The sequence below is a fragment of the Adiantum capillus-veneris genome, chromosome 17 (genome assembly GCF_014529385.1).
Source record: "Adiantum capillus-veneris isolate H3 chromosome 17, ASM1452938v2, whole genome shotgun sequence".
Classification (NCBI taxonomy): domain Eukaryota; kingdom Viridiplantae; phylum Streptophyta; class Polypodiopsida; order Polypodiales; family Pteridaceae; genus Adiantum; species Adiantum capillus-veneris.
In genome coordinates, this window is record NC_140947.1 from 58,146,777 (window position 1) to 58,290,955 (window position 144,179).

At 44.0% G+C, this 144,179-nt stretch overlaps 2 protein-coding genes and 1 pseudogene across 3 annotated transcripts; 2 read left to right on the forward strand and 1 right to left on the reverse strand.

The window, feature by feature from the left end:
• The first annotated feature begins 10,831 nt into the window (after positions 1-10,831).
• LOC147437308 (uncharacterized) lies at positions 10,832-11,624 on the forward strand (annotated as a pseudogene).
• Positions 11,625-35,451: 23,827 nt separating this feature from the next.
• LOC147437309 (ubiquitin-conjugating enzyme E2 28-like) lies at positions 35,452-37,290 on the forward strand. 2 transcript variants are annotated; one of them, XM_086486867.1, is made up of 3 exons: positions 35,452-35,605; positions 35,682-35,904; positions 36,873-37,290. In XM_086486867.1, the coding sequence occupies exons 2-3, from the start codon at positions 35,689-35,691 to the stop codon at positions 37,101-37,103; spliced, it is 447 nt and encodes a 148-aa protein (XP_086342993.1). In that variant the 5' UTR covers positions 35,452-35,605; positions 35,682-35,688; the 3' UTR covers positions 37,104-37,290. The 2 variants fall into 2 exon arrangements, with proteins under 2 accessions (XP_086342993.1, XP_086342992.1); XM_086486866.1 differs by having other exon boundaries at positions 35,534-35,904.
• Positions 37,291-39,591: 2,301 nt separating this feature from the next.
• On the reverse strand, positions 39,592-105,246 carry LOC147437310 (O-fucosyltransferase family protein). Its single transcript, XM_086486865.1, has 9 exons — positions 105,036-105,246; positions 104,755-104,935; positions 104,246-104,324; positions 104,059-104,129; positions 68,510-68,598; positions 68,302-68,428; positions 67,931-68,214; positions 67,640-67,769; positions 39,592-40,171 (listed from the first exon to the last, which is right to left on the reverse strand). The coding sequence occupies exons 1-9, from the start codon at positions 105,041-105,043 to the stop codon at positions 39,593-39,595; spliced, it is 1,548 nt and encodes a 515-aa protein (XP_086342991.1). The 5' UTR covers positions 105,044-105,246; the 3' UTR covers position 39,592.
• Between the last annotated feature and the right edge of the window lie 38,933 nt (positions 105,247-144,179).

The following is a 144,179-nucleotide window of genomic DNA, read 5'->3' on the forward strand; positions in this document are numbered from 1 at the left end:
CTCATAGACTATAATTTTTCTTTTGATGTAAGCGTAGTTATCTTGCTATGAACCAAGAGGATTTGTACACACAATTAATCCCAATCACTAGACAAAATATATATATTATGGTAAGCACAAAACTACAATTCCAAAGAACAATTCGTAGCCTATTTGGTCAGCCAAGATTGAATGCCATTAACTCATCCATTAACCCTTTCATATTACCCATGATACGATATGACCATAGCCTTGATGTTTTCATCTTCGTATTGTTTTGACATTCTCTTTTGTGTTCTTTCTTTGTGTGTGTGAATGCAAGAGAGAAAGAGTGAGTCTTCTTTGATTGCACTTCTTTCCAAACCCTAGTCTTCATGGCATCTATGGTTTAACTCCTTCATATAGTTTTTGTTGAGTCTCTCACAAACTCTCACAGCCATAAGCCCGGTGCTTTCCTGGCAAGACCGCAAATTTCTCGACAACGTATGGTCTCACGGATGATGACTTTATTTTTCTCGACGATGATGAGGATAGGAGTTTAGCCTTGGGGTTACCTCCCCATCTCTACAATATCTTGTTCCCTTGACTCTCTAGAGGGAGTGCAAATAATTAGGTTAGGGTTCTTTATGTTATTTGATTGTGTTCAATAAAGGTTGGTGCCTCTTCCCACTAATGTGCCTCCTAGAGGTATTCCTTCTGTTTTCTAGTGTGTACAGGAACGTGTTGCTGTTGTTAGAATTTGGAACTTCATGGAATCTTTCTCTCAATCACTCTTCAAATCAAGCGCGATCATCAGCACAAGCAGGTGTTTCTTGACCATTAGCATTGCCCCTTGTCTTTGTTTTTTCATCCATGTTTAGGACAGTTAGCCCAAAGATTATTTTTTGAAAGCTGAAAGGAGAGCTATGCCACGTTAGAAAAGAAAAAAATGAGATCGCGACTTTAGATCGTGGCTTTTCTCTCTCCCACTTTCTCACTCTTTCTCTACACCCCACGTCAGTTTCTTCTGCTTTATTCAACCTGCTCTTCTCGCAATCAGTTCTGCTCTGAAGTAAAGGCAGGTACAATTCTCTCTCTCTCTCTCTCTCTCTCTCTCTCTCTCTCTCTCTCTCTCTCTCTCTCTCTCTCTCTCTCTCTCTCTCTCTCTCTCTCTCTCTCTCTCTCTCTCGTGGGATGGGGGATGGACCTACGAGCCAGATGTAAAGCTTGGGGGCTATGAGGAGCCTCAAGAGGACTCTATGGACTCCTACCCTTTGATCAATGTGGAAATGCCAGTATGCGACATCTAGCATATGCATGATGGTGTTGTGTTTAGCAAACTAGAACTGAGGAAATCGGTGGTCAGCGAGCCAGACTCACGCAGTGAGTATTATGCGAATGAAGGAAGTGGGGGGGAGTGCCAGGAGGTGACTATTGACTTCTACCCCCCGCATGACTGGGAAAAGCAAACTAGTGCAAGGCAAGAACGTGTTGCGCCCGAAACAGGATCCACAGAAGTACTTATGCCTATGCAGGTGTTGGATGATGGGACTGAGAAAGAGGTGAGGCCCGGAGAGGTCCAAAAATTGCTAAATAAAGGGGAACACCCGCTAGGCTCGGCTTGTGGGCATCAAGGGCAGGAATGGTTGTTGGAGGGGTCTCGTGGGGTGCCGTTTTCAGGTTATGCGGCGGTACCGGCCTCCTTGTGGGAGACTATTCCTGAGAGCGCACAGGAACCAGAATGGGTATGGACAAAGAAGGCCAGTGGCCAGGGGTCACGGGTAGAACCACCTAAACCTATCCGAAATTAGGTTGAGAGAAGGCAAGTTGTAAGACCTAGGGTAACTAAACATAGGATCCTCCTCTCTACCGTCCCTTATATAGGCTAGCTCCTAGCACTTGCCCTAAGCGGATCCCTAGTCCGCACTGATCCAGTCCAGGCCCTTGGCCTAGGTCCCTGACCCCCTAGGTTGGGCCTTGCCCCGTAGGACCCTTGTCCTGACATTACTCCCCCCTTAAGGAAGAGTTTTCGTCCTCGAAAACACAAGTAGTAATATCTTCTTAAGAATACTGATGTTTTCTTTACTGACGTCCCATAAGTGAGGCAGTTGTCTATATGACCGATAATTGGTGCAATGAGGAGGTTCAATGAAACCAAGAGCAACATCTTGATTTTCAACATTGTTGTCCGTTTGCAACCACTTGGGTCTAAATGGTAACTCCATTTATGACTCACTTGAGTGTTGTAAAGGAGTAACCACAACAAAGAGTTGTCCAGAGGCATAACCAATTTTCAGATCTTCTGAAGGTACTGGAATAATGCAAGGAAACCTTGGCGTAACTTTCCATGCAGTTGTGAGCCAGATTTCCTTCTCGCCTGAGTATCTTGAAAAGTTCATAGATAGGGAATGTCCTCGTGTTAGAATTCTGAATAGTTTGGAACACAAGAACTACATGCTCATCCCTAATGAAGGTTACTTGCCAGCATACTTTGTCAGCACACCTGGTAAGTCCTTGACGTATGAAAGTATTGACACAATCTCCAACCCCACCACAAGAGGTGTTCAAAAGTCAAAAATCGTACTTAAGCAAATTCTAGAATAGGGAGAAAATCATCTATTCAGAAATGCGTTGTGCTAACGTATGCTCTTAGCAGATCCTTTAGCACAAGATTACTCTTTGTAATCTGCCTATCCCCTTGGATAACTGACAGTACTGAGGTGTGTTTTCCTCACGGTTTACAGACAGTCGTCCCACATGACTGGTAAACGGGGAATCACGGTAGTGTTTAACATTGGTGAAGAATCAACAATGTCTAAAATAACCATCGTGGTGAACTTGAAAAAATCCACAAACGCTCAAACCGAGCCATGACCTCTATTGGTGATTAGTAGACCCAAAAGTAATCTCATAGAGATAGTGCTTATAGAGTGCAAAATGCTTCATAAGCAACAACCTGAGGAATATGCATGTCGTTCCATAGCAGCCTTTGCTAAACACGAGGGCCCATAACACCTAGTGTGCATGCATTTAGCAAAAACTAACCCGAACCTGTATATCCATAATGAGCCTTGCCAATACTTATGGCAAAATGTGATGCACGTAGCACACATTAAAGAAAGAATGTAAATAGTTCTGAAAAGAAACTAAATACTTTCAGTCGCAATCTTTTGCAAACCTTGCTGAAACGTATGAATGGCAATAGAAGGTAAAACATTGATCACTTCTAGGTACTGACAATGAAACTTTTTCATTAACAACTTATAGCCTTGCTAGATGTATAAACAACCATCTCTAATGTTGTTTAGTAGTACTTGTACCTTAACAAGTCATTCTAAGTATCCAAAAATTTCTGGCCACGAAATGCTCCTGATACGTCATGCTAAAAATGGTCTAGAAAACAGATGTGACCAGCACCTAGGGACTTTGTCGTGACACATAATTGAAATAATGGCGCCAGTGTCAGTCCAGAGACTCATATTCTCCACATGTGGAATATGTCTCATGTAAGGATGTGTAAAAAAGAACATCCTTCAAGTACAAGATGTACTTGTGTGTGGAGGTAACTGCAAACACTCTACGACGGGAGTGAGAGGGACCCTCATTAGCCTTGCTCCACACTGGCTAAACCGAACTCCTTGAGTTCCTAGACCATGGTGTATCCCATGTGACAACATGTGCCAAATTGAACCCGACAAGTAGGTTCGTAACAGCATAAGACAAAAAGATAGATTGGACACTTGGCCCAAAATACTTTGTGCCGACATGCCCTTGGCATGGCTCTGTAACATTCAAGCGTACTTAGACATCTTGAAAAACCAAGCAAAGCATACTAAAATGGAATAACACCAAATCAATAGATGCATACCTAGAGATTTGAATGTAATGTACACTTACCTGTATTCCAATGGGGAGGAGCACGTCCCCTACTTGAAAAAACAAACAGCATTGCACTGGAAACCCTGGGTGTTGCCTGTGCAATCGAAGCCCTTGGATTAGAATCTACGTAGTCAAACCCCTTAGTAAGACTCTTTGTTGAAACTGCTCAACTAGCAGATCATGATAACTAACATAGTCAACCGTGTACAAAATGATTGGAATCAACTTGAAAAATATCTCCGTCCGCTACCGCGTGTGGTAGATTGTGGAATTATTTCCTTGAAAGTATAACTCGGAGAGATCAACTGTGATCCTCAATGCAGATCAAACTGTGATCCTTAATGCCCATGGGGTGATGTAATAATCACCCGCCAGGTCTTACCCCAGAACAGTATGTCCATAGAGACTCCGTAGTGCTATAGAGAGAGTAGGAAATCCACAGAAGTGAACTGTCGAGCTCTTATGGACAGCCATGCAGTCACAACTGATTGCTGCATCTATACTATCTTGTAGAGATCAGCTGCTGTGAGTTGAAGATTAGTAAAAACTCAGCTGGAGTATCGCACTGAAAACATGTAGTGCAAAAATGACAGCCTAAACTTCTGTAATGACAAGACCCTTCCTTGTCAATTAACATCAATGTGTACTCCACTAGGTATAGCTGTTCGATCTTGAGAACAATCATCCAAGGAATACCAATTAGTGGGTTAGCCTGTTTGGCTCATAGTCCTTATGCAAAATAGTGTTCAATCGATGAACCGATGAAGACTAATTTGAGTAGCATCTTGGCCACGTGCTAGCTGTGAGTTAGAGCACCTTGGCTCAAGCTGACTCATGAGCAAAACATGTATCAAAAGCTTCTTAGAAGATTGGAGATAGAGAACGAAAAGAAGAGCATGCTGGGCTGAGGAACTTGCCTTAAGTTTTTACAGTGTGTGCCTAAGCTATGTCCTCTTACACATCTTATGCTTGACTTGCAGTTTATTGTATAAGCATTCCCCAGTTTTTCGGTATGACTCTTGCATTGAGAGAGGTAACAGAAAAACACAAAACTCATTCCAATCCACCTACCTTGCAGGGGCCGTGATTGCCCGTGAGATAAGTCCGAGAATTAGGCTCATTTTGGTGTTGTGTGTTGATAGCAACCAACAATCATATTAAACAATCTATCCGTAATATGTCCTTGATAGTTTAGACTGGTAGGGATTCTATGAGTGATATTCCCTATTTTGCCAGTTCCTCGGAGCGTTGCTTCATATGAAATTGCCAGAGCAGTTTGCTTTGCACAACGACAGTAATTGCCAAGTAAAGTGTAAACATGAAAAAACTTAAACTTGGCTAACCTGGTCGTTGCTGTAACCAATTGTCATGAAATTTGGAAGGAAAAACTCATTCCAAAATGGCTTATAGCCATATCTGCACAGACGCCGTCGTATATCCTATACACCCATCTGGTACATAATGAAATAACCTGCAACATGAAATAACCTGCAAACACATTTCCTATTCCTTCCCACTTGTGGATGCGGAAAGTAGATGCCAGACGGGAGAAGCCACAATGCAAGATCCCTTGTCGTCCATGCCGAGCAACTGGATGTGCTAATTTCCTTGAGAGTCCAAAACACTAACAATTATCTATGGAGTGGCATCAAATTGAACCGCTGAGAAACCGTGCTCATTAAATACACCTGCCAAACAACTTTGTACCCTTGAGCCATAAGAATTATCGGCCGTGCCGATCCCTGTAAGTATCAGTTCCTTTTGCATGGCTTGAATATTGTGTAGTCAAGCCCTTCTCGATGTTGATCTCTCAACCAAACAGTGGCTCTTTGCAAACAAATCAGTGGAAAAAAGTTGAGTGCGTACGGAACTTGTCACAAGCTGTGCTTGTGCCTACATGCAAGAGCTACATAGCATGTTTGAAAGAATAATCAAACCAAAACAAAAGCTATTGCATACCTTGGCGATAAAAAGAATTAGTCAGCCATACCAACATATGTACCATACCCATTTCAGGCATTGCATGTACTTTCCTGAACGCAATTGAATAACAGTACCAATTGGTAGCAACCTGCGGTGCATCATCATTCACGGCTACCTTGATTGGACAAGAATAATTCTTGAAGCAGGAATTAACTTGTGCAAATATCTGAAATATTCCCTGCAATTTACATCATACATAAAACGAGAAAACCTTAAAACATGAAACCTCAAACCTGTGGATTAGTCTGAATCCTTGTGCTCTTGTTGAATCTTGGTCCAGTCTAACCACTAGCACATACCTTGGAGCATCATTAGAACATGCTGTTGGTCGAGTTTTTTTGTGAAAGTTGGCTAACACTTTGTGTTGCCCAGTGCAATCCTTGATCGAAGTGAAATCATCGATGATTTTGGGACAAAAACACCCTCACAAATCTCTTTCCAAAGATGCGGAAGCACTTGGCTTTGCTTCCTCTCTATTGTGTTGAGCATGCCGTATAATATGGTCGTGCCAGTAGCCATGCTTGAGGCCCTTGCTCAAGCAATGTGTCTTTAATCAACCCATAACCATCATCATTTTTGTACTCTCCTTGTCGGGATTGATCTTCCGGATATCGAATCTTCTCGTAGAACTATTTTTGAATCTGTTCTACCGCGCTAGAACATCGTCCTGAAACTTGACAACTCCTCGGCTTCGGATCTCCAAGCTGGGCGAAGCAAGACGTCAAACTCGGAGGGGTGTGTGCCCGGGGTGGGCATGCCCCCTTAACTGTTGATTGACCAAAGGCCCTCCCCTTGGGCGGCCGTATGTGAAATACAAGGAGGTGGAGCGATGGCGATGACCTCCGGCAACGCAGAAGGTGAAGCTGCGCTCACCCTGCAAGGCGCGGTGAAGCACGGTGAAGCTGCGCTCAGATGCAAGGCGCGGTGAAGCGCGTTTTTCTCAGCAGGCCCACGTGCACGCTTTTCGATGCACCCATGCTGCAAACGGCCTCCCCCTGCCGAGCTCCCCCCTCCTTGTAAGGGTTTTCTCCCACGCTGTGTCGACTGTCGTCTTCTTCGGCTTGTGTCTTCAAGCGGCCATGCCCACGGCCCTGCTTCACCCTCTTCGGCTTGTGGTTTCAAGGGGCCATGCCCACGGCCTGTGCCTTGACACGGCCTCCACGAGCTCAAGCCCGCCAAGAGAGAGAGTTTTCGAAAGGGAGGGAAGAGAAGAGATCCACGCTTGAGAGAAAGAGCTCCATGCCTTCTCCTCCACCATGGCTCCACCTTCCCCCTTCCTCTCCACCTTGCTCTGATACCAGTGTAAGACCTAGGGTAACTGAACATAGGATCCTCCTCCCTACCGCCCCTTATATAGGCTAGCTCCTAGCACTTGCCCTAAGCGGATTCCCAGTCCGCACTGGTCCAGTCTAGGCCCTTGGCCTAGGTGCCTGACCCCCTAGGTTGGGCCTTCCCCCGTAGGACCTTTGTCCTGACACAAGCTGTGGTATTGAAGGCTGAGCCGTGGATATTACGCAGGCAAAACCAGGAAAGGCGTGACAAAGGTCTGTTTTATGGAAAAGTAGCGGGCGCGAGCCCTTTCGACGAAGAGATGCGTGACAAGGGTATGCAGATGCCGGTAACGTCAATCACAGGACATCCAAGTCTGTGTTATGGAAACGTGTCGGGCGCAAGTCCCTTCGACGAAGAAAAGCAAGATGATCATGTCATGGTTGTGGTTATGGAGACTCTAAATGGAAGAGATTCTGAGTCCTATTATGGTTTAGTCGCTAAGCCGAGACGGTCTAAAGTGGACCCTCCGGGAGTGGTCATCATTAGGATACAGTTGAGCAAGAGGGTGCAGGTCCTGTCATGGACACACATGTATGGGGTTGAGGATGGCACATATGGTCAACTCTCATCCATGGTATTCTCGACGACGTACCCATTGGTGGAAAATGCATGAAGCATAACTATGTGCAGCTGGAGTCTTTGGGCCCGGCTGGAATGGCTGGGTACGATGCATTTAGAGAGCCGGATATCCCTTTTCTTGAGGCATCCTCCGATACAGCGGGCGACCTCCTCAATGGTCCCGATAGCCGAAAGAGATGCAGGGATATGACAAAGTGTGGGCCAAGTGTGTGTTCGAAAATGACATTACTTGGGGGTGCTGGGATATGGAACCCAGATTCTTTTTTATGCTTGTCCTTTGGTACTGGAAACTGATGCTCACTGGGAGCAGCATGGAAGAGGGCGGCTAGATGGCTGGTATGGAAGGATGGGGGTCTCGGATCCGCCTGACTAACGATGCAAATGGGTGGAAAATTGTTTCTCACACCCTCAACGAAGACTATATGGTGCTTACTGAATTGGGTGGCTATCGAAGTCATGGATGGAAAATAGGGCTGCCTGAATGTATGGATACTGAGCCCCCTAGCGGGTTAATCAATGGGATTGAGCAGGGTCTGCTGAAGGTGAAGATATGTGGGTCAACTGGTTTTTCTTTTAGAATCTTGAGCCAAAGTGTGGCAGTGATCGATGGTGGCCCTCCGAGCGAGCAGCTTTGCGAGGTCTCTCAGGTAGATGAAAGCAGGGGTTTGATGCATGATGACTGGGGCTCCGTAGCGGGGTCGTTGGCTCCTTTGGACCACTTATGTGGAGAGACTAAATGTTGGAAGAATGTCGTATGGGACCCGGGAGAAGGTAGCCAATGATGTGATGCTTTCGGTTATGATATGATCTGCATACGCGGAGATACGGAGATATCTGCAGGGTGGAACATGCTTGGCCGATGCAAAGCTAAGCCAGAAGGATTAGGGTTGTTTTCGGGCCTGGATAGACGGGATGAACAAGGACAAGCACTGCTCCTAATGGATCGGCTGGGGCTGGTTCAAATGCGGGCCACAGATGGCCGAGGGATTCCCCCTAGAGTAAAACATGCTGAACAAACAGGAGATGAGCAGGATAAACACGAATCGAGGGGCTTGGTTATCACACGGACTGGTATATATTAGCTGGCGGGCATAGCCAGGCAGCAAGTTATGCTGATCCAGAAGGGGACTAGGCAGAGGACAACGAGTAGGCTGTCTGATGCAGGAATACACAAAAATGATCAGAGTGATCGACTTCAAAAGATGCGAAACAGGGCATGGGACCCCCAATTATGTAGAGTGGGCATACTGATGGTCATAGTTTTGTTGATATGGTTGGTGCTCGAAGAGCTTGGCAGTCACGAGCAGGGCAGGTATGTGATAAGCAGTGTAAGGAATGCAACATGATCAAACGATAAAAACAGGGCTGAAGTAAAACAGGACCCGTCTTGTGAGAGCGCAGACTCCAGTGAGCACCAACCCGCGCCGCATCCGGGATGTTTTATTTGGAGAGTTGCTTGGTTTGGATTCACAACAGGGAAATACAAGGTCATTGATGATAAGGAGTATGCTTGGCGAGTGATGATGCCCATATTTTTGCCCACTAAGCGGTGTGTGCTAAGATGGAGTCACTAGACTCATGGCAGCGAGGCAGCAGATGAACGGTACACTTATTGCAGCCAGCAAGGTAGTGCGTCGACATGCGACTCTAGAATGTGGGGCTGGGAGCCGAGCGGCTTCCATGGGTTGATCGCTTGGATTAAGTTTATGGAAAGAGAGGACACTAAGTATATGCTTGCGTGTGGTATTGGGCACTATACGCCACGTTCAAAGGATGAGGTTTATGATGTTTTGGATGATGTAGAGGCACTCGATGAGGACATCGAGCTTTTTTGGGGGAAGGGTGAGTGTTACGGGTCCCCTTTTTGGAGAACACTTCAGGACCCTCCATCACTCCTCGGCCTCTCGAAGCTAGCACATTGTCATGTTCTGAGGCCTCAAGGGCTTCGACCCTAAACCCTAAACTAAGGCCGGGTCTATAGTGGCCGGCGTCACCAGTCAATCCAGGAGGTGACTGTTGACTTCTACCCCTCGCATGACTGGGAAAAGCAAAATAGTGCGGGGCAAGAATGTGTTGTGCCCGAAACGGGATCCACAGAAGTACTTATGCCTATGCAGGTGGTGGATGATGGGACTGAGAAAGAGGTGAGGCCCAGAGAGGTCCAAAAATTGCTAAATAAAGCGAAACACCCACTAGGCTCGGCTTGTGGACATCAAGGGCACGAAAGGTTGTTGGAGGGGTCTTGTGGGGTGCCATTTTCAAGTTATGCGGCGGTACCGGCCTCCTTGTGGGAGACTATTCTTAAGAGCGCAGGGCAACCGGAATGGGTATGGACAAAGAAGGCCATTGGCCAAGGGTCGCGGGTAGAACCACCTGAACCTGTCCGAAATGAGGTTGAGAGAAGGCAAGATGTGATATTGAAGGCTGAGACGTGGATATTACACAGGCAAAACCAGGAAAGGCATGACAAAGGTCTGTTTTATGGAAAAGTAGCGGGCGCAAGCCCTTTCGACGAAGAGATGCGTGACAAGGTAGATGCTGGTAACTTCAATCACGGGACAGCCAGGTCTGTGTTATGGAAACGTGTCGAGTGCAAATCCCTTCGACAAAGAAATGCACGATGATCAGGTCATGGTTGTGGTTATGGAGACTCTAAATGGAAGGGATTCTAAGTCCTAGTATGGTTTAGTCGCTGAGTCGAGAAGGTCTAAAGTGGACCCTGCAGGAGTGGTCGTCATTAGGATACAGTTGAGCAAGAGGGCGCAGGTCCTGTCATGGACGCACATGTATGGGGCTGAGGATGGCACAGATGGTCAACTCTCAGCCATGGTATTCTCGACGAGGTACCCATTGGTGGGAAATGCACGAAGCATAACTATGGGCAGTTGGAGTCTTCGGGCCCGGCTGGAATGGCTGGGTACGATGCATTTAGAGGGCCAGATGTCCCTTTGCTCAAGGCATCCTGCGATACAGCGCGCGACCTCCTCAATGGTCCCGATAGCCGAAAGAGATGCAGGGATATGACAAAGTGTGGGCCAAGTGTGTGTTCGAAAATGACATTACGTGGGGGTGTTGGGATATGGAACCCAGATTCTTTTTTATGCTCGTCCTTTGGTACTAGAAACTGATGCTCGCTGGGAGAAACATGGAACAGGGCAGCCAGATGGCTGGTATGGAAGGATGGGGGTCTTGGACCCGCCTGACTAACGATGCGAATGGGTGGGAAATTGTTTCTCACACCCTGAACGAAGACTATATGGTGCTTACTGAATTGGGTGGCTGTCGAAGTCATGGATGGAAAATAGGGCTGCTTGAATGTATGGATACTGAGCCCCCTAGCGGGTTAATCAATGGGATTGAGCAGGGTCTGCTGAAGGTGAAGATATGCGGGTCAACTGGTTTTTCTTTTAGAATCTTGAGCCAAAGTGTGGCAGTGATCGATGGTGGCCCTCCGAGCGAGCAGCTTTGCGAGGTCTCTCAGGTAGATGAAAGCATGGGTTTGATGCATGATGGCTGGAGATCCGTAGCGGGGTCGCTGGCTCCTTTGAACCACTTATGTGGAGAGACTAAATGTTGGAAGAATGTCGTATGGGACCCGAGAGAAGGTAGCCAATGATGTGATGCTTTCGGTTATGATATGATCCGCATGCACGGAGATACGGAGATATCTGCAGGGTGGAACATGCTTGGCCAATTCAAAGCTAAGCCAGAAGGATTAGGGTCATTTTCAGGCCTGGATAGACAGGATGAACAAGGACAAGCATTGCTCCTAATGGATCGGCTGGGGCTAGTTTGAATGCGGGCCACAAATGGACGATGGATTCCCCCTAGAGTAAAACATGCTGGACGAACAGGAGATGATCAAGATAAACACGAATCGAGGGGCTTGGTAATCACACGGACTGGTATATATCAGCTGGCGGGCACAGCTAGGCAGCAGGTTATGCTAAACCAAAAGGAGACTAGACAGAGGACAACGAGTAGGCTGTCTGAAACAGGAATACACAAAAACGATCAGAGTGATCGACTTCGAAAGATGCGAAACAGGGCATGGGACCCCCAATTATGTAGAGTGGGCACACTGATGGTCGTAGTTTTGTTGATATGGTTGGTGCTCGAAGAGCTTGGCAGTCACGAGCAGGGCACGCATGTGATAAGCAGCGTAAGGAATGCGACACGGTCAAACGATAAAAACACGATTGAAGTAAGACAGGACTCGTCTTGCGAGAGCACGGGCTCCAGTGAGCACCAGCCTATGCCACATCCGGGATGTTTTATTTGGAGAGTTGCTTGGTTTGGATACACAACAGGGAAATACAAGGTCAGTGATGATAAGGGGTATGCTTGGCGAGTGATGATGCACATATTTATGCCCACTAAGTGGTGTTGGCTAAGATGGAGTCACTAGACTCATGGCAGTAAGGCAGCAGATGAACAGTACACTTATTGCAGCTAGCAAGGCAGTGCATCGAACGACAGGCGACTCTAGAATGTGGGGTTGGCAGTCGAGCGGCTTCTGTGGGTTGATCGCTTGGATTAATTTTATGGCAGGAGAGAGGACACTAAGTAAATGCTTGCGCGTGGTACTGGGCACTATACGCCACGTTCAAAGGATGAGGTTTATCATGTTTTGGATGATGAAGAGGCACTTGATGAGGACATCGAGCTTTTTTGGGGAGGGGTGAGTGTTACGGGTCCCCTTTTTGGAGAACACTTCGAGACCCTGCACCACTCCTCGGCCTCTCAAAGCTAGCACATTGTCATGTTTGAGGTCTATAGTAGCCGGCGTCACCAGTCAATCCAGCTCAATAAGTATTCGGCGAGTGAGGGGTAACTCACCTCGACTCGGGGAGCCAACATGGCTCTATCAAAAAGGAATAGAATAGGGTTCGGAGCACCACGGCTCACCCTTCCTTGCATACAAAGATGTGGGCTCAAGTCCCACTTGAGAGACCATTCGAGAAACGTCAAAAAGGATGAAGGAAAAGAAATTAGCGAGGAAGAGTTGTCGAGGAAGCTAGATGCTATGTTTCCCGTCTATGCCGAGGCCCATTCTGAGGAAAAACTATTGCATGAAGCCGAATGTAGTGTTGTTCATGCCCCGTGGGATGGGGAATGGACCTACGAGCCAGATGTAAAGCTTGGGGACTATGAGGAGCCTCAAGAGGAACTTATGGAATCCTACCTTTTGATCAAGGAGGGAATGCCAGTATGCGACAACTGGCCTATGCATGATGGTGCTGTTGTTAGCAAACAAGAACTTGGAAAATCGGTGGCCAGCTAGCCAGACTCACACAATGAGTATTGTGCAAATGAAGGAAGTGGGGAGGAGTGCCAGAAGATTAATGTTGACTCCTACCTCCCACATGACTGGGAAAAGCAAACTAGTGTGGAACAAGAATGTGCCGCGCCCGAAACGGGATCCATGGAAATGCTTATGCCTATGGAGGTGCTGGATGATGGGACTGAAAAAGATGTGAGGCTCGGAGAGGTCCAACATTTGTTGAATGAAGTGAAACACCCGCTGAGCCTGGCCGGTGGGCATCAAGGGCAAGATAGGTTGTTGGAGGTGCCTCGTGGGGTGCCGTTTTCAGGTTATGCTGCAGTACCGGCCTCTTTGGAGGAGACTATTCCCGAGAGCACAGGGGAACAAGAACGGGTATGGACAGAGGAGGCCAGTGGCCAAGGGTTGCGGGTAAAACCACTTGAACCTGTCCAAAATCAAGTTGAGAGAAGGCAGGCTGTGGTATTGAAGGCTGAGCCGGGGATATTACGAAGGTAAAACCAGGGAAGGCGTGACAAAGTTTTGTTTTATGGAAACGTAGCGGGTGCGAACCCTTTCGACGAAGAGTTGCATGGTGACCGGGTCATGGCAGTGGTTATGGTGATTCAAAAGGAAAGGTAGTATGAGTTCTCTTATGGCTTATTCATTGAGCCGAAACAGGTTAAGGCGGACCCTCCACGAGTGGTTGCCATTAGGACACATTTGAGTAAGAGGATGCAAGTCATGTTATGGATGCACAGTTATGGGGCTGAGGATGGCACGGTTGGCCAGTTCTCAATCATGGTACCCTCGATGGAATACCCATTGGTGGGAGATGCGCGAAGCCTAGCTATGGGCATCTTAAGCTTTCGAGCCTGTCTTGACTGGCCAGATATGGTGCACTCGGAGGACTGGATGTCCTTTTACTCGAGGCGTCTTGCGATGTGGCGAATGACCTCCTCAATGGTCGAGATGGCATGGACAGTTGGTAGCCGGGCTAGAGAGCCGGGCGAGATGCAGGGACATGACAAACAGTGGGCTAAGTGGGTGTCCGAAGATGTCAGTATTTGGAGGTCCTACCGGGAGATAGAACCTAGATTTTTTTTTATGTTCATTTTGTGGTATTGGCACCTTATGCTCATGAGGAGCAGCATGGAATGGGGCAACTAGTTGTTTGAGAGAGATGTATGGCGACCGGGGCTGCCTGGTTTTATGAATAAGGAGCCCCCTAACAGGTTACATAATGGGATTGAGCAGGGCCAATTGAAGGTAAAGACATGCGAGTTGAACTGGGTTTTTTTTAAGAATCCTAAGCCAAAGTGTGGCAGCTTTGCAAGGTCTTTCAGGTAGACGAAAGTAGGGTTTTTATGCATGATGGTTGGGGCTCCATAACGGGGTCGCTGGCTCCTTTGGACCACTTATGTGGAGAGACTATACGTTGGAAGAATGTGGTATGGGACCCCGGAGAAGGTGCCCAATACGGGGATGCGTTCGATGATGGGACAGCATGCATGCGTTGATGTTCAAGAGCAACAGACAATGCATTTCTGTGAGATGAAATGGCAGCAAGTGTACAAAATGGAGAATTTTATAGGTAGAAAGTGTTTTGCAGAGATTAATAGTGATGGACTCAGGAAGACAGCCTCATTGGTGCCTTTAAAATATGTTAGCTCTAGACTTCTTGCATAACCCCTCTCCAACAGTTCACTTTTCTATTCAATTGTCTAGTCTCCAACTAATATAGTGGTTTAATTGACAAGTCACATTAGTGTCTCATTGAATAACTTGTTATGCTTTCAAAAGTACACCACACTTAGCGCACAAATTAGTCAAAGCATTGGCAAGTACGATGTTGTATTTCAATAGCCCCTCACTACTGACCACATCAAGAATTTGTTTGCCTATGTCAACATTTTGCATAGTGCCATATGCCTTCAAGTTGGAAGCATAAATGGTCAAGTTTGCAGACAAGCCTTGGCTGCTTCGCATTAGCTGAAATCGCTAGAGCTTTGTGGCTTGTCCATGTTGGGCATAGCCTGCAAGAAGTGAAATCCAAGTGACTACGGCCCAAAGACAACAATCTTGTCAAGAACTTGTTTGCTTTCAAAAGTGCATCACATTTGGCATACATGTCAATCAAAGCTTTGCCAAGTATTATCCAAGTATTATGTTGTTTTTCATCAGATCTTGAACCTTTTGCCTTGGTCTACTTCTTGTTGCCTTGGTTGATTTCTTGTATGGTGCCACATTCCTTCCAAATGCAAGGATTAGTGATTAGGAGAGATGCTTGCCTTTGCTTTTTTTTTTTTTTTTAAAAAGACTAGGGCTTTCACCCTGGCCTTGCATATACCTTGAGATAGGTGGAGTCCAAGAGATAGCATTTCAAACATAAAGCTTACCAAGAACTTGTGTGCTGTCAAAAGTATATCACATGCCACACATGTCAATCAAAGCTTTACCAAAGTTGGTCAAGCATTGTTCTCTTATCATTCCTTTGGTAATTAGCATCAAATTATATATAACTCTATATTCTAACTTCTTAAGTTTTACCATTTGCTAGTTTACAAGAAGCTCTTCAACATCTACAAAGCAACTTAACATTTGACTATAACACAAGGTGTGTTATATTTTAAGAATATTTTAAACACCTATAAAAAAAACTGATTTTAATATTAGTATTTTGATAGCCACAATCATAAGATCAAAAAGATTTTCTTTCCAAATTAGAATATTAGTTTAAGCTCAATACAAATAATATACATATCAATATAAATATAATGAAATCTTAAGGTCACCAAATATACAAAATAATAATAAACAATACATAATTGAAGATGAAAACAAATAAACTATTGCCTACGAACAAAGCATCCAAACTAAAACAAAAAGCAAAGCATACCAAAATTATAAGACATTGACTTAGAAAAACAAACTTACTTCCAACTTTTGACATTTTTAATTTAGATTTTGATTCATGGGTAAATATTTGTTCTAGTTCGATCAAATCATATAAATATTGTTCCAATTGTGAAAACTTATTTTTTAAGTATGAAAAACAAAACTTAAAATATATAGAAAAAACAAATACCTATGTACGAAGATATGAATTATCTAATCCATATCTAACATCATTTCAAAATAACAAACAAGACAATATAGAAATTTATAACTGCTCCAAATGTTTTCAAAACAACAATGGAGGAAATTATTGGGTAACTTATCACCCGACTTATATAAAAAAAATACTAACAATGAATGTACATGAAGTACAAATGCTATCTACTTTAGATATCTCTTTAAATATCAGTAAAAAGATAACATCTATAGCCATAGGTAATATAGAACAAAGATCATTATTAGATAATCCTCTATTTTCATATCAAAATAGTAATGATTTATTAAATTAACAAAAAACTCAAATGACATAAACACACTATTGCTCTTTTTAGTAAAAAATAATCCATCAGTAAAAAAATTCTATACTATATATGAACAACCACAAAAAACTTTAGCAATTCCTATAATTCCTTCTAATGCAATTACTACTTTACTAAACAAGCATGCATCATCTTCTCCTTATGACTTAATGATAGTAGCACACAACACAAATTATTTAGGTATCTTAGATCAAATAAACAATACAGAACTAAAATCACAATACAAAATAGGTAAGTTATCTCATGGTGGGGTTATGTATGAAAGATTAAATAACAAAAAAATCATTAACTTATATGCAAGTTTAGATGGAGTATGTAATTTAGAAGATATTACAATAGAGAAAGCCCTATTTCCATTTCTATTTCCATTAGGATATGGAGCTCATGATGGAGCTTTAAAATTTCATACATATCTAAAAATGAGAATAGCCTCATTCTTCTCAATATTCACTTTATACAAGCCATACTTATTGATGATGTACCAATTACGTCAAGCTTTGATAATAGCAAATTCAACAAATTTAACAATGCTACAACCAGCTATAGATAAATTCATACTTAAAAATCCACATGCATCTGATCTAGATACCATACGTTATATCATAAAAACACAATATCTCTTATTCAATTCTAAGCTCTCTGTCATGGTATCGTAAGAATTTAAAATATTTATTATGCATGGTAGAGTCATTTTGTTTACCTAACTTCTTCTTAACCCTAACTTGTGACGAAGTATCCTCTAGTAGATGGGTAGAAATAGAAGATTTAGAAAAAATTATCCAACAGATAGACTTAAAACTCAACTGGACAGATTGTCCAGCTGAGTGCATGATGGTTTTTCACAAACGATTACATATATTTTTAAACAAATACATATTTATTCCTAATGGATTATTAGGTACCATCAACCACTATCTAATACGATATGAGATACAAAATAGAGGTTCACCACATGCTCATATAATGCTATGGGTAGATTCAAACGATATCGATCGAATATCTTTAGAGATAGATAGCCATATACCTTATTTACATACAATAAATAAATTGATCCAACATCAATTGAATATAAACTGCATAACTTAGTTATCAAAAAACAAATACATAATTGTAGAGAATCTTGTAAAATAAAATTACAAAATAAAAAATTTAAATGTAAATATGGATTTCCATACGATATTCAAAGTAATCCTAAGCCAATTATTCATGAACAAACTCAACGATGGCTTTATTATAGACCAACATTAGAACACAGAAATGTGGTCCCTTATCATGCAGGAGTATTATTGTCATGACAAGCCCATATTAATATTCAAAAAGTAACCAATACAGGATTATCATATTGCTTGCTAAAATATGCATTGAAATTCGAACCTATAGGAAAAATAGATATCGATTTAGAAACAGTGAAAACATTAGGACTAAATAATATTGATGATACAAAACTCAAACTAATATCTTCTTATGTATTAACAAAACCAATATCAGCAACCGAAGCCGCCATGATGTGTTTAGAGATACCAATCATAGAAAAGGTAACTTATATAGCTTGTTCACCTCCTAAAAAAAGACAAAAATAAATACAAATTTTTTTAACCTCTATACTACATCCAATTGATATATATACAGCAAGACCATTAGAATTGGAAAGCTTAACATTTTATTCATACTTTCGTCACTATAGAATTAACAAAATACTCAAGCATACAACAAAGAAAATATGCAAAATGCATGATTTATTTGGAAATGAAATAGAAGAGTATAAACAATTAGTAAGATTTACCGATTTTCACCTTGTCCATCAAATGGAAGGTTTTTTTTACTATTCTATTAAAACATATACATTTTCGTAATGAAAAAGAATTAATCTCAATTAACAACATTAAAAAATCTTACTTTTTAGAATGTCAAATACGACAAATAATAAAGAATGAAGAAGACATAGAGAATCTAGTTGGAAATTATTCTCAATTACATCTATATTACAAATCAAATACTTCAAATGCATACCATACATAATTTAGAAGAATGTTTAACATCAAATGATTTTATAGAAAAACAGACCAGTATTAAAACTGTAGGAGAGAATCAATATGATCCAATAATACATCTACAAGAGCTTAAATATATAGAAAATACAACTTTGACTAAAGAGCAAGAACTAATATACAATAAAATTTTTGAAAAATCGGGTGGATTACATATAATAAATGGAACACCTGGATCTGAGAAAACGTTTCTAATTCAATATATCACATTTAAATGTATAACCAAAAACATAGGAGTCCTTACAGCAACCATAGGAGTAGCAGCTACAAGACTTAGTCGATTAGCACGTACTTCACATTATTTTTTTTGTTTACCTAATAAAAATCAATTATTTTATTCTAATTTAGAACCAAATGATATTCGTTCAATTAAAATAAGATCTTCTGATGTAATTATAATTGATGAATTCTCAATGATGACATCACAAATATTACATACAATTATATTCCAAATTTCAGAAGCTTGTAATTTATCTATGCTAAAAATATTTAACACTAAAAAACTACTTCTATTTGGAGATATAGCGCAATTGCCTACAATATGTAATTGTAAAAATAAAGACTTGATATGCCAAAAATGTGTAATAACAAATTTTACATGTTGGAAATTATCTATACACCACACATTATATACCTCAATACGTCATTGTTCAGATCCAGACTTCATTGAATTCTTAAATATAATCAAACAACGTAAACCATCTAAATCACAATTAGATAAATACTTAAAACATACATTTATACAGGAGAAAGATTTAGAACAATATATAGATAAAGACACAACTATATTATGTACACATAATAAAGATGTCATATACTATCATGACCTCATATTATTAAAGATATTCAACCATTCCAATATATTCAATATAGATATTGCTACAACATCACATCATATACCAGAACTACAACATTGGATAAATGATATAGAATTTCATACCCTATCCAAAGTAGCAATAGGGGCATTAGTAATGTTTACACAAAACATAGATCTAGCAATAGGTATAGCTAATGGAATTTTTGGAACGGTTGTAGATATTAAATATAACAATATAACATCTATTATAACAAAACTTATAATACGTGTAAATCATACACAACAAAATGTAACTATTTGAAGATCTAAATATCAAAAAAAGACATACAATGGAACATGGTATCATAAAAAAACTTTTCCACTAACACTAGCATATGCAATGACTGGACATAAATCCTAGGGATGTACTATCTTTGGTAAGTCATTGTTAATAGTTCGAAAATGTTTTTCTCTTGGACTATTATATGTCATGTTGTCTCGATCGACTAACCGAAAGAAGATAAAAATATTAAATTCGATAACAATCAACGATTTCTAAATACAAGTAATAAATCATTATATATATGAAGATTATTGACTTGCAAAATTATACTCCAAAGATTAAAACAAAGGTAACGTAAACGTAATTATTTTATATCAAACTTAAGGTGCTATAATTTATTACTAGATTGATATAAAAGAACTATTAATAAATTCATTTTTATATTTTTTAGATTGAAAGCTAAACAATATGGAGGTAAGCTTATATCTCTAATCACATACTTCAATATTTATAACCTTAAATGTATAAAGCGTGTTAAAATATATTAGGTCTTCAATTCTATCAAAGCTAAAGCAAAAGCCACAATAGACCTACAAGAAAAAGAACAAGAAGCAAAACGAAAATCAAAAAGGTAACACAGAGAAAACTTCTTTTTAAGAATCAAACAACTTAAATATGCAAATATCTTGGGACGTGATCCACTAAATTACATTTATGGTTGGCCATCTTATGATGAGCTAAAACAATATACAGACGCAGTCGACAATATGTTTCAAACATGGAAAAAAACACATACTACTAAAGAACTCCCTGCAGTTGGTAAATAATTCAGCTTATGTTTTAAAAAATTTACTTCTATTATTCATAATTTCAAATATAATTAATTCAAATATAATTACTTTGCAGGTCTAACAATATGAATTCTTAAGATATTCAAAGAAGATTTACCAAATGAAGATATAATGCTTGAGCGATACGAAGCTCAAGCTTTACTAGATAAACACACGAATGGAATTTCAGCATATGCTATGAACTTATTGCATTTTGGCTACAACATTCCATTAGACTCTTTGAAAATTCTTGATAATATACTAGCTTCAATCATTCTAAAAGAGTATGAGCAACTATACAACGTAAAAAACAAACAAGATCCAATCACTTTGGAGAGCATTACAACATCACTAGATATGGAATTTTCACAAAGACAATATGGCACTACTTGCAAATTTTTCATTACTATGAATCAAAGCAATGGTATAAAATCATAATTTATTCTCTATTTATAAATGATTATATTCTTCAAACTAAACAAGAAATTACATAACATTGTTTATAGATATGGATATAGCTAATAAAGGAGAATCATCTTTGCAATCAACTTCAATACCTGTAGATATTTCATTCACCAGTCAAGGTACAATTATTACTTCAAAAATTCACATTTTACTCAAATACCAACAAGTTCGATAATATTTTGAAGCAATTATCAACATGGTCAAATAATGCATTCTCACATCTCTCTCTCTCTCTCTCTCTCTCTCTCTCTCTCTCTCTCTCCACCCAAATGTGAATCTATTGTTTACTTTAAAATAAAAATCTATATTTTAAAAATTTTAAATATATTTTAAATACCTTATATATTTATACTAAAACTCATAAAAGTTTATACAAAATCATTTTAAAAGAGTCTAATTGTTTTTTATTTATAGAAACAAAGTCCCCCGAAAATCAACAACTCCAAAAAATAAAAGTAAGATTTTTATTTATAAATTACAATGTATAATAAATAAAAATATATATATTGGACAAACAAATAATCTAAAAAGAAGGATTTTACAACATAAAAAACAACCTACTAAATTGATGATAACTGACATTAGCAGATACAAGCCGTTCAACAAAAAGTTCACAATCAAAATTATAGATCCAACAACATTAAAGGACAAAGCAAATCACTTAAAAACACTTTATATTAAGAAATTTAGATCGATTACTCCAAATGGATACAATGTTTTTTCCGAAAATCCTTCTTCTTTTAATAAATACTATTACCTAAAATAAAGAGATCTTATTTAATTTAAAGGGTTGTTATCTCTTTCCAACTCTCTCTCTCTCTCTCTCTCTCTCTAGTACTAAAGCTGCCCTAAAGATACACAACCAAAATACTTCTAATAAACATAAAGTGTTGATTTTAGAAAATTTTATTAAAAAAATACATTATATACGTAATCTATTGCAAAAATGTATACATTTCACATTAAATCTAACCCTACACAACAACTTCACACTCAACCATTAGCTAATTGTCCCATACTAGTTGTCTGCTTTAAATGTGTTTGGTTAGCACAATATTCCGCACATTTTCTTATATTAAACATTAGATTCTATATAATTTTCTGTCATAATCCCTTGTCTAGGTTTCAGGATCAAGTAGTCTGACTAAGCTAGTTTGACCAAGTTAGGAGTTGAATATTTTTTGTTAATACCATGGGGAATGCCTTCCTGATAATCAATGGTTACTTTAGGTTCTTAATCTGATTTAGGCAGCATTGTGTCCAATGTATTGGGACCTTCTAGTGGGCTTAGTCCCTATTGACCTTTAGCTTAAGTATTATAAAGGGAATTTACTAGTGTGATGAGCTTGGGGAGAGTAACAGTCTTATATGACCCCCCAAAGTTACAAAATTAAAATGCTGAAAAAAATAATCAAAAGTGCCACAATGTAAAATCTTAAGCTAAAAGAAAAATCTCAGCTTGATTTGGTACTTCACTCACATGTATCGCCTATGGTACTAGAGCCCTAGAGGTTCCCAGTGTGGGCGCTTCTCCTTGAAAAGTAGAAAACCCAAGGCATACAAAATAAGTACACACATCAAAATTGAATCAATGGGAAAACACTTTGGGGGGTCAAAGAAAAGGAAATAAGTCAGGTAATGATTTCATAAGCAATTCCTTTTATCGTAGCTTAACTACAAGATCTTCTAGGTATAGCCTCTAGTCAGCCCTCGGATATGAAATAGTTGGTTCTCGCGATTAAACAGCTTAATTGACCAGAGAAAATTGAGAAATTTTCCCATGGTATTAATAGTTGACCTCTAGTGCCTTTCGATCGTTAAATTAGTGACCCCGGACTTGTTTAGTTTTTGACCTTTACAACTCTTTATGCATTTGATTATATTACAGTTTAATGTTTATTGCTAACAAAGTGTTTAATATTTTGTTACCTATCAATTTGTATGCCTACAACTGTATATGCTTTTTAATTGTATATGAGAATGCAGTTACTGTGCCAGTTTTGGTTAATTTTGTAGTGATTGAAGAAGGCTGAGGACATTCAATCTCAAATGCTCTTCCACCTCGCTTTGAGGACGGAATCTACATCAGGAAGGGGGGCATGTTAACCTTCACGGACACCCTATCACCTTTGACGGACGCATATTATTTATTTGATTGAGTCATGGAGTGGGCTTGTCGGTCCAAGAGGTGTGTAAGTGATCGCCGATGAGACACGCACCACTTTTCTTATTTTTACAATAGTTTTGCTATGATCGGCCACTGTGGGCGCCCATGTATGAATGGGCCAAACTCTTATAAAAGGTCCATTTGACCTAAAAATCCTCATTCTTGGAGGTGTAAGCTAAGAAGTGTTCTTGCTCCATCTCTATCTCCTTCTCCTTTGTGTGCTCAGGTGTGTGTGTGTGTGTGTGTGTGTGTGTGTGTGTGTGTGTGTGTGTGTGTGTGTGTGTGTGTGTGTGTGTGTGTGTGTGTGTGTGCTTGAGAGAAAAGAGAGAGAGAGAGAGTGATCGAGCACTGCGGCAACATCGACAACGACGAGGCAGTTCAGCGCAGCATCGACGGCTGCTCCTTCTTCTTCGCAGCACAGAATCCTTCACGACGGAAGCATTGAGCGGTGAGTGACACACCCCTGCCCCTTTGAGCTTGCTAGGTTCTTCTAGTTGTGTGTTTGTAGCTTTCTGAGGCTCGCACATAGTGCACATGCAAGTTCCCAGTTTTGACACATAAGGCAAAGCGTACATCACCAGAATCAAGAATCCAATTCTATGCATAACCCTCATCCTGTGCAACCAAAGCATCTGGAGTGAGATCCAAAGTGAAAATGAGAACATTTGAGGGATTTAATGTCACCTCTACATGAATCTCTGTTGGCATAATGTTCATCATTGGAGGAGGAGCATCCTCTACTATAGTGGTAGGTATGGGAGACTCAACCACATTGAGCTCCTCAATCTTTACCGTACTTTTGCCTTTGCCAGAATTATCTTTTTGCATGTTTTTTTTATCTCTTAGGAAACTGTGACAATCCTTTTTGTTGTTGGGATTAAAGTCGAAGTGGCCTCTTATACGGATATGTCCGGCCGCCCGCCTAACTCACTTATCACTAACTCTTTGTATATACTCACTTATACTTTTGTGGATAATAAGGTTTGGGAGATAACCCTTCAAACAACTTCTCTGCGTACTGTGTAATCTCTCTGTGTATCTGTGTGTGTGTGTGTGTGCATGTGTGAGTCGATCTACGCTCCGCTCCTCGACTTCAATTGGTATTAGAGCTTGGTTCAGTGTGGTTTTGCGTAATCGCTCGCGCGCGCGCACTTTTCAGGCAGATTCTGGATCCGGAGCTTGGAAATTCACACTTGGCGTTCCGGGAGTATTTCCAGTAGGTGATCTGAAGTTTTACCCTCCTTTCGAAGCTGTTTATACCCTCAAAATTTCGTTCTGAGCACTACATCAGAAGATAGGTTTTAGCCGCAAAGAAACCCGTCTTGTGTAGATTGGCAAGCAGGAGGTGGTCGGCATCAATCGGCGTCGACATACATCACTCATTAGTCTTCAAAGCATCATCTATAGACTAGGTACACATATATATCATCAGATATATATATTGCAGTCTGCATTGCTACTTCTTGTGCTTGCCAGGTTCCAGGGGAGGTGTGGCCATACGACGGCTTGACACCACTGGCATGTATTGCAGATTGATGTATTGTGATTGTGGGTCTGCTAGTTGTGAGTCACACTAGCAGACAGACAGCCGCAGCGGTCATAGGACAGTGATTGGTCTATTGTAGAATGTATGTTAGTTTTGGGCAGTTTGCTGAGCCATCTGAGAGGGTCGTGTGTGAGGTTTTTTGAAGCCAAGCACTGGGGGCTGGGTTACCCAATGTGAGGCAGATTAGGTTTTTGGAGTTCCCCTCTACACGCATCCTCTTCAGCGACTTTTATCCCATAGGATGTATGACTTTGTGTAGACTCTGGATTGCATCTTATGCGCCAGACCGTTGAGGCATTGTTCAGAGTTCAGTCTTGAGACAGATACAGGTTCTGTGATCGCCCAGACAGGAGACAGTGTATGCTTACAAGACAGCATATTACAGAGATTTTTAGATTTGTCACTGGTCAACTATTTATGGTTGTTTTTTGAGCTATCTTTTGGTTTCCAGAGCTCAGTTTACAGGGGAGACTCTTTTAAAATTTTTCAAAATACTGACACTTCTTGAGGAGAGGTGTTCAGCTTGTTGTTTACAGCTTGTTTATTGTGTACAAAGGCCAGTTTACGGGGGAAACTCTGCCGGATTTTTCCCAGAAGTAAACAGTTTGGCAGATATGGCATCTTCTCAAAGTGAGACTCTTTACAACATAAAGAAGGTGGATGGCACAAACTTTCCATTCTGGAAGAAGCAGATTTGGCAGGTTTTGGTACAGAAAAAACAAGTGAAGCCACTGAAGCTCAAAGGGGAGAGACCAGAAGGTATGGCTGAAGATGAGTGGGAAGAGCTTGACGAGTTAGCTTGTTCCACAATCATGCTGACACTGGCAGAAAATGTTTACTTCAACGTAGCAGAATAGACTACAACATATGGTGTATGGCAAAAGCTATGTGGTATGTACGAGAAACAAAGTGCTATTTCTCAGATTTACTGGCTCAAGAAATTGGTGGATTTGAAGATGAAGGAAGGGACAGCCATGTCAAATCATCTCAATGAATTTCACACAATTTTCAGCTAGTTAACAGCACAGGATATAGTCTTTCCAGATTCAGTGAAGACTATGTTTCTCTTAATCACTTTGCCAGACAGTTGGAATACTTTTCGTACAGCGTTAAGTAATTCTATCGCACCAGAAGGTCTTACAAGTGCGAATGTAGAAGGCAGCTTGCTCACAGAGGAAGTGAACAGGAAGAACATTGACAAAGGCAAAGGCAATAGTGCTTTGGTCGTTCGAGGGAGACAACAGTCTAAAGAGAAGAAGGGTAAGAAGGCACAAAACCGAAGTAAGTCTCGTTACTCGAAGTCAAAGGATGACATAGAATGCTACCATTGTGGCAAGAAGGGTCACATGGAGCGAGACTGTACGAAGTGGAAACAAGAAAAAGGCAAAACAAAGACTTCTGAGCAAGATGAAAAGAAGAGTTCAGTGAAGATTGAAGAGGTGAATGTCACAAGATCTGGTTCAGACAGTGATTCTGGTATAGCAGTTGGTGACATCTTCCTCACAAGCAATCTTGATTCTGTTTTCTTGACTGCAGAGGATGGACATGCTATGAGTGATTGGATTATCGACTAAGGGGCATCTTTACATGTTTCTCCGCACAAAGAGTGGTTTACATCATATGTGGCCACTAAAGATTATGTCAGACTTGGAAATGAGCAGGTTTGTGACATACTTGGAGTGGGAGATGTGCAGTTGAAGTTTTAGAATGGCTCTTCTTTATGGCTCAAGAATGTCAGACATGTTCCAGCAATCCGAAAGAGCTTGATCAGTACAAGAAGTTGGATGATGTGGGTTATGTGACAGTTTTTGGGAACAGCGCTTGGAAGATCTCCAAAGGTTCGATGACTGTAGCACATGGCAGCAAGTCAGGAACTCTGTACACTTTACATGTTTCAGAGGTTAAAAACCATGTAATTAATGTGATTGAGCAGCCAAGTGTGTCATTGTGGCATCGTAGGCTGGGACATATGTCAAAAAGAGGAATGGAAATACTTTCTCATTATCGTTATTTTCCTGACTTTTCATTTCAAGATTTCAAGTTTTGTGAGCATTGTGTTTATGGTAAGCAAACACAGGAAACGCACAGATCAAAGAGGAATCGTAGGGACAAACGATTAGCTCTTGTGCACAGTGATCTATGCGGACCAATGCCTAGTTTGTCACTAGGGGGAGCAGCGTACTTTTGTACATTCATAGATGACTATTCTCGCAAAGTATGGGTTTACTTCTTGAAGCACAAGGATGAGGTGCTCAAGGTCTTTAAGACATTCTTGCAGCTTGTGGAGAATCAGAGTGGTCAGAAGCTGAAGTGCTTGAGAACTGACAATGGTGGAGAGTACATTTCCAAAGCTTTTCAAGACTTTTGTGAAGCAAAAGGGATTAAGTGGGAACTTACTGCACCATATAATCCTTCACAGAATGGGGTTGCAGAACGTATGAATAGGACCATACAAGAGAAGGTCAGAAGCATGTTGTCAAATGCTGAGTTGCCTGGTGGATTTTGGGCGGAAGCAGTGGCTACAGCACTCCATTTGATCAACAGGTCTCCTAGTAGGGTTCTGGATAAGAGTGAAGTGGCCGAGATGCTATGGACAGGCAAGGCACCTTTGTATAAGCATCTCAGAGTCTTTGGTTGTGAAGCTTATAGCCATATTCCTAAGGAGTTCAGGAATAAGTTAGAACCAAAGAGCAAGAAGTGTATATTTCTTGGCTACGGAGAATCGGGCGAGATGGGTTACCGGCTTTGGGATCTTGAGTCCAAAAAAGTTATTCATAGCAATGATGTACATTTCAATGAAGCCAAGTTTCACGCTAAGCTAGAGAAGACAGAGGAGATCAGAAGAGTTGTCTTCAGGGAAGATGGACCTAGTGCTAGCACATCAAGACAGCATGGTCAGGCTCAGGAATAGCCTATAATGGCTAGAGAGGCAGAATCAGTTGTGGTGAGACGTTCTGAGCGTGTCTCCAAACCACCTGATTGTTATGTGCCATCTCTAAATTATGGCATGCTCACAGATTGCGGAGAACCATCTTGTTACAAGGAAGCATTACAAGTGGTTGACTTGAAAAAATGGCAGTTGGCCATGCAGTCAGAGATGACAACTCTGCATAAAAACCAGACATGGAAGCTAGTTAAATTACCACAGGGCAAAAAGGCTCTACCTTGTAAATGGTTTTACAGGTATAAGATCACCGCTCATGATAGTCAGCCAAAGTACAAAGCAAGGCTTGTTGCTAAGGGCTTTAGGCAAGAACAAGGCATTGACTTTGATGAAGTCTTCTCCCAGTGGTCAAGATGACTACATTGAGATGCTTTCTTGCATTCGTTGCCATATTGGATTTGGTGTTGCACCAAATGGATGTCAAGATAGCGTTCTTGCATGGTGATTTAGATGTGGAAATTTACATGCAGCAGCCAGAAGGGTTTGTTGAGAAAGACGAGGAAGATTTGGTATGCCAGTTGTTAAAGAGTCTTTATGGCTTAAAACAATCACCGAGGGCATGGTACCATAAGTTCCACAAGTTTATGCTTTCTCAATGCTACAAACGTAGTGAGTTCGATCACTGTCTATATACAAAGAACGCTAAGGATGGCAGTTGGCTGATCCTGATTTTGTATGTGGATGACATGTTGATTGCTGGCAAACACTTGGAAGAAATTTCAGCTTTGAAGTCAAAGATGGCAAAATCGTTTGACATGAAAGACATGGGTGAGGCAAGTCATATACTTGGTATGCGCATTGAGAGAGACAGATCAAAGAAGTTGATTTGGTTATCTCAAACAAAGTATATTGACAAGGTTTTGCAATGTTTCAATATGGAGAAGGGAAAGGCATTGAGTGTTCCATTGCCACCATATGTGAAACTTAGCAAACAAGATTGTCCTGTGTCTGAGGAAGAAAAGGTTGAAATGGATAAGATTCCATATGCGTCTGTAGTGGATAGTTTGATGTATGCAATGATTGCTACACGTCCGGATATTGCATTTGCAGTGGGAGTGGTTAGCAGATATATGTCAAATCCCGGCAAGAAACATTGGGAGGCAGTGAAAGGTATCATGAGATACTTAAAACATACAAAGAGTATGTGCATATGCTATGGTAGTCAGGATTTGAGTGTCAGAGGATACACTGACTCAGATTATGTAGGAGACTTGGATAAGAGGAGATCTACATCAGGCTATGTCTTTACATTGGCTGGAGGTGCCATATCATGGCGATCTCGATTACAAGATTGTATTACGCAGTCTACTACAGAAGCTGAGTATGTTGCAGCAAATGAGTCATGCAAAGAAGCTATTTGGCTTGGTAGATTGGTAGCAGACTTGGGAATCAAAGTAGATATGCTAGAGTTATATTCTAATAGTCAAAGTGCTATACAATTGGCAAAGAATCAAGTGTTCCATTCGAAGACTAAGCATATTGATGTGAAATATCACTTCATTAGGGAAGTACTTGAAGACAAGCAGATACAACTGCTGAAGATCCACACCAAGGACAATCCTGCTGATCTACACACAAAGAGACTTCCAGGAGAGGGCTTTGTGCATTGTCGTGAGTTATTGGGCATTGGATAGATGGCAGCCATGTAAATCTTTATACATTTATGTTCATAGATTCACAGTTACTTAAAGTGCCACATTGGACTTTAAGTGGGAGGTTGTTGAGATTAAAGCCCAAGTGGCCTCTTATACGGATATGGCCGGCCGCCCGGCTAACTCACTTATCACTAACTCTTTGTATATACTCACTTATACTTTTGTGGATAATAAGGTTTGGGAGATAACCCTTCAAACGACTTCTCTGCGTATTGTGTAAGCTCTCTGTGTATCTATGTGTGTGTGTGTGTGTGTGTGTGTGTGTGTGTGTGTGTGTGTGTGTGTGTGTGTGTGTGTGTGTGTGTGTGTGTGTGTGAGTCGATCTACGCTCCGCTCCTTGACTTCATTTGTAATGGCCCTTCTTATGGCAATAGTAACACTCGACATTTCTGACACTGTGGTCTCTACTTGAGTTCCTGTGTCTGTTAGGACTACGAGGATTTTTCTCTCTACTTTTGCTTTTGTATTTATTCATGTCACGGCCTCTTGCCTTCGTTGAGTTGCCAGCCATATATGCATCTCCATGACTAGCACCATCGAGAGATTTACGTCAAATTTCTTTAGTGAGCAGCGCATTTGTGACGTCATTGAACACTAACTTGCCATTCGGAGCCGAATTGCTAATGGTTGTGCAAAAGATGTCTTATGAACTGGGTAGAGAGCATAACAAGGATATAGACTTGAGTTTGTCGTCAAACTCCTTAAAGCCCTGAGATGTCAACTGATCAAACAAGGAGTTGAACTCATTTAAGTGATCAGAAACTCTGCTACCTTCTTTCATGTTGAGCTTCATAAGGTTTTTCATGAGAAAAACTTTGATGGATGCACTTTTGCTCTCCCATACTGAACATAAGCTATCCCAAAGTTCCTTGGTTGTTGTCTTCCGTATGATAGTGAAGAACAATGACTCAGCTAGATGTAGACGTCTCTTAGCCATGGCTCTCACATCCAAAATCTCCCACTGAACTTGCGTAAAGTCATCGTCCTCTGCACGCTCTTTCAACGGTTATGATAGGCCTTTGTTTGTCAAAACATCTTTCATGTGCTCTTTTCACATGGTGAAGTTGCTGCCCATCAAACTTGCGAATGAAATACTCCTCCTTTTCTGAAGAAGAAGCGATCGTTGCGGGGTGCCAAACTATGGTGAGAAGCTGCAGAAATTTGGGCAGAGTAACCTTTGTATCGGGAGTAAAATCTCAACCAAAATAGGCTCAAAGGTGCCAACAATGAAAGTCACAACTCGTGAGAAGGAAATCCGGCAGAGTCTCCTCTATACGAAGAGTCAAAACTCAACTCAAAATACACATAAATGTGCCATCTATACTAATTGGGCATCAAAAAACCGCCAATGTGATTGCCAACTCGACGTCAAAAGCATATGATACTGTTCAGATACATTTCCTATGGTGAGGGTACCAAAAGTGGGGAACTCCAGCTACATGTATCATAGAAGGTGTCTCAACATTTGAGCACACCCCAGCTCAAAGAAAACCTCACGCTATCGACCCTTTAAAGGCTAATGCATACACAAATGGACTAGCCACAGTCTCAGAAAGGTCTCTTCCAGTCCGAGTCTCAGATACCGCAGGGAAAAACTGGCAAACTCGCCAAAAAATGGCTCCACATGTAGTACAGTGGGTAGTGTCCGCAACTCAACGTACATGTGTGAACCGCGCTCAAAGAGGTGCCAAGAATTGCTGCATGCAATAAAAGTGATCCCTGCGGGGATATCTACTCTCAAAAGAGCTCAGTAGCACTAGATGTGCTCACAACAAAATGCATCTGTCAACGTGTCTGTCCGCAGAGGAACTACTGTCGAAATGACTGTCAAAGTCGCCTGAAAGCCGGTGTGTCTGGTAACCTGCAGGATCTATGTGTGAAGAGGCTCAAAAGCCCCCTGTACCTATAACCTACGTGTTGATGTCGCTATGTGCCGATTTTTTCCATCGGGCAAAAATATGCTAGTTGAATAGCCGCCAAAGGTGCCGTAGTCAAAAACCGCGTCGTAGAGCGTGATCTGTGCACTTGGTGCCGATGCCGGGTGTCACTCCTTTATGGTAGAGGCACCTCACCCGTGCTTGGGTGAGCACAATTGTCGATCGTGGAAAAAAGTCATCCGCGTTGAAATGGTGTTAGGTTGGATGTCAAAAATCCGCTTGTGATTGGAGTAATGTCGAGCTCATGCCGAAACGTGAGAGTCGGTGTTGAAACGGCTCTAATCGCCGATGTCAATGTCATGTCTTGCCACCAGACGGGAGTGGCTAAACGAATAGCCATAGACATGCCAAGGTCGAGGTCGTCGATGCTCAAAGCCGCCGTCAGTGCTCTCTCTCTCTCTCTCTCTCTGTCTCTGAGAATGGAGATGCCCATCACCCAATCACTCTCTCTCTCTCACTCTGCTGTCTCAAGCTCGATCTCTCTACTCAAGTTGTCCGTGTGTGAGCGGGGTCGAGAAGTCAAGATTGTCGAACACAAGCTTGAAAGAAAACAAAATGGCCGATCTCTCTCTCTTACAAGTTCAAACTCTAGGTTAGTGTGGGGGATGGGTCGGAGATGGAGTGCAAGGGAGAGAGAACGAGGGAGTTGTTGAGGTCCAATTGGTGGGAAAAGTCCCTTGTACCCCAGAAGATTGTTTTAAAAGGCTTACATACCTTAAGATTATTTAAAAAGCTATAGATCCTCCTCTCTATACTCTCTGGGTGCATTGAAGTGTAAACTAACGAACCTCATCCCTTTACCTAATCCCTATAGCTTCCCAACCTAGACAACCATGTTGTAATAGGTGGGACCTCCCTCTTAAAAATACTTGGGTAAAGGGGTAAATTACACCTCCACCCGCTTTGTCTAAGCATGGTACGATACCTTCATTACTCCTACCTCTTGAGTTTGACGAGCCACCTATAGTTGCGCTCTCTGCTTGCTTTCCTTGACCTAAGTATTCTCCCCCTATACCATAATGAAAAAATGTGTGTATGCTTTAATACTTCCCCCTCCCGAGCTCTGATGTTCTCCTGCCTATGAAGTACTCGCCTAATCAAATAGCACCGCATGTATTCCTCTCATGTCTGTGAGATTCAAATGGTTGCCTTTCTATTCTCACGTGAATAACCTTGAAGCTATGCTTCCTGATGACTTAGTTTTTGACCCGATTTGGTAAGAACAATTAAAGGGTCTCACTGATTGATGCATGTTGATCGGACTGCCCCTTGCAACCTATTTAAAGAAACAGATGAGGGGTTATGTCATCCCTCACTTAGCCTTGCTTGACATATTACTTTCTTCTGTTCTGTGAGTGAGAGTCATTGTTCACTATGCTGCTCTGCATACTTTGAAATGGAGTTGATTGAGAAATATGAAGCTCGCGGGCTGGTGCCAAATTGTCCTGAAATAATCTCATACTGATTCAATGATTTGTTTTACTGTCATGAATGGTTTAAAAAGCGGGGATCATCTTCTTTTCAATACGAGATACAGTCTAATGTCTTTTATAACCAAGATTGTACATTATCTTAACCTTTGATAAGTCTTTGCTATGATTTTTTATTATAACTTTATATTGGTAAAAAGAAATTTTTTTGACTAGGTGTTTCTTTTGAATGAAGTAGTTCTGAACAAATTTTGGGGTATTCCTTTTTTTGGATATAAATCACTCCATTATTGATATTATTCTATTGCCTTGCTTTTTTGGATGGTTGAAAGGATATACTCGTTTTTTTCCTACTAGGATTTTACACCTAGGTAATGATGTAGTACATACCCTATTGGAAATCAAGTGGTAGCATCTGGTGGTAATGTAAAGATAGTATATTTCATAATGTTAACCAGTAGTATTATGCTAAAATTACTTTTGAATTCTTCCAATTTCACTTTGAATCTGGAAGTATCTTGTCTCCCTCAGGTCCCGTGATACACCTACCCCATTAGGCGATAGTGCTTCTCTGCCGCAATATTATTGGATGGATTTTTACATTTTAGCCAAGATTTTCTCCGCATCTAAATTACTGAAGATTTTCTTATGGGGCTATTAAAATAGCTTTGGGGCTACATGAGGAGCTTGGCATTTATATGAATCCTAATTTGAGAATAGCTTTTTGCCTAATATATTATAGTATAATATTGATATTGATTTTGACTGCCCTATTTAATATATGGATTGCATGTATAAGTTAACTTTTTAAGGTAGATCTCATTTGTGCTAAGTATGGTATAAACGTAGGAAATGGTGCCAATTCCTACTGGCCTTTGGAAGTTTTTATATTGGGAGCTTTTTTTGATATTTTGTTTGGATAGAGCACATACTTGGGAAAGTCAACTGGTGTCTATTACCAATGGCTACTTGTAGTTTTTTGGTACTATTATATTTCAAGCTATAGAACTCCCACAATTGTATGAGTGGCTAATTTATGAAAACGGTCTACAAGATTGGTAGATTTTAATGAAATCCAATATGGCTAAGTGTGAATCAGTGGATTATCTTGAGACAAGGAACTTGCTAGATGCAAAATACCACTTGGGAAAGTGATTGATGTGGAGGAAAACTCCACGCATCAGATTAATAAAACACAAACACCCACAATTTCCATGCACAATGTGGGATAGCAAGGTCACATGAAGTGGATACCAAATGAGATTCCAACAATTCGTTATTGAGTTGAGCAAATATGTTCCTACACCATTGTTTGAAAAATGTCAGAAACACCCAAGTGGGTTGGTTAAGCAATGGTTTTAATTTTGTGCATACCATATGATCAATTGCTTTGTGGTGGATGACAACAATGGCCCAATTCATGCCTCCTTTGACAGTCTGCATGCTTGTTCATGGTGGGCACCAACCTCACTGATGCAGAAGTGGACATGTTGCTAGAAGGAGGCTACCCAATTGAAATAGAGTAGGTAAACGTAGTTGCAACAACAAGGGGGTACTCCCAACACAAGCAACATTAGGTGACAAATTGCATCAACATGGGAGGTTCCCAAATCCCTGGTACAAGGTGAAGTACAAATAAAGTACATAACAACTATCTCAGAGGAGGCATCCAAAAAAAACAATGTTGCTTAAAGTTTGTGTGGCCAAGTGGTGGAGGAGGTAGAATGGAAGCATGAAAAATTCAAGGTTGAGATACAGGGAGAAGACAACCATAGAGGAATATACGAGGTGCATGTGAGGGGTGATCCCACAGTGTCAATGCCCAAATTTCATTGAAAGAGTTTTATCATTAGCTAATGTTGGAAAAAGAAAAGTTGTACAATGCGGGATCAACCAAGAAAGAGACCAAGTACTTTTTTGTTTTGGGATTACATGTTTAGAGGTCACATTGGATGCAAAATTCTAGAGACATCATTAAATTCTTCTTTGTTGTGTAACAAGTGGTTTTAATTGATGTTTGAAATTGTACATCCTGAGAAATTGTGGTTTAAAATGTGGTTATATTTCAATATTGAAGAATAATGGAGTGAAGAATTACGCTACACCAAAAGCTTGGAAGTAGGGCATGGTACATAGTTGAACATAACAATTGTTTTTTTCCCCATGAATAGTAAAGATCCACGGAACTTTCCCCACATGTGCAATTCCCCACATGTGCAAAAGAGAGCCAGACACTCTTGTTTCTAAATTCTACCTTGTCTTCTTCGCTTTGCCTTTCCTATACACTAGTACGGCCGGTGCCCCCCTCCCCCCCTTCTCTCTCTCTCTCTCTCTCTCTCTCACACACACACACACACACACACAACGCACTCAGCTGCTGCAAGGCGACACTGCCAGAACTAGTGGGATCAAGGAGCTCGCGACCTGTGTGTGGGGGGGGAGGAGGGGGATCTCTCCCCCTGTTATAATAGTATAGATATAGATAGATGTGAGATGAGAAGCCTTTCCTATACATGTGACAAAGAGTTTTCTTTGCCTAAGGCCCCTGTCAGACTAGACCGGACGGACGCGATGCAGGCTGAGCTGGCCCAATCACGTTGATTGCCTTGTTTCGACACTATCACATAGCGTGGTGGTCACGTTGATGATGAGCAGACGTGTATGCCCAAGTCATGGCCGACGCCTCTCCTCTTGCGTCCGAGGGGTCACCCTCGCCCCGTCCCGCCCAACTGATGTTCTTTGTAAGCTGATTGGCGCAGCTCCCTGCGGAGGGATTCTTTTGTGCCGACTCGTGTGACAGAAGCTGCGGACTCTCACAGTGCAACCCACTTGGGCGTTGTGGACAGTGTGTGCCACCTCACACATGACCGCCGGTCATGTGTGACAGGGGCCTAAAATACCACATCATCAAGAGTCCCATGGCCGGACAGGACAATACACGACTGGTTGAAGTCGGGCAGCAAGGAAGAGATCTACAAAGATCAACGCCAACGTGGACAATGTGAAAGCCCACTACACTTCTTGACCTCGAAGACCACCACATCAGTTGTTCTGTGCATCTCCATCTTCGCGTGTATCCCCTCTCCCTCTCTCCCTCTCTCTCTCTCTCCTTCCTCTTACTTTTCTTCATCTTCTCCTCTTCTGTGCAGAGTGCCCATGGCGTCCAAGAGGATCCAGAAGGAGCTACAAGATCTACAGAAGGATCCGCCCACGTCGTGCAGCGCCGGCCCTGTGGGCGATGATCTCTTCCACTGGCAAGCTACTATTATGGGGCCGAGCGATAGCCCCTACTCGGGTGGGGTCTTCTTCGTCACTATTCACTTCCCCCCTGACTACCCATTCAAGCCCCCCAAAGTGAATTTCTCGACCAAGGTGAGCTCCTTTCGTAGTGCGTGTGTGCGCGCGCGGGCGTTTTTTCTATTTTGTGTGTCCCTGCGTTGCTTTTCTGAGTAAAACCATACCGAGTTGCTGATCCGAACGCACAATTTCCTGGGTTGATGATTTGTATTGAAGGTTTTCTGTGTATGCTGCTTTGTCAATGGTCTTTTGTGAACTTAGTTTGTTAAGTGGGAAATTTCGTCTGTAATATACTGAGATTCGGTGCAACCTCGTGCACACAAAGGCGATGATTTGTTTGATAGATGTTTCAGAATTGTTGTTATTTAGCTTCCACACTGAGAGGAATCTGGTGTTGTGAAAGCAATGAATTGAAAGCTGGAATTTAAGGACTGCAAATCAAGTTATTTTATGTCTCAGGTGTTTGTAATAGCTCATCTGTATTGTATGCAGTCAATGTGATGCCAAGGCTATTCGGACAATCGACAGTACTGCTATTGCCAATGCTATCATATATTTAGGTCACAGCTGAATATGCGTATATGTATACAATCGATGGTAGGTGGCAGTAGTGCCAGATTTTTAGGCTACAGCTATGTGAACACATTTGAAGTGATGTGCAGGCCTTTTGGACGAAATAGTCTTGGAAGCTGAAGAGTTCACAGGTTGTTGATGACAATAGTTGCCAAGTACTATATGTCGGGGATCTTTATGGTTGTGTACTTGTATCTTCAACAAATTTCTTGCGTGGATTGCTACATGTTTGTGGTCTTTAGAGTAGTGCTCACATATTCCGGTGTGTAGTGTAATTTTTCCTGCTGAAAATGAAAAATCCCGGTTGTAATTTCATTAAACCATAATTTCTCAAGGGGTACTCTCATTGGTTTGACTTTAAAATGCACAAGGCTAAGAAAATGGTTACTTGTCCAGGTGGTGGTGCTTGAAAGCAAAAAAATTGTCATTAAGGTGCTGTGTTTTTACTAATTAAGCTGTTTTGCATATAGGTATACCACCCCAACATCAACTCAAATGGCAGCATATGCTTGGATATATTGAAGGAACAGTGGAGCCCAGCGCTGACAATCTCAAAGGTCCTCTTGTCAATTTGCTCACTTCTGACCGACCCAAACCCCGACGATCCTCTTGTGCCAGAGATTGCGCACATCTACAAAAATCAGAGGCCAAGGTATGAGGAGACAGCAAGAGCATGGACTCAGAAATATGCCATGAATTGAAGAGTGAAGCAAAGGCCAAAGCTCTAATACTTGCATAAGGTCCTTTTCTTCCGGGCACACACGCTTTCATCAGTGGAACTTTGGTGCCTGTGTACAGCTGCTTTTTGGATATCAGTGTTCGTGTCTTTTCTCATGCAGAAATTGCATGTTTAATTGACTATTGCTCTAGCTAGCAGCTAGTAGACTAGCATGGTTTGTTGTTGATGAATTGTTTTGTGCCTTTGTTCATTCTCTCATTGTGTGATTGGGGTGGGAGCAAGTCAGGGGCGCTACATGATGTTGGCGAAGCTTTTTTTGAGGCACAAATGAATCATCACATGTATGGGAATTTGTACGTGGGCTGTATTGGTCGTATTACCTTCCAGAGATACTATTGTGGTGGCATGATGAATATTCTGTTTATTTTTCCTGTGGTTAGACGTATTTCATGGACTACGTAAGGTTGGAATTGGGTTTCTGTATTTGCAGTTATTATGAATTGGGTTTCTGTATTTGCAGTTATTATGTCCCCCAAACAAAAGATAAGGACTGGATGCCGTTTTCTTTTTCAATGCCTTTCTTTATTTAGTGAATAGGAGGTCTTTGTTAAAGGGCCACATTCAAAGTGAAAAGCTTAAATGTAATGATAATAGATCTTTGCATAAGTCAATCCGTCCAGGTCTGTGATGTGTATGGGGGATTGTCTTGACTACAGCATCTGCCAAGCTCTCTTGTCCTATCCCATGGAATGTTGCTAAATTTCTGCTTCTAGCGAGTGACGGGGTTTAGACATGCATTTCTCCTTTTGACAGCCGTAGCTCCTTCATTGACATGGGGGATTCACTTGTTTTAGGGAGATTTCACTTGTGCACCGAAATTGCCTGTCTGACTTCTATTGTACATTCATGAGATCATTCAGTGACCCTTGGTTAACACCTTGGGTGATATATCTTTTAGCATGCAAATTGTCTTCTTGGCCATCGCTTTGTTTCTAATGTGCTGTTTTTAACGTGCTCTTTGATGATTTTTATAATTTTCCTCCTGTTAAATGGCTGCAAACTAACAAAATAAATCGATCTGGATATGTTTTTTTAAAGTATTTCTGGCAGTCTGTTCGAGTGTCTAGAGGGAGGTACGACTTTTGAGTGTGAGGAATGAAAACTGTGCATTTACATGTGTATGCTTTTCAAAGATTGAAGGTTTGTTTTCATGCAAGAAAATATAGATGCTCATTGCTTTGTAAAAAACTTTTTGGGTAGTCCAAAACGTGGAACATTGAATGTATGAAAGCTAAACATCCGTCCAGCAGACTTAACTGCCTCTTTTATCTTTTATGTACGAAAGCCTTGCCTAATTCAGTAGTCAATCTGAACCTCCCATCTACTGTCCACTAAAAAACTGCAAAATCTACTGTAGTCGATGGTAGTCGGACACATCAGCAGCCACAATAAAAAATGAAGCTCCTCCAATGAAAGTTTATCAACTCCGTCAGTAGCTGGAACTGCTGCCACCTCAGCACATATAATCTCTTCGTGCTCAGTACCAACATGACTGTGCACGCATCACTATGAGCTAGTTCACATGTGCCTTGGGTTTGTCACTGGTTGGCAACCCATGGCGAATCCTTTTGGTTTCAATGAGGAGTTTTCTAGAATGGAGTTGCAACTTTTTGTGAACCACTTGTGGAGCTGACCCAGAAAATTTTAATGTGCTCTTCTGTGATTTTTAAAATTTTACTCTTGTTCTATGGATGGCCATGTTTGCTGCTTTATTGGCAGGATGTGCACTTTTCAGTTTGCAAATAGTGAAACTCCCTTTTTTTTAATGAGTTTCTCGCTGTCTGTGTAATCTTCATGTGGACTGGGCGAGGAGAGGTTGCAGGTTGAGTGCACAATCCCTTATCTTGCCACCGCAGCAGCTGGAATCTGTTGTGGACCCTAGATGCCACAATCGGCCGAAATTGTACGTTGCTGACCATTTCCCAAGAGTCCATGCTCCGATCACCATGCAATCACCTGGATTTTTGGACAAGAGACGGATTGTTTTCTACACCATAGTCCCTATCTAGAGACTGTAAAGCTAAGCCTCACAAAGGCAAGATGTTCCAACTTCCAAGGAACTTGGTGATGTAACTTACTTTGGACAAGAAGTCCTTGAAATGATGTCTTAATGATCCATACTTTACACAATCTTGGGTTAGGAAAAGTCAATCTTCGGTCTAAATCACATTACCTCCTGGACACAGCAGGCTCTTTTGGACTACCCTTAACAAAATTTGAGAATGGCATCAGTGATCACATAATAGGAGAAAAATATTGACACAGCAGGCTCTTTTTGACTACCCTTAATAAAATTGAGAATGGCATCAGTGATCACATAATAGGAGAAAAATATTGAAATGTACAAGCCACCTACTCTAATCCTTGACTCCTCTCTCTCTCTCTCTCTCTCTCTCTCTCTCTCACACACACACACACACACACACACACACACACACACAGGCGCAATCTCTAGTAGGAAAAACTTGTTGAATTTGTTGAGCTACTGCCCCAGGCCCCTGAGTCAGAAGGACATCTTTCCTTCACAAACTCAGAGGAGCTCTTACAAAAGCACTCTGGCCAAGGGTTGGTGTAAAAAGACTCGGGAGATATTCGAGGGTGGGGCCCACCAAATGGTGTGGTGGACATCACCAGCCTTACTCTGCCCTCAAAGTTGCGAGTATTACCTCGCTCACGGTCCTTGAACACAGGAGCAAGAGCTTTGCGGTCTGGCTGAATGGTGGTTCTAAATCCATAGTAAAGCCGATGGCCCATGAGATTGTTGGCAAAATTGCTAGGGCCATCATAAGTGGGCATAAAAATATCAGCCAAGAGGCACACCATATAATCCACAGCTGGCCCCAACAAACCCTTTCCCTCTGCCTTCACAGATGCCAATTCTTCTGCTGTCGCAATCGATGTGCGGTTCTCAAGACGTGGGAACAACGCACGCAATGGCTGCATAAAGCGCTCTCCTCCAAAGATGTCGCCTGCAGCTATATATATGCGAGTTGTATTGTCGAAGCCCATTGACCGCAAGATAAGCCCAACCTGCAAGGAAACAATTCTATCTCTCTCTCTCTCTCTCTCTCTCTCTCAAACCAGGCTATCCATTTTGATACAACTATATCCCTAGATGAATTCAGGAAGAGCCCAAATTCAACAATGAAGGAAAGTGCAGCTACAGACTCATGGTAGTCACCCATAAGACAATATAACCACCAACTTCATCATGCATAGTATTGACTAAATACTAAATCCCCACCGCCCAATAGGGGGTGTAGAACTAGGCCCTAACATATGCTCCCAACACCACACTCACCACACGCATGCACACGAGCATACATCAACACAAACTTCATCGTACTGAGTTTCTGTCATGACTCCAGAGACCAAGCGCTCCCGGAGACCAAGCGCAGACTCGGCCACAATGAGTACTAGCATTGGAAAAAAGCCTAGATAGAAATATCAATGCAACATAAAAGGAAGTTGAAAGGGCGTATGCACCGCTAGCAACAACAGCTACAAGGGGATGAACCTCAAGGTAGAGTATACAAAAGACGGGATAGCAGCATGGAACATGCTGCTTGATGAAAAGCGAGAAGGCTGATTTTGACGTTGCTGCATAAATCTGTCTGAAGCTTTTGACGCCTCAAGTGATGCAGCAAAGCAAAGTTTGTAAGACTCCACCATCGGTAAAACCCCACAGACCTCCATACCACTTTGTGATTGTAGAAAAACCACACGCCCACTGCTAACTCAAACTGCCGAGAGTAATGTTTAGGCCCCAAGGATCAGATCCCAAGCATTCCTCAGACCCCTAAGCTTGGTGTAAAAGATAAAAGGCCACCAAGTTTGCATCCAAAGAATGGTCCCATGTGGAACAAATAACCATCAGATTTCAGCCCAAGTACCCGCAAGTTTTCAGCCATAAAGACCAGCAAGGGCAGCGTTTTTCATAGCGTTTTCAGCCGCAGCAGAAATCAGCCATTAGCGTTTTGGGACAGCACTAGAAGGACAACAGATTTCAGCCATAGCGTCGGTCTCACCATCCCCGTCGTCAACACCGACATAGCCTAGACTTGCATCAGTCACATGCATTCCCATTGTACCAATTTGTGCAATCAATAGTAGACCACTCTCGCCGACGAGAGTGGGGCCTTTGGAGGAGGGTTTTACAACGTCTCCGGTGTCGTATTTCTCTTCTCTCTCTATCTCTCTATCTCTCAATCTCATACACTTGTACGCACAACGTCCATTCACTTTGTTGTGATCATAGCACTCTCTCATTAAGAACGGAAGGCTCTCCCTTCCATAAGAACAAAAGGAACCTTGAGCACAGTTCAAAGCACTCATCTTGAGCAAAGTTCAAACATTCATTCCACTGCACCTAACAAGGGTTTTACAACGTCTCTGGTGTCGTATTCTCTTCTATCTCTATCTCTCAGTCTCATACACTTGCACGCACAATGTCCATTCACTTTGTTTGTGATCATTGCACTCTCTCATTAAGAACGGAAGGCTCTCCCTTCCATAAGAATAAAAAGGAATCTTGAGCACAGTTTGGAGTACTCATCTTGAGCAAAGTTCAAACATTCATTCTGTTGCACCTTACATTGGTATCAGAGCTTTGGCAGTGTTCTGTATCACTCAAGGAAAGAACCACAAGAATCACAATAATTTTTTTGCTTGTTGCGGTCGCACGAACCCAAGTTCGCTTGGGCGCGTCGATTCCTAATCGTGTTTTTGAAGAGTGACAGGAACCCCAGGAAAGAAGGGCTTGTCCAGCCTCCCCTTGTGCCTCTTTTCACTCATTGAGAGCGGACCGTGCACTTAGCGGCCGGCCATCGACGTGAGGTGGGAAAAAGCAACCTTGGTGTGAGCGCAAAGCCGCCAAGGGGTGCGCCCGCGGAAAAGAGCAGAACTCGGGTGAAGAGAAGATCCTTCTCTAACACAGATTGCAAGCAAAAGAAGAACCTCAAGACCCTCAAGAACTCAAGAACTCAAGAACCCCAAGAACCCAAGTTCCTCGTGAACTTAAGAACAGAGACCCACAAGAACCGACGACTTCAGAATGGTCATCACTCAAAGCGGAATGGATACTTCGCTTGGAGGCGATGATCATGAGAGAGGCGAAGAAGAATTTTCCCCACCATGAGGTTTTTCTGACCCTCCCCCTTCCCCATCTACGCCAAGGATTGCACTATCTCCTATGGAGGCTTTCGACAAGAGGATGATTGACATGAAGTTAGAAAGTGAAGAAAGAATCGCAACCATAGAGCGTAAGTACCAAGAAAGAATGGCAGCCATAGCGCGTGAGAGCGAGCAAGCACGCTTGGAAGCCAAAGTAAGAAAAGCAGAAAGAGAAGCAAGACAAGAGAAGGGCGACCAACACATGAAAGAGTTGTGGCGACGTTTTTCTCAAGTGCAGGCGTACTTTGCACAGAATCAGGAAAAGGAGCCTCTCTCACTCCCTTCTTCTCCAAAGCATGACACACATGATTTGAATGATAATGATTTGCATGATGATAAGCATGATGATTTGAATGATAATGATGAGCATGATGATTTGGATGCCAATGACAAGCATGATGACATGAACCCTATATACATGTGGACAAGCAACTCCTATTTCTAGGGTTTAGGAAAGACTAGGAAGTGTTTTGGCACCCTTGTGAGCATGTACGCAAGACCTGCATGTCCAAACACTTTAATTTAGTTGCATATTGTCTGATTGCACATGAGCATAGCCAGTGTCTGCTACGTGTAGGCACTGGGGAGTGTTCCCATATAGTTGCATTAGTACCCAACCTAGGTATTTATCTACATGTGAAGCACCTCTTACAAGTGACTTTATTAACTCATTAATAAGTGACATTTAAGAAATTGTGGGATTTTTATTGGCATTGCCCGACCCAGCTTTAATCCCATACATAAGTGACCCTAGGGGTCAATTCTCAAAAGCATAAGTCAATACCACCACCAAGTACCCGTAGTACCACCATCAACATCCATGGCGTTTTACCATTAGTATACTCATCCCACCAGCATTTTTAGACTATAGTAGCAGATTTGCATTGCCGTCAGTTTTCAGCGCTAGCATTTTCAGAGGTTGCAGATTTCAGCCATAGTCCCAGCACTTTCGGATTCAGCCCTCAGATCAACCAATGTTTTTCAGTTTTAAGCCCATCGGCAACATCGGTGACAACAAATCAGCCCCTAGCCTCGTCGCCAACCAATGTTTTTCAGTTTGAAGCCCATCGGCAACATCGGTGACAACAAATCAGCCCCTAGCCTCGTCGCCCTTGCAGATCCACGGTCACAAAATGATGACATGGCATGAACAGATGGATAAAAGACTATTCCAAGTTAGAGGAGGTCAAGTCTAATGCTTCATTGTGTCGTGCTAGATTCCCGACTTGGTGTGCCCAAGTCTCTTACATCCCATTCAACATGTAATGTGCAGCGGAAGTGATGGTGTATGGCTCAGGATGAGTGATCACTGGGTGCTCAAGGTTCCTTTACTAACGGGAAGGGAGAACCTTCTTTGACTTAATGAGAGAATGTGCAATGATCCAAACACAAGAGTGGAATGCAAACTGTGAATGAGAGTGCAAGAGAGTGCTAGAGAGAGAGAAAAGAGACGACACCAAATGGGGTCCCAAACCCCCCTCCAAGGGCCCCCCTCTCTATTGCTAGAAAGGTATTTGCCTTAGATTGCACAAGGTCCGGTACAATGCTTCTAGATGTTGTGGTACTTGACGACGACGATGTCGACAACGACGACGAAGCTGAAGGCTAATCTGCTATCTCCGAGGATGGCGATGGGCTGAAAACTGAAACCGCTGAAATGACTATGGCTGAAACTGAAAATGCTATTGATGCTGAATTCTGAAAACGCAGCTGATGCTGAATTGCTTTGAGAAAACGCCAAGGCTGGGTCTTGAGGAGCGCTACTGAATTGGGCTCCTAGGTCTTCTGCACTTGGGCTTTCATCCTCATCATGGCACCAATGCCCTCCTTATATAGGTGACTTAACTCTGGGTCGAGCAGTCTCCCTTCAGCCTTCCACGATTTGGAAAATCATTTAAGTCACATAATAAATTAAGTGACCTATAAGAGGTGGTCCACATGCTGTCATAAAGCTGGGTTCTTATGGTGGAAAATGCTCATGCTAGGTACTGAGTCATGATGCTAATGATCCTGGGTTGTGCAATCAGAGGGTATGCAGCTACTCTTAAGTGTCTGAACATGCACGGCCCGCGTACAGGCTCACAAGGGTGCCATAACACTTCCTAGGCTACTTAAACCCTAGAAGTAGGAACAGCAGCTTGTCCACATGCATATAGGGTTAGATGTGTACATGACATCCCCCCCTTTTCAAGGTGAGATACTGGTATCGAGCTGTATGGCGTTCGTAAAGTCCGCCAACAATTCTTGGAATACTGCGAAGAACTCTTCGCCGGCCCACTCTGCTGCGTGGGCGCGCTATACTTGAACTTTATGAAAGTCTACAATGCTTGCTTCTTTGGGCCAAGCCGAAAGCGAGACAGAATGAACTTTTGCGGCTCCAATGCTCCAACTTCGTCTATGGTCGTGGGCCCACCTTCTTCAAGAATCTCCGATGAGGAAAATTCATGAAACCACTTCCAACACAAAACCATAAACATATACATTCCATGTAGAGTGACTAAAAAATTAATATTCTTTTTTAAATGACTGTGCATGCAATGCAGATGAACAAAGTGACAGAGTGTCAAACTGTTCACCAAACACAAGCAAAAAGTGAGATAGAAACTTGACTTTCCCACCTAAATCTATGAACCGTGGCAAATCGCAACGGAATTGCTAATGCTTGATAAACAATCGTGCTCGTTCTGTGACTGTGTCATGCCAAGGAATGAACATGCAAAAGAGACTGACCAAACGGACAATTCGTGAGACATTGTGAATCCCTTGAGAGTAAAATTTCGTTCATTTGGAGAGTGATAACCATGAGTGAATCATGTGCATGGTGCAATACGGCATGCCTGTGAAAAGATAAAGATGATGACAAAAATACAAGAAACCGTCACGAATGAGACACTCAAACAATGCGTACTGACTAATCATGTAAATGCAAAATACTTCCTGAATGGGTTCTTTGAACCTCGACTCGAGAGCCAGATTGGTCCTATGGAACGAATCATATCTGCAATGAGGTTAGCTTTGCTAGAAACATCTTCATCCAAACCACCAAATTGCTCCTTACGAACAATCACATCCCTATAATGCAAAAAATGTGTGTCGTGCTTCGAAGAAGACATGACAACAAGAGAGTTTGTTCATGCAATGACTCATGCTGGGACTGTGTACTGAGAGAAACAATCATACTACGTGTCTTAACCTCTTTCAAACCATGAGAGTGAGAGACTAATGGCAAAGAAGGAATGTTCTTGTCACAGCAAAAGACCACAGGAGGTGCTCCTTCAACTAAGAGAGAGAGAGAGAGAGAGTGTTTTCTTTTCAATCAATGCATGGATTATAACCTTTAAACCACTTGATGCCAAAAATCAAATCACATCCTTTGAGAGAAGAAACCACAAAACGACGACGAAAACCGACATTTTGAACTAACACTGTCACATCAGGACATTCATGCGTGAACGAAAAGTGCATGTTAGGAGCAAATCCAGAGATCACAATGGGATCTATGGGGAGAGCTTCTAAACGTGCGCTCTTCATGAGAGAGTCACTAATCACATCATGCATACTACCCGAATCAACAAGATCACAATGCGTGTACTATTTACATGACCATAACCCAACATGAGAGACTCATCTACATGATCATGAGAAATTTCACACATTAGTGTGCGCACTGAGTGCATTCACAGATAATGTGGATTCTGTGGGTTCCTTAGGGTCTTTTTTCTTAGGACAATCTCGTTTTATGTGACCTTTAGTGTGACGACACTCAAAACATCTTTTGTCTCATGCATATTAGGCTCGTTCTTCAAGAGTTAACCAACCTCCTAAAATTCCTTGAGCAAATTTTTCATAAGGCGTCAACTTAGGGGTGTCTTGAGTTTAAGCCTTCACTTCTGTGCTCTAGGTGAAGAAGAAACTTGAGAAGAAGAATTATAGTCATTCTTACCAATAGTCTTATTATGCTTACCATTCGGTTGGTCTCGCGAAGTACTCGACTTGTTCTCCTTCGGCTTGCCTTTGTTGTGCTTCATTTCTTGAGCTAAGGAGATTATGATAGCGTCAGTCCAGTCCTTAGGACTGAAAACTTGCACATCGAACTTGATGTACTTATCTAACCCAAAGAGGAAAGCCTCCTTGTGATCCTCATCCGACTTACGCAATTGAACGCCAATCTGCAAAATAGGTTAGAAAAAGACATAACATGGGATCCATTTTGCTTAAGACTACGCCAATCTTTTTTGAAATGATCAAGGTATTGTGGTGGCATGAAACGAGCCTTGAGCTTGTCTTGGAAGTCGACCCAACTACAAGAGAGGGGTACGCCTTCCTCGGCATACTCAAGATGCTCTGTAACTCTTGCCAAACTTGATACCAATTAATGGTATCACTAAATGTCAACTTCTCAATGACTAGATTGTTGGAGTCTTCGCCTCTACCTATGCTACCCGATGAATCGCCAACCTCCTTGAGTGGCTCGGGCTTCGAGGAGAGTACATGTAGGACCAACTAGCCACTCGCTTCTCTTCAACCACTATGCATTGAGCCTCGCGCAAGCACGCTTGAGCTCCATAGTTGCCCTTCGTTCTTCGGCCATCAAGTGCGCTTGCTCACATCACGCTCCATGGCTACCCTTCTTTCTTCCATGACAGCGCCTTGCACCTCTTGTTGTAGCATCATCTCCATCATCGACTTGACCAAAGCCTCCATAGGATTTGGTTCAATCCGTGGCGTAGAAGGGGATGGGGGAGGATCGGGGAACGATCCTCCTGGTGTAGAAACTTCTTCTTCTCCGACTCCACTGAGCACTCTCATCATTCACACAAAGTATCCATTCCGCTTTGGGTGTTGACCATGCATTGAGTTCTTGGGTACTTTGGATTCTTGGGTTCTTGAGTTCTTGGCTTGTAATCTGTGCGTAAGAAGGCTTTTCTCTTACCCAAGCTCAACTCCTTCCTCCATGTGCACCCCTTGACGGCCTTGCGCTCACACCAAGGTTGCTTATTCCCACCTCACGTCCATTAGCCTACCGCTAAGAGCAAGGTCTGCTCTCAATGAGTGGAAAAAAGGAACAAGGGGAGGTTGTACAAGACCTTCTTTCTTGGGTTACCTACCACTCTTCAAACACATAGATTAGGGATCGACACGCCCAAGTGGTCTCAGGTTACGTGCGACCACAACAAGCAAAAACAAATTCTTGTGGTTCTTTGTGATTCTTTCCTTGAGTAATGATATCGAGCACTACCAAAGAGCTCTAATACCTATGTAATGTGCAGCGGATGTGAATGGTGTATGGCTCAGGATGAGTGATCAGTGGGTGCTCAAGAGAGTGTGCAATGACCAAAACACAAGAGTAGAATGCAAACTGTGAATGAGAGTACTAGGAAGAGAGAAAAGAGACGACACCAGATGGGGTCCCTCCAAGGGGCCCCCTCTCTATTGCTAGAGAGGTATTTGCTTTAGATTGCACTAGCAGGGTTTTTTCCCGTGCATTGTATATACGCCCATCATTCTAGGGCTAACTGTTAGGTGCAGCGGAAGTGAATGTTGAACTTTGCTCAAGATGAGTGCTCCGAACTGTGCTCAATTTTCCTTTTACTTACGGAAGGGAGAGCCTTCCGTTCCTTTAGTAAGAGAGTGTAATGGACACAAACAAAGTGGAAATGAACACTGTGAATGAAGGTGTTGAGACCGAGAGATAGATAGAGAAGAATACGACACCAGAAATGTTGTCAAACCCTCCTCCGAAGGCCCCACTCTCTATGGCAAGAGCGGTCTACTTATGATTGCACAAATCTCTACAATGCTTGGACTTGCCGACGATGTCGACGACGATGAGGACGATGACGAAACGGGCTGAAATCTGAAAATGCTAAGGGCTGAAATCTGCAAATTTTTATCTGCTGAATTCTGACTCTATGTCGATGGCGACGATGCGACAACAATGCGCTGAAAGCGCAGATGCTGAAATCTGCGTTTTCCGGGCTGAATCTGCAAACTTCGTTGGATCTGACCAAGCGAGGATCTGCGGCAGGAAGGTGAGATCTGGGAGGTTTAGGGGTTCTACTGCGGAAACTGACTGTTGAAAACTGAAAACGCTGAGTCTAGGGTTGATTCCGTCGCGAAGATCTGCAAAAACACTGAGGTTGATCTGCAAACCAAAACGCTAGGGGCTGAAATCTGTCTTTACTGAGGAAACTGCTAACACTAGGGCTGATCTGCTGTCGCTGGGGAATCTGCTATCGCTAGGGCTGATCTGCTGTGTTTTGTGGTCACTGAGGATGATTTGCCATGCAAAAACGCCAAGGCTGATCTGTGGTTGCAAAACGCTAGGTCCTTGCTATTGTGTTGCAAAATCGCTAGGCTTGCTGGGGTCCTGCTGAGAAGGTGCCTGTTGAACCGAAGTTCCTATTGCCTCTTCTGCTCATAGGTGCTAGCCTAGGTTTCTTAAGTACTTGCTTAGTCAAATTGCCCTACCCAGTTCCCAACAAAAGTCACTTAAAAATAATAAGTGAAAAATGTCAAAAATGGGGAAAATAGGTTCTGTGCACTGGAAAATGCTCATGATGGGTTCTGATGGAAATCTGATGATCATGCTGTGTGCAACCAGAGCTACTCTAAGTGTCTGGACATGCACGGTCTGCGAACAGACTCACAAAAGTGCCAGATCGCTTCCTAATCTAGGCTGAACTGAACTGAATTGAACCCTGGTCGGGCTGATCTGCTTTGTTTTGTGGTCGCCGAGGATGATTTGCCATGCAAAAACGCCAAGGCTGATCTGTGGTTGCAAAACACTAGGTCCTTGCTATTGTGTTGCAAAATCGCTAGGCTTGCTGGGGTCCTGCTGAGAAGGTGCCTATTGAACCGAAGTTCCTGCTGCCTCTTTTGCTCATAAGTGCCTCGGTTTCTTAAGTACTTGCTTAGTCAAATTGCCCTACCCAGTTCCCAACAAAAGTCACTTAAAAATAATAAATGAAAAATGTCAAAATGGGGAAAATAGGTTCTGTGCACTGGAAAATGCTCATGATGGGTTCTTATGGAAATCTGATGATCATGCTGTGTGCAACCAGAGGATATGCATCTACTCTAAGTATCTGGACATGCACGGTCTGCGAACAGACTCACAAAAGTGCCAGATCACTTCCTAATCTAGGCTGACTGAACTGAATTGAACCCTGGTCATGTTGTAGCTTGTCCACGTACACATAGGGTTAGATGTGCACGTGACATCCCCTCCTTTTCAAAGTGAGGTATTGATACCGAACTGTATGGCGTCAAGGGAGATCGCCAACAACATCCGGAATCCTCGAAAGCACTCTTTGCCGGCCCACTCTGATGTGTGGGTCGTGCAATACTTGAACTTCATAAAGGTCTGCAGTGCCTTCTTCTTTGGGCTGCGCCGAAAGCGACACAAAGTCATCTATGGCTCCTTCAATGCTTCAACTTCGTCTAGAGTCATGCGTCTACCTTCTTCACGAATCTCCGAGGCTGAAAATTCCTGAAACCACTTCCGACCCAAAAACATGAACATACCCATTCCATGTAAAGTGACTGGAAAAATTCTAGTCTTTCGAAAAAACTGTGCATACAATGCAGATGAACAAAGTGATGGAGTGCCAAACCGTTCATCAAACACACGCAAACAATGGGATCGAATCTTGTCTCTCTAATCTAAATCAATCAATTGTGGCAAATCACCATGGAAATGCTGATGCTTGATGCTCAATCCTTCTTGTGCTCTTCAGAAACTGTGTCATGCCAAGGAAGAGACATGGAATGTGAATTCCTTGGGTGCAAACATTTCATCTTTTCATGAATAATCCGCAAACATCCGTGCTGATTCATGAGTGAATCGTGCTCATCGTGCAATATGGCATGCATGTGAAAAGGGATCACATAAGGATGGTGATTAAATACAGGAAAGCATCACGAATGAAACACTCGAACAATGCGTGTTGACTAATCATTCGAACACATAATACTTCCTGTGAGGGTTCTTTGGACCTAGGCTCAAGAGCCAAGATCGGTTCTTCTTGAGGGGGTTCTTTGGACCTAGGCTCGAGAGCCAAGATCGTCTTCCTAAGGGGGTTCTTTGGACCTTGACTCGAGAGCCAAGATCGGTTCTTCGTGATTGATCGAATCTGCAATGAGGTTAGCTTCAATAGAAACAGTATCAACTAACCCATCATTCTTGTGAACAATCACATCGTGGTCATACAAATCATCATGCTCGTGAGAAATCACATCTTGATCATGCAAATCATCATGCTTGTCATTGTCATCCGAATCATCATGCTTGTCATTGTCATGCAATTCTTCGTGCTTATCATCATGCAAATCCTGTGTGTCATGCTTTGGAGAAGAAGAGACTGAGAGAGTCACCTTTTCCCGAATCTCTTGTGTCTATGCCTGCACTTGAGAAAAGAGTCGCAACATCTCTTGCATTCTTGCTTTGTTCTCGCGATCAAATTTTGCTTCTCTTTCGTCGCGCTCACGCACTATGGCTACCATTCTGTCTCCGTATATACGCTCTATGGCTACCATTATTTCGTCCCTTCCTAACTTCCTGTCCATCATCCTCTTGTTGAAAGCCTCCATAGGAGTTAGTGCAATCCTTGGCGTAGATGGGGAAGGGGGAGGGTCAGAAAAACCTCCTGGTGCGGAAAATTCTTCTTCACCTTCTTCATGCCCATCACCTTCATGCAAAGTATCCATTACACTTCGGGTGATGACCATCCACTGAAGTTTTGTATTCTTAAGTTCACGAGAAACTTGGGTTCTTGTGGGTCTTGGGTTCTTATGGTTCTGGAGTTCTTGAGGTTCTTGACTTCTTGCGGTTCTTGAGGTTCTTGCGGTTCTTCTTTCGCTTGCAATCTGTGTTAGAGAAGGATCTTCTTTTCACCCGAGTTCTGCTCTTTTCTGCGGGTGCACCCCTTTGCGGCCTTGCGCTTACACCAAGGTTGCTTTTTCCCACCTCACGTCGATTGGCCGGCCGCTGAGTGCACGGTCCGCTCTCAATGAGTGAAAAGAGGCACAAGGGGAGGCTGGACAAGCCCTTCTTTCTTGGGATTCTTGTCACTCTTTAAAAACACGATTAAAAATCAACAAGCCCAAGAGAACTTGGGTTACGTGCGACCGCAACAAGCAAAAAAAATTCTTGTGGTTCTTTCCTTGAGTGATATAGAACACTGCCAAAGCTCTGATACCAATGTTAGGTGCAGCGGAAGTGAATGTTGAACTTTGCTCAAGATAAGTGCTCCGAGCTGTGCTCAAGTTTCCTTTTACTTACGGAAGGGAGAGCCTTTCGTTCCTTTAGTGAGAGAGTGCAATGGACACAAACAAAGTGGATGAACACTGTGAATGAAGGTGCTGAGACTGAGAGATAGAGAGAGAAGAATACGACACCAGAAATGTTGTCAAACCCTCCTCCGAAGGCCCCACTCTCTATGGCGAGAGTGGTCTACTTATGATTGTACAAATCTCTACAATGCTTGGACTTGCCGACGATGTCGACGACGATGAGGACGATGACGAAACGGGCTGAAATCTGAAATCTGCTGAATTCTGACTCTATGTGGGTGACGATGTCAATGACGACGATACGACGACGCCGTGCTGAAAATGCAGATGCTGAAATCTGCATTTTCCGGGCTGAATCTGCAAACTTTGCTGGATCTGACCGTGCGGTGAGGATCTGCGGCGGGAAGGTGAGATCTGGGAGGTTTGGGGGTTATACTGCGGAAACTGACTGCTGAAAACTGAAAACGCCGAGTCTAGAGCTTATTCTGTCGCGAAGATCTGCAAAAATGTTGAGGTTGATTTGCAAACCAAAAACGCTAGGGGTTGAAATCTGTCTTTGTTGAGGAAATTGCTAACGCTAGGGCTGATCTGCTGTCGCTGGGGAATCTGCTATCGCTGGGGCTGATCTATTGTGTCTTGTGGTCACCTAGGCTGATCTGCCATGCAAAAACGCCAAGGCTGATCTGTGGTTGCAAAACGCTAGGTCCTTGCTACTGTGTTGCAAAAAAGCTAGGCCTGCTGGGGTCCTGCTAAGAAGGTGCCTGTTGAACTGAAGTTCCTGCTGCCTCTTCTCCTCATAAGTGCTAGCGCTAGGTTTCTTAAGTACTTGCTTAGTCAAATTGCCCTACCCAGTTCCCAACAAAAGTCACTTAAAAATAATAAGTGAAAAATGTGAAAAATGGGGAAAATAGGTTCTGTGCACTGAAAAATGCTCCTGATGGAATTCTAATGATCATGCTGTGTGCAACCGGAGGATATGCATCTACTCTAAGTGTCTGGACATGCACGGTCTGCGAACAGATTCACAAAAGTGCCAGATCACTTCCTAATCTAGGCTTACTGAACTGAACTGAACCCTGGTCATGTTGTAGCTTGTCCACGTACACATAGGGTTAGATGTGCACGTGACACTAACTTATCTTTCATTGTGCACCAAGCAATACATACTCTCTGTGTGTGCCTTGAGCTTCTTCGTCTTCTCCAAGCTGTGTGTGTTTCCCTACAACCCTATTTCCAACAATTGGCATCAGAGCAGGTTGCGTCCTCTCGGGCATAATCGCAAGCATCGCAAGCACACGCCTGCTCACTTTCTCCGTTTTGGGTGAGCTTTGGTGAGTGTTAGCAGGTCGACAAATACTTTGGAAATGCTCATAGAGTTCGGTGTGCTCAAAATTTTGATTTGGACTCATCGCGGCCTCCATTTCCACTACAGGCAGTGCTGCGCAGGCAATTTCGTCCTTTTTGGCAGATTTTATGTTAGTGCAATTTTTTCATAACAGGCCCCTTACAGTCTTCTTCGGGTTGTGCTACATAGCACGTGTTAGTCCCGCTTTGTTTCTCCACTTTTCGGGCAGTTTTTACATCGGGTGCAGGCACTCGCCATGGCTGACAACAACACAGATGTGTTCAAGATGTTTGCTGCTTAGGATAAATTGATTGGGGACAATTACCCAATGTGGGCTTACATGAGGCAACATGTTCTTGTGTCAAAGGACGTTTGGAATGTTGTGCAGGACATTGATGTACATCCTGGTTCTGTGGATACATGCGATGTTGAGGATGTTGCAGGTTTTGGTGGCAAGATTGTTGCTGCTAGAGTTGTTTTGCCTATGGCTGAGCAGTCTCGTTGGGATGTTAGAGATGCGCAGGCTCACGCATTGATTGCGTTATCTGTGAAGCGCACTATTATGCAAGCCGCAATGAGGCTAAAATTGCATTGCTGCATAAAGAACTGGAATCAAAGATCATGCATGAGAAAGATGACAGACACTTTGCTTGTTGGTATCAAGGATGTTACTGAGCAACTCATTTCTGTAGGCGAAGTCATTTGTAACAATTCCCTTATGCAGAATATTCTTGATGCTCTGCCAAATTCTTACCAAACTTTTGCTAGTACTTGGAGACTTATAACACAAGGAAATCCTGATGTTGTCAAGTTTGATGCATTATGCACATTGTTGTTGCAAGAGTCGCTTTCAAGAAAGAATGGGGCTAAATAGCGTGCAATTGATGCTCAAAGAAAAAGTGGTAACAGCAATGTAGCCACTTCCCATGGTTCTACTACGAGTGGAAAATCACCTGTTTCCAATGCTTCTGCTGGCAACACCTCATCTGGGAATTCTAGTGAAAAGGAAAAAAAGAAGATGCGTTGCCATTATTGTAAGGCTAATGATCACTTGATCAAGCAGTGTCCTAAATTGAAGGCAAAAGAGGCCAAGAACAAAGAGACACGTTCTACTACAAGTGCAGCTACTGTAGAATCTTCTGTGAAAGGAGATTGTGATGCTGATGTAGATGCAGAGTGAAACTAATTTGACTATTTTGTTTCTAATTTCTATTTTCTAGAATTAGGACTTTAATAAGAAATGTGCACAAGTTAACTAATAAGTTAAGGAATCACAGATCTGTAAGAAAATCCATCAGGAAACAGACAACTCTGGTGTGTCATATGATGGGTGACAAGAAGCACCGTGAAGGAGTTGGCTTGTTAGTTCGGTGGGAGAAGACCAGGTAATGGTGGTCCCTGATGAGTCACAAGATGGGTGACTGTCACAAAAATACGGAAGCGTAAACTGACGTTTAATTGCACTTCAAATACTCAAGAGAATTAGAGGGAGCGAGAAAACTTGACACTTCATTGGGGACCAGAAGATGGGCTGGTCCCCCCCCATAAAGAGAATATCTTTATTACTAAGGGAGAATCTTTACAAGCACAGGAACGGGACATACGCCCGTCCTCTATTCTTTCTTCTGTTCTGTTCTGACTACTGACTGAGAAAGTGTTTCCACTTTCTTACTGCTTAGGGGATTTCCCCTCTTCTGCGAGACTGGTTGGAAGCTCTCGAAAAGAGAGTCTATCTTCCGAAACAGCTCATCGGAAGCTCTCACAGAGGAGAGTCCATCTTCCGTTATGTGTTGCCTTCATGCTCATTCCTTCATGCATAGAACACAAAAGAGAAAACAAGCAAAATGCACACGCACATGCTTGCTGTAATTTTCTGTACATAACCTGAAATTCTTTACCTGTGCACACCCCTACGCCGAAACAGAGGTCTTCTTCGCGATGGAATCGCGCCAAACTTGGTGTAGACTTAGGATAAGCAAAGAGAAGAGAATTTCTATGGCTGATTTGCTGAAAACAGCCCTAATCGAGGTGATTAGGGGCTGAAAACAGAGAATTACAGTAGCCGCACTCTGCTAAGAGAGCGTCTACGACAGCTTCTCGCGATGAAACTTCACCAGAAGGTGTCTATGACTGTGAGATCCCTTGTTCTTGACAATGGGAGCACAAGGCTACCACATATGTCGCAAGGGGCTGCTCTCAAGCTTCAATGGAGGGCTCCACCGCGTAGAGCACGCTCACATTAGGGGGGGTAGGTGCACTGCCAGCCCTGAAAATGGAGGAGGGGGGCTCCTATATAGCCATCAAGGAGAGGGGGCGCTAGGAAGAGAGAGAGGGTGAGAGTGAGAGTGAGAGAGAGTTAGTTTGCATTGGTAAGTGTGCCACTTGGCACACTTACTTTAAAAACTTAAAAACCATTCAACTTTTGACTTTAAAAACTTCTAGCTCATTAATTAAAAATGTGCAACTAACTAACAACTGCTACCAATGATTCTTTTATGAGAACACCAAAGGTCTGCCGGCGCAATGCCGCACCGGCACTGCACCGCCTTTACCTGTTCACACTTGTCCGGCCGTCCGCCCGGGCACGGACCGTTAAATTTTAATTTCACGAAATTTACCCTAAGGCTTTATTAGCTTTATTAGCCTTAGGGTCACTATTCTAAGGACCCCATCTCATTCATGTGCTTGTACTGACGCGCGTATTTTTTTCCTGAGCCTAAAATCTGAGGCTACTGCTTACCCCTTTCTGAAGACCCGATTTCCCAATCACTAGGGCTTCAGGGTAATTTCTGCTAAGGTCCCTCTGAGGTGTTCTAGCCCGCATTTAGGCTCACCTGAGGCCTTAGAACTGCTAGGTCTATTCTGGTGTGCACACAACTAATTAGATAATTCTTTTCTCGTAAATAAATTAATTATTTACAAAGTCTGACTTAGTTACATCCCTCTTGGTTCTAAACAGTTGACCTCAACTGTAGAGCGTCAACATAACTGTGCAAGATGTCAGGGTAGTCCTTGAGATCGGACTCAATCATCCACTTTGCATCTAAAGGAGTGTAATTCTTGAACTTGACTAAATACTTTCGATGTAGACTCCCCGACTTGAGTTGTCTCTCCGAGTGGTGTATTATCTGTTCAGGTTGAAGGATTTCCTCAGTCTCTTCGACTTCTGGAGGATCTTCTTGTACTGGCGCCACTGGAGGAGGTCCAACATACGGTCGGAGGAGACTGACATGAAAAGCATTGTGGATGCGCCAGTGAGAAGGCAAATCCAATCTGAAAGTCACATCATTGACTTTATCTGTAATTTTGAAAGGGCCGTAGAATCTATGGGAAAGTTTGACAACTTTCCCTTTGCCGACCCGCTTTTTCAATCTAGCTTTCTCAAACCGAAGCAGGACATATTGTCCTTTTTCAAGATTGAGATTCCTTCTGTGCTTGTTTGCTTTTCTCTTCTGTTGCTCTTGAGTACGAAGAATCGCTTGCTTTACTTGTTGATGGGCAATATCAATATTGCGCACAAATTCATCTGCGACGAGGATGTTTTCTTTGGTCACCATAATAGGAAGTAAGAGTGGCTTCCCGTAAATAATTTCGAAGGGGGCTTTACCAGTTGAGGAATGTATGGTATTATTATACGCAAACTCAACTATTGGTAAGTACTGTTCCCATTCGGATTGTCGTTCCAAAACATAGCACTTGAGGAGATCTAAAACAGTGGCATTAGCGATTTCGCTTTGACCATCTGTTTGAGGATGATAAGCTGATGAAAAATCAAGCTTAGTTCCCAAGTTTTCAAACAATGCCTGCCAAAATAGACTAGTCATGCGGGGATCTCTATCGCTGACAATAGTCTTTGGCAATCCATGGTGTTTAAAAATCTGAGCTAGAAATATTCTAGCCATGTGATCAGCTTTGATCGTCTTTTTTACTGGAAGAAAATGTGCTTGCTTACTGAACCTGTCTACTATAGTCCAGATTGCATCATTTCCATTCTTGGATCTAGGAAGATCCGTAATAAAATCCATGGCAATACTTTCCCATGGCGTGTTAGGCACAGGGAGCGGCTGAAGCTTGCCATAAACTTTATGTCTGTCATATTTCACTTTTTGGCATACTAAACACTCACGTACATGTTTTTCAATGTCCGCACGGAGTGTTGGCCAAAAGAAATACCTTTCGAGGGCACTAGTGGTGGAAGCAATTCCCCGATGCCCAGCATAAGGAGAATTATGTGCTTCATCCATCACCTTTTGTCGTAAGGGCTGAGCTATGCATATTGCTTGTTGACGATAAAGTGTATTATCTTTGATAGAATAAGGTGGCTTTGAGTGACCAGCTTGAAGATCTGCCCAAATTGTGGCGAAGTCTGGATCTTGAGGATACATCTCGCTGAGAGATTCTAGTTCCTCATGATAAATTGTTGTTAGTGCATTGATCTTTGGACGCCTGGAGAGAGCATCTGCAACTGCATTCTTTGTTCCAGAAGTGTGTAAAATCTGAAAATGAAACATTGAAAGAAAGTTGGCCCATCTCATCTGCTTTTCTGATAACTTTCTCTGTGTGAGAAAGTAGCGAAGACTTTGATGATCTGTCTTGATAATAAAATCAGCTCCTAATAGATAGTGTTTCCAAATGGAAAGAGCATGAATTACTGCCAGTAGCTCTTTTTCGTATATGGAGGCATGCAACTTTGCATCTTTAAGGCGCCGACTTTCATAGGTTATCGCGTGACCCTCTTGGTTCAAAACTGCTCCTACACAATCTCCAGATGCATCGCAGTATACCTCGAAAGGTTTGCGAAGATCAGGGACGGTAAGAACGGGTCCGTGACTGAGTAGATACTTAAGCTTTTCGAAAGCTTGTTTTTGTCCAGACCCCCAATGGAATGGAATCCGCTTCTTTGTCAGGTCATGGAGGGGACCTGCTATCGCGGCAAAAGCTCGAATGAAACGCCGATAATAAGAACAGAGGCCAAGGAAACTTCGTACATCATGTACTGTAGTTGGCGTAGGCCATTCTACAACTGCTTGAATCTTTTCAGGGTCCATTCTCACCTGGTTGTGAGATACTATAGGGCCCAAATAGTGGATTTCTTTTAAAAAGAACTCACTCTTCTTAGCATTCACAAATAATTTGTGTTTGCGTAATTCTTCAAACACTAAGGCGAGATGCTTATAGTGTTCGTCTTCCGTCTCTGAGAAGATTAAGACGTCATCAAAGAAAATGCCTGTAAAACTTCTATATGAGTGGAAGATTCTATCCATCATTCTGTTGAATGTAGCTGGTGCATTAGTGAGTCCAAAAGGCATCACTAAGAATTCATACAACCCGAAGGTTGTTCTAAATGAAGTCTTATGCACATCCTGAGGAGCTATGCGGATTTGATGATAACCGCTCTTCAAGTCTATACGACTAAAGACACTTGCTCCTTGTAACTTGTCAAGAATGTCGTCAATCCGAGGGATTGGAAATCGATTCTTGATTGTGATCTTGTTTAGAGATCTATAGTCTATGCACATGCGGAATGTGCCATCCTTTTTCTGTACTAGCAAGACAGGTGAACAATATGGAGAAGTACTAGGCCTTATTAAGCCCTTCTCCAAAAGTTCGTTAACCTGTTTAAGAATTTCCTCTTGCTGCATTAGACTAACTCGATAAGGGGGCTGATTTGGAGGAGAACTTCCTGGGATCAAATCAATGGTATGATCCTCAGGTCGCGAAGGTGGGAGTTCATTTGGAAGTTCATCTGCAAAACAATCTTTATATCTTTCTATTAACTTAAGTCTTTTTTGCTCTAAAGAGGAAGAAAGTTGTGAAACAGACACATCTCTCTCTCTTGCAAAAATCAAGTACGCTGAAACACACTTTTTCATTTCTTTCTTGATGGCAATGTGGTTGGCGGTAGGAATACGCCAATCACCTGCATCTGCAAGTACAAGATACTCCTTTCCTTTATGAGCAAAAGATAAGGTTTTCTGAACATAGTCAGGAATGGGATGCATCTTGTAGTGCCAAGGCATTCCCAAGATAACATCGCATCCTTCAAGTGAAGCTAGTAAGAAAGACTCTTGATCCTTGTAGTCGTCGACCTTTAGATTCAACTTCCCTATGATTGGAGTAGAGTTTGAGTTCTGCCCTTTGAAAGCTGATTGCGCTTGAATAGAGACTCCAAAACGATTGGGCTGCAAGTTCAGGTCGTCAGCTAGCTGAGTAGAGATGAAGTTGTCTGTACTACCAGGGTCAAACAAAATAAGAGCCCGCTGGTTGTTGATACTACCCCATGCTTTGAGAAGAGCTCTTTCTTTTCCATCCTTGGTTGTATTTCCCTGTACATCTGGGACTGCATTGGAGGAGGGTGGTTGTGGAGGTTTGGTTGGACAGTCACCCTTCATATGACCAACTTGTCCGCACTTGAAGCATCTTCCTTCACTAATGTAGATTCGCAACTCAGCAGGAGAGAGATATCTCCCTTTCTTGGGCTGATTTGGCTTTGCTTCTGCTTCGGAGGCGGTTCTTTTCTTCTTTTGAGAAGAAGTAGAAGAGGTAGGTTGCTCATGGAGAGCCTTCTGCTTGGCATGGTAAGTGCTTTGCTCCATCTTCCTTGGAGTACCCTTGTCATGTATTCCATCAGCTATGCGGGCTGATTCCATAAGTATCTGCAAGTTACCTCGAGGGTAAAGCTTCATAGCCTTTTGCAAGGCTTCATGCAAACCTACTTCAAACTTGCGCATCTTCTCCGAATCGTCAATCTTCTTGAATGGAGTGACTTTCAAGAGAACGTCCCAAAACCTATCCACATAGCGTGGAACAGTTTCGTTCTCTGACTGTGAAAGTCGATCCCATTCTTTCTTTACCTCTTCCTCATAGTCTGGAGGAAGGAACTGTGCGTAGAACTCCTCCTTGAAAGCGGTCCAATCTTGGGGTTTGCGATCTTCCAGGATAAGGGTTAACCACCAATTGCTGGCGGTGCCTTTCAGGTACAAACTAACATGGCGAAGCTTGGATCTTTCTTTAAAATTCCCTTCAGCAAATGCAACTTCAAATTGGCGGATGAAAGCCAAAGCTTTGTCATTATCACGCCGTCCATTGTAGGTGTCGAATTTCACATCTTTATCTCCCGACTTGAATGTTTTCTGCCTGTGGTGCTTCTTCTTATGGTGCTCCTTCTTTCGATGCTTAGACTCCTTGGGGACAGGAGTCCTTTCCCTTGAATGTACTTCTTGCTGCGACGGATCGTCGAGAAACATGTCTTCCGGAGAAACTATGTCTTCCAGATCCTTCATGAAAGAGAACTGAGGGGAATCAGGGGGATCCTGCTCTTGAGCTTTTGGATTAAACCGCACATGACGTTCTGGAGATTTCTTCTGCCTCTCGTGCATGCGGGAAGTTCCAATCAAAGGATCTTTTCTTGGTTGTGGCGCCTTTGGGTTCTGCGGGATTTCTCCCGACCCCATCGGCATTTTCTCTTTCCCTTTTTCAAGAGTATGGAGAATCTTTTGGACTTCTTGATGGGAGAGAGCTTTCTGCAACTCTTCCACCTGCTGTTGAAGGAGAGATAACTCTATCTCGCGTCCTCCCATTTCTGCAGTCTGCCAAGAGTCGTCAATCCCTTCAGGAAGAGAGAGAGGACCTTGCTCTGATACCACTGTCACAAAAATACGGAAGCGTAAACTGACGTTTAATTGCACTTCAAATACTCAAGAGAATTAGAGGGAGCGAGAAAACTTGACACTTCATTGGGGACCAGAAGATGGGCTGGTCCCCCCCCATAAAGAGAATATCTTTATTACTAAGGGAGAATCTTTACAAGCACAGGAACGGGGCATACGCCCGTCCTCTATTCTTTCTTCTGTTCTGTTCTGACTACTGACTGAGAAAGTGTTTCCACTTTCTTACTGCTTAGGGGATTTCCCCTCTTCTGCGAGACTGGTTGGAAGCTCTCGAAAAGAGAGTCTATCTTCCGAAACAGCTCATCGGAAGCTCTCACAGAGGAGAGTCCATCTTCCGTTATGTGTTGCCTTCATGCTCATTCCTTCATGCATAGAACACAAAAGAGAAAACAAGCAAAATGCACACGCACATGCTTGCTGTAATTTTCTGTACATAACCTGAAATTCTTACCTGTGCACACCCCTACGCCGAAACAGAGGTCTTCTTCGCGATGGAATCGCGCCAAACTTGGTGTAGACTTAGGATAAGCAAAGAGAAGAGAATTTCTATGGCTGATTTGCTGAAAACAGCCCTAATCGAGGTGATTAGGGACTGAAAACAGAGAATTACAGCAGCCGCACTCTGCTAAGAGAGCGTCTACGACAGCTTCTCGCGATGAAACTTCACCAGAAGGTGTCTATGACTGTGAGATCCCTTGTTCTTGACAATGGGAGCACAAAGCTACCACATATGTCGCAAGGGGCTGCTCTCAAGCTTCAATGGAGGGCTCCACCGCGTAGAGCACGCTCACATTAGGGGGGGTAGGTGCACTGCCAGCCCTGAAAATGGAGGGGGGCTCCTATATAGCCATCAGGGAGAGGGGGCGCTAGGAAGAGAGAGAGGGTGAGAGTGAGAGTGAGAGAGAGTTAGTTTGCATTGGTAAGTGTGCCACTTGGCACACTTACTTTAAAAACTTAAAAACCATTCAACTTTTGACTTTAAAAACTTCTAGCTCATTAATTAAAAATGTGCAACTAACTAACAACTGCTACCAATGATTCTTTTATGAGAACACCAAAGGTCTGCCGGCGCAATGCCGCACCGGCATTGCACCGCCTTTACCTGTTCACACTTGTCCGGCCGCCCGCCCGGGCACGGACCGTTAAATTTTAATTTCACGAAATTTACCCTAAGGCTTTATTAGCTTTATTAGCCTTAGGGTCACTGTTCTAAGAACCCCATCTCATTCATGTGCTTGTACTGACGCGCGTATTTTTTTCCTGAGCCTAAAATCTGAGGCTACTGCTTACCCCTTTCTGAAGACCCGATTTCCCAATCACTAGGGCTTCAGGGTAATTTCTGCTAAGGTCCCTCTGAGGTGTTCTAGCCCGCATTTAGGCTCACCTGAGGCCTTAGAACTGCTAGGTCTATTCTGGTGTGCACACAACTAATTAGATAATTCTTTTCTCGTAAATAAATTAATTATTTACAAAGTCTGACTTAGTTACAGTGACAGGTTCATCGGTAAGGGGACACACTAAGGGTCTAAGGAGGAAATCCGAACTGAGTAAGAAAATACGAGTAAGAACGCAAGCACATGGATAAAGATGGGTTCTAAGAAGCTTTGGTAAAAAGCAAGACGAGAAGCGGATGTTTTTCCACGAGAGAAAGCTTGAGTTCATATCCGGGGACGCCTGGAAGGAATAAGTGCAAGCATTGGAATAAGTTTATAAGGTTTAAACTGAGTTTAAACAAGTTCACATTGACCGGCCAGTCAATTTTAAGTGAACAGACTAACTTTTAATAAGTTTATTAAGTGACCGGCCGTCCACTTAATAAGTGGGCAGCCAAGTACTAAAATTGTTGCAGGACGTTCTCCAAAAAGCAGAAAAGGCCAGCGCCCCCTATTCTGGCAGAAAAGCAGTCGACCCTCCCTATTCTGGCCGACCTGCATGGCTTATAAAAGCAGCCAGCGCTCTCATCTCTGGGAGGTAGAATTCGCAGGAGGAGCAAAAAGCAGCCAGCGCTAGCAGATTTCAGCCATGGAAGAGATCGCAGAAGCACCCTCACGCTGCCCTACTGCGCACGTGAAGAGATCTCGTCGCCAGAATTCAGTTGCAAGAGGATTTTCCCACATTCCTACCCTGCTGTCCTGCAATTTCAGCAAGCTTTCATCGCGAAGAACGAGTTCCAGAAGAAATCTATCGCGACAGAAACTCTCCTCCACGTCCGAGAAGTGATAGGTAACGATTTTCAGCTTTGTTTATGATGAAGTCCTTGTGTTTGGATGATGCAGGAGTGATGACCGAGTTCCTAGCAAGGTAAGGAAATTGACGACCGAGTTCCCAGCCAGGGAAGTGAACTGATGCCTAAGTACCCAACAAGGGAAGTACGGCCTCGTGCCTAAGTCCTTTACGGGAAAGAACGGCTTCGCGCCTAAGCCCTTACGGGAAGGAACGGCCTTGTGCCCAAGCCCTTTACGGGAAAGAACGACCTTCGGGTCTAAGACTACAGAACGGAGGGGTTTCCTCGGGTTCTTGTGCTTGTATACGACTCTCCCTGAATAAAGAATACTCTTGACGGGGGGGGGGGGACCAGCCCATCTTCTGGTCCCCAATACTGTGTCAATTCTCTCTCTCTCTCTCCCTACTCGTCATGATGAACTGTCTCTCTTAAATTCCGCATGATATTTATCTGAGTGAGGAGCTACGCTTCCGTATTTGTGACACAGAGTGGGCATTTAGTGCAAAGTGCACTTATGATCCTTCTGTCCATGATGCATGTATGTCAGTTGCTTCAGATTCACATGTGTCGTACTTTGACAATGGTCCTACAAAGCACATTACATCACATCTTGACTTGTTTACCTCTCTTGAGGCTATCCCTCGTGGGAATACAATCACTTGTGCTAGATTAAAGATAGGAAAAGAGATGTTAGCGAATAGCAGTTCTTTCACACTTGTTGATGCACTTTATGTACCTGGGTCAAAAAGAACCTTTTGTCTGTATTTGCACTTGCTAGACTTGGTCTTGTTGTGAAATTTGTGGATGACACATGTACAATTCATGATCTCAGTTTTGGTGATGTCATGGGCCGCATAAGCTCACTTTGTATAACAAGTGTGGGCAGAATTTTGCAAATGCAGTTGTGGATTCAAAGACTGATCCAAATGCAAAACTTTGGCATGCACATTTTGGGCATCTGAATTTTGTCAGTTTGCTGCGTTTGCAAAAATCTGATATGGATGCTTCTTTGCCGCCTCTTGAAGCACCTGTGAAGCATCTTTGTGAAGGTTGTATTTTGGGTAAGATGCAGCGATCGAAGTTTCCAAGGGATGGTTCAATTGTGCATAGTGATGTTTTGTGGGCCCATGTAAATTCCGTCCTTGGGCAATTACCTTTACTCCTGACTTTCATTGATGATTACGCCAGGCATGCATTGGTGTATCCACTTAAGGCTAAGTCCAAAGTGTATATGTGCTTCAAAATATTTCTGGCTATGGCTGAAAATGTCTCTAATGTACTATGGGCACCCTCCGTTCAGATTGAGAAGGGGAGTATATGTCTCATGAGCTTAATGCATTTCTGGCTAGTTGTGGGATAAAACACCAATGTACAGTGCCGTATACACCTCAGCAAAATGGTGTTGCTGAAAGGGCACAATGTATGGTCAAGAGTCAAGCTTTGCCACATTCGTTTTGGCTTGAGGCCATCATGTGTGCCACTTATGTACTTAATAGGTGTGCTACGAAAGCTTTGCACTCTCTATGACTCCCTATGGAGCATGGCATGATAAGAAGCCATCTATTGATCACATGCACGTTTAAGGCTGTCAAATGCATTATTATTGGTTACAGTACCGAAAGCAAAGGTTACATGTTATACCATCCACAAACAAAGCGTATCTTGGTTTCACGTGATGCTATGTGTTTATGGAAGCCTTTGTTGTCATGTACTAGATAGAAGAGACAGTAATGCAAGCTCAAAGGACATTTATGACAGTTTGGTGCCTCTTTTCAATGGTGGAAACTCAAATGTAAATTTCAATGAGGCAAATGTACAGCCTATGGGGGTTTTTGAAAATGCTACGGATCAACCTAGTTCTGATGCAGATATACATGTTGTACTTGATGTGGAAAGGGCTGAGAATGAGCAGGCTAGAGGTATGCCAAAATGGTTGGTGCATACTTTGCGTCATTGTAAATTAGATGCACCTTTGTCTAGTCGTACTCGTTCAGATTCTCGCCATGCATCGTATTCATCACATTGTTATGCTTTGGCTGTTTCTAGCTTATATGATGTAGAGGAGCCTCTATCTTTTGATGAAGCATAAATTTCAGAAAATTGGATGACTACCATCCAATCAGAATATGATACACTTATGGAAAATGACACGTGGACTTTATGTGATTTGCCTCTTGGCAAAAAGGCCATTGGTACGAAGTGGGTTTACAACTTGAAACGTAAGCCGGATGGTGAGATTGATCGCTATAAGGCTCAATTTGTTGCAAAAGGTTATGCACAGCAGAAATGCATAGATTATGAAGAGACTTTTGCTCCCACTTGTCGTATGACTACTGTGCGTTTTCTTTGTGCATTGGCAGCTCATTTTGGATAGGACGTACATCAATCAGATTTGTTATTGCTTTCTTGAATGATGACATATTTGAGGAAGTTTATGTAACAGGGCCTCATGGTTTTGTCATTAAAGGGTAGGAAGATAAAGTATGAAAATGTAAGAAAGCTTTGTATGAATTGAAGCAATCTCCTCGTGCTTGGTATGAGAAAGCTGACACTCATTTGGTTAAACGAGGCTTTCATAACAGTCCAACAGAAAGCACTTTGTATGTAAAGTGTGAGAGTGATGTACTTCTCATTGTCGTTCTTTATGTTGATGATTTGCTGATCACTGGACAGAATGAGACACATATTGCTAAATTTAAGGCTGATTTGAATGCTACTTTCAAGATGAAAGATTTGGGGCTGTTTCATTATTACTTGGGCATACACTTTAAGCAGTGTGGATGGTGGCATTGCCTTGTGTGAGACATGTTACACAGAGACATTGCTATGTAAGTTTGGACTTGAGGGCTGCAAGCCTATTGCCACTCCCATGGAAACAGGTTTAAAGTTGAGTCTTCATGATGGTGGCGATCCTACTCTTTACCAGACTGTTGTTGGATGCCTTATTTATGTATGCAACACAAGGCCGGATATTCAATTTGCAATCTCACAGATTAGCAGATTTATGCATAGCCCAAGGTCTAAGCATTGGCAAGCTATCAAGAGGATCTTTCGCTACTTGAGTGGCACTTTACATCTTGGGTTGTTTTATCCCAATGGAGGATCATTGCCGCGAGATTTACATGCTTTTTCGGATTCAGATTGGGTTGGTTATTATGACACACAAGTGTCCACAAGTAGTTTTTGTTTCATGCCCGACAGTTCCTGCATATCATGGTTGAGCAAGAAGCAACCTATTGTGGCCACTTCTAGTTGTGAGACTGAGTATAGGGCAGTCTTCACAGCTACGGTTGAGTGTGTATGGCGCAGACGCCTTATGGTTGATTTGGGTGTTGGACAGGACACTGCCAACATCATCTGCACTGACTGTCAAAGCACATTGGCAGTTGCGAGGAATCCACCTTTCCATGCTCGCACAAAGCACATTGAGGTGCATTAGTCAGAGAGAGACTCTTAGCAAGAGAGATCATCTTGGCTTATGTGCCAACACAGGACAACCTTACAGATCTTTTCACAAAGGCATTGTCTCGTGAGAAGTTCAAAGCTTCCCCCAAAGCTTTGGGCTTACTCCTCTTTGTGGACTAATCTTGTCCTCAGGGCATGGCACTTCCCTATACTCTTATGTGCCAGCTCTCGTTCACCGCATCACTCCCGAGGGCGATTTGTTACCATACATATGTGGTAGTGATGTGTGTGAACACACTTAGGACCACCGGGGTATTTTTTCCCTCACTTTTTTCCCTCGTGCATATTCTATATACGCCCATCATTCTAGGGCTAAATTATCTTTCATTGTGCACTAAGCAATACATACTCTCTGTTGTATGCCTTGAGCTTCTTTGTCTTCTCCAAGCTGCGTGTGTTTCCCTGCAACCCTATTTCCAATTACAGCCTTAGCCTCGCAGATCCAAGCACTTACAGCAAGATCCCATCATCATCTCAGCATCTAGAACCGTTGTATCAGCATTTGTGCAAGCTAAAGCAAATACCTCTCTAGCGAGAGAGAGAGAGAGAGAGAGAGAGAGAGAGAGAGAGAGAGAGAGAGAGAGAGGCCCTTGGAGGGGGTTTGAGACCCCATCTGGTGTTAATCTCCTTTCTCTCTCTCTTTCACTCACAAAACATTCACTCACAGTATCATTCTCTCTTCTCTCTCTAGTCTATTGCACATCTATCTCTCACAAACTCTCTCGTGAAGTAAAAGGAACCTTGAGTACGCATTGAGCACTCGTCCTGAGCATTCACTATCAATCACTTCCGCTACACATTACACTCTATGAGCACCATCCTAAGAAAGTGCATTAAACTTGTGGAGCCTTATGAGCATTTTTTGTGAGTGTGTCTTGATCAACATCTAGTTTTATGGCCATCTCCCTCCGAGTAACTATCCTACTAAATTTAGACCCCACGACTGTTGAAGGCTTGTTATGGGTAATTCATGCCAACCAATAAGAGAGAGAGAGAGATACATATCAAAAAATAGTCAAAAAGGAGAAAAAGAGGAGCAGACTCTGGGGAGAAAGATGTGGTTTATTCTGAACCCTTGGAAGTTGGATCAAAATTGATGCCACATAAAAAATTTGTTAATTTCACCCCTTCTATAATCCACATGAGCCACCAAAATTCATGCCACATGTTTGCCCATGTGTCCACAAAACTCCTTTAAAGTTTAGAAAAATAGCGTTTTTTATTTATATACATGTAACATCTCAAGTAAATTCAAACTTCACACTAAAAAACATTGCTTTCTGACAATAAGATGACTCGAAGAAAATATAGAGTGGACAGATGATAACCTCTTCTGGAGTCAAAGGACATTTTCCAATCATTCTGCGTTCGTCATGCACAAGTCTTTTTTCCGCAAAATTTACTTTACGATATTCCCTAAGAATTTCTTGCTCCTCTGGAGTGAAGATTGCCACACACCTACAAATACAAGAGAGCGCTTGCATGAAACTATTTGCCTGAATGCACAGAATAAGAAAAAGAAGCTATAGCAAGCATTTTTCCCAAAAGATGCACTAGCTTTTGTTTTACAAACAGAATGAAGATCGTGAATTAGGTTGCCAAAAAAGAAAACTGCCTACCCTGCAAAAGCAAGCATGTCCAGCTCAAATCGCAGATGGATTGCCATAAAATGGCCCTCAGAACGAAGCCGCCGAACAATTAGCTGGCTAAGAGACATTACATCCTTGTTGAATCTCAAAGCATGGAAATTTACTCGGCACCTTAGCCTCTGAAATTCATCATTGTTGATTTCTTCTGCCAAACGATGGGAAAATGGAGTAAGATATACTGCACCATGCTCCTTCATTTTGTCTAATGCCACCGTCGTATACCAATCAGGCGATGCGTCTCGTGGAGGCCGTAACTGCACCAGGTTGCACAAATAAGGAGGGATCATTAGAACCAATCACCAGCAATGCATCAAACAGGACACAACTTGAGTCTTGATCACCTGGAAAGCTTTCAGCTTTTTCTTTTTATTGGCAACCATGTGGAAAGCTGGTGGGGCCATTACGATGTCCACATCATTCTTTAAGGACTTGATAAAATGATCAACATCATATATACCTGGAAAGCCACTGCACTTCAAAGCTCTGATTACTGCCTCATGGCAATTTAAACTGAGAATTGCAAAGAAAACAAGTGCAAATATGGCACACCTTTTGTCATGCCAAAACGAGTTAGCATCAAGCTCTGGCAACACAAGTATTGCGTTCATTATCCTTGCTGCAAGAACAGCATTGCATATCTGGCAGAAAAAATATACATACCTCTCTCTCTCTCTCTCTCTCTCTCTCTCTCTCTCTCTCTCTCTCTCTCTCTCTCTCTCTCTTGCTGCTGCTGCGTGATGGGTTCTTGCTGCTGCTGCCACCTGGCCTGCTGACCTACTGGCGCGTGAAGCAACCCCCCCTGCGTCGCCACAGTCTGCCCCCGCCGCCCTCTGGCCTGCGCCGCTGCGCGCTGACAGCCTCGTGCAGGGCACAGGAACGCACAGAGCGCTGGGCTCTTGGACCAGAGTTACCGGGGAACGCCATCCCATGGGCAGGGAACGCCGGAACGGCGTTCCGGGGGGGTTACATGGTCCGGAACGGCCCGGAACGGCCCGGAACGGCCAGACGTTCCGCAGGGACTTTTGGTACCGGAACGGCTGGGAATGGGCAGATTTTCAAATTTTGGTGATTTGTCTTGTGAGCCTTCCACTTGTTAAATGTCCCTTCCCCCACCCCTTACCTTCACTATGCACACAAGCTTTCAAGGGCCAAAGCTAAAGCTCTACCCTCTCGACTCTCGACTCTCAAGCTCTAGCCTCTTTCAAGCTTTGAAGTCTAGACTCTAGAGTCTACAAGGCTAAAAGCTCTCCCCCTCTCTATCAAGCTCCCTCCCTCTCTCTCTCAACTTTAAGCTCTCTCTCGAGTCTCTCCCCCCTTCCCTCTCTTCCCCTCTCAAGCTTTCAAGTCTACACGACACACGTTTGTCATAGTAAGACTGAATGGTCTTCAAATCAAGTGTTTTGTGAGTGTTAAGAGTCAAAGGACTCTGATACTACTTCTATTCAATCACAAAGAGCTTGAAATTGCATTATTTGGGTGTTTTTATGCCTCCCGTTCCGGGCCCGTTCCCCCGTTCCGCAGGGGATCCCGTCGCCGTTCTCGTTCCGCGTAACTATGTCTTGGACAAAGCCCAGGAGCATAATCGCTTCTCCACTCTCTCTCAGCAGTCCCGCACAGTCCTACGCGTAGCACTTCCAGCTATTCTACGCGTAGCAAGTCAAGCAGTCCTTCTACGCGTAGGAAGTCACTATCTCCTACGTTCAAGTCTATTTCATTTTAAGCCTTAAGGTAAAATTTAAGTTTAAAGAGATTTTAAGCCTTGAGACCATTCTCTTTACGTTCAAATTTAAAGAGATTTTAAGCCTTAAGGTAAACTGGTTAAGTTTGCCATATTCTCAGCCCCTCACCCTAGTACCCTAGCACCCTACCCCACATTTGTGGCCCGGGTTCGATGGATCCACCTACCGAAGGGGAAGGGCCGGGTGTAGATAGCTACACCACCCCAAAAAAAACGACGGCCACTTTCAAACGGAGAAACAGAGATACTGTACTATCACCAGGATCATTGCGAGTTGGGAAAACCTCCAGGATACATGATGAGCTACTGATGGAGAAGGTCCAGGTGATGCTCAAATCAGAGCTAAACTATATGAGGGATGACATCAGGAAGGAAATGCACGCGAACGCTGAGAGCTACAGGAACTCCATGTATGGAGACATGATGAGAGAACTAAGGAGAGAGCCCCGGGGGGTGCAGAATGAGGAAATTCAGATCGTGAAAACCGAATTACGAAACCTAATCAAGGCCGAAGTAAATGTAACAGAATGCGTTACGCAAAAGAAACTCGATGAGGCAGTAGCAAGTTTTGAAGCATGGAGAACAAATATGGAAAAGCACATGGGGAAAAAAGATGCAATAATCGAGGAGCTAAAAGGAGAACTTGCGGCTTGCAAATCTGCAACTAAGGAGAAGGGAGACGACCAACCTTTGGTGCTGAAGGAGCTCGAGGACATGAAGGATTAGATGAAAGCTCTACGGGAAGGAGATGAACAAAAATCGAAAACGGCATCTTCATGGGCGGAACGTCTTGTTAAGACACAAGAAAAGGTAGATGAAGCAGAGAAACGGATTAAGGATGCGAAGAAAGGGAAGGCCCAGATGCCTGAGACCACACCTACCTCCACCATTATTAATATGACCATTGAGGAAGAGCAGAAAAGGAAGAATCGGGCTCTGCATGTGCGGATCACAGGAGTCAAAGACAAAGAGAATGTAGATGAAGAAGTGAGGGAACTGCTACAACGCATGGGCATCACAGAGCCTACTCACACAAGTGCATGGAGAGTGGGCAAGAAAGGAATCAACGAGAAGGGAAACGTAAAGGATAGGGCACTTATTCTCCGCTTCCCGAATATAGAAATAAGGAAAGAATTTCTAAAGAAGAGGCCAACTCTTAAGAAAACCGGTATTTTCTTGGGAGATGACCTTACATTGGCACAAGTGGCACACATGCAAGAGTTGATGCCAGAGATCAGGGCAGCAAGAGAAAAGGGGAAAATCGCCTTTTATAGAGGAGGGAAAGTAGTGGTTCTGGAAAAGCGCTCATCATGACGGTGCGAGAACTATGGGGCGACGCTCCGGATAGCGGCGTGGAATTGTAATGGATCATATAGGCTAGATGTAGGTGCCTTTGAAGACAGCTTTAGGGACAGAGACACAGTTTTCTACTCAGAGACACACCAGATACCGGGACAGCTTATGCCACATGTGAAGGGGTATTTATGGGAAACAGCTGGTCGACCAGACAAGAGATCTCTACGAGGTAGCCGGGGTTCAGGAGGAGTAGCAGTCTTATTTAAACAGGAGCTGAAACCACTACTACAGGTTATCTGGAAAGATGAACAAGCAAGGTATATGTGGGTGAGAATGAGAGCCGAGACAGGTAGATTTCTATATATCACTATATGCTACTTCCCTCCAAGCACATCAGTCTACTCCTCACCTAAAGGACGGTCCCCTTTCTCCATATTGAATAATGACATATGGGAGTTCTCTAGAGATGGAGACATCGTTCTCTTCGGAGACTTTAATGCCAGAACGGCCAACTCTCAAGCAGTATTCTATGATACTTCCGAGGAAATGCTCAGAGAAGTGGATTTATCACAGGAGGGGCTTACGAGAAACTCACAGGATAAAGAGCACACTGAATATGGGAGACATCTCATGGAGATGGCAACTACACATGGTTTGGCCATACTTAATGGTCTACAGAATTTCCCTTTATCTGGGGGATTCACATGCTTCCCTTTATCTTGGGGATTCACATGCTTCCCACACAGGCATGGGGCAAGTACAGTGGATTATGTCATGACTTCACCAAGCTTTATTTCTAGTATCGAGGACTTTAAAGTGGGACCCAGACCGGTTGGGATTGCAGTGGATCATGCTCTCTTGACCTTATCAATCTCCTTCCAATACAATGCCTCTCAAGTACAAAGGAAGAAGACACACACAAGATATACTTTCACGCCAGAGACTGACTCAGTCTATGTGGAAAAGATCTATAATAGGATGTGGGCAACCGAGCCAGTATATACTCTAGAGGAGATTACTTCTCAGCTAACAGAGATACTACATGGAGCAGCACAAGAGGCATACCCACATACTCAGCCTGATCAGAAGAGAGGATCTGGGAACATGCCTCAAAACAGTTGGTACGACGAGGAATGCAGAGAGACGAGAACCCAGGTCTAGAAAGAGCTTACACTTGGGATCATCACATATAAGCAGTCTCGGATTGCTCTTCGGCGTATAGTACATCACAAGAAAAGGGCATTTTTAGCCAAACTGGAGAAGGATTTATATCAGCTCTTCTTGAGTCGGGACTCACATGAGGCCTGGCATTTATTTCACGAGCACTCGTCGCCTCCGACAATTACTTGTCCTGAGATTTGGGGTCAATATGTAACATCATTATATACGGTATCTGGACAGCCTCCATTACCAGATCCGCTAGAGCCATGCCCTGCTACTAGTACTTTCTTTACTACGGAAATGGTGGAAAAAGCCATTGATAAGATGAAGACAAGAAGAGCATATGATCATGAGGGTTTAGTAGCAGTACATCTGATCCATGCAAGGGATCTACTTTCAAAAGTCCTTGCTCGTCTGTTTAATCGGGTCATGTGTCTGAATCTTGGAAATTATCTACTACCGTACCTATTTTCAAGTCAGGGGATCCTATGATACCCGGGAACTACCGTACCATTATGGTGGGTCACACATTGACCCGACTGTACACATCCATTCTGGAACAAAAATTGAGTAGATGGGCAAAGAATGAGGGCATAAGGGCAACAGGACAAGCTGGATTCAGGAGGGGTTATTCCACTTTGGATCATATTCTTACGCTCAGAGCCATTATTGAGGAAGGAAGAGCAAGCGGGAGAAGAATGTATTGTTGCTTTGTGGATTTTCGGAAAGCTTTTGATACAGTACCAAGGGCCAGATTGATGCGCAGAATGCAAGAGTTAGGGGTCCCCAAAGAGATTATCTGGGGGATCATGGCCTTATACGGGTCAGTAACTGGTTATGTACGTACTCCAGAAGGGGATTCCGAAGAAGGGGATTCCGACATTGTTCATTCCACTGTTGGAGTAAAGCGGGGATGCCCACTGTCCCCTACTTTATTTGGTATGTATATAGATGAGGTATCAGATTACATTGATAGAGAGGGTGACAGAGGTGCTCAACTTGCAGGGTCATGGATCCCTTTGTTGTTGTATGCAAATGATATTGTATTGATAGCAGAATCACCAGATGGAATGCAGAGGCAGTTAGATGCATTACATAAATTCGCGGAAGACAGCGGACTGTCGGTAAACTTGGGTAAAACCAAAGTTATGGTGTTTAACACCACACCGCAATGGGTTAGGAGATCGCACCTACATTTGCATATGGCCAGGATACAGTAGAGTACACACATGCATCCACATACCTTGGTGTGGTATTAACAGGACCGAAGTTTACTCTTAAGAAAGCAGCGGATGCTAGATTGTCCAGAGCCTCTGCGGCCTTGGGAGGGTTGGAGAGGATGTGTTCACAAGTGCAGTTTCAGGAACCACGAACAAAACTTTAGCTCTTTGATACTGTGGTGGCTTCGGCTATGCTTTATGGGGTCCAGATTTGGGGATCATCTGTGGATCAAGATAATTGGAAGTCAATGGAGAGACCTTTGGTATCTATGATTTCCCGAATGATTAGAGCCAAGGCCTCCGTACCACACGCGATTACTCGAGCGGACCTAGCTGCCCCTCCGATAGAAATTGAAGCTCTTACCAGATCAGTATCCTTTATACATGGTTTGTGGGATACAAATAATTGCTGATATACTAGATTGGCCTTCGAATCCTCTCGACAATTAGCAATGAAAGGAGATACATCATGCTGGTATGCGCAATTGTCCTCGTGGCTTTAGAGACACGGGTTCAGTATGGAAAGATTACCCCCCTTCCAATACTCTCTTGAGGCTCCATCACTCGCAATCACACGAACGGAGATTAATAAAATCATCCGCCAGGATCTTATACAGTTGGACACCAAGAGGACATGGGTAGACCCTACACAAGAATTGGGCACGAAGATGGCCGACTACAAAGAAAACTTCCTACAACTATCTGAAGATGGTTTTGTGATTCGCCCGAGCTACATGGATACCCACCTGTCTCATGGTTTGAGATGTGCTATTGGTCAGATTCGTACATCCTCACACCAGCTGGAAATTGAATTTGGCAGATTTAGGGGAATCCCACCTGAGAGCAGGATTTGCAAGTTATGCGGAATGGAGCCGGAGACAGAATTACACTACATATGTCATTGCACGGTATACTATGAGATACGTGGGCGTTTCCATTGCCTATTTAAAGAAGGCTTTGGACCTCTAGATAGAGTCATGCAATACCAAGATCAAAGGTGCTTGGCTTGTACCTACTGGAACTACATCGGCACAGGGATAATCTAATGAGAAGACAAAGAGCACTACAGCCTCAGAGGCAGATCACAGATTTCTTCGGATCGAGAGAAGCAGGAATTGAAGGAGAAGCAAGAGGCCAGCAGCGAGCACAAAGGAGTACCCACATTCATACCAAAGGCACCCTCATTGACAGGGCGATCGAGCTTAGGAAATCGAGACGACCACGACCGAGATGCAAAAGCACACTTCACCGGAGGAGACTACAACAAAGGATTAGAAGCATTCTAGCCAGACACCCAGAATGCTCCTAAGAAGTTTATCTAATACTTTGTATTTAGTTTTTCGCATTTATTTTCACACTTTTCAGACATTGTAATAGATTCACCACTTTTGTATCAGTTTGGTCTCATAGGTCAGTCTGGCCTTTTGAAGACGTTAATACAACATTTCATTTCTCTCTCTCTCTCTCTCTCTCTCTCTCTCTCTCTCTCTCTCTCTCTCTCACACACACACACACACACACACACAGGCTGATTTCTATTACATAAAAAATCCCACAAAACACCCAAATGGTGCCGATTCTACGGCAAGTACATCACTGATTACAAAGCATGCCCCAAGGCGAAATTTAGAAACTGTCAAAACCGAAAACTATAGAAATCTGAAAGCCAGGATTCAAAACCTCTCTTAAAGAGCCAATCAAAATCTTTTGTGGCAGACGAACAACCCCCCTTGCAGCTCGCTGCTGTCCTCGCCTTCTCCCCTGCGCACGCTCTGTACCCCCCTCCCTCGCCATCGCTCTCCCCCCCCCCAAGCCTCCCTCGCGCTGCCTGTCCTGCCCGCCCGCTGCCTGCATTCAGCACCAGCGTGCATCAGCCACAGCGCGCAGCCAGCCTTCAGCATTGCCGCCCCACGCCGCCGCATCTCAGTCCCCCCCTCCCGCCGTGCCGTCAGCCCCAACCTCGCACTCGTGTTTTTCCCGGTCCCCCCCCCCCCCCCCCCGTTCTGGCTCGGCTAATTTCGTCAGCATCTCCGTCGTGCTCAGCTAGCAGAGGGCCACCGCTCGTCATCGACATTTCGCCCTTTCTTCACGGCAGCAGACACTAATGGAGGCTCATGCTCCATCTCAGAGGAACTCTCAGGAAGCCCCCTCGCCCGATCCCGCAGAGCCCAGCATCAAACTTGCTCTCTCGCCGACAGAGCAAGCGAGCCTCGCAGCAGAGGTGGAACGCTTGCAGGCGACTTCCGACATCTGCAAGATTCTCGGCACCAGACCCGGCATAGGAGAGGTGCGCGATCTTCTCCAGGCCCGCCTCCTTGTCGAGGTGGGCAAGATCTTGGATGTTCAGTTCCTCGGACGTGGCTACTATCAAATAGAGCTCGAGACCTCCAAGATGGCGTCCAAGGTCATCGCGATGAGTCCCTTGCCCATCGGAGCAGTTCGAGCCCACTTTCGACAGTGGAGGCATGGTTTCGATCCAGCTACAGATGTTCTGGTAAAGGAGGCAGACCTGCCCATCTCCGTCTGTTTTCCCGGTTTGAGGAGGGAGTACCTGCCACTTTTGTCCAGGATAGGCTCAGAGATTGGGACTGTCCTAGAGACACCTCGCACGGCAACCTCTGTAGCTGCCAAGGCGGCCGGCGTCCCCACAGTTACGTGTTCTGGTTCGAAACACCCACTCTCTCACGAAGGTCATCCTACTCCCTAGGGTGAGTGGAAGTTGGTTCCGTCAAAGCGTGGAGTATTCGGGCCTCCCGAATCACTGTTTCATTTGCAAACAGATGGGCCATTTGGCTAAGGCCTGTCCTCGTAGGAGACCTCGACCCACAACACAAGCGCAGCCTACCAAGGTTGAGCATGCCCAGCAGCCAGACACACAGGATGCACAGGCTGGTACCTCGACTGAGACAAGCAATGAGACAGCTGACGATTGGCAGCAGGTTCATGGCCGCCGCCAAACAGGGAGAAGCAACCGCCAAAGTGGTGATGAGATCACGCATGGCGCCTCGACGCCCACCTTGCTCTCACATCTACAAGCCTCGGCTTCGGCCACCAATCGACGTTCCTCTTGCTCCGCCGCTCCCACACGCTCTTGTCGACGTGACTCCTCTTGCCGTGTCACAAGCTGCTAACGTGTCAAAGCCCTGAAGAAGGGAGCCAACTTGCAGATGTCGGCCGAGGGACCTAAACCCTAAGAAGAACAAGTAACAGAAGGAGAAGTCCAACCAACTTATGGGGACCCCGTCCAATGGGACCCCAAGTGACTTAAAGGTAAAAATAAAGCAGGACCCACACACACACCCTGAAAGTCTTGCGTGGCAGCTGTACGGAATTCCGAAAATTGCATTGGCATGATGACGTGGCAAACTGTACAGATTTCTGCATTTTGCGCTGACTGTTGTACGGAATTCCGTGATTTGCGCCGACAGTTTTTTGGCATTGCATTTGGACCAGAAGCTTTTGAGTTTGAAAGGTTGTTTGCAGATCGGTCACCAGGGAGAATTCCGTGTAGGGCGCCGATTATCACCAAGACATTCCATATAGGCAATGGCCTCATCCAGGGTGGCAAGGTTATATTTGTGCATATCGTCTTTCAGGTTGGGTTCGAGTCCGTCGATAAAACTGTGATATTTATCAGAGGGACTAAGATTCTCTATCTCCAGAGTTAGCCTTTGGAACTCTGTGATGTACGCGGCCAAGGAACCTGTTTGGCTCAGACGGCGAAGAAAGGACCAGGCATGAAAATCCGCATTGGCACGTTCGAATGCCTTGCGAACAGCACGCCAGAATTTATCCCAAGAAGATGTATGTTTACCATCAGCAACCCATCGTTGCCACCAAAGAAATGTTGTGTCCTTGAGCAGAGAACTAGCAAGTGCAACGTTTTTACTCTCGACCAAATCTGTGTTCGATAAGTAAACCTCCATTTTAAACAGCCATGGTCCAGCACGCGCTTGTCGCGGTGACCATCATAGGGTTCCGGCAGTTTAACATCAAGCTTCTTCTTTTGTGCAACATTAAAAATTTTATAAAGTAATTGAAGTTCACGATTGTCTACCTCATCTGTTGGATCTGGTTCGTTTTGTTCGTCCACTGAAGCTTCGCAAGAAGGTGTTGAATCAACATGTGTAGTCCGAGAAGTTGTAGGACGATTCCGGGAAGTGTTTTGTGTCTACATCTCATCCAAGCGAGTGTGAAGTGATGCGAGACTTGTGAAAAGTGTGGCCATCTGCTCTTTGATAAGAGTAAGGATATCGTCAGATTGACCACCTCCGTCCTGAGAATTCGGCATGGTTACGCCTCAAAGGGAACTATCGAACAGGTGCAGGAGCGGGTTCTAGGATGAGTACTCCTGGAACGGAAAGGCCTTCTGGAATAAGTTTGTGCTCTTGAGTTTGAAGAATCGGGAATAATTATAACATTTGGCTCCGAACAAGAGAATCCAGAATCACAATCACTGCATGCGGAGTGAAATTGTGGGCAAGATTTTGTCCGGGAATTTTTTATTTTATTTTTCTGACAGGTTATTCAACTGCTCTCATCGGCGAAGGATAATGCACGCAGAGTGTGCACACGAGTCAGCACGGGGAGGAGAAGTTGGAGGCGAACCTTCGAATAAAAATGGTGCATTGCTGGCTTTTTTTGACACTTTAATTGAAGGGTTACTGTCACATGGGGGTTAAAATTTATAAGGGTGTTGTTCACATTGGCTTTAAATTTGGGTTAAATTGGGGAAAGGTCGGCCAAGTTGGACATTGGATAATAATTTAAATGTCAAATCGTAAGTGGCTGCCAGCGTTAAATTCCCAACGTAAAGAAACGTGGAACGTTGCCATTTGCTGCCGCTTGGGAGAGAGAGCGCCTTGCCAACCACGAAGGGGTGCGAGTGCAGAGGTGCAATTCAGCCCGACAAATCAGCCAGCGCTAAATTCAGCAATCAGCCCAACGTTCTCAGAATTCAGGTCAGCGCTGCAAATTTCAGCCGAGCGTTTTCATAATTCAGCCCTTAGGGTTGTGTGGGGAAGGGTTCCGCGAAGGGGCACATTGTCACGTGCACATCTAACCCTATGTGCATGTGGACAAGCTACTTCATGTCCAGGGTTCAGGTCGGCTTAGGAAGTGTTCTGGCACCATTGTGAGTCTGTTCGCAGGTCGTGCATGTCCAGGCACTTAGAGTTGTTGCATATCCTCTAGTTGCACACAACATGATCATCAGATTACAGTCAGTAGCCATCATGAGAATTTTACAATTCACAAAACCCATTTTCCCTATTTTAGCCATTTTTCACTTATTAGTAATAAGTGACTTTGTTGGGAAACTGGGTAGGGCAACTTTGGCAAGTCAGTATATAAGAAAAGCTAGCGCTAGCACTTTCTAGCAGAAGAGGCAGGAGGAGTCCAACCACTACAGTGCACCTTCTCAGCAAGTCCAGCGTTTTGGCTCAGGACCAGCCTGATCAGCCCTGGTGTTTTTGCAGACCACAGATCAGCCTAGCGTTTTTGCAATTGCAGATCTACATCAGCGTTTTGCAGATTCCCGGCGACAGAACCATCCCTAGCAGTAGTGTTTTCAATTTTCAGCAGTTAGACTACACACTGCAGCCCCCAAACCTCGCAGACCTCACCTTCCCGTGGCAGATCCTCGCCGCACGGTCAGATCAGCCAGAGTTTGCAGATTCAGCCCACTATTCACAGATTTCAGCATCTGCGTTTCAACGCATCGTCGCCGCATCGTCGTCATCACCGTCGTCACCGACATAGAGTCAGAATTCAGCAGATAGAAGATTTGCAAATTTCAGCCCGTCTCGTCGTCGTCCTCATCGTCGTCGACATTGTCGGCAAGTCCATTGCATTTAGACCATTGTACCAGATTTGTGCAATCAATAGCATAGACCTCTCTCGCCAAAGAGTGGGGCCCTTGGAGGAGGGTTTGACAACATTCTGGTGTCGTATTCTTCTCTCTCTATCTCCCAGTCTCAGCACCTTCATTCACAGTGTTTATCCACTTTGTTTGTGATCATTTGCACTCTCTCACTAAAGGAACGGAAGACTCTCCCTTCTATAAGTAAAAAAAACCCTTATTCGGAGCACTCATCTTGAGCAAAGTTCAACATTCACTTCCGTTGCACGTTACATTGGTATCAAAGCTTTGGCAGTGTTCTGTATCACTCAAGGAAAGAACCACAAGAAATTTTTTTTGCTTGTTGGAGTCGCACGTAACCCAAGTCCTCTTGGGCGTGTCGATTCCTAATCGTGTTTTTGAAGAGTGACAAGTAACCCAAGAAAGAAGGGCTTGTCCGGCCTCCCCTTGTTCCTCTTTTCACTCATTGAGAGCGGACCGTGCACTTAGTGGCCGGCCAATCAACGTGAGGTGGGAAAAAGCAACCTTGGTGTGAGCGCAAGGCCACCAAGGGGTGCGCCCGCTAGGAAGAGTAGAGCTCGGGTAAGAGAAGAGCCTTCTCTAACACAGATTGCAAGCTAAAGAAGAACCTCAAGAACTCAAGAACCTCAAGAACCCAAGAACCTCAAGAATCCAAGTTCCTCACGAAGAATTTTCCCCACCAGGAGGTTTTTCCGACCCTCCCTCTTCCCCATCTACGCCAAGGATTGCACCAAATCCTATGGAGGCTTTGGTCAAGACGATGATGGACATGATGTTACAACAAGAAGCGGATCGCGCCACCTTGGAGCGCGAGCGCGAAGAAAGAAAGGCAGTACTGGATCGCGAGCGCAAAGAAAGAAAGGCAGAATTGGAATGCGAGCGCGAAGAAAGACGGTTAAACTTGAAGCGTGAGCACGAGCAAGCGCGCTTGGCGGCCGAAGACAAAGGGTAGCCTTGGAGTGTGAGCGTGAGCAAGCGCACTGGCGGTCGAAGACAGAAGGGTAGCCTTGGAGAGTGAGCGTGAGCAAGCGTGCTTGACAACCGAAGATAGACGAGCGGCCTTGGAGTTAGAGCGTGAGGCGCAGAGAGACCAACGCATGCAAGAGTTCGTCCTACAGGTACTTACCTCGAAACCCGATGCGGTCAAAGATGTTGGTAGTTCATCAAGTAGCAGAGACTTGAACTCCAACAACCCCGTCAGGGAAGATCACGTTCAGTAAGTATGACGGTAAGATAGATACTAGTGTTATTCATTCTTGGTTGCGTAAATTTAATCTTATTTTGCGACAACTAAGAAGATAGAGGATAGCAAGGTTTTGACGGTAGCCATGTACCTTGCCGGTGATGTCATTAATTGCTACCATGCATGGCAAGAGACACAGTTGGCCGCGCACCTAGAGGAAGCCGACGAAGGCGCGTCCCTTTTCTTCAATTGGGCCGACTTCCAAGACAAGCTCAAGGCGCGGTTTATGCCACCTCTGTACCTAGCACGATTGAAGGACGATTGGCGCAGTCTCAAGCAAAATGGTTTGCCTGTTATGTTTTTCTCTAATCGTGTTTTGCAACTCGACACCAATTACACAAATAGGATGATGAGCGCAAGGAGGCTTTTATTTTCGGGTTGGACAACTATATCAAGTTTGATGTCGAAGTCCTCGACCCCGTAGATCTCAACAAGGTGGTAGCGATTGCTCTCGCACAAGAGATGAAGCACAATAAGGGAAAGCCGAACGAAAACAAGACTTCTCAAAGTACCACTCAGACTTCTCAGAATCCTCAGAACGATAAGAATGGTAAGAATGGTAACTCTTCTAACCAATCTTTCTCTAGTCTCTCAGAAAAGAACACTCACAATGAATCTAAGGGTAAAGCTAACACACTTGCTAAACCTAAGCTCACTCCGTATGAAAAAGCAGCACAAGGAATTTTAGGAGGATACATCACGTAGGAAGGTCGATGTTATCATTGTCACGTCAAGGGTCATATAAAGAAAACATGTCCTAAGATTGAATCTAATGAATCTAAAGAACCCACATCCTCTGTCAATGCCCTAAATGAGCACACTAGTGTGTCCCAAGTTTCTCATGATCCTCCCATTGATGAGTCTCTCATTAAGTGTTATGGTCATGTGAAGGGTCATCGTTTTGTCATATTGTTTGATCCAGGCAGTATACATGATGTGATTAGTGCCTCTCTTGTAGAGCGAGCCCGCCTAGAGGTTAGTCAGACATCTCCTCTTGAGGTGTCTGGCTTCACTCCCAGTATGAACTCTCTCATCACGCAAGAGTGCCTTGATGTGTTATTCACTGTTCAACAAGCGTCCTTCCGCTAAAAAATTGTAGTGTCTCCTCTTTCAGTATGTGATAAGCTTTTAGGCATTCGATGGTTTCGTGAGCATAACCCTCTCATTGATTGGGCAGTCAATACTTTCACTTTCAATGCTAAAAGTGACTCTCCCATTGTCATTCGTGGGGAGGAAGTTGTTCATTCTTCAAATCTCATTTCTAATGTGCAGGCAAAGATGAAAAGAATCAAGAGAAGGAGACTCTCTCAGTCTTTTCTTCTCCAACGCACAACACACATGATTTGCATGATACAGATATGTTTAATCACAAGGATGATGATTTGTATGATAAAGATGTGATTGTTCACAAGGATGATGGATTAGTTGATGCTTTTTCTAGTGAAGCTAGCCTCATTGCAGATTCGATCAATCACGCTAAACCAATCTTGGCTCTCAAGTCAAGGTCCAAAGAACCCTCTCAAGAAGTATTATGTGTTCGTATGATTAGTCAGCACGCATTGTTCGAGTGTTTCATTCGTGACGGTTTCCTGTATTTTGGGCACCGTCTTTATGTGTTCCCTTTCCACAGGCATGCCATATTGTACAATGCACATGATTCACTCATGAACAAGCACGGATGTATGCATGACTCTCTTGAAAAGAAGAAAAGTTTGCATTCAAGGAATTCACATTCCATGTTTCTTCCTTGGCATGACACAATATCCGTGCACATGATTCACTCATGAATGAGCACGGATGTATACAGGACTCTCTTGAAAAGAAGAAAAGTTTGCATTCAAGGAATTCACATTCCATGTTTCTTCCTTAGCATGACACAATATCCGAAAGAGCACAAGAAAGATTGACAATCAAGCATCGGCATGTCCATTGTGATTTGCCACAGTTGATAGATTTAGATCAGAAAGACAAGTTTCAATTATTTTTGGGTATGTTTGATGAACGGTTTGGCACTCCGTCTCTTTGTTCATCTACATTGCATGCACGGTCTTTAAAGAAGAACAATCTTTTTCCAGTCACTCTACATAGAATGGGTATGTTCATGTTTTTGTGTTGAAAGTGCTTTCAAGAATTTTCCTCCTCGGAGATTCTTGAAGAAGGTGGACCTACGTCCATAGACACAATTGGAGCATTGAAGCAGTCACAAATCACTTTGTGTCGCTTTCGGGGCGGCCCAAAGAAGCAAGCGTTGTAGACCTTCATGAAGTTGAAGTATCGCACAACCCATGCATCAGATGTCACGTGACACATCCAACCCTATGTGTCCGTGGACAAGCTACAGCATATCAGGGTTCAGTTAGTCCAATCAGTCTAGATTTAGAAGTGATCTGGCACTTCTGTGAGTCTATTCGTAGACCGTGCATGCCCAGTCACTTAGCATAGATGCATATCCTCTGGTTGCACACAGCATGATCATCAGTATTCCTTTCAGAATCCATCAGATTCAGTCAGGGGAATTTTCAAGTGCATTTAGCCTATTTTCCCTATTTTTGGTTATTTTCACTTATTATTTTTAAGTGACTTTCCAACAAAAGTAGGTAAGGCAATTTTGCTAAGTTAATATATAAGCAAACCCAAGTTAGCACTTTCTCGCAAAAGAGGCAGCAGGAGCTTCCCGCACAACAGGCAACTTCTCAGCAGTACCCCCTTAGCACCCTAGTGTTTTGGATCCCCATCCTCGCCGCACTTCAGCCCTGGCGTTTCCACCTGTTGCATGGTCGCCTTCATCTCCCAGACCCCAGCAGTTGCAGATTCCTCCCATCGCCAGCAGTAGACAATCCTAGCGTTTTTCAACCAAAAACGCCACAGTCATCAGCCAGCGTTTTTCCTTGCAAAAACGCCAGCAAGCCTGTAGACCCTCAGCGTTTTCAGCCAGCGACATCAGCAACAAAAACGCTGATTTTCAGCAGTACAAAAACGCAGATTTCAGCAGATAGAAACGCAGCAGAATTCAGCCTAAGTGGTTGCAGCAGATCCCCCAATTTCAGCCCATGAAAACACAGCCAAAACAGTCATTTTCAGCCACCGAAATTCAGCGATTAGAAGACCACAGATTTCAGCCATCAAGTCGTCGTCGTCGTCATCGGCATAGTCCAAGTTGCATCAGTCCATTGCATACGCATTGTACCACTTTGTGCAATCAAAAAGTAGACCACTCTCGCCGACGAGAGTGGGGCCTTCGGAGGAGGGTTTTACGTCGTCTCCGGTGTCGTATCTCTCTTCTCTCTCTATCTCTCAGTCTCATACACTTGCACGCACATTGTCCATCCACTTTGTTCGTGATCATAGCACTTTCCACTGAGAACGGAAGGCTCTCCCTTCCATAAGAACTAAAAGGAACCTTGAGCACAGTTCGGAGCACTCATCTTAAGCAAAGCGCAAACAATCATTCCGTTGCACCTAACATTGGTATCAGAGCTTTGGCAGTGTTCTGTATCACTCGAGGAAAGAACCACAAGAAATCTTTTTGCTTGTTGAGGTCACACGAACCCAAGTTCGCTTGGGCGTGTCGATTCCTAATCGTGGTTTGTTGAAGAGTGACAGGAATCCCAAGAAAGAGGGCTTGTCCAGCCTCCCCTTGTGTCTCTTTTCACTCATTGAGAGCGGACAGTACACTTAGCGGCCGGCCAATCGACGTGAGGTGGTAAAAAGCAACCTTGGTGTGAGCGCAAGGCCGCCAAGGGGTGCGCCCGCGTAATAGAGTAGAACTCGGGTGAAGAGAAGATCCTTCTCAACGCGATTTGCAAGCGAAAGAAAACCTCAAGAACCTTAAGAACCTTAAGAACTCAAGACCCTCAAGAACCCAAGTTCCTCATGAACTTAAGAACCAAAGATCATAGTGCATGTTCGTCAGCCGAAGTGGAATGGATACTTCGCATACAGGTGATGAGCATGAGAGAGGCAGCGAAGATTTTTCCCCACCAGGAGACTTTTTCGACCCTCCCCTTCGCCATCTACGCCACGAGTTGCACTCACTCCTATGGAGATGATGGTCAAGTCGATGTTGGACATGATGGCGCAACAACAAGACACGAATTGAGTTGCCTTGGCACAACTCGCAAGCAAAGCAGAACAACAAGACACGAATTGAGTTGCCTTGGCACAACTCGCAAGCAAAGCAGAACAACAAGAAACGAATTGAGTTGCCTTGGCACAACTCGCAAGCAAAGCAGAACAACAAGAAGCAAAGGACGGTAAACAAGAAGCCAAGGACCGCGAGCGCGTCGAAAGAAACGCAAGATTTGCCGCACAAGAAGAAGAAAATCGCATTGCTTTAGAACGCGAGCGCGACGCAAGAAAAGAAAGAAAAGAACTAAGGAAGGAGGAAGGGGCAGCACGAGCCGCGGCCTTGGAGGCCGAGCGTGAAGCTCGAAGGGAGCTACGCACTCAAGAATTGCTTGCCCAAGTCCTAGCCTCGAAGACCGAACCACCCAAAGATCGTGGGAGTGCCTCAAGTGGTGCAAGCCACGACACGGATTCCAACCATCAAGTCACAAAGAAGTTGACTTTCAGTAAGTATGACAGTAAGATGGATGCTACGGTTATTCATTCTTGGTTGTATCAATTTAATGCTTATTTTGCGACAACTAAGAAGACAGGAAATAGCAAAGTTTTGACGGCAGCTATGTACCTTGCCGGTGATGCCATCAATTAATACCACGCATGGCAAGAGGCACAACTAGCCGCGCACCTAGAGGCAGCCGACGATTTCATGCCCCTTTCCTTCGATTGGGCTGATTTCCAAGACAAGCTCAAGGCGCGGTTTATGCCACCTCAATACCTCGCACGATTGAAGGACGATTGGCGCGCTCTCAAGCAAAATGGTATGCCGGTTATGTCTTTTTCTAATCGTGTTTTGCAGCTAGGTACCCAATTACGCATGTCGGATGATGAACGCAAAGAGGAATTCCTTTTTGGATTAGACGACTATATCAAGTTCAATGTAGAAGTCTTCGATCCAATCGATCTCAACAAGGCGGTAGCAATTGCTCTCGCACAGGAGATGAAGCACAACAAGGGAAAGCCTAAGGAGAACAAGACTTCCACAAGTACCTCACAGACTTCTCAGAACGGTAAGAACGGTAAGAATGGTAAGAATGATAACTCTTCTAACCAATCTTCCAACAGTCTCTCATCAAAGAATTCTTCCAATAAATCTAAGGGTAAGGCTAACACAATTGCTAAACCTAAGCTTACTCCAGATGAAAAGGTAGCACAAGGAATTGTAGGAGGATACATCACGTCGGAAGAACAAAGCACTTATTCTAAGGAAGGTCGTTGTTTTCATTGTCACATTAAGGGTCGCATAAAAAGAACATGTCCTAAGCTTGAATCGAATGAATCTAAAGAACCCTTAGCACCCACTTCCTCTGTCAATGCAATGAACGATAACACGAGTGTGCCCCAAGTTTCTTAGGACCCTCCCATTGATGAATCTCTCATTAAATGCTATGGTCGTACGTCACGGCACCGTTTTGTCATATTGTTTGACCCACGTAGTATGCATGATGTGATCAGTTCCTCTCTTGTTGAGAGAGCCCGCCTCGAAGTTAGTCCGAGATCTCCTATCGAGGTCTCTGGCTTTCGTCCCAATATGGACGTTCTCATCACGGAGGAGTGCCTTGATGTGTTGTTTGCAATTCAACAGATTGCCTTCACTAGAAGATTTGTTGTTTCTCCTCTCTTAGGATGTGATATGATTTTGGGCATTCGATGGTTTCGTGAGACTAACGCTCTCATTGATTTTGAGGCTAACACTTTAACTCTCAATGCCAAAAGTGATTCTCCTACTGTCTTTCATGGAGAGGACATTCATCCTTCTCCATCTCTCATTGCTAATATGCAGGACAAGGTTGAAAGGATTCGGGATAAGGAGATTCTCTCAATCTCTTTTTCCCCACACAATGACACACAAGATTTGCAGGATTATGAGAAGCATGATGATTTGCATGATCAAGATGTGATTTCTCACAAGCATGATGAGCTGCATAAAGATGATGTGATTGCTTACAAGGATGATGTGTTAGTGGATGCTTTTACTAGTGAAGCTAACCTCGTTGCACATTCGATCAATCACGAAGGATCGATCTTCGCTCTCGAGCCTAGATCCACAGAACCCTCACAGGAAGTATTATGTGTTCGCATGATTGATACGCACCCAAAGAAGCAAGCGTTGCAAACCTTTATGAAGTTCAAGTACCGCATGACCCACACATCAGAGTGGGCCATCGAAGAGTCCCTTCCAGGATTTCGAAAGTATTGGCGATCTCCCTCGACGCCATACAGTTCGGTACCAGTACCTCACTTTGAAAAGGAGGGGATGTCACGTGACACATCCAACCCTATGTATCCGTGGACAAGCTACAGCATATCAGGGTTCAGTTAGTCCAGTCAGTCTAGATTTAGAAGTGATCTGGCACTCTTGTGAGTCTATTCGTAGACCGTGCATGCCCAATCACTTAGCATAGATGCATATCCTCTGGTTGCACATAGCATGATCATCAGTATTCCCTTCAAAATCCATCAGATTCAGTCAGGGGAATTTTCAAGTGCATTTAGCCTATTTTCCCTATTTTTGGTTATTTTTACTTTTTTTTTTTTCCGAGAAAAAGATCCTTCTATTAGTTAATGAAAGCTGCCCATAGGGCTACATCCACCTCTGCAAGAGAGGGCTACAACAAACATGATGGGGAGACTCTCCCAATGAAAAAACAGCATATATACAATGGGGCTAAATCAAGAGATGGGAGGAGGGAAAAGCCACACAGGTGGACAGTAGTGCCATCTGAGCACCCCCTGGACCATGGAGTAAAACGGCCCAGGGCGCCAGAGACGAAGGAAAGCCTCGCGGCGCTCCCGCATGCGGTCGGAGCTGCCCTGTAGTCCCTCAAGCTGTCCTCTGAGAGTATGGATCAGCTCTAGCCAAAAGTCACGAACAGTCTCTGCTGGTGGTACAAGGCGAGCCTCAAAGATGCGGAAACAACGGGCCCACCAGATGAACCAGAGAGCTAGGCCGCTGATGAGCTCCCAACACTCCGCTCTCTCACTGCTCCACTCCTGTGGAGTAAGGTCTGTAGCAGGCTGGAGTGTAGGTCGACCCCCCTGTATCACTATCATCCTGCTGGTGGAAGATAGCTCAAACTGAAGTGCCGGGCCCGTGAGGGTGGACCAAGCCGCCGCCCCCCAAGTGTACTGTCGAGCCGTGGAGAGGGCAGGCATCAGCCGAAGAACTCGTAGCCACACCTGCTGGGCCGAGGGACAGTCCCAAAGACAGTGTCGCTGACTCTCCACCAACTGGTCACAGGCTGTACATGCGGCCGAGAGACCACTATGTACAAGCCAGCTCCCTACTGCTGTGGCTCTGTGTGCAACCAACCACTGGAACAAGGTGACGCGCCTCGGCTGTCTGGAGTCCCACAGCCTCTGCCAAAAAGCTGCCAAGAACTCAACTGTGAGACCCTCCTCCTGCCAATGACGTGCTGCAGCGGGGCGGGCCTCTCTCTGTGCTGCAAGTATATGAAGTCCAAGCCGAACAGTGTACTGAAAGAAAGGGACTCCTGGGCGGTCTGCAGAAGAGAATGGGTCCCTCCAAAGCCACTCACCAGGATCCCACTGTACTCGTGCCAGTGGACAGCACTCCCAAGCTCATAGCTTCCAGTGTCCTGTCTCAAGAGCTGTTGGGTCAGGGTCTATGACGCAAGTTCTCCCACAGATGCCCACAACTCGGATCCTCTGGAAACAACACTCTGCTACCTGCGGGGCCTCTACTGCAACTCTCTGTAATCGTCCCCCACCCTGAAGCTCGAAGAACAGGGCTGGGACAGTCTCTGAGCAAGCCCTGACTGAAATGAGAACCTCCAGTCGTGTGAAGGCTCCCATCCACCGGGGTGCTACTGGCTCGAGAGGCGTGAGCCAATCAGCTGGAACTGACTCTAAGATGTCCTGACACATGCTCTGAACCCCTCTCATGCCCTGTAGCTGGACAACCTGCACCTCCTCTGACAAACCTGTGAACTCTAGCCAGTCACCAAGAGAGCGCGCTGGACCTGCTGCCATGGGACCCCAAGAAACATGAGGCCTACTCCCAACCAAGTGGCCTCTCTGAGTGCTAACCATGGGGTTCCAGACGAGGGGCTGCCGTAGGCGCTCCTCCGTGCACGTCGGCTGTCGCTGCTCTAGGCCACGCCGCAATAGCTCCCAAGACCGAAGCAAACTCACAGCGAATCGGTCCTCGAGTCTCCTGCTCAAACCAACTCGGCGCAACTCTGTAAAGATCCATCTGGTCGAAGGTTGCCAAGGGCCTCCTGCCTGAGGCACCCTGGCACGAAGCCTCTGCAACAAGAACTCCTTCCAGGGCTCCTCGCCTGGAAGAAGTCCTCTGACGACGAACTTCCCAAGAAGGGCTCTGCTCTGCTGTGCAGGATCAATGATCCCAAGCCCTCCCTGAGAACAAGGAAGTGCGATGACCGACCAAGCCACCTTGGCTCGGGCAATCTGAGTGTCGCGACCAGACCAAAGGAAGTTCCTGATCAGCCTCTCTACCTGGCTGATGCAAGAACTCGAGAAGATCCAGCAAGAAGTGATGTACCACATAGTCGCCAACAACACCTGGTTGGCAACTACTACTCTACCAGCCAGCAAAAGTCGTGCTGAGCTCCAATGTAACAGCTTTCCTCTGATGGACAGGAGAAGAGGAGCAATCTGCTGCTCGGGGGACAAATCCAAACCAACCTGACAACCCAAGTACCGAACTGCAGTCCCTGGAGGAATCCACCTGAAACCCTCTCCTGGCATCCAATCTGGCACAGGAGCACTACCAACTGAGAAAGCCACTGTCTTTCTCCAGTTGATCAGTGCGCCCGATGCACAGCAGAAGGTCTCCAAAGCCTGCCCACATCTTAGTAAATTGGCCTCCTGGCCCTCTAAGTACAAGGCTGAGTCGTCGGCAAACTCAACGTCCAGAAGCTCATCTCCCCGTATAGGGAGTGCTAAGCCCCTCAACCCAACCTGCTGTGACACCAAAAATCTGCTCATCGCCTCCGCATAGAACAAAAAGAGAAAGGGGGCAAGAGGACAACCCTGTCTGACCGATCGTGTGAGCATGAAGCACTCACCTCTACCTCCTGCCAAAAGCACCTGACTGTGGGCCTGTCTGTACAAAGCTGACACCCCTCTGATCCAAGCCTCTGAGAAGCCCATCCTGCATAGCGTGCCCTCTAGAAAGTCCCAGTCAACTCTGTCGTATGCCTTCTCAAAATCGAGAAGAAGAATCACAAGGTCCTCCCCACGGAGCCGTGCAAGGGCAGAAGCCTCCCAAAAAGTGAAGATGTTGTCAAGGATACTGCGTTCCTTGACAAAACCTGTCTGAGTCCCATGTATAAGGCTCTCCAAAAGTGGCTGAATCCTCAAACTCAGAGCCTTGGCAAGAATTTTGTAGGCTGAGTTGAGAATGGTGATGGGACGCCACTGTCGAATCTCATCCAAGGAGCCACCCTCCTTTGGAATGAGGTAAATCAGGCCCTCACTCATGCTATCCGGCATCACTCCTGTGTGCAGAATGTACTGAAAGGCACTACAAAGATCTGGGCCAAGCAGGTCCCAGTACTCCAAGAAGAAGCTGAAAGTCAGCCCATCCTCACCTGGACAGCTACCACGAGGGAGGGCCCTAAGAGCCGTGTGCAGCTCCTCAAGCTGAAGAGGTAACTCAAGCCTCTGCCGCATCTCCTCAGTCACAAGACAAGGCATCTGTGCCCAAACCTGCTCCCTGCATGCATCTTGTCTCTCTGACTCGGGCTCAGCCGACAGTAGCTCACGGTAAAAGTCAGTAGCAACTGCACGCATATCCTCTGGCTCGCAAACAACTGACCCATCGGGTCTCCTCAACTCATTGACCTTGGCATGCGAGTGCCAAGGTCCCACTGTCTCAAAAAAAACACCTGTCACTCTGTCACCCACCTGAGTCCACTGAGATGCCTGTCGGTGGAAGGAAAACTCATGGCACCTCTCCTCTGTGCAAGCAAGCTCCTGTCGAGCCTGCTGTAGCTGCTCCTCCAACCATGGACTGTCTGGATGCTGCTCCTGCATCCTCTGTAGTGAAGCAATGCCTCGTCTGAGACGCTGCTCCTCCTCTCTCGCTGCAGCCCGTCGAGCCAAAGACTCCTGGAGAAAGAAGTGGCTGAGCTGAGCTAGGCATGAGGCCACTCTGTCTGCAGGTGGAGCCTGGCTGTCCATGCCCTCTGTCCATAGAGCCTCGACCCTCTCTCTGAGTGCTGAGTCCAACAAGACCCGCTCTGGGATGCGAAGCATCGTGCTCCCACTCCTCTGCCTGTCTGCCACTGTGAGGATCACTGGTGCATGGTCCGAGAAGGATGTCCCTGCCAGGATGCCCACTGATCCCCCCAGGTCACTGAAGTGGTCACTAGTGTAGAAGCGATCTATGCGCGATAGATTCACTCCTCCCACTCTGCGGTCCGATCTAGAGAAGGCAAGACTCTCTGGAGGCCTCACAAAGCCACAATGCTGCCATGTATCCGAGACCCTCAACGTCATACAAAACTTCTCCCAAGCTGCTAACTCGACTCCATGCAAAGTAGCATGGCTGCCTCCGATTCTGTCAAAAGGGTCCTCCAACATGTTGAAGTCCCCTCCTACACACCACTGGTCAACCTGTGGCAAAGACTCAACAATCTGTGACCAAAACTCTGCACGAGCACTCGCCACATTGGGCGCATAGATGTTCAGGAAACCCATAAGGCTACCCTCAACCTGCATAGTAATCCACTGAGCCCTGCCTGGTACAATAATCCCTCTGCCCACAATGGCCTGCTGTAATGAGTTCGCAATAGTCATACATACCCCACCCTGGATGCCTCCAGGTCCAAAAGCAGCTGACCAAAAGGTATCATAGCGTCCACGCAAAATCTGACCACATCGCCGAATGCGGCTCTCAGACAAATGGTGCTCCGGAAGCATAAGGAGATCAATCTCTCCTCCCACAAGGCATCGCTGAAGCTCCTGACGCAATCGGCCCCGCTGTCGCTGAAACTGGGGCCCACCGAGTCCCTGCACGTTCCACGAGACGATCCTCATGGGGAGCGAGAGAGAACAGATGCTGCCGCAGCAGCAAGACGAGCTATCTTCGAAGCAGGCTTGGATGGGGAGTAATCCGCATCCGAGCGTCCTCTAGATAGGCGAGACTGCAGTGAGTGCCTGGTCCAAGCCCAAGTAGAGCGAGCCGTGCGTAAAGCAACCTCCTCTGCCCAGGAGTCCTCATGAATGAATACATAGCAAGGCAAGCACTGCGTATCAGCAAAAAAGTACACCACAATGTGTCTACATCCTGCTGAATCTGGGGGTGTCACCGCAAACTTGGCCAGTGGCCACAAAGTCTGCAGCAAATCTGTAACGCCAAGTTCTCCCATGTGGTGAGAGAACTCGAGAACCTGTGTATGCAACCATCCCACCACTGAGTCGAGGGACCACTCTGTTTCAGTCCTGCCACAGAGGGGGAAGGAGAAACCAACTGCTGAGTCCAAGGCCTTTGTCCCCCTAGCGGCGAGGAACAAAGCGTGGACTCTGAAGCAGGCTGCCTCGTGGTCTGCTGCGGAATCGCCAAGAAAACGAGTAAACTCGTAATCGAAGAAATCCCAGCGGCGTCGGAGGTCAAAGCTCGTCAAACCACGAGGGATAGCTGCAAGAGGAGATGTCTAAATCTGCAGTGGGGGCCGCATGAAGGGCTGACCCTCTCTCGCTAGGCGACTCGTGGCGAAGGCGCTGCCAAGAGATCTCCTGGCCGCCGGCAAGGGTCCAGTCTCCTGAGCCGACTGTGGTACTGAAGCAGGAGGAGGGGGGGAAGGGGCTGGGGGGGGGGGGGGGGGGGGGGGGCGAGGGAGAGGAGAAGCGGGGTGGGGCAGCAGAGACATGGGGGGGGCGAGGTGGGGAGTGAGCGGTAGCAGAGGGCGGGGGAGGGCATGAGGAGGAGGAGGGGAGATCGGAAGGCGGAGGGGCTGGCGAGGGTGAAGCGGAGGTGGAGGCTGGCGTAGGGGGTTCCTCCTGCTCAAGAGGACCAAAGCGGTTCCCCGTGGGAACCCACTGTTGCTGAGTAGGCACTTGGGGGCCACTCTGAGTGCTAGGCTGTCGCTGTGGCCCCTGGCGTCGACGGCCACGGGCCTGCTACCACCCCTCCTCTGCTGGAGCCCCAGGCTCGGAGGGTGGCGCTGAATCTGTGCTCTGTGTCGCTGGCTGTGACTGCGGCCCAGCCTTGGCAGGCTGGGGCTGAGGCTGGGGTGCGGGTCGTGGTCTCCTCCGTGGACAGGTCTTCGCTAGGTGGCCCATCTGTCTGCAAATGAAACACTGGTTCGGGAGACCCGAGTACTCCACACTCTGTCTAAACCAACCCCCACTCACCCGAGGCAGAAGGATGACCTTCGGGAGCGTGTGGGTATCTCTGACCAAAACTCGAACTGAAGGGATGCCAGCCGCCTTGGCAGCTACTGATGCTGCCGTACGAGGTGTCTCCAGGACAGTTCCGATGGCGGAGCCAATCCTGGAGAGAAGTGGAAGGTACTCCCTCCGTAAACCCAGAAAGCAGACTGAGATGGGGACGTCCGCCTCCTCTACTAGCACATCCGAAGACGGGTCAAAACCATGTCGCCACTGTCGAAAGTGGGCGCGTGCTGCTCGGATGGCCAATGGACTCATAGCTATGACCTTGGAGGCCATCTCGGAAGTCTCGAACTCAATCTGGTAGTACCCCCGTCCGAGAATCTGGACATCCAAGATCTTGCCCACCTCTGCGAGGAGGCGGGCCTGGAGAAGGTCTCGCAGCTCTCCTCTGCTGGGACGAGTGCCGAGAACCTTGCAGATGACAGAAGTCGCCTGCAAGCGTTCTACCTCTGTGGCAAGGCTCGCTTGCTCTGCCGGCGTAAGAGCAAGTCGAATGGTGGGCTCAGCGGGGTCGGGCGAGGGGGCTTCAGGCAAGTCCCTCTGAGGTGGAGCTGGAGCCTCCATCTGTGTCTACTGCTGAGTCGAAGAAGCGGGCGGTGAAGAAAATCTGCGAACGAGTACGCCAAGCACTTGTCCGAAGAGAAAGCGTTGCCGAGCCAGGTGCAGAAGACCTTCGGGAGCAAAGAGGACGGGGGGGGGATGGGGGGACGGCGAGGGCGAAGAGGGCAGCCGGGTAATGTGCGGGTGCACAAGCGGCAGCGAGCGGGGGGATGGGGTGGGGATGGCAACGCGAGAGGAGGGCAGCGGGCAGCCTTTGGGGCAGCGCGAAAACAAGGGGGGGCAGCGGGCGGGCGGCAGCGCGCAGGGGCAGCGGTGTGGGGGGGGGGGGGGGGGGGGGGGGGGGGGGGGGGGGGGGGGAGAGGTTAGCGCGCAGGAGCAGTGCAGGGACAGCGTGGGGGGGGGGGGGGGGGGGAGGGTAGCGATGGCGAAGCAAGGGGGGGGCGAGCAGCAGTAGCGAGCGACCAGTTTAGCTTTAATAACTTGACGGGAAGCATTCCTGAAACAATGGCAAGTATTACTTATTATTTTTAAGTGACTTTCCAACAAAAGTAGGTAAGGCAATTTTGCTAAGTTAATATATAAGCAAACCCAAGTTAGCACTTTCTGGCAGAAGAGGCAGCAGGAGCTTCCCGCTCAACGGGCAACTTCTCAGCAGTACCCCCTCAGCACCCTAGCGTTTTGGATCCCCATCCTCGCCGCACTTCAGCCCTGGCGTTTCCACCTCTTGCATGGTCGCCTTCATCTCCCAGACCCCCAGCAGTTGCAGATTCTTCCCATCGCCAGCAGTAGACAGCCCTAGCGTTTTCAGCCAAAAACGCCACAGTCATCAGCCAGCGTTTTTCCTTGCAAAAACGCCAGCAAGCCTGCAGACCCTCAGTGTTTTCAGCCAGCGGCATCAGCAACAAAAACGCTGATTTTCAGCAGTACAAAAACACAGATTTCAGCAGATAGAAACGCAGCAGAATTCAGCCTAAGTGGTTGCAGCAGATGCCCCAATTCAGCCCATGAAAACGCAGTCAAAACAGTCATTTTCAGCCACCAAAACAGCCCCGAAATTCCGCGATTAGAAGACCACAGATTTCAGCCATCAAGTCGTCGTTGTCGTCATCGGCATAGTCCAAGTTGCATCAGTCCATTGCATACGCATTGTACCACTTTGTGCAATCAAAAAGTAGACCACTCTCGCCGACGAGAGTGGGGCCTTCGGAGGAGGGTTTTACAACGTCTCTGGTGTCGTATCTCTCTTGTCTCTCTATCTCTCTATCTCTCAGTCTCATACACTTGCACGCACCTTGTCCATCCACTTTGTTCATGATCATAGCACTTTCCACTAAGAACGGAAGGCTCTCCCTTCCATAAGAACTAAAAGGAACCTTGAGCACAGTTCGGAGCACTCATCTTGAGCAAAGCGCAAACAATCATTCCGTTGCACCTAACATCAGAGTGGGCCGGCAAAGAGTCCTTCCCACGATTCCAGACGCTGTTGGCGATCTCCCTCGACGCCAAGAGTTAGGTACTAGTACCTCACTTTAAAAAGGAGGGGATGTCACGTGCACATCTAGCCCTATGTGCATGTGGACAAGCTACTTCATGTCCAGGGTTCAGGTCAGCTCATGGCACCTTTGTGAGTCTATTCGGCAGGCCGTGCATATCCTCTGGTTACACTCAGCATGATCATCAGATTACAGTCAATAGCCATCATGGGCATTTTACAGTGCACAGAACCCTTATTATTAATAAGTGACTTTGTTGGGAAAGTGGGTAGGGAAACTTTGGCAAGTCAGTATATAAGAAAAGCTAGCATTGGCACTTTCTGGTAGAAGAGGCAGCACGAGTCCAACCACTCACAATGCACCTTCTCAGCAAGACTAGCGTTTTGGCTCAAGACCAGCCTATCATTTTTCATCAGATCAGCCCTAGCATTTTTGCAGACCACAGATCAGCCTAGAGTTTTTGCAATTGTAGATCTACATCAGCGTTTTGCAGATTCCCGACAACAGAACTATCCCTAGCAGTAGCGTTTTCACTTTTCAGCAGTCAGGCTCCGCACCGCAGCCCCCAAACCTCGCAGATCTCACCTTCCCGCAGCAAATCCTCGCCACACGGTCAGATCAGCCAGAGTTTGCAGATTCAGCCCGCTATTCGCACATATCAGCAACTGGGTTTTCAGTGCATCGTCACTGCGTCGTCGTCATCGACATAGAGTCAGAATTCAACAGATAGAAGATTTGCAAATTTCAGCCCTTAGCGTTTTCAGATTTCAGCCCGTCTCGTCGTCGTCGACATCGACATCGTCGGAAAGTCCAATGCATTTAGACCATTGTACCAGATTTGTACGATCAATAGCATAGACCTCTCTCGCCATAGAGAGTGGGGCCCTTGGAAGAGGGTTTGACAACATTCTGGTGTCGTATTCTTCTCTCTCTATCTCTCAGTCTCAGCACCTTCATTCACAGTGTTTATCCACTTTGTTTGTGATCATTTGCACTCTCTCACTAAAGGAACGGAAGGCTCTCCCTTCCATAAGCCTTCCATAAGTAAAAGGAACCCTTGAGCACCATTCGGAGCACTCATCTTGAGCAAAGTTCGGCATTCACTTCCGCTGCACCTTACACACATTGCCTTGGGAAAAGGTGCGACATTCGCAAGAGAAGTGGCCGATCGCGATGAACTTTCGTTAGAAAGGGTGCAAGCATGGAGAAGCGAAAGGGTGCATAATTTTGCCGGGTACATTGCACTCACTCATGGCTGTCCTGTTCTGTTTATGTTGCTTTTATATGCGTAGAATTAAATCAGTTACCTCATACCATCGGCAAAGAAGTTGAATTCCATCTTTCTTATGCTTCCATACAACTCCGGGAGAGGGGAGACAGGGTAGCGGCGAGGGTGAGAGGCTCACAACCTTCGGGTCCCTGGACAAAATTTTGCTCTGACACCACTGCTAGGATTAGTGGTGCTAATCCTATAATTAAGACTAAAAACTTCATACTTAAGATGAAACTGAGACTCAAGAGACTGAATGTGTATTTGATTGATTGAATGAATGCTTGAAAACTGAGTACGATAGGCTCCTTATATAGGAGACAAACAGACAAATGAAAAGACACGTCTCATGGTGAAGAGACGCGACTTTAGACGCAAAGACACATCCTTTCAACGAAGAGCTGCAACCATTGGACGAAGAGTCGCAACCGTAGAGCGAAGACACAAATAAAAAGACACGTCTCATGGTGAAGAGACGCGACTTTAGACGCAAAGACACATCCTTTCAACGAAGAGCTGCAACCATTGGACGAAGAGTCGCAACTGTAGAGCAAAGGGGTGTGACCAGTCGTCGAAGAAATGTGGCTTTAGGCGAAGAGGCACGTCTCTTGAGCGAAGGGTGGTGACCATCAAAGCGTAGGGGTTCTCTTTGGCATGGCACTTTGCGTATCTGCAACTAGGAGTAGATGTAATACTGCAACATAGTCACAATCGTGACACCAAGCATCTTGAGGGAACAAGATGCACATCCTCCTGGCAGCTAGATAGATCGAGAGAGAGAGAGAGAGAGAGAGAGAGAGAGAGAGAGAGAGACCAAGGCTGACATGTGATGCTACCCTCAAGGTGTCATGAAGTCTCTCTGCTCCCAATGGAATACACCACCGGTAGGTGCCCTCCACACAAGATTGCCAAAGCTACTGTTACCCTAAGGAAAACGTAAAGGGGTGTAATCACTTGCTGCTCCAAACTGCTACCCCGGCTGCCCAGAAAATGCCAAGTAGGTTGCTCCAAAAACGTTAGGCGGGCTGATGCAAACATGCTAATCACCCCCTCCTATAGAGCTGTTTGCCAATGGCCACAAGCTACCCACAAGGGGACGCCCTACAAGACTGCATAGCAGACCTAAAAGGTTACCACCATTGCATGGCTGCCCAACCCCCACTTCATGCTACCCTCAAGGTGTCATGAAGTCTCTCTGCTCCCAATGGAATACACCACCGGTAGGTGCCCTCCACACAAGATTGCCAAAGCTACTGTTACCCTAAGGAAAACGTAAAGGGGTGTAATCACTTGCTGCTCCAAACTGCTACCCCGGCTGCCCAGAAAATGCCAAGTAGGTTGCTCCAAAAACGTTAGGCGGGCTGATGCAAAAATGTTAATCACCCCCTCCTATAGAGCTGTTTGCCAATGGCCACAAGCTACCCACAAGGGGACGCCCTACAAGACTCCATAGCACACCTAAAAGGTTACCGCCATTGTATAGCTGCCCAACCCCCACGGCATGATAAATGTCACGATTGTGACTATGTTGCAGCATTACATCTACTCCTAGTTGCAAATACGCAAAGTGCCATGCCACGGAGAACCCCTACGCTTGGATGGTCACGACTCTTCGCTCAAGAGACATGCCTCTTCGTCAAAAGCCACACTCGTTCGACGACTGGTCACACCTCTTCGCTCTACGGTTGCGACTCTTCGCCCAATGGTTGCAGCTCTTCGTCGAAAGGATGTGTCTTTACGTCTAAAGTCGCGTCTCTTCACCATGAGACGTGTCTTTTCATTTGTGTCTCTTCGTCTCCTATAGAAGGAGCCTATTGTACTCAATTTTAAGCATTTCATCAATCAATCAACACAGAGTCTTCTAAGTCTTGTTTCTGAGTTCAGTTCAAGTTTCTTAAGTCTTAATCATGAGTTTAAGTACTTAATTAAGGATTAGTACCTAGTATCCTTACAGTGCAGTGTATGTGCAATGGACGATCTTCCTCGGGAGATCCTGCTAGAGATAGACTCTGGTCCTGCTCCTCAACCTCTTCAAGATCCATTACCAGCACAAGATGCAAGCCCCATCTAGCAGGAGTATTGTGGGTATATGACATATCGTCACGCCACACAGTTTCAGTTACTCTCGCTGAGCAATCACATGGCATGATCACAGATGGCAACGACCATATTATGCCGGAGGATCCAATAGCAGTTCTCAAAGCGCAGATGGCGGCAGCACTTTCCAGGAGTCTTGCATCAACTCACACTCGCTTCGAGCAAATGCAGACACAAAACACTTCTCGGAGTCGTCCTACTGCTTCTCAAATGATTAATGTTGCTTATCCACCATCTTCTTTCGACGCTTCAGTGGTCGATCGGGAAGAACCACTCAAACAAAAGCCTTCGGAACTCAAATTTTCTCACCCAAAGCATGGTTTCTCAGAGACGATGAAACCAGCCCTAGGGACGTGGACTTTGGTTTTCACCCGAAATTCTTTACTTTAGACTTTACGACACAAAGGAACTTCACGAATAAGCCTGTTGACTGGAATTCAACACTTGAAGACAAACCACGGCCTGGCAGCTAAGGGGCCAACAAGGTGTCATTGTCTGCTTGGTGCTAAAGACTGACGCCCCTTTCAGTATTTCTTTATCCTTATTATACTTGAGAAAAACCTGTAAACTTCCACAAGATGTCCCATCTTTATCGGACTGAAATTCCTCTACTCCAACCCGATTTCCGCAACATAACCACAGTAGAAGTCTCCACGGACAAAATCCCAAGCAAACATTGACTTTCCACGCACTTTAGAGCTCTTTGCAAAACATGGCGAGAAATTGCAGCTCACTGAATTCTCAGTTTTTGCGCTCCGATCTGCGTGCCGATCACTTTTTTGGGTAGCCCTCGAGCTCTCGCACTTGTAGGGTCACTTGCCCCTTGAATTAGACAAGATTCCTCGCGGGAAACCTCTCCAAAATGGCCTATACAAGCACCCAATGCTTTCCTGAGACTCCCCTGACAAATAAACCATCCGAACCCTTACACCTAGCCCTCATTAAGCTGTCCAAACCTGTCCATGGCTGTAATTGCAGGTTTTTGACCCAATTTCGCCAACATAACGGTGCAAATATCCCTGTAGGTCAAAAGTACACGTCAAGGACACTTTCCCTTGCGGTATGGAAGCTTTCTAGTGAGCTGCAGGTCAATTTCAGCATGCTGTAATTTTCTGTTTTGCCACTTTTAGGTGCCTACTGCCATGTACACGCATCCCAAGGCCTTTCCGAGGCTCCCCTCGCGATTCCCTGCAGTTTAGGTGTGAAACCCTAAACCTGCAGAAAAACACAACAGGCTGTAATTCTCTGTTTTGGGCCACGAGAAAACTCTCCGTTTTCGCATTCCTTCGCGATGGAACTGTACGTCAGAGTTACCGGGGAACGCCACCCAATGGGCAGGGAACGCCGGAACGGCGTTCCGCAGGGGGTACATGGTCCGGAACGGCCAAACGTTTCGCAAAGACTTTTGGTACCGGAACGGCTGGGAATGGGCAGATTTTCAGATTTTGGTGATTTGTCTTGTGAGCCTTCCCCTTGTTAAATGCCCCTTCCCCCACCCCTTACCTTCACAATGCACACAAGCTTTCAAGGGCCAAAGCTAAACCTCTACCCTCTCGAGTCTCTCTTTCAAGCTTTCAAGTCTAGACTCTAGAGTCTACAAGACTAAAAGCTCTCCCCCTCTCTCTCAAGCTCTATCCCTCTCTCTCTCAACTTTCAAGCTCTCTCTCGAGTCTCTCCCCCCTTCCCTCTCTCCCCCTCTCAAGCTCTCAAGTCTACACGACACACGTTTGCCATAGTAAGACTGAATGGTCCTCAAATAAAGTGTTTTGTGAGTGTTAAGAGTCAAAGGACTCTGATACTACTTCTATTCAATCACACACAGCTTGAAATTGCATTATTTGGGTTTTTTTATGCCTCCTGTTCCACGCCGTTCACGTTCCGGACCCCTCCCCGTTCCCCCGTTCCGTGGGAGATCCCGACGTCGTTCCCGTTCTGCCTTCCGGGTAACTATGCTGTGCGTACCTGAAGGGGATTAGCAATTAGCTAATCCGGTTCCTATACAAAAGGCTCTTGCCTTGGCAAACGCGCATAAAACCCACCATAGTTGTACATGGTCATCTGAGAAGCCCAACTAGTGGGGCATTACCATTTGTGCAAAGGGGAGAGAGAGATGCACGAGAGCAATTCATCACGCTACATAGAGCAAGGGAGAAGGCAAGCTTTCCATTAAAGCTGTGATCACCTGCACCCACTACTCACACACATTGTAGCACTTAATGGGCTGAAATCAGCCCCCTCTCTCAAATTGGGCGCCCCCTCTTCATGCAGATCTAGGAGATCAGCCTAGAGCCGCCATGTGTCCAATTTGCCTCTTACGAGTTAATTCCCTAGTACCCACCAACTTACAAGTGTCACAAGGAGCCTAAATGACTTTGAACTGAGCCTAGACACCCTTTTATTGCTCGGATTCTAGTGCCGATTAGCCCGACCAACTCGCGGTGACCTGCCCTTCCCAACTGGGGGTGAAACTCTCGGCCGTCGGCCATTTCACACTAGCCACGCAATGTCCGGTCATTTGCAACTTCAAAAAGAGGGTTCCAAAAATTAAACAAAAATCATCGGAAAGAAACCAACAACTCAAGTTAGCAATTGCCACGTCCTCGTGACAGACAAGACACAAAGTACCTTCGTGCGAGCAGCAAAAGCCTCAGCATCAATATTCTTGGAAATGTTACACTTCTAAGCAACCAATTTCTTATCGGAATCATCAGCAACAAAAGCAGCAATATGAAGCTTCCAAAGGATCATCAACGATATCAAGATGGACTTACTTAGAGCACATATATCCGAGCCTAGTCGAGTACTCCATCGTGAATGCCGCAACGCTGGACAAGTTCCCCCCCGCGAGCCATGCCCTACATTTAAGCCTTTCTTATCTGATGGTGATAAAGTTGAGATTTATTTATCCTTTCCTTGTGCAAGAGAATCCTTCAAAGGTCTAAGAGGCAACAACTCCCTCGACCTTTCCCTTCTCAATTGGAAGCCTTAATACCCACTGAAACAGCTGAAGATTCAAAAGATTCCGGTTCTTGTGTGACAACGGACAAGCACATAACTCCTTCTATGGCCGTGATCCAGGCAGAAAAAGTCGCCTCGTCACTGCCCTTGCAGATTAAAGTCTTTTCCTCTGAGCAGATACCAAATGCAATGGTGAATGATAATTCTTCAAACTTGAAGATACCATTCCTTACCTTCAATGGTGCAAAGGATAAAGCAGATACAGACTCTTGCAGCATGACTTTAGTCGCTGCAAATGAATCTTTGGACACAACTTGTTCTATTGATAAACCTTTACAGATGGATATACCTCCAAACACTACTCTGTCTCAGTCTACGACATCCCTTCAGAAGGATTTTACTGTTCCAGATAAACCAATGGAATACCTTACAGAATTCCAACCAGTGGTCATCACTCAACAGAAAACTCAAGTCAGTTTACCAATAATTTCACTCGAAGCAAATACAAATTCAATCTTTTCTTGGACAAAGCTCGAAGTTACAAATCACTTTGACAAAGACACTTATCAAGTTGCAGATATGATCAGTTTTCAGTTTGGCAAAATAGTCATGGTCAATAACAGTGCCATGACATGGGACTTAACAGAAAGAGCTTTGGATGCTGAAGCACTACAAAAATATATTTCCTTCTCCCGGAGTTTTCTTCAACTACCCTGGGTTTTATTTAAAGAGGGAGGGAATGTCACGATTGTGACTATGTTGCAGTATTACATCCACTCTTAGTTGCAGATACGCAAAGTGCCATGCCAAGGAGAACCCCTATGCTTGGATGGTCACGACTCTTCGCTCAAGAGACATGCCTCTTCGTCAAAAGCCACACTCCTTCGACGACTGGTCACACCCCTTCGCTCTACGGTTGCGACTCTTTGCCCAATGGTTGCAGCTCTTCGCTGAAAGGATGTGTCTTTACGTCTAAAGCCGTGTCTCTTCACCATGAGACGTGTCTTTTCATTTGTGTCTCTTCGTCTCCTATATAAGGAGCCTATTGTACTCAGTTTCGAGCATTTCATTAATCAATCAACACAGAGTCTTCTAAGTCTTGTTTCTGAGTTAAGTTCAAGTTTCTTAAGTCTTAATCATGAGTTTAAGTACTTAATTAAGGACTAGTACCTAGAATCCTTACAATAAATAGGGCAAAAAATAGGAGAAGTGAGGGAATAGGGCTCTTAGGGCATTCAGAGGGCATGTAAAAAATATGCCAAGACAAGGGGAAAGTTCAAAATACTCCCTGCCTGCAGGAGGCTACATGGCAAGGGAAAGAGCCAAAAACTTGCTAGATATAGCCTGACAAGAAGAAACTACCTTACTTCAGCCAGGCACAGTCACAAAACAGCCCCAACTCCCTATCATCTGTCCCTGGGAGATACCAGGACCGACAGACGAATCCAGAGAGATGCCCAAACCCTAACATTTGTCCCTAGGAGATACCAGGACCGACGGGACGATCCAGAGAGATGCCCAAACCCCAACATCTGTCCCTAGGAGATACCAGGACCGACGGGGCGAATCCAAAGAGATGCCCAAACCCTAACATCTTCAATCACATAGCCATCAAGTCCTTGTGATGAGTAATAGGACGAAGAGTGATTGCATAGGTTACAACATACAAATCCTTGCACATAAACCACGTATGATTACACCTATCACTTGCATGCCTCAGGCAATGGACCTAGGAAGATTAGTGGACTCAAATCAAAACAAAAACTTTGTTGCTTCGGTAACAATAGCCTTGCACATAGTGAACTCGTAGCTACAAGCATTTCCGCCAGAAAATATAGGTATTGTAGCCAGTCATTAAACATACGCATGTCAACCAACGTTCAGTGAAGTTAATATACATGAGAAGCAGGGATCTAAAGGATACTGCAAGTAGTTGGTGCATGACTTGAATTTTGGAAGGGGAGAAGCCAAGCATCGGAAAGAATTCAAAAAGGCCTTCTATACTGAATTCCCCACTCCAAATTTTGAGAAGGACGTAAACGAAGAATGGTGTTTCATATTACATTGAAAATTTTTTGGAAGTTCTTCTTAAAGTCACTGAAGTTTGAAGCCAGATTGCAGCCAATCATACAAAAGAGCATAAAGATGTATCCCCATGATACCTTGCCCATAATCATGCAGTTAGCTCTCATTTCAGTTGGGCTTCATTCACAAGGCACACCTTGCAAACAAGAGCAAAGCACCTACCAGACGAGTTCCTTTTTTATAGTTCATTTACACAAGCTATGCATGTTATGGTATCTCAAATATTAGATTTTTCATGCTAGGTCCGCTGATATTCTGGGATTTATTAACATGGTTAATAAAATCTCTCTATATTAGTTGTCTAAAACGACTTGAAGCCAATCAAACCAAATTCACCTTCACAAGAAAGAGCATCTACAAAATCATGGTAACAAAAACTAAGTTATATAACCAGCAGGTTCACCGTTCAAAACACTACATCAACACTAATATCATCAATGCACGTAGCTAAGACTTCTCATGATCTGAAAGGCCCACAAAGAATAGATAGCAGCCTCCATCTTCTTAACATATACAGTAAAATCATCTTATCTAAACAAAATCCGCATTATTCTTGATGTGAAGACAGTTGCTAGCAGTGTGCACACTCACTGCGCTACGTTGTTGATTAAGACCTCCATTGCAGCGTACGAGAAGATAACCGTTTTTCACAGGTGATGATGCTACAAAAAGCAAACAATCCAGAGGGTGAGACAATTTCATTCATTAAACTGTTGTTGGGCAACCAAATTCATGCTCTTTTGTTTGTAAACATATTTCAAATATCACCACCCCCTACATTTCCAATCAGGACCAGGGACAGAGGAAGGACGCCATCCACTTGGAGAACGAGTTGACCAAAGCTCCTCTGCATCAATCTGAAAGACATATCAACCAACTGAATAACATCAACTTTGCAGCTGTATCAATGTGGACCCGAAGCAGAGCTTTTGAGGCAAAGAACCAATCTACAAGAACACAATATATCCTATTAGCTGGTGCCAAAAGCAAAGAGCTCGGTTCATCTACTTATTCTGGATCAAAGGGCTCTTATTATATTTTGCTTAATTACGCCAGCATCATATCACGGTCGTACTTGACTGGATCGAACATAACAAGGCCTTAACTGATAGTAGATTCTAATGAATGACTAGCTTTACAAGAACTGGCAAAAGAAAAATTGCTAGCAATGAGCTGTGACCTCTAGAATTTTGAAACTTTGGGAGCCAATCACCCAGCATCTTCCAAAAATGAGGCTTACATGCTGTTTCCTTTATAAAAAGTTTTGCAGACATCTGGTGAAGTTACCTTGGCATCAGCCAGAAGCCTATTTTCTCGAATGCGGGACATGAGAGAGAAGGTGCACAACAATAGCACTGCTATAGATACAAAAAGGCCCCCCGCAAACGATCTCATCATTGTTGTGAGCTGCTTGAATGGGTGATTACTAACCATCTGTCCTCGCCTACCTCCGTAGGGGCCCAGAATTCTGTTCAAGAATAAAAGTATCTCTCTCTCTCTCTCTCTCTCTCTCTCTCTCTCTCTCTCTCTCTCTCTCTCTCGGATGGCGCGTGAAGCGTGCTGCTTACCTTCTCATTCTGGCCCTCCTAGGTCCAGCCAGATCCCTCGATTAGCTGTCGAGAAGGCAGTGAGAGAGGGGGGGATTACTGCACAGCTTGTGCGCTGCAGCTGATGAGCTCGCTACAACCGAACTTCAGCTCCCTGCTTTGCATGCGAAGCGCCCGCGCCCAGATGTAGAATACGTCACAAGGCAACATTTGAGTTGATCAGGTGGTCCCGAGGTAAATTTACCAGCATTGAAAGGAGATAGGTGCTAGAAATCTTTGGGTTGAGATTAATTAATGGGTATCTCATGAGATACCCATTTGAGAAGCAAAAGAAAAGGCAAGCGTTCGTCCCTTCGTGACAAAAGAGGAAAGCATTTGGATGACAGGTGTTGTCCGAGCCCGAAGTAGGTTCCCACGATTTTTGGAGTTAGTGTAAGCTTCATGAATCATGAGTTGATTCAATGATTCTGAAATTGTAGGTTTCACTTGGAAGCAACGTTGCACAATTTTTGGTTGTTTTTCACAGGTGAAAATGTGATGTGCTCAACTAAAATAAACTTAGACAAGTGATAAGCAATCAAATTGTAACAAAAAGTGGAATCATATCTAACTTGGGTTCGGGATAATTTTAGAACAATTACAATTGGGTTGGAGGATTTGGTGTATACATGATTAAGATTCTCATATTTTGAGGCTTGCACTTTACAAGTGTTTCCATTATAGCTAATAAGAGTAAGAACATGCTCAACTTTATGGTCTTCTCTCTTTGCTTACAAGGAGCTATAGTGGCACAAAAGCTACTAGGTCCATTGCAAACTTGAACCTCCCACCCAATAAGTTTTTGAGCATCCTTCACTATGCAGTGTTGACTAGTCGAGGGCACCAATGCATTACATGTATGGAGAAAAAATGTAGCTTTAGGACCCACCAGTAAGGTCTTTGTACAAAAATAAGGAAAAAAAAAATGAGAACACTCATCAAATCAAAAATGAGTACGACCTCGTTGGTGATTTCTTTGAAAAATGCTAGTTAAGTGAGATGCCTTCTCAAGTTGGGTGATGGGTCTCTTGATGTCTCTTTCATTCAAAGCCTCAACCTTGTGCTTTTTGTCACTAACAATTTTGAGTGATGTGTGCTTGGATTTGACAGATGCTACCTCGGAGTGGCAGTTGAATTTCCTTTGGACTCATTAGTGATCCAAGGATATCTCTTGCATACTTGCATACTTGAGTTGATGCATGACGATTTTCATCTCTCTAGAGATTCTGTTTAAAAGGCCTCTCTCATGTCAATGTACAATCTCCTTAATGTCTTACAAACATTTAAGTGTGTCCTTCTCTTCGTTGAATTCATTATAAGAATCAAATTCCATTCTATCCATCATTTCATGAATCTTATCCATGATGGGAAGAATAATATTCACGTGTTGAAAATATCTAGTAGCTATCAACCGAATACCAGATAGGTGTTTGCATTTAGTGCTCCAATTCAGTCAATCACAATAGTTGGCTTGCAAACTAACATTATACCACTAATTTTGGGTACTTGAGCTTTGTACTTTGAGCTATAACATCATTTGATTGACAACCTTTAGGTATGGTTGGTCAAGCATATACCTAATTTATAAAATTTTCTCTCCCTCTTGTAGCTTGCTAGTATGTTTTTGGGAAGAATCTTGAAGTTCAAATCTGCATGAGTCAGCTACACACATCAAACTTGTGAGCATGCATGTATTTCCACCAAAAAATATGTGACTTTAATGATACCTATTTCTTGTTTTGTATAAAGAATCTACGTAAAGTTCCACCCATGCAGTTTTTAGTTTTGGAATCACCCACAAAGTGTATGTATTTAGTCCACAACAGAGTAGTTGAAGCGTGCTTTCAATAGAATATGTTTGATGTGTTGCCACAGTCCTTCTATCAAGTTTGTGGTGTCAACATTACCGTGGGAAAACAAGATTCCAAATTTTTGTCATCGTGATTTTCACATGAGAAACTTTACATACCATCAATTAGTGACATAGTACACCACATTAAGATGGTTTGAATAGCAATCAAGTAATTGTTGATATCTATCATCAAAGGCCACCTCACTTGGTGTAGAGATCGACATGCATGATGCATTTGTGCAGAGAGAGGGAAGAGGAGAGAGAGAGAGAGATTGTGTGATTTTTATGCGTACACTTAGTCAGGCAAAGATGCACGAAGGGCTAGGAGGACACAAAGGACCAAGAGCAAGTGCAGGTGGAGGCCATGGCGGCCTTGGTGGTAGGCATGAAGGCGACCATTGAAGTGCTTACGGCGGAGCATGTGGAGCTGATGGTCCAGGTGCTCGTGGTGGCCACGGTAAGCCAACCGATGGCGACATTGGGGGTGGCCATGGTGTACCCGATGGATGCCATGATGGACCTCACTAAGCTTGCAGCGTGATCATCTCTCACTTAAGGCATTTCAAAGTTCTGTGTGTTATAGACCTATAAGCTGCTCACTGATGAAGTTTGTATATCTTCCAAGTTTCAACCTTATCGGGTCCCATTGCTATTTTCTTGAATCAAGCCTATTTGTGTAAGGGGGGGGGGGGGGAGCATGTGTGTGTGTGTGAATGGTGCAACTATGAAAAGCTCTCTCTCTATCTCTCATGTGGCATTTATCAGTAGCTTGAGATTTACGCACCCTTGTACCATGAGGTTGAACCCACAGTCCCCACACCCTTAGGTCGAGCTCACAATGACAAAGGATTCTTCTAGAGCCCACATCCACCCCACTTCTACATCCTACCATACCCAGCAAGCGAATCACTATTGACTTGCTTGCCTAGAATAAATGTCTCACATAGAGAGTTTGAGATGCAAAGGAAATGTGTGTGTGTGTGTGTGTGTGTGTGTGTGTGTGTGTGTGTGTGTGTGTGTGTGTGTGTGTGTGTGTGTGTGTGTGTGTGTGTGAGAGAGAGAGAGAGAGAGAGAATGGTTAATAAAAAGCAAATGTATGTCATCGAGCAAACCTATCTTGGAGCTGAGAGTGTTGGCATCCATGTTAGCCCCACAAACTCCTATTTTTTTGAAATGAGGCACCCTTATGGTCTATGCAAATATTGTCCTAGCCTTATATATGTTGCAGTTGCTACAAACGACTTGAAGGAGTACGAGCGGAAGTGCGACGCGAGAGAGAGTGCGAGAAGAAGAGCACGACGATATGGTGAACTCGCTCTACTGTAATGTGTAGAGCATAGTGAGTTCTTATTAGGTTTTTACAAAAGAATATGTGTACATACCTGGCGGCCCGCCCACTTACCTGGGCGACCACATTGGGCTTTATACCCCAACAACCTCCCACTTAAAGTCCAATGTGGTACTTTAAGTGTGAGAGAAGCTACTATACAAGAGATGTAGAGAAGTGATGTACTACCCTACACCTAACTGCTTGCGAAAATGCGCAAAGCTCTCTGCGGGAAGTCCTTTTGTAAGTAGATCAGCAGGATTTTCTGTGGTGTGAACTTTGACAAGTTGAAATTGCTTATCCTCGAGCATTTCCCTGATGAAATGATACTTCACATCCACATGCTTTGTCTTTGAGTGATAAACTGGATTGCGAGCCAATTGTATAGCACTTTTACTATCACAATATAACATAGGCATCTCTTCTTTGATTCCCAAATCTGTTACTAGTTGATTAAGCCAAATTGATTCTTTGCATGCCTCTGATGCTGCAACATATTCAGCCTCTGTAGTAGACTGAGTAACACAATCTTGTAATCTAGAACGCCATGATACTGCTCCACCAGCCAATGTAAAGACATACCCTGACGTAGACCTTCGGTTGTCTAAGTCACCTGCATAATCTGAGTCTGTAAAACCCTTTACACTTAGCTCCTGACTCCCATAGCATATACGCATACTCTTTGTAGCTTTCAGGTATCTCAATATTCCTTTCACTGCCTCCCAATGTTTCTTGCCTGGGTTTGACATATATCAACTTACTACTCCCACTGCAAATGCAATGTCTGGGCGAGTAGCAATCATTGCATACATCAAACTACCCACTGCAGACGCGTATGGAATCTTATCCATTTCAGCCTGTTCTTCCTCAGACACAGGACAATCTTGTTTGCTAAGTTTCACATATGGTGGCAATGGAACACTCAATGCCTTTCCCTTCTCCATATCGAAACGTTGAAAAACCTTGTCAATATACTCTGTTTGAGATAACCAAATCAACTTCTTTGATCTGTCTCTCTCAATGCGCATACCAAGTATATGACTTGCCTCACCCATGTCTTTCATGTCAAACGATTTTGCCATCTTTGACTTCAAAGCTGAAATTTCTTCCAAGTGCTTGCCAGCAATCAACATGTCATCCACATACAAAATAAGGATCAGCCAACTGCCATCCTTAGCCTTCTTTGTATATAGACAGTGATCGAACTCACTACGTTTGTAGCCTTGAGAGAGCATAAACTTGTGGAACTTATGGTACCATGCCCTCGGTGATTGTTTTAAGCCATAAAGACTCTTTAACAACTGGCATACCAAATCTTCCTTGCCTTTCTCAACAAACCCTTCTGGCTGCTGCATGTAAATTTCCACATCTAAATCACCATGCAAGAACGTTGTCTTGACATCCATTTGGTGCAACACCAAATCTAATATGGCAACCAATGCAAGAAAGCATCTCAATGTAGTCATCTTGACCACCGGAGAGAAGACTTCATCAAAGTCAATGCCTTGTTCTTGCTTAAAGCCCTTGGCAACAAGCCTTGCTTTGTACTTTGGCTGACTATCATGAGCGGTGATCTTATACCTGTAAACCCATTTACAAGGTAGAGCCTTTTTGCCCTGTGGTAATTTAACTAGCTTCCATGTCTGGTTTTTATGCAGAGCTGTCATCTCTGACTGCATGGCCAATTGCCAATTCCCGGAGTCCTTCATTTGCACTGCTTCCTTGTAACATGAAGGCTCATTGCAATCAGTCAACATGACATAGTTCATAGATGGAACAAACATATCAGGAGGTCGCGTGATACGTCCAGATCTACGCACAATAGGTGGCTCAGGCTCAGCCACAACCTGTGGTTCCACTCTATCCTTTCCTTGCTCCTCTTGAGCCCTGACATTTTGTCTTGCACGTGCAGGTCCATCTTCTTGGAAGACAACTCTTCTAATCTCCTCAACCCTCTCTGGTTTAGAATGATATTTGGCTTCATTAAAGTGAACATCATTGCTGCGGATAACCTTTCTGGATTCGGGATCCCAAAAGTCTGTACCCCATCTCACCAGAATTACCATAGCCTAGAAAGATGCACTTTCTACTCTTTGGCTCAAGTTTGTTCCTAAATTCCTTTGCAACGTGAGTATATGCCTCACAACCAAAGACTCTGAGATGCTTGTATGAGGGCATTTTGCCTGACCATACCATCTCTGGCACTGAATCCTTCTGCAAAACCTTGCTAGGAGATCTATTTACAAGATGAACAGCTGTTGATACAACTTCAACCCAAAACCCATTTGCCAGTTGTGCATTAGACAACATACTTCTGACCTTCTCTTGTATGGTCCTATTCATCCTCTCAGCAACACCATTTTGAGGAGGATTGTAAGGAGCAGTAAGTTCACGTTTTATACCTTTTGACTCACAAAAGTCCTGAAAGGCCTTTGAAACATACTCTCCACCATTGTCAGTGCGTAAGCATTTAAGCTCCTTGCCACTCTGATTCTCCACAAGTGTCACAAACGTTTTGAAAACACTAAAGGCTTCATCCTTGTGCTTGAGAAAGTAAACCCATACTTTCCTCGAGTAATCATCTATAAATGTCATAAAGTAAGAAGCTCCCCCTAGAGATAGGTTAGGCATAGGTCCACACAAATCACTATGAACAAGTGCCAACTGTGTATCTCTTTTACTGCTTCTATGCTTATGTGGCTGCTGTGTTTGCTTACCATACAGACAATGTTCACAGAATTCAAAATCATTAAATGACAAGCCAGGCAAATAACTAGAACGAGACAAGATTTCCATTCCCTTCTTGGACATATGTCCTAACCGGCTATGCCACAAAGAAACGTTCGGCTGCTTGGTTACATTGATTACATTTTTAGAGACATTTGATACATAAATCATGTAAAGTCCACCAGACTTTACTCCATGTGCTATTGTCATAGAACCCTTGGATATCTTCCACATGTTTTGTCCAAAAGTGGTGACGTAGCCAGCATCATCAAGTAAACCTGTGCTGATCAAGCTCTTTGTAATTGCGGGAACATGTCTCACATTCTTCAGCGTGAAAGAAGAGCCATTTTGAAACTTCAATTGAACATCTCCAACACCTAAGATCTCACATGTCTGCCCATTGCCTAGCCGAACATGATCTTTAGTGGTCACATAAGAGGTAAACCACTCCTTGTTTGGAGACACATGAAGTGATGCCCCTGAGTCTATAATCCAGTCACTCAGTGCATTTCCATCAGATGCTGTAAGAAGAGCTGAGTCCATTGTATTCTTCAAGAAGTAGATGTCTCCTGACACTAGACTGTCATCCTCTGCAACAGTGTTTGTCACATTTATTTCTTGAATCTTCACTAAGGACTTGTTCTTCTCACCATGGTCTTCAGCTTTCTCTTTGCCTTTTTCTGCTTTCCATTCTCTGCAGTCTCTTTTCATGTGACCCTTCTTGCCACAATGGTAGCATTCTATGTCACTCTTGCCTTTAGCACTGCGGGACTTGCTACGAGACTGATCCCTCTTTCCACCTTTATACTTTTCTTTGGTCCTTCCCCTGACAACTAAGCCTGTTCCTTTGCCTTTGCCCATTGTCTTTCTATTGGTTTCTTCAGTAAGCAGACTGCCTTCTACACCTGCTATGGTCAAACCATCTGGAGGTGCAGAATTACTCAAAGTTGTGTGAAAAGTGTCCCAACTTTCCGACAATGTGATCAACTGGAACATAGCTCTAACAGGTTCATCAAACTTGACACCTTGAGCTGACAACTGACTGTAGATTGTGTTGAATTCATTCAAATGATTGGACATAGGGGTCCCTTCTTTCATCTTCAAGTCAACAAGCTTCTTAAGCCAGTATACCTGTGAAGCTCCACTCTCCTTCTCATAAAGATCACTCATTTAACCATGCTTGGTAAGCCGACATCTCGTCTACTACATTGAAGTAAACGCTTTCTGCCAAAGTCAGCATAATGGCAGAAAGTGCCAATTCATCCATTTCGCTCCATTCATCTTCGTCCATATCTTCTGGTTTTATCCCCTTGAGCTTTATAGGTTTTATCTGCTTCTTTTGTACCAACACGTGCCAAATCTTCTTCTTTCACAATGGGAAATTGGTTCCATCCAGCTTCTTGATATTGTGAAGAGCAGTGTCCTGTGATCTAGCCATAGCTACGCTTCACAGTAGTTTACTTTCCTTGGAAAAATTCGGCAGAGTTTCCCCTGTAAACTGACCTCTAAACCAATATCAACCTGTCAAATGAACCAAGAAAGCTTTAGATTCTGCAAAAATTTCGGCAGAGTCTCCTTTGTAAAATGGATCTGGTGTACTAAAAAACAAACCAAAAAACCACTGTCTCTCTAACACTGTAAGCTGTGGGTAAACCTGTCCTCCACCTGTACTTTCTCTCACTGTCCTGTCACTGTCCTGTAAGCATAGACTACGACAATGCCTCAACGGTAGTAAAGCAAAGATGCAATCCCAACTGTCTAACTCACAGTCAATACATCCTAGCTGCCTATCTAAGGGTGCTCGAGGGATCGCTCCAAGACCTGTATCACCGAAAGGATCTCAACATTCGAGAATCACCCAGCTCAATAAAACCTCACTCGACCCTCAACAAAGGTTGCAGTAAATCTGACAGTACATAGACTTCCCACAAAGTCATACATCCACAAATTTCCCACTATATGTTGTAACCGCTGCGGCGGTTGTTTGCTGCGTGACTCACAGCCAGCAAACCCTCAACAGACATACATCATCTCTGACAATACATCCCATGTGGAAGTATCTGCAATGTCAGGATGAAATCTGGAATATCAAGCAGCAAACACAAGCTACCTGATGAACTAGTGAATGTCGCCTACAGTCTGTGTGTAGATGCGCCCGTGTCGTATGTGACACGCTTCCAAGAACTGTGAGCCGTCCTTTGATGTGTAGATAGCCACAAATCAACACTATGGGAGTGCCGATATCCTCAGCACCTGCAGTCGTAGGCCGAAACCCCAAATTTGCAGAGTCGGATCTGCACCCGCTGAGACCACGTAGTCGAAAATGGCCTGCGTAGAACTTTGTCGAAGCCGAACGGTGGCCGAGATGACCTCAGAATGAAATTCTGAGAACACCGAGCCCTTTGAGCGCACCCCCACAAAATTCGGTGCCGTGTCTTCGCCTGTCAAATCTCACTCCAATCTGAGCAGGTGACTCTGGCTACCTGCAAATGCTGCCCCGAGCCTCGATCTAAGCTCTGATACCAGTTGAAGGAGTACGAGCGCAAGTGTGACGCGAGAGAGAGTGCGAGAGGAAGAGCACGACGATATGGTGAACTTGCTCGACTGTAATGTGTAGAGCATAGTGAGTTCTTATTAGGTTTTTACAAAAGAATATGTGAACATACCTGGCAGCCCGCCCACTTACCTGGGCGACCACATTGGGCTTTATACCCCAACAGAAGTATGGTGAGAGCTTCACAACCTACATTGATGAAATGCTTGAAGGTACATATCCATCTTCTCTAGGTCCAAGCATTCTCCAAGATTTCATAATGACTTTCTTGATTGTCTAGGAACTAGCCATGACACATGTTGTTGCATACAATTAAGCTAGCTTTGAGGAAGGGAGATTCGAGAATCTAGAATCCACCCTCATGAGAGGTAGAGTGGGAGATGGGTCCAGATTAAGTGGAGGTGGAATTCATATTTTATCTTATTTTGAATCGTGAATTATTGGAAGCTAAAAGTGTAATTGAATATCCATTTATGTTGTTGTTGAGGCAAATCTCCTCTCTCCAATTTCTTGATGGCAAATCAATAATTAGTGTTCTTGACCTTTGAGCAAAGGGTGTTCATCGATTTTCAATATAAATGCTTTTGTGCAAATTTGGAACTCCACATCTCAGAATTTGTAAGTGCTTTCAATGACAAAACAAGGAAAACCTTTAAGCTTTTTTTTTTCCCTTTTTCAAAAGGGTAGGGGAAGAGAGATGTCTCCCCATCTTCTTGAGCACTCCAAGGAGATATTTAGGGAAGTGTAATTATATGGATTTTGATTAGCAAAGTAGCAGAATGTTTGTGTAATAGCCGAATTTGACCAATGAGTTTATTGAATCTAAGAGTAATAAAAAGGGGATAACTAAGCATTCTCAATGTGCTAATTTTGATCTTGAGGTTTTTCATGTTTCCATTAGCTCAAGCAATCACTCTACAATGTGTGGTGGTTCTTTTTTTGGGGGGAGGGGGAAAAATAGTAAGAGTCAATTCTCAATTCATGGAGTGGTTCTAAGATTGGCCTTGATGTAACTAGATGGCCATAAAAAAATCTCTATTTTCCACTATAGACGCAACATATCCAATCAAATTGAAGATGTCTAATAGCATAAGACACACACACACACACACACACACACACACACACACACACACACACACACACACACACACACACACACACACACAAAGGAGACATTTTAACATCATTGGAACAAAATCGCACGAGACCTCAAGGTCTATCCAACACGTTTTGAACTCAAGACCTACCACTCAAAAGGGAACTAGGATAACCCATCTCTCGTCGAAGGTGGAATGGGACAAAGCATCTAATAGGCCTGTTTGGAACACTAGTGTGAACTACTACAAGATTTTGGGTGCCAAAGATGATATCCCATTTCTCCATTTTGCACCATAACTAAGGAGAATACACGTGTGACTTTGGATCTAGCTTCTTTCAAAGCTCCTTTGGCACATGTGCATATGTGTCACATATCCAGACACACAAATCATCACATTGTGGCTTCTTTCTAAGCCACAACTTGTCTAGAACCTAGTAATTTGAGGAATTACTAGGTGATTGATTAATGATGTGCACTGCTGTCAAAATGGATTTCGTCCAAAAACCTTTGGTTAAATTTACCATAGAAAGCATTGCTATGACTTTCTTTTAAATTGTGCAATCCTCTGCAAGTGTGTAAGGTGCAATAAACTTCCACCTAATCCCTCTCTTAGCACAAAAGTCGACAAAATTGTTGGAAATGTACTCTCCAGTGTTATCCATCCTTAACATCTTGAGCTTTTTATTTGACCAAGAACTTTAAAATGTAGAGAAGATAGGATATGCCCACACCTTCTTAGTAGATTCATCAATAAAAGTCATGAAATACCAAGCTCTCCCTAAAGACTTGGTTGTCATAGGACAACATACATTGTTATGGACAAGTTCTGATAATCTACTCACTTTCTTTTCAATGGTAACTGTACTTTGCTATGCCACAATTCAATAGACTATAGCTCAACTATAAATATGTAATCCAATTTCACACATGACACATACATGGAGTACCAGGTACCATGTTTCTATCCTCTCAGAATTACAAGATTGCCCTTTTTAATGAACCAATAATTTTTTCCAAAGATAGTTGTGTAACTCTAGTCATTTAGTTGTTGGGTTGAAATCAAGCTCTTTTTGAGCTTAGGGACATGTTTGACATTTCTCAACATAAAATCCATGCCACCATGTGAGACCAATATAATGTCTCCAACACCTACAATGTCAAACTCATAAGAGTCACTGAGCTTCACTATGCACTTTGTGTGTGCATAAGTAGAGAACCAATCTCTATGTAGTGTCGCATGAAAACTAGCAGCAGAATCAATGAACCAATTTTGTGTATTAGTGGCATCTTCTTTAGCAAGAGCATCTGCACTAATGTTCAAAGTAAAAACCAGAACATATGATGTAGAAATCATCTTAGGGATATCTAGAGTCTTGATAGGCTCAACCATGCTGATTTCTTCTAACTTATCTTTGCCCTTTTCATCAATCTATAAGATTTCTTGATGTTTTGAGAGTTCTTCTTGTCTCTTTGCAAAATCTTGCATTTGGTATATTTTATGTATAGATCTTTTTGACTTGTTGATCTCTGTACATAACTCTATGGCGAGGCTTCAAAAAATAGAAGCTCTAGCAAACCTGTATCACCAATGAGATCTTGAAAATTCAAGAATTTCTCAGCTCCATAAAACCTCACCACGATCCTCTAAAGGCTCAACAAACACTATAAAACTTTCTCAAAATTTGTCACAGTCATTTCCCTCGTTTTGTAGTGAGAGTGTCCAAAATGGGATGGCCAAAGAGGAGAGAGGGGGATAGAAAGGATTTTTTTGGGTAAATTAAGCATTACAACGTCTTTTACTGCCCTTATTATCTCATGTGTAACCACCGCTATTACCTCTAGCATTACCATGCAATGCTTTGGAGTTAAAATATTCCAATCTGGGTACTTTCTATTTTACAAAGAAAAAAGTAGACCATGATATTTTTCATAAAAATTTCACAAAGAAAATGGTATTGAGTTAGGAAACGATTATTTTCTGGATAGATTACCTTGTCCAAGGCATATGGCCACTCCGACACCAATGATGGCCCGCAAGTAGGACAAGCATTGTGGCCCGATGTGGGCAATCCTGCACTCATATAGTTGTGTGAAAAGCTCTACTCTTTAAATAATAAAGAGCAAGAAGAATGAGGTGGACAAATCCCCTCCTTGGCCTTAGCTAGACTAATCTCCTATGCATCACCAAGGAATGTCTTTTCTTTGAAGCTTTAGCTAGATGTCTTTTTGTTCTTCATTAGAGTAATGTCATCATCGGTGACTGTTGACACAGCCGTGTGTGCACTCTTGTCTTCAACTCCATTTGACGCCCTTTCGAGCCCCTCCACGAAGTGATTTTTCTAGGCCATCGGATCATTTTTCACAGAACACAAGAGGCTTGCACTCTTTTCCCGAACAATGTACACATTTCACTCAAGCAACCGCATCCTCACATTTATGGCATATTCTAAAAGGCTTTACGTAGTGGTGGCGTCAAGATCTCTTGTCATGAGGAGATGCTAAGTAAGGAGCACAATAAAGGAGCTCTTCTTCAAAGCACTCTCGATAGCGTGAGCACTCTTGCATTGTGGACAACACAAAACACTGGCTCCACTTGCAACAATAACTTTTTAGAACAACAATAGAAGAACAATGTGTGAAGGTGGATGTATGTGTGTGTGTGTGTGTGTGTGTGAGAGAGAGAGAGAGAGAGAGAGAGAGAGAGAGGGAGAGAGAGAGAGAGAGAGAGAGAGAGGGAGAGGTTAAAACCGCCGTTATCACCTCTAGCATTATCATGTAATGCGTTAAAGCTAAAATATTCAAATTTGGATACAGCTTCTTTCTATTTTACAATTTATTTTTTTATAGAGCAAGATATTTTCCATTAAAAAAAAGAACAAATGATCATTAGATTAATTATATACATATAATTAGCATCTATTAGCATGCTTGATAAAATTAGAGAGAGAGAGAGAGGCAACACAATAAAAATTTCTCATAGAATAAAATATACAAAATGTTTATGAATCATCTTCAAAAAGGCCTCTACAAGTGGCATCATCTATATATAATCCCATGGCTCCTAAATCAACAAAGAAAGAAACTGAATCACCATTTGTAAATGCGTTGGCTTCATTATCTTTAAATTCATCATCTTCCATCTCATCATCATAACAATCATCCTCCTCACTAAGATTGGTAGTGGGACATGATTCATCGATCGCTCTCTCCTTGGTCTCCTCCTCATCCAAAGTAGTGGGTAAGAGAGCGTTGAAGATGGTCTCCACTTCATTAGAGACAAAAATGGTTCTTCCTTGAGGTGTTACTAAAACTACAAACCAAAATTGTGGTTTGTGAGTTGATGGGAATAAATGACCTGTAGAAGAAAAGTTCAAAGTAAGTCACATTGATAAAATTAGAGAGAGAGAGAGAGGCAACACAATAAAAATTTCTCATAGAATAAAATATACAAAATGTTTATGAATCATCTTCAAAAAGGCCTCTACAACTGGCATCATCTATATATAATCCCATGGCTCCTAAATCAACAAAGAAAGAAACTGAATCACCATTTGTAAATGCGTTGGCTTCATTATCTTTAAATTCATCATCTTCCATCTCATCATCATAACAATCATCCTCCTCACTAAGATTGGTAGTGGGACATGATTCATCGATCGCTCTCTCCTTGGTCTCCTCCTCATCCAAAGTAGTGGGTAAGAGAGCGTTGAAGATGGTCTCCACTTCATTAGAGACAAAAATGGTTCTTCCTTGAGGTGTTACTAAAACTACAAACCAAAATTGTGGTTTGTGAGTTGATGGGAATAAATGACCTGTAGAAGAAAAGTTCAAAGTAAGTCACATTGATATTATGGTACAAACAAATAAAGGTAAACAATTAAATGACCTGTAGAAGAAAAGTTCAAAGTAAGTCACATTGGTATTATGGTACAAACAAATAAAGGTAAACAATTAAAGCACTCACATGCTCACAAATTCGCAATTGCCTAAAAAAAATTAGTTGTCATATCTCCCTGTGTGATGAACACTAGTATGAGGAGGTTGGAAACTGTGACATGCAACTCTCTACCCAACTACGCTATATATAGGTCCCTGGCCTGCTAAATATCGTCCCCTTAACCACGTGAGCATCCCGGTCCTCGGCCTACCCAGACGTACCTATGCCTGATGTTACTCCCCCCTTGGAGAAGCATTTTTGTCCTAAAAAACAAAAGTGCTGATATCTTCGTAAGAACACTATAATGTTTTCCACAGTGGAATCCTTCATGGATCCAACTGTCCATTTAATCAAAACATGGTTCAATAGGAGGTTCAATGAAATCAAGAAGAACATCTTGATTTTCCACATTTGTTGTCCCTTTGCAACCGTCTTGTGTAACCGGCCTATATTCAACATAGCGTATCGACTCCATTTAGAACTCATTTGAGTATGCTAAACGAGTTACCACAACTAAGAGGTGTCTAAAAGAACGTCGCTTCTCACTTTCCATGAAAGTAACAGTCTGACATAACTTATCAACAAAGGATAAGTCCTTGAATTGTTATCATTCTTCATCAGTAGACAGCTCCACCAAAACTAGTGTTCAAGGTTGAGAACCCTACCTAAACATGAAGAGACTAAACTTAATCGCAACATGTTTTGTCTCATGGTAAGCAAAATCAAACTAGAGAGACAACCTTTCCAATTGGATTGCTTGGTGCTAACGTATGCGTGTAGATTCTTTAGCACAAGGTTAACACTTGTAATATGCATATCCTCTCTGGATGACTGACAACATTGAGGTGTATTTTCCCATTGTTTACAGACAGTCCTCCAAAATGACTACTAAACATGTTAGGTAATCAATAATGTTAAGAATAACTATCTTTGTTTACTTTAGTGAACTGATCTACAACACCCAAACCAAGCCATTACCTCTATTGGTGATTGTATACAAGAGCGAGATGAGCTCTATGAATGATACTAGACAACAATGACATATACAATAGCGACACAATACAATGATAACCCATCAAATGAAGTAATGGGCCCTATTTATAGCTACTAGATTGGACCTCTCACTATTTGTCCACTGTAAAATTATCGCAATAACTAAGCCTGGTAATTACCAGTCCCGGTACTAACTCTTCTTGACAGTGGACTACTTCCACTGTCTAGCTATCTCCTCAACCACATGAACTGAGAGGTGGACTTGACTAATAAGAACGGATCGAGGGAATGCATCCTCAATGGCACACACTGTTTCCACAATAAACATTTGAACAACAAGGATGGTATCCATTTCTATTTCTTTGGAGCTTACAAATCTATAAGATATCACACAAGAGTATACTTAGTGCATATTGAAGATTTAGTGTATAAAGAATATTTTAGTGGAATAGAGATATGATGTACCTTACTAATTTGTCGAGTTTGAAAATAGCTTTCCTCACTTTCTTGGCCCCCGCACTTGCATATACCCATAGGCAAAATGAACTAGAAGGTCAAAAGATTAAGAAAAGAGAAGTCTTCTCATTTATTGGCGCTGTAAGGACATGGGTCCTATGGGCAAGGCCGGACAGTGTGTATGCTAGGGGGAGACTATAAGATAGCACGGTTGGGTGGAGACTAGCACACGCATTACCACCGTCCTTTCACTCACGACCGGACAATGTGTACGCTAGGGGGAGGCTATAAGATAGCACGGTTGGGTGGAGACTAGCACACGCATTACCACTGTCCTTTCAGGAGCCTTGTATTTGCTATGATTTTTAGGCAAAAAATAATGATTTTTTAGATAAATTACTTACGCAAGACATCTAGTCTCTCCATCACCAATGATTACCTGCAAGTAGGACAAGCATCGTGGCCCAATGTGGACAACCCTGCACTCATATTGTTAGAGAAAAACTCCTCTTTAAATAATAAAGATTGGGTATTGTACACCATTGTAAAGTGGTGTTTGTGGCACTCGATAGCAACCTATCCTCCATTGCTTGTGTCTGTTTAGTGCATGGTCTACAATCCTCTTTGCACATGTTGGCTTCATGTGTCAACAAATCATCAATCATGTAAATCATATGCACATCCTCAAACTCAAAGTGACCTTGAGAGGTGTATGGAGGAGCTGTTGAAGTAGAGCTAGTGTCACAATGACTCAACGTCATACCTTTGCTTACTCACTCTTGCCATTGTTTTTCATTTTTGCATACTGTCCCACCTCTACCGACAAGGGAAACCAATGGGAAGCATCAACAAGCGAGGATGGAATGGTGCTTCCATCGGCTTGAGTGCTTTCTCAAGGGATTCAAAGCCCCATTGTTCTCCACATGCTCCAAGGCAATGTGCCGCAAGCAAAGAATTGCACCTTTGCATTTGACACACGGACAACGAAGTTTGTCCTTGAGCCATCGCTCGTGCTCCGAGTCATTTGGAGGGCCACATCTATCCCAATGGCACTGTATGCAAGTAAAAGAGAGTTATTAATTCAAAGTTCTTTAAAAACACACGTTGCTCAAAAAATGAATAGTAAATAGATTAGACTATAGCTAAATTATGATAAGTGAAAAAAATGACTAAATAAACAATTCTAAAAACTAATAAGGATGCAAAACAAAAAAAGTAAAAACATTAAAAAGCCTAAAAATAGTACTAGGTAATGTCACATACAAAGGTGGTTGAATATTGGTTAGCTCAATAGTCTTGAATTCTTTTTTAAACGTTTAAAAAATTCAAAATGTGATAATATCAACGGTAGAAAGCGTGAGAGATTAGATGGAGGAAAAGAGAGATTAAAAAGAGAGAAATAGAGATGGAGGATATATAGAGAGAGTGTGTATAGAGAAAGAGAGTAGATAGAGGATGTAGATAGAGAGAGAATGCAAAGATTAAGAAATAGGTAGAGTAGGTGTAGTGAGAAGTGAGATAGAGAGAGAAAAAGATGGATAGAGGATATTTATATAGAGAGAGTGAAAGAGAGTGTAGATAGATGTGTATAGTATTACCTTTTTTGTATATACTTATGTGTAGGTGTATGTCTAATTTGTGTTTATGTATATGTAGATGTATATATATAGGTGTTTGAGTAGGTCTATGTCTTTGTGTATATATATGCATGTATGCAAGCATTGTAAGGAAGCATAGCACCCGATGGTTGAACATTTACTCTTGGGTATAATCTCTTTTTAATCATGGCGTTGTGGTAGATATCCACTCATGTATGGATTATCGTGACATACCCTTGGTTTTACCACAATTGAGATTGTGATGATATCTAAAGATGTGCCACTAAACTATTGGCATTACTAGCCCCTACTTAGGTTCATGTCTATATATTTAATCACAAGTGTATCTATGTACATTTGTATATACATATGATCAGAGACCACCTACGAGCCACCAACTAGGGAACATCCCCCATCTTCTTCCTTTGGTTGGTTCACATCGCAGCTAGGCCGCCCCACGGGTGGTCATTGCTTGTAGTGGATCCGGCTCTTGAGGCGATAAGTTAAATAAATAAGTTTAGGTTTATCTACAGTTAGTTAAATGCGAGCTTGAGTGTAGATATCTTTTTGTTATTTGCAAGCATGGCTCTCTTATGATTATAGTAGATCTGTTCTATCTACTCAGGTGCTTTAGCCAATCATGGATCCGAAGCTACAACATGCATTCTTTTTACGAGAGGAGTACTTGCATTCGCTGCAAGGTTTGTTTGGCGACTATACTTCACATCAACTAGCGATTTATGGGCTTTCATAGTAGATCACATCGTAGGGGAGTGAAGGAGCGACTCCATATGTCCAAAGCCTCGCACCAATAGCACCCCCTTCTATTGTGCCTTCTTATCAACCCACCCTTCTTTGATTGCAAGGACCCACCCTCCTTCCTTTGCAAAGACCCACATCATTTCATTTTACTATTGCTTTGCCCGAGCCTATTCGATAGTCCACAAGTGGTCAATAAACATCTTCGAGCAACGCACGCAGCTATTCCGCTCACGATAGTGAGCATCGTGATAGGTGGAGCGATGGGGGCTCTTGTTGAGATACATATTTGGTGGTGACAGGGAGATGGAGTGAACCTATTTCAGAGCATGTTGCTCCAACTACAAAGAATGAGGACTGCGGCGCTCTCGTGCTAGATACATGGATGCTACTATAGGGTCAAGTATGGAGACAAGGTTAATTTTGGCACTGTGCAAGGCAGGAGATTTTCACAACATTTGAAAATACACTCGACATATAAGAATTGTTTTATTAAGTTCAAAGATCAACATCCGATCATGCATGCTATGTTGAGGAAGTGTTGTATACTCGTTTTTCAAACCCCTCCAATGAGCATTTCTCCATGCAATGGTTGGAGGGGGTATATAAATAATTTTTATATATAAAAGTAATCATGTGTGTTGTGCACCACGGCCAATTAGGTTGCAAATCCAAAGTTGAGCGTTCGTGACGACAACATGACTGATGTAGAGTAAGAGTGAGCCATGCACAAAAAGAGCGATGAAGCTATAATAGACTCATCCCACAAACAACAACGTGAAGCTCAGGCCAGGTAAACTCCCATGCACTATGGTTTAGGAGGCAAAGCAACTTGGAAAGATAAATATGTAAGTAATTTTTAATTATACAAGTTCTGTACTTGTTTTATATAGGAGATATTATAGCTTATGAAACTTTTTGGTTATTTTTAAGTTAGGAAAGTATCACTTTAACCCATCTTACTAGAGAGATGGTCAAGTATTGAGAGAGACACATGGAGTTTGATACTTGAAAATGGTTGTTGGAAAACAATTATATCTCTCGTGAGCAATTCAGCTCTGCAATTGGATCTCTACAAACGATTAGTTAAAAAATATTGTAATAATCATTTTGAGTATTGATTTGTGTAATTTGGTTTTAGTTATTGTAGAGTCAAGAGTGATCAAATTTATGTACCTATGGACAAGGAAGAGGAGGATTTAGATTGATACTTTTTTTTGGTCTTCTTTTACTAGTGCAAATATTGCACACCAAACCCTCATTTTCACATGAAAGTCATTTGAAATTTTGGTTTTAATTTTAATTAAATTTTAGTAATATTCTTTTGTGCTTCAAATTATGGAAGTAAGATGTGACACGTAATTTAAATTTTGTTGTTAATTTCAAAGTTTATTATTATTATCATTTCTACACTTTTCAAAATACATTTGATATTTGATATGTTTTATGCAAGTCAACAATAAAAATGCTCATTTGGGCCATCCCCAAATGAGCATCTTTATTTTTGAAAAGACAAGTAGCATACGTAATAATGTAAAGCGGTAATAGATGACCACACATATTGCGTTGGACCACTACCGCGTCCTTTGACGTAGCTATTGTCACACATACAATATTCTATCTTTCTATTTTCCTTTGTTAATCTGTGGCAAAGCAACGATTCTCAACTTTTTCTCTTATGTTGAAGAGACTATAATCAAGCTTAACAATGACTATCTTTTGACCAAGTCTCAGAAATGGCCGAGACTACCAAAATGCCCAAATATAACTCCACAAAGAAAATATGATGGTAGTGTCACAACCCAATGTACATATACACACGTCACTACTAATGAGTAGGAATGCACATATAAGTGCCACAAGACAGAAGCAGTGTAAACCAAATCCATACGGAGATACCTACTCAAACTGATGGTCTAGACTTGTGAACAGGTCCCATATCCATTGCAGTATGTCTATGTTTATGCCTCGAAGCTGAAACAAAAGTGCCTTTATCTTTGGGGGTCGACGGGTCCGTAAAAGGGGATCCGTCTTTTAACTGGCACCTTTACCCTAGACTGCGTCATTTCAACTCACTAATCTTTTTCTTTTGGCCCTGCGAGCTAGGGCAGGGCCTGATAAAAATGATTTTATGCGCCGCCTTTGGATCTTTCTCACTGCTATATCAAAAAGCAAAAATCGTAGTTGAGAAGGCATATTCTATGTAAATTCAACCTTTTCAATAAAAAAAATTCAAAAATTTGAGCCGATCGCAAATCCTTCTTGCAAAAATTTAAGGCAATCATGTTTTTAATTTGAATAAGTTTTCTATAAAGCGAACCTACTTTTTTTCGAAGCCTTGGCTGCAGCCTTAGAGGCCACTATCCATTTCCCTAATGAAAAATGAAACGTTTACTTTTGTCTTTAACTTTGGGGTTTTCAAAAACACTTTTTTTTTCGTGACGTCTTGCACACCTGTTCTAGCTAGTTCAAACTCAAGACTATGATACATCGATAGAAATGGGATTAGATTCTAGCTCATGGCACTACAAGTAATACAATTGGCTGACAATAGCCTTTTGTAAATGCTTCTAAGTCTCTCACAAGTTTGTGAAGTTTAAAGGATCAACTAAGTGTGTCATAATGTCCTAAGATGAGATTAGCGGACCCTATTTATAAAGTGTTGCCACTAGGTCTCTGATTGTTCCTCCAATGTACAATATAGAACCGTTGCACCTTCTTATGAAATTTGTTGCAATACCTCGATCAATATAGGACAGCTTTTAGAAGTTGTCCTTGAGGCAAGTGCTATCAAAACAGATATGCTTGAGGTTGACAAAGAGAATGTTCCCACCATCATCATTTCGTCCTCTCTGTTTTTGAATTATGGTATGTCCAAAATTTCAGATGACAAAGGTATTATGCTTTCCTTTTGCCCTTCCTCTTGCATCATAAAGGGAATGGGGTTTACAAGGGCCTCTTTAATTGCCATGGGATAAAAAATAGGAATATGGGATGGGTAAATGGGTGAAGCCATGTGAAATGAAACGATGGGTATGGCAGAGCTTAAGAGTGAGTGGTCAACTTTGTAAACTTAGAGGTGGTGGGAATTAAATGTTTAGTAATATAATGAAAAAATATCCTATGAAATAAAAAATTTGAGCCTTTTTCTAAGAAGTTAAGATAAAAATCAATCTTTTCTATCTCTAGTGGCTGGCAGTTCCCCCCTCTCTCTTAAAAGGGGGTTCCTCAAGAAACATCTTGGTCGTTCCCTTGCCCCCCCCCCCCCCTTTCCTCTCTTTCTCTCTCTCTTTATTGTACCATCTCTTATATCCTCTCTCCACTCCACTTTGCAAGTTGCATCATCTGCTTATTCAATGTCACCTTTTCCTCCCAAAAGGCTCTTGAAACAAAGGTTTCTCTATGAACTTTACTTGACGCTTCTCCTTAAAGCTATAGATTTGAATCATATCCTACTCCTAGAGCTTCTCTCTTGAGTGAATCCTCAATAGCTTCCCTGCTCCTTTTTTCCCATTTAGCTCTCAAATGGTATTCCATCACATCACAGCTTCTTTTAAAAGATCTATTAATCTCTTCTTATGTATCAGAGCAGTATTTGGTCAAGCCATTAAGCTTCCTTGGGTGCTTTGTTAAGTAAGAAGCATCATATTTCCTATCTGCACATAGCTATTCTTACCACACTACAACACTCTATGCACTTTTCGACGCGCAAAATTTCAACGCGACGTACCTTTCCACGTGCATTTCGACGGGCATACCTCGCGTCCATATACGCGTCGATACGCACGTGGCAATACACGTGGCAATGACTGTCAAAAAGCGCTTTCCACGCGTATTCCCACGCATATATCGACGCGTATATCAACGGAAAAAAATTTGGAAAAAAAACCCCACCCGCGCGCGCAGGTGGTCATTTTCGCTTGCAAACGCAGGCACAGATCTAGCCCCTTCTTGGAAACCTGCAGTGCAGGTATTGTTCTCTCTCCCCCCCCCCCCCCCCCCCCCCCCCCCATCTCCCTCTCTCTCTCTCTCTCTCTCTCTCAAGCTACATTGTTGTGTGTGTATGTGTGGGAGGGAGAGAGAGAGAGAGAGAGAGAGAGAGAGATAGGAAAGTAGAGAGAGAGAGAAATAGAGAGATAGAGAGTGATATGTATATATATATATATATATATATATATATATATATATATATATATATCTATACACACACACACACACACACACACACACATATATATGTATATATATAGAGAGAGAGAGATAAAGAAAGAGAGAGAGAGAACTAACTAGAGATAGCTATGGAGAGAGAGAGAGAGAGAGAGAGAGAGAGAGAGAGAGAGAGAGAGAGAGAGAGAGAGAGATAGTAGTAGATAGAGAAAGTAGTGGTGAAAGAGTTAGCTTGGATGTTGACCAATTGTGTGAAAAGGACACAAACTATCTCTCTATCTCTCTCTCTCTCTCCCTCTAGAAGAAACTATGGAAGTAAAAGAGGCAAAGGGGATTTGCCCGCTACATGCATTGTCATGTACACCTGGGTGTGCACGTATGTGTCAACCCATATAGGATTTGACCAATAAAGATGAGATTTTGACCCGGTGGTCTTGATCTCCGTACACCTCTGGACCGAGGTGTGCGGAGATCGGGCAATGCTAGAGAATGCGAGGTAGTTTACATTGTGAGGAGTCTATATATTGAGATTACATTCATAATCATTGTAGATGGCAATGTAATCAACTAACATGGGGGAAAATATTGCATGCTCGTGCACGCTCTGCAAGTATCAAATCCTGCGCAAGCGTAGGATATGTAATAAGCATGTGCACAATACGGAGAGTTTGCTACAAAAACCGTACAGAATCTACGATACGACTCCTACGGAACGGGCATTGATTTTTGCGACATAACACCTACATCTGAGAGAGAGAGAAAAAGGATTATGTGTGAAGGTCCGACCAATCCAGAGCCAAAGATGGAAGCAGAGGAGGGCTTACAGACACAAGACGACGGCATGGAGGAGATGCTGAATGCCTTCTTCCAGCCAAGCGAGGAGAACGCTAACGATGTAGCACCAGAAGACGTGCGCCTATCTCCTGAAGACATGTTGAGAAAGTTGGCACGTCAACCAATCTATGAAGGTGCCAAAATATCTATGCTTTGTACTTGTCTGTCGTTTTTGAATCCGCAGTCAGTGTATGGGTGGTCAGATGCAAGCGTCACTGCTTTGTTTAGGTATGTAACTTACAAAAGAGATTTTGTGATTGCAATGGTGACGTGCTTGGGGAGGTTTTAATTTAATGTGGCTTAAACAAGTTGTTGCGGGAGCAACTACTCTCGGCTGGCAATGAAATGCCCCCCTCCAAGCCAGACGCAAAACGACTATTGACCTCAGTTGGCTTGGACTACAACAAGATTCATGCATGTCCAAATAATTGCATTCTTTTTCGCAATGAATTCGCAAATTGTCTGTCGTGTCCTAAGTGCGGAGCAATGCGCTACAAACAAGATGCGGTTGGTGAGTCAGCGCCAGCTAAAGTGTTGCGGCATTTCCCTATTATTCCGAGGATAAAAAGCATGTTTCGTTGTGGTTCCATTGCAAAGTTGATGCGGTGGCATTCTACGAATAGATCCAGTGACGCAACATTTAGGGTGCCTACTGATTCAAAGGCTTGGAGGCACATTGAAGATACCTGGCCACATTTTAAAAGTGAACCATGCAATTTGCGTTTGGGCATGGCAATGGATGGAGTCAATCCATTTGGCTTGAGAAGCTCGTCATGGAGCACTTGGTCTGTGTGCCTTGTCAATTACAACCTCCAGCCGTGGCTTGCCATCAAGAAGGGTCATTTGATATTAGGCTTGATTGTGCCTGGTAAGTTCAAGGCAAAAAAACATGGATGTTTATCTCGCACCACTAGTTGACGAGCTCCATGAGTTATGGCATGGGATCGACATAGTAGATGCGGTTGAACCAACACGACAACAGCATGCAAGGATCCATGGACTTCTTATGTGGACTATGCATGATTGGCCAGGATACGGTGAAGCTTCTGGTAATGGTGGATGATTTACAAAATTCTCGCTATTCGCAAGCACTTTGTGTAGTATTGAATCATGATTTAACACATGCAGGGCTTACAAATTCGGGATACAATTCATGTCCAATTTGCGGGCCGTCTTTGGATGTGCGCTATTCTGCCTCACTTCAAAAGACAATTTATCAAGGCCACCATTGTTATCTTCCAGATGGCCATCACTTGCGCAAAGGTCAGCTTGGTCACGTCGAATGTCGTCCTATGCATGTACAAGAGTGGCGTTGCCAATGGGAGCAACATGAGGGGCAACCTGTTCCAGGAATGAAGTGTTTGTCCATTCTCCATACGTTGCCGTATTGGGGTGATCTACTAATTAACCTTTTGTTGGATCCAATGCATATATTCAAGAATGTGAGAGAGCTCCTCTGGAAGACAATCATAGGAATGAAAGACAATCGAGCTTCACGAGATGATTTGCAATCAGTTAGAAAGATGCCAGAGCTGTGGCCTTTCACCAATGCAACGGGCCAAACAAAGCTTCCAAGAGCACCATGGGTATTGCTAAAAAGCGAGGAATGACAAGTCAAAAGGGTGATTTCAGAGTTCAGGACGCCAACAGGATGCATGCGGTGTCTCAAGACAACATTCACCCGTGATGATCAACTGTCAGGACTAAAATCGCACGACTGGCATAAGTTCTTGCAATTTATTCTTCCAATTGCAATCAAGGGGTGTTTAACGATGCATATACAAAATTTCAGAGCTAGTGTGGTGGATCTCTTCCAAGGAGATACGAGAGGAATCCATTGCAGCCGCAAGGGCTAACTCCATTGAGGCAGTTTGCATGATTGAGAAGTATCTATCCATGAGCTACCTAACTATCCAAATGCACTTGCTCGTCCATGTAGTAGATGAGGTTGCAGTGGTAGGTATAGTCCACAGCCGTTGGATGTTCTTTCTAGAGCGGTTCATGAAAACACTTAAGGGTTTTGCTCGCCAAAAAGCACGTCGAGAGGGGAGCATGGAAGAAGGATGGCTGGTGCAAGAGTCTCTTGTCTTGACGATCGAATTTCTATCCGTTTCTGACCCAGAAATGCCTTGACTATGGAGCGATGAGGAGGATGCAAGATTGGTGGGAGAAGCCGCGGGGGCAAGGGGTGCCGAAGAAAATGGACGACGCCATGCGAGAAAAGATCATGAAGTTATGTATACTAAATTCAGAGACAATGCAAAAATGGCTTGAAAGGTACGAAGAAGAGAAAGAGAGACGCAATAAGGAGCGACACGATTCCAGGCGAAGCCGAACGACTAGAGGCTTACCCTTGCCAGACCATCTCACTCCTCTACCTGAATTTCCTAGAATGGCATGGTTGGACAAGACAGTGAGAGCAGCTCGACAGATCAGAGAACCCATATCTCTAGAAGAGGAAGAGCTGTCTATTGGATGTGATTGGAGGTATCATACATACATGGCAATGTGGTCGCATGGAAAGCATTTCAAAACACAACAAATTGACAGCAGAAGAAACACATTTGACAGAGGGGTAATGGTTAGTTTCATGCAAAAGAGCAGGGCCAATGCCAGAGACATGAACGAGAGCACTAGCAACCTAGATTACTGTGGTCTGGTGTCAGATATCTTGAAAGTCAGCTTCAAACAGTTTGAGATGTTTTTGTTGGATGTGAAGTGGTTCAAGGTGATTACTTATGGTCGCAATGCAATGGTACACAGAGATGGAAACAAGCTTGTGCAGATAGATTCTACAAAGGTTTGGACAGATGCGAGCGACACGTTTGCACTCCCCAAACATTGCGAGCAAGTGGTCTTTGTACCGGACCCTCGAGAGCCACAATGGTGGTTTGTGGTTCATGTTGCTCCAAGAAATAAACAAGTATTTGAAGGGCAAGAGCTCCTCGAGAAAAGTAGGCCAGATGACGCAGATACTACTGTGACGTTAGATGAGATGGACGAAGGTATGACAGAGGAAGCTGGCAGATACGAGGGATGACGCAGACGAGGCAGATATGACACTTGTAGATGAAGATGCAATGGATGAAGACAATCCGCCAGAACGAGTTGGGGCAGAGTTATGTCTGCAGTTAGAGATAAACGATGATACGGTGCAAGATCTTATCGATGATGCCTCACTAGTTGACGCTTGTAAGTGTTTGTATGAAGACGTTGATTTATAATTAAGCTCTTTCTTAATTTAAACAAAGGTGTTATGACGCTTTCTTTTACTTTCTTTGTGCAACACTTTAGTATGGCAGAACAATCACCAGATCCCGGTTCTATGAGTGCGGATGCATTTATGGGCTTCGTCACACAGATGACGCCCACTCAGATGGCACAGGCGTCTCAATATTGGATAGCCAGAGGTATGGGTACCACGTCTTCGGGATTCACACTCGAGGGTCCGACGCCTATGGGGGGGACTCCTATGGGGGGGGGGGGGGGGGGGGGGGGACGCCTATGGGTACGACGCCTGTGAGGTCTCCCATCACGGCTGCTTCGACACCTAGGGGTACGGCAGAGGTGGATACGTCAACATCTCCGCTTCAGAGGCGCACTTGTCGATCTCGATGATCATCAGGCGGAGGTGGTGGTTACTGTGGAAGAGGGTCCACAGATGTTTCGATCCCTCCTCGCTCACGACCCCCGTCCTACGTAGGCACACCTCTCGACACACCTCTTAGCACACCTCGAACACCTTGGGGGACACACGATCGTAGTGCCTCCAAGGTCTATACTGTACGGCCAGATGGACAGGTTGACATGGATAGTGTCAGGACTGAGATGAGACAGCGGGTTCGCCAGCTCGTGGAGGTGCAATTTTCTAGTTCCATCATGACATCTTGGACTCATCAGGACCACAACAAAATCAATTATATAGTGGAGACCATCATGAGAGAGTATCGGCCTGCTCCGGGTTCAGTAGAGATTCCAAGGAGGTGGATCACGAATGTTGCACGGGACACCGTGAAACATCGTCAAGATGCAGCTCGTCGGGCTTTAAGGCAGGGCTCACCGAAGCCTCGGGCATCTCACACGACTCGTGGCAGCAGATCAGGGAGGAGGAGGAGACAGCGGATACGAGGTTCAGACAGCAGTGTCTCGCCGCGGAGGTACGTAGGGAGACTAGGGGTACATCTCATCTTGGCAGTGGAGGCTTCGACACCTTCGCTATGAGTTTGTGAGTTTCCAATCCAATCCTAGCTATGGCGTTTTTTTTCTAGAACGATGAATCATGTATTCTTAATTACTTTGGTTTTTGTATAAACGTAGAATCTTGCAATGCATCGAGCCCCGACACACCAGGAGGAGACAGATAGATATCGGAAAGATATTTATGATGTATTGAATGATCTTGCTGCTGTAGGAGAGACTGTGGACCGGGAGGCCTTAGAGTCTCACTGATGGATTGAGGTGAGACGTTTGATCGAGACAAATAATATGTGTGAGTTGACTTAATTAATTAAGTATATGTGAAGTAATATCATACTAATTTTGTAACTTGTCCCTTTATGTGCAGGTTGTGACGCGCGAGTCATCAGTGGTTTTTCTATATTTGTTTTGTGAGACACAAACACACCTTTGTGTTTCTTTCTTGTATAGACATGCACATATAGGTATTGATCATGGTTTTGGTTATGGTTTTGATTATAGTTATGGTTATGGTTATGGCTAGTTTTGATCATGGTTTTGGACATGGTTATATATTGTTTTGGACATGTGTTGATCATGGTTTTGGTTATGGTAATTATGCAGGAATTTAACAAACTTTATGGTTATGGTTATGGTTATGGTTATCGTTATGCTTTTGATCATGGTTATGGTTATGGTTATGGTTTTGCACAAAGTTTGTTATATATGAAGTTCAATTCGTTTTTACTTTCATTTCTTCCATCAAGTTGTGCCTTAAATCTCATGTGAGATCCTACATGGATATCATGTAGGAGGCGTATATATGGTTTTTTTTTTAAAGTTTATGTTAAAACGAAGGGAACTCTGCTGAAATTTCTGCGGGAGCACGATTGATTTTAGTGCTGCTCGCTTTCTTGGGTAGAGGACAGGCAGTCTGGCTGTGGCTGTGTCCATCTTTTCACTGGGCACAGGCCAGGTTGCCTGTCCTCTGCCCAAGATTTTTTTTTTTGATATTGTCGTCGATATAGGCCTCGATATAGGCGTCGTAATATGCATCGAAAAATATGATTATCGACGTAGATATCGACGCATATTTTGATTGTTTCATAGGGATGAGGATTTCGACGCAATTTTCGACGGTTGGCGTCGAAATCTGTGTTGAAGGCACCTTTTTTTGTTGTAGCGCCATAGTACTAATGAGCCAACTTGCACATGAAGGTTCATAGCAGTGACATTGACCATCTTTGTATATCTTTTACCCTTGCCCTATATGCAAATGTGAACATGAGTGTAGATGGAACTATTGTTTCTTTGTGCAGTTGGTTCTACTTTCTTCCATGACATTTTTAGGTGCTCAACGACTTGGAAATGTTATTGACTCAATTTCTTGCAACAATATATAAGACAATAGTGGTCCTTGCGTTACTTTCAACTACAAGCGGTTTATGTAAGTGACAATGTAGCCAAGTTGAAGAGATGCACACAAGGTCTCAAGTAGACACATAGCTTCTTGAGCACACCACTAAGGAAATAATCATGAAGTTTAAGCAAATCCAATACATTTAGCAGCTAGCATAGGTGTAGCGTGTGTATAAAGCTTCTTAATTGAAGCTAGAGACAACATTAACTCTACTAAAGTTTCTTGAAAATTTTATGTTCCCTTCTCTTCAACTACTTAGGATTGTGTATTCTGTGCTTTCATCTCATAGGTTTCTTCTAATGTGTGCATGATATAAGTTGTTTGCTCATTCTTGCAGATATTTTTCTATCTGATCAGTTTGTAGAGTGGGAGCCAATAGAATCCTTCACAAGGAACTTTGAATCCATCCACATGAAACTTGGCAAAATACTTTATGAGGGTTGTCTATCTAAGTGAGGCCTACTAGCTAAACTACTAGTATGTACAAGAAACTAGGTGAGAGACTCTCTCAACCGGTAGGCAAGCGTGCGTACCACGCTAGAGCATGCATGTAAATCACACATACAACTTTGTATGGTTTGCAAAGCTCCACGAAGCATCATGCTAGTGTCAGTCAACGTACGACTGACTATCCCTGCTACAAATTCTCCCACTACAGCCTGCTAGGTCGGGCCTCAACACTAGTAAGTCGAACATGAGACCCCCGAACGTTGACAAAATTTGCGCAAACCCGGCTGTACTCGCCTGCCCTGTGCTATGTGCAATCACTGCATTATCAAGACTACCCATCACGTATGGATGTGTCAACACCGACACTGGAAAACCTACGTCCCTGCCACCCATAGGCGAAATTGTGCGGCCTGGCACCAACTCATCAGCCTCTCACATGAGCATATCCAAGAACTCCATGTCTGTAGGGAGCATACCTGCTCTACCTCTGCCTACACAAAGTTTGACAACACCTATTATGTCTCACTAGAGCACTGTCACTCCACCTCTGTCTCTGCAAAGTCTACTGGTACGTCTTGCACAACTAAATGCTCTATCTTGTGAGCATGGTGGAGCTCACTTGCAAAAGAGATGCACCTCATCTCTTGCTCAAAGCATGCTAGCAATAAAATCGAGACCACACCGTCTCAAACCTCATACACATGCATAGGATATACCAAGCCACTACGGGCTCCGTTGGTAATCACTAATGAACCTCAATGCATCTGGAAAGACTGCTCTCTAAGCAGTATCTGACAAACAAAGTCTGCTAATTGTCTCACTGAGATCAAGCTCTGTCTTACTTGAGGAACATAGTGCACATGCCATAGTGTGTATGTTGCACCACTAGGCAAAGACAAACAAACGTTTTCCTGCAGCTCCACTGCCATGAAGAGAAAAAGACAGAGAAATGCAAGCTAAGCTTCTTTGAAGCCTACACATTTAGTGAGCAGCGATCATGGCTTGTTCACAGGCCAAGTTTAATGATTAATGTATGCCAGATGCGGCTTAAAAGGGCCAACTCATGCCTTAATGATGCTAAAAAGGACTATGCTTGAAGTGAGCACAGATGGAGTTTATGATCTAGAACTGTAGTGCTTGATGTGCTCTACCGGCCTGTCTTTACGGCTCGTCGATTGGAGCTACGGTAAAGAAGTTATGGCACATTGAAGTTTGAGTCAATTGCAGATCTGTACCGGATTGGGCAACTGCAATTGAGGTGACAGAAATGAAATGAATGCACGGGCCTGAAGTGCTCACTTTGTGGAGCGTGTCAATCTTTACAGATTAGCGATCGGAGTTCCGGTTGCCAAGATATTAACCGTTAAAGATTTGGCGGGGGCCGGCTTCGTACCAGTTTGATCCGCTCAGTCGGTATTCCGTCTGGGAGTTTTGAGCAGCAGCAAGGGTTTTGAATACAACAAATTAAGTGCTTGAGATAGCAGTGCTTTATTCGATATGTACGCCAAATTTGATGCCTACTACATTGTCTTGGCCGGTATGTACGCCAATGACTGCCCAATGTTGGCCGGCGGCAGTGGTAATTGGCGATGCCTGACTAGTCTATCACTCTTTTACTGAATGTGATGGGAAGACCTTACGTCAAATGCAATCACTTATACTTGCTTCTTGCTGGTATGTGGCACTATTCAAGACTTTTACGACATTGAAATTCATGATGATATTGTTAGCCAAGGACTGCTGGGAGAAATAAGTTGTGCTTGGCAATGCTTTGGTCGCTATGAATTCCTAATGTGGTGCCCAAAGTCCGCCCACTAAATTATGGCACCCAAGGGCCATGGACAATATGCGAGTCAAATATGATGCCCTTCAAAGATTGGCTAAGGGCCTCAACCTATGGCCGCCCAAAGGAAACCAAAGGGAGGCCGCCCACCCACTTGAGAATTAAAGTGGCCCCTAAACTTAGGGGGTGTGTGAAGCCAAGGAAGAACGAAGGCAATGGCATCCACAACAGCGAAAATGAGACTGCACAGGAGGAAAAAGGCCCGCAGCGGCGCATTCGATGTCGGACGAGCACGCGACAAAAGCGTAATTTGCTCAGCATGGCGGTAATATTCGGCCCTAATCCCACCGCAAACGGTGCTGGTCAAACTCGCCTGCCATGTCATCGACATCACTCCCATGCCACGTCAGTCACGGCGCTGTGACTACGTGGTGGGGCTGAAAACAGAGTGAGTTTTTTTTAGGAAAGCGAGTAGGCATAATAAGAGAACGAGGGCATGAAATCGAGGGGTTGTTGAAGAGGGTAACAGCAAAAGAAAGGGAGTCGAAGGGCAAAAAGAGGAAGAGGACTCGGAGCAAGCAAAGCTTGTTCTCGCTCTCTCTTGCTCTCATCCTCGGCATGAGCAAGGCAAAGCTCCCTCTCCATCGCTCTCATCCTCGAAGCTAGCTAAGTTGAGACAGGCAAAGCAAAAGTTGAAGGAGGGAACGAGAGCAAGAAGAAGAAAATGAAGACGAGGAGGGCTCGCAGCAAAAGAGGAAAGAGTTCTCTCTCTCTCTCTCTCTCTCTCTCTCTCTCTCTCTCTCGCTCGCTCTCATCCTCGAAGCAAGCAAGAAGGGGAAGGAGCTTGAAGCTTTTCCGAAGCAACTAAGACGGGAAACTTAAAGTAAGCAAAAGCAAGCTTGAGAAGGCGAGCTTGGTCGAAGCAGAAGAAGCACAGGACGAGATTGGTCGAGACAAGCAAAGGAGTAAGTCGAGGAAAACAGGCAAGGGCGAGCTTTTTCAAAGAAACCATGGGAGTAAGTCGAGGCAACCAAGCAAGGGATAAAGTTTCGGCTAGCAATTGAAGAGCAGAAGGAAGTTAAAGCCTGTGAGCGGCAATTAAACCAGTGCAAAGCATAAGGAGCAGAAAGCTGTGGAATAATTGACAGAATTGAAGCTTGCTGAATCTAAGGGAACTCGAAGCAAATGAAGCGACAAGAGATAATTACCATCACCGTCATCGACTAAAGATTGATTAAATAATTGTTAAGCCCAGGTGTCGATACGGCCCGGTTAATCGTGTAAAACGGGAGCTTAAACTCCTAGTTAGCAGATGATCCAAGTGTCGGTGCTGTTAACCGCCCACATTGGTTAAGGATTAAATTGTACTCAAGTGTATTAATCAATTAATTGACGGGTACGATGATTGCCAGAGTCAGTTGCATCATTTGTTCTTGTTCTCTCTCTTTCACACCTCTCACAGCCAGAGGTCCAGTGCCTGCCTGGCTCACGTAGCGAACACATATCCCCCGACATCTTTGGTGAACTTGATGCGAAACCGAGCCGGGGTGGGAAAATTGTTGAAGCATATGTCTACACCACAAGAAGCAGCCATGCAGCAGATGATGCAGCAGTTTGCAGCATATATGCAACAGCAATAGGCTGCCCAACAACAATATAATTTGCAAGAGCAGATTCGTAAAGCTTGTCAAAATGTTAAGGAAAAGCTGCAACGGTTTGAGGGCTGAGATATTTCAAAATTTTGCAATTTATATGAGCAGTCTATGAAAGATAATGGTATTGAAGACCAGGATTCAGTGGAAGGATTTCATCTGATTGCAGTGCCGGAACTTAGGGCCCGGATTAAAGAAATTCAAGCGGCTCAAGGGCCGAACTGGTAGGAATTTAAGAAGGCGCTGCAAGAAGAATATTTTCTGGAGGATTCTCAACGGGTGACCAGACAGAGTTTTATGAAGTGGGTGCAGAAGAAGGGTAAAAATTTATCTGCACGTGAACTGTTGCGAGAGTTTGAAAAGAAGTTTGATCAGTTATCGTCAGCAGAACAACGTTCCTTGAGGGATCAAAAGGCGGAATTGTTTATTCAAGCTGCTGATCCGCGACTACAAGAGAATTTGGTGCAATTATTGGAGGATCCGGTAGGAGAATTGGGATTGACATCATATTGGAAAATAGTCTCTGAAGCTGTGCACATGATCGTAAAACGACAACATCGAGTTGATAAGCAAATTGTGAGCAAGGTACTAGACGATGATGAAGAAGAGACTAAAGAGAAGCCGCCCTCTGCACTACCCAAAGCGGAGGGGCCTGTTCTTAATGACCTGGTTAAAGGTATTCAAGAACTAAATTTGAATTTTAAAACTGTTAAATTTGAAGGGTTAGCTGCAAAGGCGTCTACTTCTGAACCTAAGCAGCAGCAGCCACCACGTAAAAATTGGGATCGATGCATGTGGTATGATAATGAAGACCATAGGTTTGTGAGAGAGTGTAATGAGTTTGATGAAGCTTATAAGAAGAATGTGGTTTTCTGGAAAGACAAGAAGATTCATCTCAGGGTGACAGGGGAAATGCTCCACTTGAACTTTGGCAGAGGCGGAATGAAGAAGATAGTGGAGGAAATATAGCATAATGTTGCCCTTGTGGAAGCAGCTACATATGGGCTGCAAGTTTGTGGTAAGGAAGATGATGATGGTACAGGTGCAAAGGGCCAGTTGTGGCCATATGCTCTAAAGACAGCAGAAGCAGGTAAGGTAACATACGGGAAGTTACGCGACAGGTGGGGAATTCAATTCGAGAAACCACTGGGTGGACCGATCCAGTGGATTGTCTTTCAATATATGCTTATATTGCTAAAGCTCAAGCCAATGAAGCTATGGTGGAAGAGAAGCGGAAAAGAGATGAAGAGGTGGCTGGGGCGTTAAAAAGGTCGACGAGATCCAGCAATAAGAAAGAAGAAGTGCCAGCTCCTAAACCTGCTCCAGAGGTGGTTATGGAAGAGGCTCCAAGCAAGGTAAGCCTAAAGGACCCTCGTATAAACTCAAGTATGATATTGAATTGGCTAGAGATTTGAAGAAAGTTTTTGAAGAACGTATCCTAAATAGTAAAGTGGAGCTCACATTGGGGGATATTCTTTGGAATTGCTAAGCGCGAGTTCCACGAAGAGATCATCGACATCATAAAAAGAAAGCGACAAGTATCGAGTGATCAAGAGTCAGATCCAGTTAAAAGTCAAGTGGTTCGTCACATTGAAGCAATTTTGAAAGACTATGAAGAGTATTTAGCAGATCTTGAAGAAGAAGAGCCAAAGCCTGTGGTGGTTCCAAGCCCGATTGTACCTGAGGTAAGACACATGCATTTTAATGACGGTGAAGATGAAGGGAAACATGGTAAAGCTTTTGCCTTTGAGCCAAGTGAGATTGGGTGTGTGGATCCAAGTGTTGTTGCACCTATGGTTATATTCACTGTTCCTCATATGCCATGGAGCTTACGTCCTATTACAGTTCCTAAAGCTCACTTGCCAAAGCTTATCAATTTGCTTAATGAGAAGATACAAATGGGAATCTTGGAACCATCATGTGCGCCATACTCTAACCGATGGTTTACTGTTCCGAAGAAAAATGGTACTTTAAGGTTTATACAGGATATGCAGCCTGTTAACAAGGAAACAATCTGCAATGTGGGTACCGACCCAATTGTGGATGAATTTGCTGAGGCTTTTGTAGGTAGGTCAATTTACTCTATGGGCGATCTTTATTCTGGATATGATCAATTTCAGTTAGCTTTGGAGAGCAGGGATCTTACTACGATGCGTACACCTCTCGGATTGGTAAGGATGTGCACTCTCCACAGGGTGCTACTAATTTTGTAGCTCATATAATGAATGGCATGAATAAGGTATTAAGGGACTTTATCTCACATGTTACTATGCCTTTCATTGATGATCTATCGATTAAGGGCTGTGAGGAAGTCGCAAAAGGTGAAGTAAAAGATCAGAGGGGGTGTCGACAATTTGTTGCTCAACATATTGCTGACTGTGATGCTATTTTATCCAGGCTTGGAGAAGTTAACTTAACACTTTCAGGACAAAAATCGACTTTTGGTGCCAAAGAGGTTCTAATTGTAGGGCACATGTGCAGTCCAGAAGGTAGAAGGCCAAGTCTAGCTAAAGTTGAAGCTATTCAAAAGATGAAGGAAACGTGCTCTTTGGTTACTGAAGTTCGTCGGTTTCTGGGTGCATGTGTATTCTATCTTATTTGGCTACCACATTTTTCTCATGTTGCAGAAGTGCTTTATCAACTATTGAGAAAGGTAAAAGATTTGCTTGGGAAGAAGTTCACACACGAGCTATGAGGAAATTAAAGAAGATTCTCCTTGAGGCTCCGACCTTTAGGAAAGTCGACTACAAAAGCAGAAGGCCAGCAATCTTAATAGTTGACACTAGCCCAACATGTATTGGGTGGGCTATAGGTCAAGATGATGAAGAAGGGAACAGGTATGCGGTTTGATTTGGAGCAAAAGTGCTCAATGCTCGCCAAAGAGGCTACCCACAGGTTAAGAGAGAACTTTGGGACATTGCTACTGCTCTAAGGTCTGATAAAGAATACTTTATTGGAGCTTCAGTCGTGGTAGAGACAGATTGCTTGCCATTGATAGGGATGATTGCCACTGATAGGGATGATTGCAAATTGCTCTACTCCGAATATTGCTATGCTACGATGGATAGCCTATATTAAATCTCTTGATCCTGAATTTTGTCATATTGCAGGTAGAGATAATCCTGTTGCAGATATGTTATCAAGAGCTAGATTTGAAGATGAAGAAGAGATGCTGACCACAAGTGATGATGTTGGCTTGAAGTTCTATTCATCTTCTTATCTGCATGCAAATTGTGGAAATATTGCTCATACTTTTGAGGTATTTGTTGAAGAGTTCTATGAAGGAGAATGGCTTTTGATTGGTCGCTACCTTAGCACTCTTACTAAGCATGAAGGGTGGACTGATCAAGAGTACAAAAAGATCAGGAAGAAAGCTTACGGCTATTTTCTGAAGGATGGGCGTTTATGGAAGCAGCCAAAACGCTCTAAAGGAGTACCGCAGTGGGTTGTTTGTGATAAAGCGACTCAACAACAGGTTATCAAAGAGTTTCATGAAAGTTTATGGGCTGGACACAGAGGGGTCTGGGCAACTTTTGTCAAGATTAAGGATCGTTACTGGTGGAAAGGTATGTATAAAGATGTGGCTCAGTTTGTGGAGACATGCCTAATATGCCAACAGTATTCTAATGTACGACATCGAGATGGATTGCATCCCACCTATCCACTGGCTATGCACTACAAGTGGGTGGTGGACCTGATTACCATGCCAGTAGGTGTCTGGCAGATGTGGTATGTTGTTCTTGCAAGAGAGGATCTTACTAATCAGGTGGAAGGCAGAGCTTTGCGTACCAAAGCTACCAATTCCGTATGCAAGTTCTTGCTTGAGGATGTTATTTCCAGGTATGGATGTGTTGGTAGAATTACTGCTGATAGAGGAGAGCTGGATGCAGATGAAGCTCGGGATTTCTTTGCTTGCTTGGGCATTAAATTGGCTCTCACTGTAGCATACAATCCAGAGGGTAATGGTAAAAGTGAAAGAGGGCATCCGCCTATTGTTAAAGCTTTAGCAAAGGCATTCCAGGGACATATTGGTGATTGGCCTAAACTCCTACCATTTGCTTTATGGGCTGATCGAATACACATAGTTCTGTTACAGGTTTTATGCCATTTGAGTCAATGTACGGGCAAAAACCCATTATGCCTACAGAGGAAGCGGTTATCTCTTGGACCATAATGCCATGGGAAGAAGGTATGTCTACAGAATATTTGCTTGCATTGCGCATTCGCCAACTTGCGAGGCGTCAGGAAGATATTGAACGGGCTAAAGTAATGCTTAAGGAAGCAAGGCTGAAGAACAAAGCAGCATTTGATGGTAAGCACAGACTACGACCTCGTGTTATTAAAGATGGGCATTGGGTCCTTGTATATGACAGTAGCCTGGAGAACCAGTACACTGCTATGCGGAAAATGGTTAAATGATGGTTTGGACCATATGTAGTACTTCATGTTTATGATAATGCGACCTACAAGTTATGCAAGCTTGATGGCACTAAGCTCAAGGTGCCTATTGCAGGGAAAAGAGTTAAGTTGTTTAAGCAACAAGATGGTGAGATTAATATTGGAGACTTCAACAGAGATCAACCTCCTGAAGACAATGTTATGTATGCATCAGACGATGAGTCCGATGATGCTCTTGATGATGATTTATAAGTACAGTTGGCACAAACCGGAGGCTGTGCAGGTTCAGAGGGGGTGGATGTCGTGCAGCTCCGCTCCCATGCTAAGAAAGATGCTAGAAAAATGCACATCAAGTTGTTTGAAGCTTACATGATTAATGAACAGTAGTTAAGGGCTGGTAACAGGACAAGTTCAATGCTGAATGGATGTCAAATGCGGTTAAAAAGGCCAAGAGATGCCTTAATGATGCCGAAAATGAGTATGCTTGAAGTGATCACAGATGGAAGATTATGATCTAGAACTGCAGTGCTTGAAGTGCTCTACTGGCCTGTCTTTACGGCTCGTCGATTGGAGCTACAATGAAGAAGTTATGGCAGTTCGAAGTTTGAGTCGATTGTAGATCCGTACCGGATTGGGAAACTGCAGCTGAGGTGATAGAAACAAAAAGAATGCACGGGCTTGGAGTGTTCACTTTGTGGAGCACGTCGATCTTTTCAGTTCAGTGATCGGAGTCCCGGTTGCCAAGATATTGGCCGTTAAATATTCACCGGGGGCCGGTTCCATACCGGTCCGGTCGGCTCGGTTGGTGTCTCAGCTGGGAGTTTTTGTCTTTCGTCCAGGTTTTGGAATGCATGGAGCAGTAATTACTTTGAGGAGTATCACGTTCGAAATGTCGTCTCTTGGAATGCAATGATTGCGGGTTACACCTAACAGAAGCAGGGCCAGAAAGCTGGCTATTTTCAACAAATGCAAAGACGGATACATCTCCAAAGGCAATCACTTAAACTTGCATCTAGCATGCTTGTGGCAAGGTCCGCAACACTAAAATAGGCACAAGACTCTCGATGACAATGTCGGGCGAGGGCGGCTGCAGAAAGATGTTATTAATGGCAATACTTTACTCGGTATGTATGCCAAATGGGGAGGTGCCAAAATTGCTGAGTGCTTGGAATTGCCTTGGCCGCTATGTATGCCAAATGTTGCCCTTTCAAGGGCCATAATAAGCCCATGACCTTAAATAACATGGCCGCCCGCCCAAAGGCCAAGGGAATGGCCGCCCAATAGGGGTTTAATAAAGGCAAATGGGAAAAAGAAAGAAAAAACTAGCCATGGCGTGTGCAGGCAGCGAGGAGAGGCGCAGGGAAGAGGAGATGGGGTCGCGCTGGCCAACTCGGGCCTCAGATGCTCTCGCCGCAGTGTCGGAAGATGCTCAGGAGGTCCTCGCGTAAAGCTTTGGTACCGGCGGCACTGAATTTTATGAAGCCCGATCCCGGCACTGCCACATCATAGAGACGATTCATGCCACGTCATAAGCGCCCAGGGCCACTGCCTAGGGAAGGCACACTATTATTAGTGGGGGAGCTGCTTCTTTTGCATGTGTGTTGGCAAGAAAACGAGCAAGGGGGTAAGGAAGGGTGAGACCTCTCTATCGATCTCCAATCCAAGCAAGGGTGAGCTCTCTCTCTTGATCTCCAATCCAAGCAAGGGCAAGCTTTCTCTCTCGATCTCCAATCCAAGAAAGGGCTAGTTCTCTCTCTTGTATTGAAGGGCGAGGAAAATCTTGGCGAGAAGGCGAGCTCTCTCTCAATCTCCAATCCAAGCAAGGCGAGTTCTCCCTCTCTATCGATCTCCAATCCAAGCATGGCGAGCGCTCTCTCTCGATAGATCTCGGCAAGGCTTAAGCAAGGGCTTTGAAACCAAGGCAACCAAGGAGACTCTTTCTCATCGGCTTAGGCAAGGAGAGATCAACAAGGGCTTGTAAGCAGTCATAGGAGAAGAAACAATCTTCGGCATAGATAGTGATTGAAGACAAATCCAACAGATGGAATCGACACAATAGGATTTTCCTCGTCAGTAGGCAAATTAGTTTAATTATCTCTTTTTGATGAATTGTGGAGCCGTTAACGGCTTTGAGTCATCTGTAATGGGAGTTTAAGCTCCTAAACTGTCATTAACATTATTTAATGGTGTTGTTAACGACACTTCTTCTTGATTTCAAGCAAGTTTTGTGCGTCGATAGTATTACCAAGTAGTTAATTGCTGTTGTATTGTGCGGTGCGACAAATTTTCGCTCTCAATTTTTCCACAACCAACAGCCCGATGTTGACCTGGCTCAAGTTTCGAACACTTATACCCCGACACCTAGTGAACACGACAATGTCTCCTACACCTGCAATGTCAATCGTCGAACCATCAGCCAAGTGTAGACAACCAAAACTCCCACTAGAGAAGGTGCTAAACCAATCACGATGTGGTGTGACATGGAAAACTACATCGTCATCTAGAAACCAACGTGGAGAAGTGTCACTGCTCAAAGACATGTAATCAGGAGGAATGCTAAAGGCAAATGTGACATCATCATCACTGGCATATGAAGCCACTACTCTAGCATGTGCCAAAACCTCATGTGCACCATGCATAGATCTTTGCTGCTATCTCATATGCCTTGAAAAACAGTGCCTAATGTGCCTTGGGTGACCACAATGCCAACATCGTACGTATCGGTAAGAACGAGACTGCCTTCTCTCAATGTCACACATGTCTGCTGCCATAAGTGAATGGCAAAGAAACCAAACTATGAAAACCTGGGAAAAATCTGGCAGAGTCTCCGTTGTAAACTGAGCAAAACCTCAAGTACAATTTCAACCATAAACCATGCAAAAACGGCAACAAAGTGGGAGATCACTCGACCGCTACGCAATCATGAAAAACCATGACTGAT

Coding starts and splice junctions, on each gene's coding strand:
- LOC147437309 (XM_086486867.1), top strand. CDS start 35,689: ATGGCGTCCAAGAGGATCCAGAAGGAGCTACAAGATCTACAGAAGGAT. Junction 35,905..36,872: donor AAGTGAATTTCTCGACCAAG/GTGAGCTCCTTT, acceptor TTTTGCATATAG/GTATACCACCCCAACATCAA.
- LOC147437310 (XM_086486865.1), bottom strand. Junction 68,599..104,058: donor TTAATCAACAACGTAGCGCA/GTGAGTGTGCAC, acceptor TTTTTCTGCCAG/ATATGCAATGCTGTTCTTGC. Junction 67,770..67,930: donor GACATGCTTGCTTTTGCAGG/GTAGGCAGTTTT, acceptor TTGTATTTGTAG/GTGTGTGGCAATCTTCACTC.